This window comes from Epargyreus clarus, unplaced genomic scaffold (assembly GCF_041222505.1).
Source record: "Epargyreus clarus isolate Ecla_fem2 unplaced genomic scaffold, WU_Ecla_fem_2.2 ptg000006l, whole genome shotgun sequence".
Lineage (NCBI taxonomy): Eukaryota > Metazoa > Arthropoda > Insecta > Lepidoptera > Hesperiidae > Epargyreus > Epargyreus clarus.
This window is the reverse complement of record NW_027332214.1, coordinates 5,990,018-6,116,356: the sequence shown is the minus strand read 5'-3', so window position 1 is coordinate 6,116,356 and position 126,339 is coordinate 5,990,018. Positions and strand designations below refer to the sequence as shown.

General features: G+C 35.1%; 6 protein-coding genes across 11 annotated transcripts; 4 read left to right on the top strand and 2 right to left on the bottom strand.

Moving 5' to 3' along the window:
- The first annotated feature begins 15,606 nt into the window (after positions 1-15,606).
- Positions 15,607-48,130, top strand: LOC140742813 (synaptosomal-associated protein 25). Of its 5 annotated transcripts, none has more exons than XM_073073834.1 (8): positions 15,607-15,729; positions 30,992-31,085; positions 31,490-31,531; positions 35,493-35,541; positions 36,403-36,520; positions 37,106-37,234; positions 38,692-38,836; positions 45,289-48,130. In XM_073073834.1, exons 1-8 carry the CDS (start codon positions 15,716-15,718, stop codon positions 45,352-45,354), a joined length of 657 nt encoding a protein of 218 aa, XP_072929935.1. In that variant the 5' UTR covers positions 15,607-15,715; the 3' UTR covers positions 45,355-48,130. The 5 variants fall into 5 exon arrangements, with proteins under 5 accessions (XP_072929935.1, XP_072929936.1, XP_072929937.1 ...); XM_073073835.1 differs by lacking the exon at positions 35,493-35,541 and adding an exon at positions 33,759-33,807; XM_073073836.1 differs by lacking the exon at positions 45,289-48,130 and adding an exon at positions 40,552-41,347.
- A 600-nt stretch (positions 48,131-48,730) lies between these two features.
- On the bottom strand, positions 48,731-60,633 carry LOC140742812 (zinc transporter ZIP1). The gene is made up of 5 exons (XM_073073833.1): positions 60,209-60,633; positions 54,682-55,060; positions 54,115-54,322; positions 50,112-50,247; positions 48,731-48,918 (listed from the first exon to the last, which is right to left on the bottom strand). The coding sequence occupies exons 1-5, from the start codon at positions 60,495-60,497 to the stop codon at positions 48,911-48,913; spliced, it is 1,020 nt and encodes a 339-aa protein (XP_072929934.1). The 5' UTR covers positions 60,498-60,633; the 3' UTR covers positions 48,731-48,910.
- A 14,511-nt stretch (positions 60,634-75,144) lies between these two features.
- On the top strand, positions 75,145-78,828 carry LOC140742808 (beta-1,3-galactosyltransferase 5). 2 transcript variants are annotated; one of them, XM_073073826.1, is made up of 4 exons: positions 75,145-75,502; positions 75,553-75,584; positions 76,451-76,598; positions 77,141-78,828. In XM_073073826.1, the coding sequence occupies exons 3-4, from the start codon at positions 76,525-76,527 to the stop codon at positions 77,925-77,927; spliced, it is 861 nt and encodes a 286-aa protein (XP_072929927.1). In that variant the 5' UTR covers positions 75,145-75,502; positions 75,553-75,584; positions 76,451-76,524; the 3' UTR covers positions 77,928-78,828. The 2 variants fall into 2 exon arrangements, with proteins under 2 accessions (XP_072929927.1, XP_072929926.1); XM_073073825.1 differs by having other exon boundaries at positions 75,145-75,584.
- Positions 78,829-78,905: 77 nt separating this feature from the next.
- On the bottom strand, positions 78,906-81,315 carry LOC140742809 (uncharacterized). Its single transcript, XM_073073827.1, has 3 exons — positions 80,932-81,315; positions 79,996-80,174; positions 78,906-79,412 (listed from the first exon to the last, which is right to left on the bottom strand). The coding sequence occupies exons 1-3, from the start codon at positions 81,193-81,195 to the stop codon at positions 79,001-79,003; spliced, it is 855 nt and encodes a 284-aa protein (XP_072929928.1). The 5' UTR covers positions 81,196-81,315; the 3' UTR covers positions 78,906-79,000.
- Positions 81,316-81,843: 528 nt separating this feature from the next.
- LOC140742807 (63 kDa chaperonin, mitochondrial-like) lies at positions 81,844-83,796 on the top strand. The gene has a single exon (XM_073073824.1). It carries the CDS (start codon positions 81,968-81,970, stop codon positions 83,660-83,662), a length of 1,695 nt encoding a protein of 564 aa, XP_072929925.1. The 5' UTR covers positions 81,844-81,967; the 3' UTR covers positions 83,663-83,796.
- A 312-nt stretch (positions 83,797-84,108) lies between these two features.
- Enoph (enolase-phosphatase E1) lies at positions 84,109-117,698 on the top strand. The gene is made up of 21 exons (XM_073073823.1): positions 84,109-84,870; positions 86,017-86,157; positions 86,772-86,977; positions 87,257-87,897; positions 87,980-88,187; positions 88,597-89,165; positions 89,624-89,865; positions 90,775-91,312; positions 91,860-91,963; positions 92,547-92,755; positions 93,508-93,623; positions 93,977-94,098; positions 94,900-95,088; positions 95,671-95,841; positions 96,339-96,411; positions 107,870-108,030; positions 109,618-109,760; positions 110,368-110,627; positions 111,503-111,654; positions 113,612-115,537; positions 116,552-117,698. The coding sequence occupies exons 1-20, from the start codon at positions 84,325-84,327 to the stop codon at positions 115,526-115,528; spliced, it is 6,708 nt and encodes a 2,235-aa protein (XP_072929924.1). The 5' UTR covers positions 84,109-84,324; the 3' UTR covers positions 115,529-115,537; positions 116,552-117,698.
- Positions 117,699-126,339: the final 8,641 nt, after the last annotated feature.

Below are 126,339 nucleotides of genomic sequence, written 5' to 3'. Positions count from 1 at the left end.
ATTCGAGCAATGTGTGTTGCCAGTGATGACCTACGGCGCCGAAACGTGGTCTTTTACCGTAGGCCTCGTTCGAAAGCTCAGAGTCGCTCAGCGTGCTATGGAGAGAGCTATGCTTGGTATTTCGCTACGAGACATGATTCGTAATGATGAAATCCGTAGACGAACTAAGCTTACCGACATAGCTCTCAAAATTAGCAGGCTGAAGTGGCAATGGGCCGGCCACATCGCTCGGAGGACCGATAACCGATGGGGAAGAAAGGTCCTCGAGTGGCGACCACGCGGAGGCAAAAGGAGTTCAGGCCGCCCCCCGACCAGGTGGACCGACGACCTGAAGAAGACGGCGGGAAACCGCTGGATTCAAAGGGCACGGGACCGGTTGGAGTGGCGCCAATTAGGGGAGGCCTATGTCCAGCAGTGGACCTCAAAAGGCTGATGGATGGATGGATGGATGGACAAGCATATATTCCGTAGCAACGTAAGGGCACACTAACGCAGCTATGTAGGGCAGCGGGCGGGTACTGAGAGGGGTCCCGCGCTGTCTTCGTCTCGCTAATATCTACAATTTGCTATTCGCGACTCGTTTCTATATTCAGAGCGGTCTAGCAGTTTTACGTGGACTATACCATCGTGTAAACTGCGTGAATGTGTGCTTTGCTACATGAAAAAACTGAGCACCTATATATGTTTCACAAAAAGTAACAAAAAATAAATCAACTTTACAATAAATCTCTAACTATTTTTACTCAAATATGCAACCACTCTGATAAGAGCATACAATAATAATACAAAGGGTAATATTATAAAATATATTATAAGTAATAAAATAAATTAATATATCCGTGATAATTGAACGATACTCGCTATGATTAGATTATATTACAGTGGATTTTAAAATAATTTTATCGCTTACTTTAACGGTAGGAAAACGTGTGGAAAGCACGTGTTAAACTTCTTTGTGTCTTTTGGTGTGTAAAAATTAAAATCGTACATTTGGCCAGCGTAACTTGAAAATTATGAGGTTTATGTTTCTATAGTAAACTAGCTGACCCGGCAAACGTTGTGGTTTTTTTTTATAATATAAGAGTAGCAGATGAGCATGCAGTCCACTGATGGTAAGTGTCTACTGCCGCCCATGGACATCTGTAATCAACCCCAGACAGGATTAGATATTCCTACCTGGGGTCGGCCACAGATGCGCCGCTACCCTTGAGGACTAAGCTGGAACGCCTCGGAAAAGTCTGTCTCCCTTACCACACCCTTCAAACCGGAACACAGCAGCGCCTAACACTGCTGTTATTAGGTAGAATAGGTGTGGCGGTGGTGCCGCCGGAGTCGAATCACAAAGGGTTCTACCACCTTCGAAACCATATCAATAAAAAAAATGTTAAGGGTGAACAACCCATATCACTTAGGTGTATGAAAAATAGATAGTAGCCGATTCACAGACCTACTGAATATGCATAAAAAATTTGTTGAAAATCGGTAAAGCCGTTTCGGAGGAGCACGGTAACTAACATTGTGACACGAGAATTTTTTATATAAGATATAGAAGTAACAAGATAGCATGCAATATGGTAAGTAGCTACTGTAATCTATGGAGGTCTGGCCCCAGATAGGATAGATCCTTTGAAAACCCGAAAAGCAGTATAAATTATCTGCTTTAAAACCCAATTAAGAATTGATAAATGCTTAACACTGTTTTTATTTGACAAAAATAAGTGTAACGGTGGAAACCCCGGCGTTGAACGTACTTCTATTAGAAGAGATTTCGTGCAAGCAAACGGAGTTACTTTTGAATTCAAAATGCCCAATAATTGCATCACTAGCGTCAAAGACCAAATATAGAGTCTCATCGCTTTTTCGACTAAACATACAATTATTTTTAATACCAAAGAAATATATAGAAAAATAACATTTATTCGACATTGATGTTATCGTAGCAACGATATATATTTGAAGCATGTATTCGTTATCATTAAAGCCTGACAACATGATTTAAGGACCTAATTTAAACATTTAAACACAACAAAAAACAAACACTTTCTACGCTCACAGCCCCACACTAGGATGCCCTGTCGCGGGTGCCATGGACACAGACATAGACAAATACACAAACACCCAGACCCAGAAACAGAAATCTAAATTCATCATTTAGATATCTGTCTGACCATCAGACCGGTATGGTGACCGGTATGGTGGTGGTGGTAATATCATAAAGATACTTTCACTTTAACTTATGATGTCTTCAAATCTTCGTTAAAATAAAGAAATAAGCTGTTGATGATTTTCATAAATATATTTTCATCATCATCAACAACACACCAATGATGATGAACAAGACTAATGCCTTATTGCCTGTTGGTGAATAAAATGGTGAATAAGTGGTAAAAGGCCTTATCTATCTACATCTGAACATTTTTTGCCTATGGGACACCTTTGGCCATGCTCAGAAATGTATTATTTAAGATACTACCAAAAGTGTATGTCAATTTGACCAAAGCGTGCGCAATAAGCTCATAAACAAAAGACACCCGTTATAATATGACTATTATTATATAGTAGAAGTAATGGCAATGCCTGATCGCCATTTTATTTACATACGGAATCTTTAGATGGGTTTCTCCTCAATCGTGGAAGCATGATGAGGTTATGGCAGACACCTACTTGCTGAGACCCCATGATATTCTGGACTCCCTTTGTACTCAAATTGTACTCGTTCAATGCCTGAGCAGCATCGATCCAACTCTAGTGTAGTGATTCAAAAATATGCTAATATTTAAACACTAGGAGCGAACGCATACACTTTTTACGTCAAATTCTTAACGTACGTGCGCTGCGGTGGTTCCATTGTTCCAAAGGTGACGTCAGAGCGTAAATTAAAATTTAGCATATTTGTAACAATAAACCACAAGTACCATCGATACAGTTTAACCCGTGTAACATTATTTAATTTGGTTTAGTAACCGTAGATATATGAAGAACTAGTTTTTGCCCGCGGCTTCGCCCGCGTTTAAAAGAAAATAATATGACAATAACATACTTAAAACTGAAAATTCGTATTCGTTTCTATTCTATGTCCTTTATCGGGTTCTAGACTATCTTTGTACAAAATTTTATTAAAATCGGTTCAGTGGTTTAGGCGTGAAGAAGAGACAACCAGACAGACAGAGTTACTTGCGGATTTATAATATTAGTAAGGATAAATTAAAGTCGCATTAAAGGTCGAAGAACCCTTCGTGGTTTGACATCGGAGGCACCATTACCACATTTATTTCTGAAAAATAATAGTAGTGTTGTTGCTGGCAAGGTAAAGTAACTTGTGGCACTTCACCATCTAGTGTGCATCTTACGTAGCATGGGGTGAATATTCTCGCAAAATCACCAAAATTATTATTGGAAATGTCATTAATCTAAATATATATAACTCAAAGGTGACTGACTGACATAGTGATCTATCAACGCACAGCCCAAACCACTGGACGGATCGGGCCGTAATTTGGCATGCAGGTAGATGTTATGACGTAGGCACCAGTTAAGAAAGGATTTTGATCAATTCTACCCCCAAGGGGATAAAATAGGGAATGAAAATATTACTTCGTAACGCGAGCGAAGCCGCGGGCAAAAGCTCTTATTGGCATAAGTTATTACTCGTACATAAGGTTAAGATTTGTGGAAGCGTCCTTCCAGCTGTGTAGTTATTTTAAACTCCTCTAAAAACGTTTAACTTTTAATAAAGTTTAAAACAGCTACAGTTTATGTAACGAAGCCACTTGGTAAACCGGTTACTCTTGGCAGCGCCTATGCGCAGGCGCATGCGTCAATCGGAATGGATACAAAGGGAATCCCACCACATTGAAGTTTCACATTCGCAAATCTTTCCGTGGACGTGCTTCAACTGCTTAATCTTATTTAACAGTGTAGTTTACTTTAATAAATAGGTACATGTACTATACTTGTGTCTATTCTCGGATATTTGAGGAATGGTAAAAGACCTAAATTAGAATTTGTATCCGTTGCTTTTTAATGAATAATAATGAATACTTATAATTATATGAACTTAATTAATTATTATTATATGAACTATTATTATGTGAACAATGAATTACTATTATATGAATAATTATAATCATGAACTTAATTAATAAATATGAACTTTAAAGGTAAGTCTTAAACTTGCATATTGGCTCTACATTCTGAAAAAACTCAAACATCTTCGTGACTAAAAACATAACATTCAAAAATATAGCCCATGGCACTTCCAAAATTTAAACGAATTCAACAACGTTAAAATTCTACAAGTCGTTTGTACTTTAGGGCATGCCAAACAAGGAGACATACATACATAAACCCGAAAAACATTACCCACTGCAAGCGGGTAAATTCCCTTTTTTTATGTTCGTCTCTTTGCTTGTATTTCCGTCGAGCTAGTCCTATAAATGACTGAACTATTTTTGATGACACGTCACACTATAGAGGATTTCATACACAATAACATAAACATTTTTATGACAAAAATATCTAATTCTCAACGTAAAAATGAAGAAATCGTGCACGTAAGACACTGTTATGAAGAGACACGCAGGATTCACATACTTCTAATCGTAATAATGATAAATAATGATAATGAGTTAATGACATCAATTGTGAACAAAACAAATGACGAAATATCGTTGATGCCCGCTACATTAATTTAAAGATGTAAAAGATAGATTATTTTGTTAAGTGTTGTACTTATCTGTGAAAACATTCAGATATAAAAAACTTTATCGCCACAAAAATGCAAATAAATTATTATAATCATCAAACCCCTTAAGGAAAAGAATACTTAATAACATCCAAATGATTAATTTCATTATATGGACTTATATTGCTATAAATATAATATAAGAAAACAGATATTTTGTTCTTATACACATTTAAATAAAATAGTTTTGAAAAAGATTACATTTTCATTCCATATAAATAAATATTTTGGTCGACATTAAACACTGAGCGGAATAATAATAATAAATTATATTAATAACATTTGTTCTCAGCAAAATTAAATATTTTCCGGGTTCTGTAGTTCCGGGACCAGAATAGGGCTACGGTGTCCTCTGCCTGTAAGAGGCGACTAAAAGGGGGTTTCTGGGGTTGCGGGTGGCACGAGCTCGAACCGCCCGGCCAGCGACCCTGAAAAGGACGGTAGTATGTGTGGTGCGAAGTCATTTACGCGGTGTCGAGGACAGCCACCACGAACCACGGGTGGTTTTAGTGCGGTATGAATCCCACATGTCGCTCCCGTGTCGCTCCCTCAGCACCGGGTACCTTTTGAAGGTTTCCTCCTCGATAACAAAAAAAATACAGTTGCAGTTTTCACAGCGCTTTTTATTTCAACGGCGGCGTGACTGTCTGCTGTTTCTCCTATGACGTTGGGTAACTATATTGATCTCTTTCTATCCTACGGCAAACACGTGACCAAGGCGGCTATGTACTCCTCAAAACAGCGGTCTCGTGATGTTTGAAACATTAGCTATTCCGCTACACAGCGGGTGCGGAAAATAAAAGCTGTTTCACGCTAAAAGAAATGTTTTAAAAGACCTGTTTTAAATGCAATGCAAAAGTTGCAACGCATCTTTAGCCGCTGACTGCGCAGAAGAAAGAGACTATACCTTTACCAACTCTACGTATTTTTACTCCGTCTACTTACAAGATTACAAGTTCAACAGTTAATTGAGTATAAAAAATCTAATAACAAATACCTATTTTACGCTACTACTACAAAAATTCCTGTGTTTACACAAACACAATTATCGAACAATTACATAGGAGCTTATTTACTTTAATCAGAAATGCCAAATTAGATATGCCTAACGAACACGCCAGACCTATACGTGGAAACATTGAATACATAACGATGTATTTGCGTCACATAATCTTTACATACGATAGTGGTACTCTTATCCTTTAGATAACATCTTTACGATAGGATTATTCGTAATCTAAGCCTTACCATCAATTGTTATTAACGGATAACGGCTTGATAACGCCCGTAACGGATAGCGACGTAGCGGCCGTTACCTTCAAACTTACATAACGATATGTAAGTGATACGTTATCACCACTTAAACACGGCTATTGTGTGTGACAACTCGAGACATTGCTTATCGATTGATTGGAGTTTTATTCCGATATGCAAATACGCGAGCGTTTTGTTTTATGCACACTTAAATAAAGACGCAATATGTTAATATATTTAGAATAAATGTAGTGTTACTAATCAGTTATGAAACGTTGGTAATATAAGCCGGAAAAAAATTAAAAACGCCAAGCGAGAGAGGTTTCGTATTAAATAAACATTTTATATTTTTAAAATTACCTATATTTTTAGTATTTGTTATCAAATATTATGAAATATCTACTATTATAGTTAAAAAATCAGAACTCATGTTATTTTATAAATATACCACCGCCACACCTATTTCTACCTAATAACAGCAGTTTTAGGCGCTGCTGTGTTCCGTTTTGAAGGGTGTAAGGGAGACTTACTTTTCCGAGTCGTTCCAGCTTAGTCCTCAGGGGTAGCGGCGCATCTGTGGCCGTCCTCTGGTAGGTATATCTAATCCTGTCCCTGTAGTTCCGGGACTAGAATAGGGCTACGGTATCCCCTGCCTGTCGTAGGAGGCGACTAAAAGGGGGCTTCCGGGGTTGCGGACGGCAAGAGTGGGAGCTCGAACCGTCCACCAAGTGACCCCGGGAAGGACGGCGGCATGTGTGGTCGCATACCGTCGTAAACATACATGGTGTGGGTGGAGCGAAAACTGCTCCCCCAGGGTAGAGCCCGTTGGGCATCGCGCTTGGAGGGCTCCGGTTGTGTTCCGTTGGAGATCCCGGAGTTCTCCAACAAGCGGTGAGGACGGCCACCGGGGGGGTTTTAGTGCGGTAAAAATCCCACATAACCCGGCGTCGCTCCCACGTCGTCGGGTACCTTTTGAAGGTTTCCCCCTCGAGAGAAAAAAAAAAAAAAAAAAAAAATGGTATATCTAATCCTATCAGGGGTTGATTACAGATGTCCATGGGCGGCAGTAGCCACTTACCATCAGGTGGACTGCATGCTCACCTGCTACTCTTATATTATATAAAAAAAGAAATAACATACGCTTTATTTTTTAACAGTTTTTCTTTTGTTTTTACTATAAGAGATAACGAATAATTTATCGTTATGACCATAATAATATTTAGAATATTCCATTGTTATCGTTAAAGGTAGCTGATTAAAAACAAAAATGTGCATTGTAATTTTGTAATCTACAGTTTTTAGCTAATAAAATGCAATGTTGATTATTACTGTTAAGGAAATAATAAATTATATGCAATCCGTTTGATGAAAAAGGCCATATAAATAATGGTGACGATGATTGATGGATGATGGATGGGTTATAAGCAGAAGATAAAATTAATTATGATAAAACCTAGTGATAAAACAGACTACCTAATGGAAAGCTATCTTTGTCGCCATGGACATTTGAAACGCCAGATTTGAAAGCATCGCTTTTAAGAAGAGTTATTTCTGCTATATATTTCTTCTTCTTTAAGACCCGTTTGTGACAGTGTTCTGAATTTACCTCGAAATCTCAATCCAAATCTAGCACGTTGAAGACAAAACAGACGCTGATAAATAGAAGATGACGATAAATAAATTCTTGATGGCAGAAAATGGATAATGGATGGTTTACACTTAATTATAACAGAATTATGGAAGGCTGAATAACGACAATCGATAGAAATAGTCGTATTCCAAGAAGCCGTCACCTTCTATTTCTGTATCGTCCCACCAATTTGTAATAGAGCTGTCTGGACAATATCTGCATTCCAACAAAGCCTTCAAGGGCAACAACTTATTTGTAATCAACGTCAAATCTTTTGCTTTTTGTGCCCTGCCCTTTATCATGAGCTATCTGACCAACGTTACCATGATATCCTTCTCTCAGGCCACCTGATAGTACTTACCTCATGGACTCAGGACTAATTTGGGCACGCTTCATGTAATTGTATATCTCTCACATTCCAAACCAGAACGCACAAGCGCTTTATACTGTGGTACTTTTGAAGGTGCTAGAACCCTTTGTGGTTCGACTCAAGCGGCACCACCGCCACATCTATGTCTGCTTATTAACAGCAGTGTTAGGCGCTGCTGTGTTCCGTTTTGAAGGTTGTAAGGGAGACATACTTTTCCGAGGCGTTTCAGCTTAGTCGTCAAGGGTAGAGGCGCATCTGTGGCCGATACCAGGTAGGAATATCTAATCTGGGGTTGATTACAGATGTCCATGGGCGGCAGTAACCACTTACCAGCAGGTGGCCTGCATGCTTGTCTGCTACTCATATATTATTAAAAAAAACTTAATACCTTCAGAGTTGAGACAGATGAGAGTGAGAGATGAACAAAAGATTTTACCACCTTCAAAAATGAAGATACATTTGCTACATCCGTGACCAAAAAATACGTGCAATTTTCAATTTTCAATTTTCACGTGCAATTTTGCTGAGTTCTTATGAAACGTGACCCTAATCACCTTCAATTATCTCATTCACCGTTCGACTACACAATACTTTGTGACTTAGCTCATAAGCTGGGGCCGGGGCATACCCGGGTTTCTTTGTGTTTTAAATAAGATATTTGAGACATAAATTACCATGTAACTACTAGACGTCTAGAAAGACACGTCATTGATTGCTTTTATCCTTTCAAATCCTTATGAAAACATTATTTCAGTTTTAAAAGATATTTAGAACGGTTTTAAAGACAGAAAATAAGGCCAAAGTCAGGATTACTGTTTTCTTTATGATGTGAACTCTAGTCCAGAGTTAAAAAAAAATTAAATTGAAATTAAAATAAAAAAGTAAAGTAAAAATAGCTTAAGTATACGTAATTCATTTGCCACTACTTGAATACATATTGTTAATAATTATTAGGTACACACACAGAAAAACGGACGGCTTAAAGACCTATGTCTAATATATGCCCTAATCTAACGACACACCTCATATAACGCTTTTCTGTTAAATACGTCACATCTTCTTTTTGGAGTACGGCAAGCGACAGAACCACACATCTTTATATATATATATATATATATATATATATGTATGTATATATATATATATATATATATATATATATATATATATATATATATATATATATATATATATATTTTATGTGCGTGTGTATGTCACTGAACTCCTCCTAAACGACTGGACTGATTTTGATGAAATTTGTTGTGTGTGTTCAAGGGGACTTGAGAATGGTTTAGATTCACAATTTAGTCTGTGGGAAAAGGTTTTTTTAATTAATTTTTAATTCGTAAGTAGTTATAGAATCGGAAACTATGCATTTGATCAAGTGATGATTTTTAGCAAAGTTGTTGTCCAAGAGCCCACGAGGGTTTGGGAGTTGATAAGACCAATTTTCGACAGATGGCACCACTGTCATTCCAATGCAGGTACAAATTTTCCGTTTTATTTATGTCATATTATTTCTTTAAAATGCGGGCGAAGCCGCGGGCACCACTAGTATATTTGTAAATATGGTCTAAAAATATTACCTACCCTTCGCAGTAGGATAAATTTAAAGTAATCATGGTCTGATGAGATAAGGGGGGATGAGTTACTCATAGCTACGGTTATGCCCCGTATATTTTTTACATACATAATCATCTTTTATGTGTTTGATTTTTACTCAGTGACGCCTCAAACATCGTGAGGTGATTCAAACAGCAATTATATTGTCTTGGGTATTTTTAGGAATCCCCAAAAACCATCCATGCGCGTCTTGTAATGCATAACATAACAACAGTCGATAATCTGTATAAAAATGTCTTTATGTGTTTTTAATTATCTACACAGGGTGATTTTTTCAAATATGCCTGTTTAAAGTAATGAATGGCAGGAACTTAACTGCCAAATTATTATAAAAAATATGTATTTTCTTAAAATTGAGGCTTTTCCTTTAGTTTGTCATTTATCATTACTTATAAGCAACACTATATGAACTCGTCCGATTCCCGGCTAGGGAAAAGATATTTTAAAAAACAAATGATGCAGTTTTAGTTATTATCAAAATCGGCCTCGTAACTCCTTTCAGCATTTTTCGCTAATCCTTATAGTTTCGGATTTGGCCCTGAAGGCCTATTTGAAAAATTCATCCTGTATATGCCTCTAACTGTCTAAAATATACCAAACAGATTTTAATATAGTGAAAATAGCAATCTATATGTTATAACCGATACTATTGTAGTTCTCCTAGAGGTCAATTACAGATGCGATGCTTCTCCTAGGACTAAGTAAGAATGCCTTTTATACCTAAGCGTCTCTCCCTTACCACACCTTTTATAACATTAAATAGCAGACGAGCATGCAGTCCACCTGATGGGTAATGGCAGTAGCAACTTCCTGCCGCCCATTGACATCTGAAATCAATCCCAGACAAGATTAGAATTCTACCCGAGGTCGACCACAGATGCGCCGCTACCTCTGAGGACTAAGCTGGAATGCTTCGGAAAAATATGTCTCTTATCACACCCGTCAAACCACAACACAACAGCTTTTAACAATTGCTATTATCTATACTAATATTATAAAGCGGAAAACTTTGTTTGTTTGATTGTAATGAATAGGCTCAAAAAGTACTGGACCGATTTTAAAAAAAAATTCACCATTCGAAAGCTACATTATCCACGAGTAACATAGGCTATATTTTATATTAAATATATTTGATAAATAGATTTTGAGGCGGTACAAAGTTTGCCGGGTCAGCTAGTTAGACATAAATAGGTGTGGAGTTGGTGCCGGAGTCGAACCACTGAGAGTTCTACTACTTTTACCTTCTAATCTAAACGACAGTAAAGCTTAACTATGCTGCTATCACAAACAAAGGTGTGACGATAGTAGCACTCGAATCGAATGGCGTAGTTCTACCATCGCTTGCAACAATAGGATACCTAGGTCTTCTTATCTATAGTCATTTTAACCGTTCAAATCACAATTTAGCTGCTGCCATAGTGTCTGCAAACAATAACCACTTTTAGATTATTAAGTACCTTTCTACCTAAATAAGTCACGAAACATCATTTCAATGCAATTATAACTAATAATTAATCAATTGATTTAAGTAGTGCTTAAATATAGATTGGTCTACAATTCCAGGAAATAGGCAACGAAGGCACAAGCACCTTATCTAATCAACTGACATGAAGAGCTAATCCTAATTTTATCATATGCCTACTAGGGATGCCATTCTCTATAATATATATGGTGAAATTTAAAGTGTGTGCGAAATCCGAAACTACAAGGATTAAAAAAGATGAAAGTTATAAGCCGATTTTAGTGAAAATTAAAACTGCAGGGTTACTTAAACAATATATTTTGCTAGCCGGGAATCGTACGACTTCGTTATAAAAACAAACACACTTTGTATTATTATTTCATTGGATAGTATCAAATTGGATAAGGATCAAATTCTGGGGAATCATAATGAATGGCGGGAACTTACCTAAGATGCTAACCTTTTCATACTAAAGGCGACAAATTCACACTGTACCTATGGTATACCTACTATGTTTTAGTCAATGTATTATATATTATAGAAATAGAAATTAAGATTAGGTCGTTCAGATGTCGTGGGGTTCTCCGTAATGCCTTCGTGAGAGGCTGCCAGTATTCACAAAGACCAGCAAAAAAAAATTGGACAGAAAAAATGTCACCTTAACCTGTCAGTCATATTGGTAAAAAAGTTGTTCAAATAAATGTATGTATATCAATGACATTTTATACTAGACACGTTATACGCCCACTAACTTAAGAGAAAACTTGAGCGAAACTGCTTTGATAGCACACATGCACGTTTTTTAATTTACTTACCTTTAACTACATAGACAAATGTTCTATAAGGGACAGAGCTATTAGAACAATGTGATAAAAAAGACAACTAGTGTTTGACCTTGCGTTTCAAGTGTACGCAAACGTAAATTTTGACCATGGAATATAGTGACCAATGATTACTTACTTAAAACGGGACATCGATTTTTTTATGTCAAATACTTTTTACTTGAAAAAATATAGTTAAAAATAATAAAAAACACGCTTTTATGATAAAATTAACTAAAAAGTAGAAAATAATTTTCAATATAGGTATCATTTAAGGAACAGTAAATAGTATAATTGTGCAAAAAATGTGGGGCGCTTTATGAAAACTGATAAATGGAGCACCCCATGTTTTTTTTCACAATTATACTATTTACTGTTACTTAATTGACAATGGCAACGGTTCATTTCGGAGACAACGGCACGAAGCATCGAAAAAAGGGACTGTCCCGTAAAAACGGGACGTATGGTGGCTTTCCCATTGATCCGCATGCTTGTCAAAGACAAAGAAATAATGGAACAGAAGGTAAAAAATGTCCAAAACTGTCGATAATAGTTTTAGTACATCGTTTACTTAGAAATGTTATAGTACAGTTTAACTAAATAAATTATTATTATATAAAAATATAATTTGAAAGAATGTATCCATACAGATGTATCGACTGGTTTAAAATATACGATTTAAAAATTGTGTATATTTATTATCATAGATTAGTAAATATTACTCACTCCTAACAAGAAAATGTACCCAGTTTTGAGAATTGAAATAGTTGCGTAAAAAAGTTTTGCCACGTCTCCGTGCTAAAATGTCTCTAAAATATTTGAAATAATTATTTATTTATTATGTAAATTACGCAGTATTAGTTATTTATTCGTAAATTTTCTCTAAAAATGTCTTTATTTGTCAAGAATTCAAAAAAGAACTTACTATTAAGCCGTTTGTGGCTTATTTCAATTTCAAGGCGGCGAACTATCTTTACTAATCTATGTTTATTATTATCAGTTTTATTTTACACACGACCATTAATTGCAAAGTTGTGTAAATTTTATAAATGTACTAGCTGACCCAGCAAGCATTGTGTTGCATATAAATAAAAAAATGTTAAGGGTGAACAACCCTTATCACTTAAGAGATATGAAAAATAGATAGTAGCCAATTCTCAGACTTACTGAATATGCGTATAAATTTTGGTGAAAATCAGTAATGCCGTTTCGCAGGAGTAGGTACAGAGTAACTAACATTGTGACATGAGAATTTTATATATAAGATTTTAATTTTACCGTGGTTTTTTTGAGGATTAATTTCTGGCTATACAAAGATTGTTTATTAAATTATGTTTAGGTTAAGGAAGAAATACGACCTTAATGTTTGAAATATTTATTCAATTAAAGAAATTTTAAAATACCGTATACTATCCTATATAAATTTTATGGTAATATTTTTTATTATTTACCACAGGTATCGAAGGAAATTTAAAGATTAGGATACAGAATTTCCCATATATCGATTTTATTTTATTAAAATAAACCATAAAATGTTATATTTTGACTAAAAACACACTAATATAAAAATTAAGCAGTGGGATCTTAAACTATAACATACGACATATGAACATCGTCACATTCAATAAAATGTCACTTTAGTTCTGTTGATCTATGACCATGCATTTTGCGTCTTTATCACTTTCATTGACAAAAACATACTTTGTCTCTTTCTGGTTACTCACGTAATCATGGCGGATCGAACACGAAAAATAAACAAAATTTAATAATTTCTCTTCATTTATGTGTGATAGGTGATTCCATGAAGTTTGTTTCTTTTTCGAGCATAATTTTTGCATTTACGCATTGCACAAGAAGGCATTTTGAGGCTTTAAATTCAAAATAATGACGTTTAACGTGTTCAGTGACATTCGTGTGTATTACTACGCCGCGCGAGAGCGACTGGACTTGGCTTGAGTCGTTTTACACCACTTGCCGTATTTTGTATGTTTCAAGTTTTGCCCGCTTGTGGCGGATCTTTAGTTATAGATCAATGATGTATATTTATTCTTTTGTATTTTTATTAGATATTTTTGTAAGAAATATTATTTTTATTTTAAAATGTTGGCAACCCTATGCCTACTCAAACGCGTGCTGTTACAAATTACAATTGTAATAACCATAGTTATAACAATCAAACGGTCATACAATCAATATACAATATCTATAGAATAAATACTAACTAATCCCTGATAAACTAAATTATAGAACGAAACTCTTTCAATCGGGGATCATAGGTTCGAATCCCAGACACACATCGGAATTTTCAAAATTAATTGCGTATTTTTTTTGTCTTTGGCTTTAGGTAAATTTGATGTATATCGTGAGGAAACTTGTTCCAAAAAATATGTTATCAATGATGTGTGAGCTCTACCAATCCGCACTTGGCTAGCTTGGTAGATTGTGGCCATAAACTCCTTCACACTGTCAGAAGCCCAGCACAAGGGCTGTAATAGTTTGATTACGGTTTATAGAATTGTCTTTAGTGAGGTGCGGGCCCAAATGCTTCAGTTTAATTCACCGATTTTCAAAGTCATACCAGAATATATCAGTTTTAGACGCTGCTGTAAAATTAATAAAATCTTGTCGCTCTTATATTAAATAAACGAGCTTTTGCCCGCGGCTTCGCTCGCGTTACGAAGTAATTATTATCTAATAATATTTATACAAACTTTCATCCCCTATTTTATCCCCTTGGGGGTAAAAGTGATCAAAATCCCTTCTTAGCGGATGCCTACGTCATAACATCTACCTGCATGCGAAATTTCAGCCCGATCCGTCCAGTGGTTTGGGTTGTGCGTTGATAGATCACTATGTCAGTCAGTTACCTTTGAGTTATATATAATTAGATTACTCTGCAGTGCGTAGCCTGCCTAAGTCTATAGTCGCTAAGCAACTTCTAGGCGTTATTACACGATAATAGCACAAAATAGGCTGTCCATTCAAAAAATAATATTTATTTAAATAGATCCTGTTGCATGGCAATATTTTTATTGATAGCACTGACCCATAACCAAGCAAACTAGTTTAAAATGTGAGCGTGATTCAAAATTTAAATGTATATTGTTACGGAATTAATTCGTTTACAAATTACCGTCCTCGTCCTGGATTTTTAAACACGGATGAAGTTCTACTTATCATCTATCAAAATAATAATAAATAAACCATTCCTTTATTGTATTATTTGAACTTCTGATACAGTAAGAATTACGTCGCGACTCATACATAAAGATTCAACCTTCAGGATTTGACCCCTTTTATTTATATCCCAGTACATTTGGCATGGCTGACTTAAGTCTCGACTTTTTTAAAATTGTATTCCTTTCGAGGAATATATTATGCAATATTTTTAAACTTTTTAGATGCAATATTATAAATAATTACTTTCTGACACTGACCACTTTATAAGTACTGTTGTTGTTATTAATTTATCTAAACCGATGACTATGACTAATAATTAAGCTATTTGAAGCTGTCAAATCCATTGTCGTAATTAATCTAAAAACACCAAATATTTAGGAAAATAACTAATTTGGATGGCAACTATAACACACTTAGCAGCGACATCTATTGTGGCAATAGCTATACTAGTACGAAATTTACAAGACAAGTTGTTGATCAGTTTACTGCTACTCAACAATAGATGGCGCTAATACTACTAATATTTTATCTTTGCCTTCGTTTTGTCTGGTTCTTCTGTCAGTATTTTGTTTTGTTAGAGCGTATTTTTTAATGTCAATAGCTTTTTATGTCTATTTTCGAGTAAGAAACAATGTCTTACCAAAGGTGGGTGTAATTCAAATCGTTTCCGCGAAAAGTATGTGAACGCGCATGCCAACCACGACTAAATCCAATGCGCATAGTCAAAACATTGCGCATTCAGTGGCTAACCTCATAGAGTCGATCGACCGACCGATTCACCAAGAGTCTGACAGTGAAAGCCTTTCATTTCATCATTGTGCTGTATTTTGGTGCATTGTGTGTGTGCGAAGTGACACCGAGCGCAATTTGTTTTAATTTAAAGGCTAATTAGCAGATTTCAGGTGAGTTTGTAGTACTCGTTTATTTCTAAGTCCTCTGCCGCTAATAATTTCTAATTACCAGCAATCTGACCCCATAATCGATGAAAGTGCGCTGCAGAATTTCTCCGGATGTATATCTGTTTAATATTAATTGTTCTTAAATATCCTGTTTGTTGTAATGATGTCATGATCAGATTATTCCGGTCTGACGTCAGGCAAGATATTCCAATACTTACTCCCTATTCGCCGATTTTTAAATTGTCCATAAGTATGCATGTACTTAAATATTTTCAAGATAATATTACCAAATGTCTAATCTGTTTTATATTATGGTAAAATTAGTTCAGAAATATATTTAAGTGTATTTGACCAACGGCTTGTATATGGGCGTATCAATTAAAAATAAATCTACAATACATACCTTTCCACTCTATTTTTATTTCTACCAAGGTTATTCTTTTATATAATTTATTGGATAAAAACAATTTTGTAGACACAATAAGCTATATAAATTTGATTTAGAGAGATTTTCAGAAATTTCATGAGTATATTTCAAGGAATTAAATTGTATATGTAAAGAATCAACACCAAACCAATAATGTAAAAAAGGAAATTGTATACATCAAATTGCATAGAATAATTAAATTATGAATAAGACGTTATCTCTTTATGTACTATGGTTGGCATGGTACCATTACTTTCACACCAATTCTACCGTTTGGCCATGGAAAATAAAGGAGTTAAAATGTGAAATATAATTTATCTCATTTGTGTTCCTTGCAGTATTCAGAATGTTAAAATCCATTGTTACTGGTATACAAGTAATTTGACATTCTCATTCTTATGGGTTCTGCTACGGACAGAAATATTATAATTATCTATAGTCAAAGCCGTCTTACATGGATGGAAAATTTGCATGATATGAAATATGCCTAACTTTGACTGGAAACTTTTTTGATAGGAAGATAGATGAATGAGTGGAATTATTGTGAATGAATGAATCATAACTGCAGTGTTAGCCGGTCTATGTTAATGATAGCTCGGAAAGTATACCATGTTAAATTTGTCCAAAAAAACCTTTGAAGTTAAAATTGATCTCAATTATGCAATAGTTAAAAAATGGGACTAAATTCAACAGAATCACTCTGCCTACTATCTTATTTTAGAGCAGTTAAGACCACAAAAATAAAAACCAAAATAAGCCAATAATATCACATTAAATTCATTCAATATGCAATATTCATATTATTCATTTATTTTATTTATTATTAATTTCATTTATCATTCATTATTTATTGTTAAGTCTGTGATGTATGAAATGATAAATTTTATTTTTAGTCGTCTCAACTTGAGGGCAATGACACATGACTAAGTATAGATTAACCATATTTGGTGATTGGCATATTAATACCTTTGCCATATGTAGTTAGTACAGTTAACACCTCAGATTTTTTTCATAAGGAAGTAAAACAAATCAAATTACTAGCAAGTGATTAAGCTATTAAACTTTAGTAAAGAATACTGTCGTTATTCAACAATATGGTTTTAAGGAGAAAAAAATCTAACAACCAGGCAAATTTTTTAAACAAGTTAAAGATACAAGAATTCTATTAAAGGTTTGCCTGTGAAACCTCTCATTTATGCATTTGACCCTAGAAAAAAAAAAGACTAAGAAAAAAACATTGTTATTAAACTGCATTGTTTACATTTAATTTTATTGATTACAATCTAATGTAATTGTTATTGAGTATGGTAAGTATATTCCATATGATTTCAAATAGCAGTAAGTAGGTTTTGTAGGAGAATTAAGGAACAGTGCAACGCTGGGACAGCAAAGTTTTAAGGACTTTTAAGTAGTTAAGTACATATATGACAGATACGTAATTATAAAAATATATAAAGTATTTTATGGATATATATAACACTAGTTTTTGCCCGCGGCTTCGCCCGCGTTTAAAAGAAAATAATATAACATACTAACATACATAAAACTGAAAGTTCGTACCTTCACGTTTGCTAAAGATCATCACTTGATCAAATGCATAGTTTACGATTCAATCCTTACTAATATGGATTAAAATAATCGATGTTTTGGGTCCAAAAGATCGATTCCAAAGATGTTCCAAAAGATGTTTTGGGTCCAAAAGATCGATTCTCCGATTAATCAATCTTAGATCGCCATCCCTACTTCCCGTGGGATTTCCGGGATAAAACTATCCTATGTCCTTTCTCGGGTCTCAGACTATCTTACTAGAAAATTTCATTAAAATCGGTTCAGTGGTTTGGGCGTGAAGAAGAGACCACCAGACAGACAGACAGAGTTACTTTCGGATTTATAATATTAGTAAGGAATTTTAGTAAGGATATCAAACACTTGGATATTTGTAACATAATAAATACAAGTTAGAAAGGATGAAGAGTAGGGGGTTGCGAAAATTTTTATACGAGTTACAAACAGCTCAAAGTAAGGAATCGCGAAATATTTTTATACACAGCATGGTGATTACACCATGAAAAAGATAAAAAATAACCGTCTATAGCAGTAAGCGTAAAACAAAGACAACATAAGCAAATATGATAGCATGCATCGACGGCGCCGCTCAATCTTTCACAATTTCCCCATGCTATTTTTACTTCAAGTGCAAGTGGAGCTTCATTGATCTTCACAAAAGACGAGCCGAGATCGGACAAAAGGATCGTCTGTCCAATCAACTGTAGCATCTCTGTATGAATAACAAGTATTCGTACGAATAAAACGATGACCCAGGGTGCAGGGCGCGTTTGAAATTGCGCAATAACTCGAAATATTTTTGGAGCAATAAGAAGTTTAAGTAGACTATTACCACGGTACAAATATCCTTATACTTCTACTTATAGATCCTTATACTGTGCTATTACGTAACACGCGATATTTGCATAAAAGTTGCGTTAAATTATGTATCATTTGTTTAATTTTGCTATACACAGTAATTAAAAATTTCTGCCAAGTACGAGTCGAACTCGTACGCGGAGGGTTCCGTAACCCTACTAAAATATTTGTGGTATATTTTTTGTCTGAACGCAAATTAAAAAGAAAAATATAGTGATAAGATGATTCGTAACGATCTCATATAAAAGATAACATTATGATGCAATTTTTGCAAATAATTTAAACTTTACTTGCCAATATTACTTATCGTCACTAAAGCAGATATTAAAAACATCTAGCTTATTATTGAATGCAAAATATCTGCACCCATTGTGATAAAAGTTCGATTTTGTTGCGAGGAAAGAATGAGAGAGCCTGAGAAACTTCTCGCGAACTCAATATCGGCTGCATTACTATGTTTTCATGTGCATTTATTAAAAGTTTTCGCTCGCCGTGGTTTTCCCACCACTTGACCCAATCTAGATTTATATTTGCAGAGAGCTCTTGTAAGCGACCATTTCGAATACAGACGCTAAAATACCAATAGTAAGTGAAAATTGCTAAAACTTTTCGTGATTCGAGTTTAGGGCATCACAGCTATTTCTGTTATACCAGTAGTTTGGCGCTACTATGTGCTAATTTACAAAGTGTTCCAACTGCTTCAGGAATACGTACAGGCGGGTGGTCAGCTGAGGATAAAACTTCTGTCTATTTAGACTTATTGCTAAGATTTCACGGGCTAAATAGGCTGCAGTAGCCTCGTATGGTTTGGTAGCACTCGTTTACTATTTTCATAATGGCTGCAAAACCTGTTATGCCATGTTCACTGCTAGGAAAGGTTTCTTACAACTGGGGGAGGCTTAGACCGTACTCCACCACGCTGCTCCAACGTGTGTTGGTCTAACTCAACATCTTTATATATATATTTCTTATGTGCGTGTGTATGTCACTGAACTCCTCCTAAACGACTGGACTTATTTTGATGAAATTTGTTGTGTGTGTTCAAGGGGACTTGAGAATGGTTTAGATTCACAATTTAGTCCGTGGGAAAAGGTTTTTTTAATTAATTTTTAATTCGTAAGTAGTTGTTGATTTTGGAATGTTTCACATTGGATTCGACAGGCTTCGCTACCATCGCAGTTTCAAATATTCTATCTATTTTTCAAACCCGTAAGTGATAAGGGTTGTTCACCCTTAACATTTTTTTTTATTTATATGGCAACACAACGTTTGCCGGGTCAGCTAGTAACATTTAAATCCTTTGATATCATTGGTTCGTGTAATCGTCAAAGCTTAGCTATTAGGCCGTAAATTCATTGAATCAGATCGAGATAAGGGTATTTAAGGGAAACGAAGTGTAAAGGGACATATTCATTCATTTTTGTTACATACGAGAAGAAAATAGCCGATCTATTTAAGGCAATCGGGTTATATAAAATAAAAGCATCGATTTGGAACTTTTGGAAGCAAAAAGGGCTAAATATAACATGGCTAATAACGTTATGCAGCATAAATAATAAACAAATTTGAATTGAAATTTAAAGGTTTGATTGGAGGTTAAACAGGTGTACCTTACTGTAGTATACCTAATAGATCTACCATCAGGGCCGGATTTAAGGGAGGGCAACCGGGGCGGCTGCCCCGGGGCCTCCACGAAAGAGGGGCCCCCACAATAGAGACGTCGGATTTTTTTTTAATTCCGACTAGTAAACACTAGTAAAAAAATATATCTTTTCCTTTGATATTTTTTTTCGCTGTTTTACTTTTATCTGCAGTACTTTGTACAACCATGAATACTAGAAGAATCTATCTGCGTTTCACAATAAAATATTTATTGAAAAACTCAACTGAAAAAAATGTTCATTTTATTCGGAAAATAATTTGGGGCCAGGGGGCCTCCACACGTTTGTTGCACCAAGGCCTCTAGACCTCTAAATCCGGCCCTGTCTACCATCATAATATATTGTCATTGAAAAGTGTAGACACTACTATTTCTCATCAAAATACGTGTCTTATCTTAAACAACATGACGTTCAACGCAATGTCAATAGTTGCAATATCCAAACTATCCACGTAACAGCTATAAAATATGCATATTTACTACTAGCTGACCCGGCAAACTTTGTACCGCCTCAAAATCTATTTATCAAATATGTTTCATATAAAATATAGCCTATATTACTCGTAGGTAATGTAGCTTTCGTATGGTGAAAGAATTTTTAAAATCGGTCCAGTAGTTTTTGAGCCTATTCATTACAACCAAACAAACAAACAAAGTTTTCCTCTTTATAATATTAGAGTAGATAATAGTTTTCCCCTAGTGGTCGAAATATGACCATTATCATTATAGAACGAAATCGTTTTAATTAATAAAACGAAATATCGTTAATAGCTACCCAAGCAAATGCCATTTAACAAACAAAAGAGAATATTCTTGTTTTATTTTAGCCCATTGATAACATTAAAAAATATAGAAATATGATCTCTAAGGTTAAGTTCAGGCGTAAAATATATGACGAACCCTTTAAAGAATTGAACTCTGCAAAACATCAAAAGGGTAATCTATCACTAAAGGTCAACAGATATGAAATGTTCATTCATGTGGACTGAAGTTCAGGGAATTATCAATGACTAGCTTCTCCATGATAGTTTCCTCGCATGTAACTGACACTGTAAGTGACAGTGTTGAATGAAATTGTACTGCTTTTGGCGCGTTTTTATTAGTAATGATTTAGGCAAGGAATTAGTGTGCGCCCATTAACACGTATATTTTTGCATGTTGATCACATATGTGACACATAATTCAATTGTAGTCTTATTTCTTCTTCATCTATTGGTCATCTTTTCAGGTAAAATTTCTTTAATTGCATTAAATATATTTTATTAGGTAACCGAAGTACATGATTTTATTTTTAGACATCCTAGATGTTTTCGGCTTAGTGCGTTGCCTCTTACTAATTTTTAATTTAAGTTAATTCTTCTAGTTTTGGTTATATGTAAAAAAATGTGATTATTTCGAAAACCTTTTCAACTCATAAATTTGACTCTTACAACCAGGCAAATAATGTATGTCAAATTGTTTGCTGTTAGACCAATCGTATTTGTAGATTATGAAAATCACAGATGTGCTACAATTTAATTCATTTCTACAGATACATAGGCATAGTGCTGAACGTGGACATGGAGTTAAAATTGAGAGGGTGGGCGCCGCCCGCCCCCGGCCAGGCGGTGCGCGCGCCTATCGATTTTCCCAGCCACTGCGACCATCGTCATGCCCCTATCTCCGTAAATGCCAAGATTATGGCCACACGTTTTTCCGCGAGCGCTAAACATAACTTTACAGGTTCATGGCTTTTGTACGAGGCCACTCATTTATATAAGGTCGTGGGTAATTTTATCCCGGCTTAACAATTCATAAACATAGGATAATTCTAAGGCTGCCCGCATAATTAACGCGGTTTGAGGTCAGGATGGGATTAGTAATCCTATAAGATTTATGTAGCTACTCAACTTACGGTTAATATTTAAATTATAACATTTAACATGTTTTAATGATTCATGCACAAACTTCGTTAAGAAATGAAAAAGGTTATATAGTTATAATTATTAATAGAACACATATCAATTTATTATTTTTTTAATATGAAATGTTTTGCACACTCTTACGTCACATTTACGTCATCTTTTACGTCACCACTTCTTCGACTGGATTCCACCACCCTTGTTTTAACGTAACCCCTTATATATGCAAGCTAACTTACATATAATTTCTTTTCTATAAGGAGCTGATGGTTACAGATGTCCATAAGCGGCAGTGACCACATACCACCAGGTGGACTGTATACTCTTAGTGATTTCGCTGTCATTTCAATTTTATAAAAATACAATAATAATCTGGTTTAAACGGATGTATACGGAAATTGTCTAGATTCTGCGAGAGGTTGACATTTGCAGTTCTATTCTGCTATCTAAATGCCACGCAATAGGTAGTACTTCCTACACTGTCAGTGAGCGTGGGAGGCTTTTATAACTAGATGTACCTACTGCCTATAGCCATATACCTAGTTATACGCTACTGTGGCTCAGTGGTTTTCAATCTTTGTCAAGGCACGATTCTTAGTATGTAAAAATATTTCGCGACTCCCTATTTTTAATTTGTATTGTATTATGACATTTATGACAATATCAAATACATTCTTATTATGTATTTATTTTCATAATTATGTATGTGTTAAATTGTAATGTCCTTAACGTTTTCTTATCAAAAGGTCTTTTAAAATGTAATATTACTTTTTTACTCAGACTTCGCGACCCCCTTACAGACTTCGATTCTCAGGGGGTCGAGACTTACTTTGGAACACAAACGTAGCTCAAAGTCAAACCTCTGCTAAGTACAGAGCGGTCATTAAAATTCAAAAGGTCGGTCCGCGAATGCCGTATCGCATGTATAGGAGCGGTTACGTTTAGTATTCAATTTTTATTCGTGTTTACCGCGAATATTGAAGCCATCTACGAAGTATGGTCTTACTAACTTGGTAATTTATGTTTCAAATCGATTTTTACATACAAATTATTTATTTTCATAATTATGTGTGTGTTAAATTGTAATGCCCTTAACGTTTTCCTATTAAAATGTGTTTTAAAATGTAATATTACTTTTTTCTGAGACTTCGCGACCCCCTTACAGACTGCGATCCCCAGTGGGTCGAGACTTACTTTGGAACACAAACGTAGCTCAAAGTCAAACCTCTGCTAAGTACAGAGCGGTCATTAAAATTCAAAAGGTCGGTCCGCGAATGCCGTATCACATGCATAGGAGCGGTTACGTTTAGTATTCAATTTTTATTCGTGTTCACCGCGAATATTGAAGCAATCTACGAAGTATGGTCTTACTAACTTATTAATTTATGTTTCAAATCGATTTTTACATACAAATTATTTATTTTCATAGTTATGTATGTGTTAAATTGTAATGTCCTTAACGTTTTCCTATCAAAATGTGTTTTAAAATGTAATATTACTTTTTACTGAGACTTCGCGACCCCCTTACAGACTGCGATACCCAGGGGGTCGAGACTTACTTTGGAACACAACCGTAGCTCAAAACCAAACCTCTGCTAAGTACAGAGCGGTCATTAAAATTCAAAAGGTCAGTCCGCGAATGCCGTATCGCATGTATAGGAGCGGTTACGTTTAGTATTCAATTTTTATTCGTGTTCACCGCGAATACTGAAGCAATCTACGAAGTATGGTCTTACTAAGTTATTAATCTATGTCACAGATCGATTTTTACATACAATTTATTTATTTTCATAATTAGTAATGTCCCTTACTTAATGTTTTCTAATCAAAATTTCTTATAAAATGTAATATTACTCTTTTTCTGAGACTTCGCGACCCCCTTACAGACTGCGATCCCCAGGGGGCCGAGACTTACTTTGGAACACAACCGTAGCTCAAAGCCAAACCTCTGCTAAGTACAGAGCGGTCATTAAAATGCAAAAGGTCGGTCCGCGAATGCCATATCGCATGTATAAGAGCGGTTACGTTTAGTATTCAATTTTTATTCGTGTTCACCGCGAATATTGAAGCAATCTACGAAGTATGGTCTTACTAACTTGTTAATTTATGTTTCAAATCGATTTTTACATACAAATTATTTATTTTCATAATTATGTATGTGTTAAATTGTAATGTCCTTAACGTTTTCCTATCAAAATGTGTTTTAAAATGTAATATTACTTTTTTCTGAGACTTCGCGACCCCCTTACAGACTGCGATTCTCAGGGGGTCGAGACTTACTTTGGAACACAACCGTAGCTCAAAGCCAAACCTCTGCTAAGTACAGAGCGGTCATTAAAATTCAAAAGGTCGGTCGCGAATTCCGTATCCCATGTATAGGAGCGGTTACGTTTAGTATTCAATTTTTATTCGTGTTTACCGCGAATATTGAAGCAATCTACGAAGTATGGTCTTACTAACTTGTTAATTTATGTTTCAAATCGATTTTTACATACAAATTATTTATTTTCATAATTATGTATGTGTTAAATTGTAATGTCCTTAACGTTTTCCTATCAAAATGTGTTTTAAAATGTAATATTACTTTTTTCTGAGACTTCGCGACCCCCTTACAGACTGCGATTCTCAGGGGGTCGAGACTTACTTTGGAACACAAACGTAGCTCAAAGTCAAACCTCTGCTAAGTACAGAGCGGTCATTAAAATTCAAAAGTTCGGTCCGCGAATGCCGTATCGCATGCATAGGAGCGGTTACGTTTAGTATTCAATTTTTATTCGTGTTCACCGCGAATATTGAAGCAATCTACAAAGTCTTGGTCATAGATACTAAATTATGAATTTATACCACGGATCGATTTTGCTAACGTCATTCGATTGCATGCCGTTATGCTATGTTGGTGTAAGGTATAGTCCGCCAAAACTGCTAGTCCGCTCTGAATATAGAAATAAATCGCGGCGCCATAGCAAATTGTATGACTACACCTGCTCGCAACAACTTTTTTTTTATAATATTAGAGTAGCAGACGAGCATGCAGTCCACCTGATGGTAAGTGGCTATTGCCGCCCATGGACATCTATAATCAACCCCAGATAGGATTAGATATTCCTACCTAAGGTCGGCCACAGATGCGCCGCTACCCCTGAGGACTAGCTGGAACGCCTCGGAAAAGTCTGTCTTCCTTACCACACCCTTCAAACCGGAACACAGCAGCGCCTAACACTGCTGTTATTAGGTAGAAATAGGTGTGGCGGTGGTGCCGCCGGAGTCGAACCACAAAGGGTTCTACCACCTTCAAAAACTTCACTGTAGAACGGATAAGCAGTTTAGCGCGGACTATAAGTTGGAGTAACATCGCGACGGTGGGGTAACCTATATGGATGAAATCTCATACTAATTTGATCAATGTTCACCTCACTGCGGAGGGGAATGTTTTCAAGCATATTTATTATATTGGTGTATTGATGTGTGATGTCTATGTGTCATTCTTTAACAGGCCCTGCAGCTCAATTGACTTAACGATTTTAACATATGAGATTCCGTTGGATTCCTCTAAACTGCAGGGGTAATGAGCTATATACTAAGTAGTGGGGCTTTTTTATATCAATTTTTTAGTTAAAATTAACAACATGCAACATTGAAGCGTACAACTTGTTTCATACGTTTTTACCTCATCGCCAACGTTACCCCAACTTACCTTATTATGATGACTCTTATCGCCATCAAGCACCATCAAGCCTTTGTCGCACAGCTCAATACGTCTCCTTTCACAACAAGACGGGTTAAGGTCACCATAACGGCCATAGTTTGGACGGATAGCCATGATAGACAAGTTCATGACGTATTAAAATAGGATTGATGCCAAACAGAATAATAAATAATATTGATCATAATGTACTTAGCCAAGTGACTCTGAAGAGCTGGCTTTAAAAATTTACATCAAAATTAGCTTACTATTAACTTAACAGAAGAGTTGCCAAGATCATTTATGATTGCCAAGATTACAATTCAATATTTTTTTTACTCTGATTTGAATCCTATGATCCACATTATCTTAATCTGCCAAGGATTTTAAAATAGAAGTAAAAGGAAGACATTGTGAAAATAAATTATCCCCGCTTCACACCAACACCATCACGAATTGATTGACGTTTGATATACTACCAATTGGTACCAATTGTAAATGACACTATCAAATACAGTTGTATTATATAGTTATATAGTTGAATGTCTCTGTGATCTACTTTGTTACCGAATAATAATATTTCATTAATCATTTTTCCATTGCTAATTTACATTTTCAAAAGTTACAATTTCTATCTTAAGTCTATACCAATTTGTTTGTAATTATAACCTCTTTTGATAGCCCAATTATGAAGCAGATAGACGCTAATGGAATTATGGAAATTTGTAATTTACTTCATAATAACTTTTTGAACCTTACCGACATTGTTTTGTCTAAACACGTGGTTAGCTGGTTAAACTCTGGTTTTCTTAAGATTAACGAATTTATGGTTCTAATTTAATACACAATTACTTTAACCTATTTTTTTTTTCTTTTTTTTTTTCTCGAGGGGGAAACCTTCAAAAGGTACCCGACGACGTGGGAGCGACGCCGGGTTATGTGGGATTTTTACAGGCAGGGGATACCGTAGCCCTATTCTAGTCCCGGAACTACAGGGACAAATTACTTTAACCTACAATCTTGTCTATGTATTTTTGTCTGAAAATCTTCGGTCTACTTCTAACCTGTCTAATAACTTATCTTTTGACTGTCTTTTGGTTTGCCAAACGACTTAAGCCAGTAGATTTTTTTTGGTGTGACTGAAGGCACCACCGCCACACCTTTCCTCCGGCGTAACAACGCTTCTGTGAACAACCTCAGGGGGATTATAGATGTCTATTGCTGGATTTTACTATCAAGCGGACTATAGACCGGACTATAGACTGGTTTGCAAAAGAAAAAAATCTACAATAGCCTCGATTGCTGTCCGAATTGTGTCTTCTTTGTCTCAATATTTTGTTCCTCTTGCCAACGTAACACCTATAACATCATTTCTTACGTGTATCTTGGCTTCTACACATGACTTTCGACTAATTCCTCTAGGTTATTCCTTCACAATCATTCATTGTTAATATTTCGTTTTACCTTTGGATCGTAATTAAGCAAGTATCACAAACAACATGTTTAATTACGGCACTCTGCGGCATTTTAATCAGCGGAAGGGGTAACTTCCTCCGCCTGGGTGGAACGTTCAAGGCCGCAGTGCCGCCACCTTCCACCCGTTCATACATTCGCCAAGTTCATTGTTCACCTGCCTGCTAGTAAAAGTTAATTTTCATTATAACGTCAGCATTGGGTAATAATTTATTGAATTTATTGATGTTTGCTCAGTTTAGTAGCTTTTGCCTTCAGGAGTTTTGCAATGTTTATGCGTAATGCATTGCCTTGAAATTGAATTGTAATATAGTCTTTTACTCGTGTCTTTTTCCACCGCTTTTTTATAGTGAAACATAATCTGAAATTGTGATAGGAATTTGAACTTTAAAAAGAGTCACTTAAGATTTTTAATAGATGATATTTGAATTATTATGAACCCTTTTGTCGAACTTCTGTAAGCGGATACGAAGAGGTCGATGTGTCAAAGCTTTTGCACTTTATATCAGAACTCTACATAGCCATAACTGATGTTTTCATCAAAGATATGATAGAGTCCTGCATAAATTTCCCCAGTAGGGTTTATTTCCTTTACGTTTGTTCTTAGCCATGCGAAATTAAGATAGTATTATTCTAGATCTACTAGAAGTTACGCAATCTCTTTGCGTTGTTTCATATCGAAACACTAATTTGAAATCACATGCTAATAAAATGTTCACAGAAAACTAACTTTCAACAGCAATAAATATCTAAAGATAGCAAAGCTTTCGTGTATAAAAGTACAATTATTTAAAGTGTCCTTTTAGCGTGACGAAAATAAAACGGAAGGAAGTTACGTGCCAGTTTAGCCAACATCGGTGACACGTACAAAATGAATAACCTTCATGTTAGCACTAGAACACGTAAATCTAGTTTATCTTACATAATTGTAGTACCTCGAAATAGTCTTAGCAGGTCATAAAATAGGCTAGGTCTCTTGGGTAAACTTCGTAACTAGCTAGACAAAGTCGTAAAATCTCGTTGGTAATTCACCTGGCAAATTTTGTTAAGTACATTCAACTCATAATGAGTTTCAGAGGAAAGTTTTGCCATTAATGCCTCATGATGTAGGTCTATGCAGGTATCTTTTTAATTCTCTTAAAGCCCTTTCCTTCTTTTATGTTTCCTCCCATAAAGAAAGACGCTGTTACCATATATTAAGTGCTCATTTGGTTACGAAACTTAACACTAAAATTTTCAAAAATATTGAGTTGGTTTTCAAATTCTGCTAGTTTTTACGAATTATGTTGTATAGATGATTTTTTTTAATATTTGTCAGGCATTATTTCTAAATGGTTATAAAATTATGAATTAAATAAAGATAGATGGAATATTACGAATATAACTCTGAGGAATTTACTTCCTTTCTTAATCTCCATGAATAATATCAATAATAGTGACGATGAAGAAATATAATAACACGAGACGCGACGATTACAGTAGATGAGATCATAAAATGTTGAATGCTAGTAATATGTAATGATAATAAATATGATATGTGAATCATATCATGAGTATATAGGTCATCATTTAGACCCAAACTATTAGTAAATCCACAACGTATAGAACAAAATATGGAGCTAAAGATAAAATAAGTAAAAGATATGTTGGTACTACCAACAAAACTTAAATGAAAAGAGACAAGAGAGGCATGAGTAATAACAGGAAGAAGATATGATGCATTTAATGACTAAGTATTTGCAAATGTGTTAATTATTCAGATAATGCACATAATTTTATCCACATAACGCAATTTCGCTCTAAATTTGCATTACTTCAAAATTCAAAAAATATTACGCTCTCGACATCTACAATATTAATATTTGCAAAGACCATTTATTATTGATTTCCGATTACTGTTTCGTAACGTCCCTCGTTTAATTTAATAAATAAATATTCCCTACATTTAAAATACCACACTACGTTTTCTGGTGCCCTGAACTCTCAAATAAGGTTAAATATTTAATAACACTGAATTATGCTTGAAAAGGTAATTGTCGACTCATGAATCGAAATTTCGGAGCACTTATAAATAGTTGTGAGAACAATACAATGTTGAGGTACAAGAGAGTTCATGCAAGTAAATAGGCAGGTTATGATCAAAGATCCGATAGTCATCAGAAATGATCACGCGATCACGCAAGCCAAGCACTCCAATACCCTTAGTATGAGTTTTAACGTTTTGACAAAATAACTGTTTTTGTTTTTGTACGAAATACGTAATATTTCCCATACATTTCCAATCAGCGCCCCTAGCGGATTGTATTAGAACTGAATAATACGCAAACGAATACCAAAACAGTAATATTTGTAAAAACGTAAAAACTCATAATAAGAATACAGACCTTACGGTTACGCTTGTTTAATAAATCTAGGTAAAGTTTAAACTAACCGAGCCTGCTAAGCCTGTGGTAATTAATTTAACAGGTCGCTCGACTAATTGCGAATGGAGGTCTAAAGCAAGGTTGCCTGAAGGCCGACATGAGCATCGCTAGCTTGTTATATCACAAAGACCGTGAAATGTCCTACTAATAGAAAACAATTAGAATAGATGATTGTTTAGCTCTTCTGCTGAAGTTTCGGATTTATCTGCAAGGGATTCAACGGAGACTTCCAATAGTGTATATTCAAATTCTTGTATTGTTTTTAAATCACAGTACTAGAAACTCTGGGAATTCTAGAATGTAGGAAGCGCTGAAAGTTGATCATCATCTAAAATAATTTTACATGACTGAATCGCTGTAGCAAGTTTTGAAGGATTTTAAATCCCTTTGTATTCTTCTATTGTCATAAAAGTATTTGTTTGCTACGAACATGAACTTAGTATTATTTCACTACACTACGAAGCCGTTGAACAAATCTGGAAAATTGCAAGAAACGCTGAATAGTTAATGGTGCACTGCTACTATCAGATGCATTGTAACGTGCTTCACTTCTACGATTTCAATTTGCAGAGTATAAAGAATTAAAGTTCATTAATACAGTTTATAGGTACATAAGTCGATCATGTAACAACGTGTCTCCTCTAAAATACTTGCGTAATGCACTGATGGTTTATTTCGTTCTTTCTATGCTCTACGATTTCTTGTCGCTCTGATATTTTGAAAATCTTTCAGAAATTGGATTTTTAATAAGTAATTCTTCCTAGCCACCACAAAATCGAAGTCGTGTCGAAGTTATGCCTTTTGATTATTTTATTAAAATTTCAGCTCAAATAATAAAGTCTACGGAATTTAAGAATTCGGCATTTTTATTTTTAATAAACACAAGAAAATCTTCAATCCAACTTTATCGAAGGTTTTCGAGTTATGTTTTAATAACAAGTGCGTAAAGTTACTAATCTAGGCAAATTCATATTTACAGGGAAAAGTAGTATCTAATATGTTATTCAATTTGTTTCAGGATGCCGTCAGCAGCGCCTCCTGCCGAAAATGGCACCGTACCACGCAGCGAGCTGGAACAGCTCCAAATGCGCGCTGGTCAGGTTACTGACGAGGTTAGTATTGACAATTTATTGTTTTAATCTAACTGGATTCAAAATACAGCTTGGGATTAACACGATTCTAACTTTTCTATAGATAACACCAGTAAAGAGAATCAAATGTTTTGGTCCTAGAGTTGAACCTTGCGACACCCCTTAATGATTCCTTTGTTTTAGTGTAACTGCATAAAACTGGGGATTAAGTACACAGTAATATCCTTAAAATCAAATGATTTATGATGGAATAATTCAATAAATATCTCGAAACCATATTAACTTCTGTCAACTCTGTAAGATTTGAATGCCTTGTCTTACATCTGGATATGGCAACCATACTTTAATATCTGAAGTTATGAAAAGTACAAATAATCGAATTATGTGCGAAAATTTTCTAATTGGCCCAATTATCATAATTTCAGTCGCTGGAGTCCACACGGCGCATGATGCAACTATGCGAGGAGGTGCGTTCACGTTTATTACTCAGTCATTATTTATAGATATATCGTAAATAATAAATGGAACTGCCATCGTTTAAGTTTGCATATATTTATGTAAAAATACAAATACGTGTTAACAACAACAATATACGAGATCTGGATTATAATTAATGCAGCTTTAAATTATGACAGTTCCAACAATAGAATAATTAAATTAACTATAAGTAATGGGAGTTTAATATAACTAAGTGTATTTTCGAGAATACCTCCCAATGAATAATCTCTTAATAAATACTTGCCTTTTTCCATTGGTAATAGTATAACTTTTAATATTTCAAAATTAATGGAATTTATATTTGATATTTGAATTTGCAACAACAAAGAAATTTGCCCCCATCATATTTGTGTCTGTTTTGATAATTACTATAAAGTGTCCTATTAATTTTACAAGCGTACAAATACAGGAGAAAATTGATGTTTTTATACAGTTAGATTAATAGAATTTTACGGACTACTCGCATATGTAGATTCGTATTTGAGTTTTAGTAACTTTAAGTTCCCCCCTCATAGTTTTAAGTATTTATGTTTAGTTATTCCGTTGGTTATGTGATTATTTGTGATCATCTGTGAGAGAGGTGTTCTCGATGCGAGGGAGTGAGGGGTATAGCGGAAGTGTCCTGGATAGCCCCAAGCTCGGTTTGATCTCCATTGCCCGTCCCCAACCCCTTAGGGCGCAGCCTTCGCTATCCCTGGCTGTTGTGTATCGATGTCGCTAATAAATGTTATATATTCGATGTGTATGTATCTATTGTAGTTGTCCGGTTATGTGTTCCTTTATACTTTTTTATTTTTCATATCCTTTGCGGTATATCATATATATTGTTTATTTTTATGTTAACCATACATATATGGGTGTTGCATGATACGTGTCTTACTGTATCCAATTGTTAGTGGTCTCAATAGCCCTTTGTGTTGTTTGTAGTAATGTAAATTTTATGTGAGCAATCAAGTGCCCAGCCTATTTTTGGTGTTGACAGTTAATTTAGATTAATTGGATATTTACTTGAAATTTTAGTCTCCTAGATTAACACAACGGTGACTAAAACTGTTAACTGTCAGCTTCCAATTATTTTTGTCCAGTGCTCTGTTTTTGGTTCCATAGCATGAAGCCATCATAATAGAATATAACCAGGTCCCTAACTAGTTTTATATAACTTAACGATCCTTAGCCAGTTAAATGTCTCTGATATGTGCGCTTTCCTATTCAAATAGTCTGTTCTGTTGTGCTTGGGCCTGCTTTCAAAATTAAACCCTTGTACTTGGACGCCAACTTCTCCTAATTTACAATCTGCCTCCGAGGCATCACTGCCTACGCACTATTTAACAGTTTTACTTCCTCTCTGGTTCTAATTTGATTATGTTTTGATTTCATCTTTAAATCATTCTACTGTTATTTTTCTGTTATCAGAAATTAATCTCCAAATACTTCAATATCGAACATCCCAACACAACCTATGATGTCTAGATCGTTTCATAATCAGTTTAAGTTTGTTCTATCCTGTTTTAGTTGTCTCTGTATCGTAAGTCTCTGTGTAGTGGCTGCTCTCTGTTGTTGATTGTAATCTATTATGTTGTATGATTTTCATGCCTTCTCGAACATTCACAATACTGCCAAAATGTGGGCGTGTACACACCCCCATACCTGCCACTGAACTCCAACAAATATATCGAGCTACACCTAATGCAACTCTCACACCAAATACAGACCAATTGTATATTATTGTACATGTATTTACATGGATTTTTTTGATGTATTATGTTGTTTATTTATTTTAGTGTATTTTAATTTAATGTAAGTTTTATTTATTATTTTATATATCCACATTTATATATAATTTGTTTATCTACAACTAGCATTCTCTCCAAATACTTGTCTGTACAAATGTATCATAACGACTATAGTCATGAACTCAGTACAAATTCAGCAAAACTTCCAAACACAGTTCAGACTGAGAGGGAGACATCTTCTATCACTAACTCGGTGTCTATTGTTGTGTAACTTCTCGATGTGGGTAGATGGAAGATGTCTCTCAGCATGACACCGTATGTAACCAACCGTACTCTCGTCACACGCATGTACTCCACACTTGGTGCATCGTGTACGAGCCGGTCCGAACCACCGTCCACTCACTCCACTGTACCCCTCACAACTAACATGCTCTCTGACTTTTTGTTTCTGCGGCTGGTGTAGAGCAAGGAGGCCGGCATTCGTACTCTGGTCGCTCTAGATGACCAGGGAGGTGAGTGATCTGCAAGATTTGCAACACTACTTAAATTACTTACAATTTTATCTATTTTATTTTTTCGCTAACTTGTTGGAGCGTCGTAGGGTTTTCAGCCGTCGCGATGACGACGTAAAGGGGGTATCCACTGTGTGTTTAAAGTAACGCCTCTATTGATTCAATGCAAAGGTGCGGGCATCCACTGAGACCTCGACTGCCGACAATCTGTGACTCACACACCGAGATGTTCGCGGAAAACCCACATCTTTGTATGTTTCATTCGTAACGTAGATATAATACACCACTTTGCACAACTTACCAGCGAGTGCTATGTCGGAAAACGCCAGCCGGGTCTATTTTACGATACTGTATACATTCTGCATTTCAGATGTTCGTACTCGACTCTAAATTGACAACTTACCTAAATCACATGAAACCGATAATGATAAACGGGCGAAGTAAATTCGAAACGCTTCTCCTCAACGCACGACTCTTAACATCACACAAAATAATCATGAATCATATGAAACTGAGCACAGATAAAACTGAATCTGGTTTTACTTGCAAGCTTCACTGCATGCATGTCGTTGTTCGAGTAGTGTGTGTTAGCGCACGCGCACGCGCCCGCACGCGCCCGCGCCGCACGCGTCCGCACGCGCACGCGCACGCGCCGCACGCGACGCACGCCGCACGCCGCCGCACGCACCGCGCGAGCCGCGGCCGCGCCGCACCCCGCCACCCACACACCCCGATACTCTCTCCTAAGATATATTATTTTGATTTGTATTTTATGTATAGAGCGAGGACGCCGGGGGGCAAGCGCTTCATATGTTGAGTCACCAGGGCGGTAAGAGTTAAACTGAACACTGGGTAGTCGAAACGTGAGAACGTCTGTGTTTGAATGTGCAGTTAAAATTAATCTCTTTGTTTTTCTTTGACGTTTCTCTTAAATATCGACTTATCTCAATTCGATGTTGCGTGTGTATATCTATGTTTCGATGGGGATGACTTTCAAAGTATAGTGTAAATAGATACGCCCGATGGCCGTTCGTTGCTAATTGTCGCAAAAGACTGTACTCTATCTTTTGCTGAAGATTTAATTTGAATGAGCTGCGCAATCTGTTTAGTTCTTCCGTTGATGTTATCGATCGGAACGCTTTTTATAGGTATATTTATTTATCTTTCCGAATCTCTCTTCTCTTAATCTGCGGTACTGAAATGAATGCGCGTAACCGAGTGTGTCTGTTGACGTATAGATTAAATGGTATACGCCTTCATCTCCATGGCTAGCAGCGTACTGTTAATGTTAGTTCTGTAGGTCTGTAACTGTTAGCTCGATGCGATCTGTGTCAGTGCGAGGCCGCTCGCTCCTCCACACTACATTAGTTTGTTCATTTCCTTTCTTCAATTCAACTAATACTTTGCTAATGTCACGTTTCATTTAGGAATGGCTTAATGGATACGCTCATTCGCTAAGTTTTGTTATCACATCACCGCCGGAGGAGCGACCGCCCGCCCGGGCGCAGCTCACCGAGATCATTTCATGTATTTTATTTTGTGTTTAGTTGTCAGTTTTGTTTGAGTTGTGTTGAGTACCGAGTTGTTGTGCGCGAGGCGCGGGCACCGTGCGGTGCGCGCGCGCCGCCCCCGACTCCTCACGCATTCGTTTGGCGAGCTATAGTGACATCATTATTGTGTTGTAGAGTCACGAGGTGGGCATGAAAACCCTGGTCATGCTGGATGAACAGGGCGGTAAGCATCCAGTAGTACTATTTTACATCACACATAATTTAGTAAGGCTTGTGTTTGAAATGCCACTTCAGATTGTTTATGACAATTCATTGAATGGCGATGACTTGATTGAGTTAATTTCGATTGAAACGTGTTAACAGTTTAATTATAATGGATAATTTATTGAAGGTAAAATCACGTTTTCATGATCATTTACTAAATATTAAAGGATAAACACGAGAATGTCTCTTCGATCCGCCATTTGCATCGCTGTGAATGAGATCGTCGAGGTTTAACATTGTTTTTTTTATTGAGATAGTATGTTATTCGTTTTATTTTAGTTTTCTCACGCATCTAGCTGTGCACGATTACTTCAATCTTGCTGTTGACTGCATGACTATTAGTTTTTATTGAATTATTATTGTTATCTAAGTGTTAGCCATTATAATTATATAGTATTTAATCACAATCAAGCACATACATCATCTAAATCAAAGGTAAATAAATTAATTTAGTATCAGTTTTAACCGGATCAGGTGTAAGACATTTAATGATTGATTCAATAAAAAAATCAATGAAACGAGTCAAAATAGAGCTTAAATTAAATAGAGTTGCTGAAATGGAGACACCACAAAATATTTGCATGACAATAGATTAATTTGATAGTAATAAAACTAAGCTTAAAGATTTGTTGTCTTACACTTTGCCCTGGTAATTGTCGAGAGCGTTGAGAATTTACAATTGAGAAATAGTTTAAATAAAGTAATTTAAAAAATAAATTCGCGAATAGAGTTCAATTGAGAGAGATTTAGACGCTTCAACACACTTGCGATTTTGCGACTAAAGGGCGGTTTTAAAGCGATTGTTGGTGTGTGTGAACAGAGCAACTGGACAGGATCGAGGAGGGTATGGATCAGATTAACGCGGATATGCGCGAAGCTGAGAAGAATCTCTCGGGGATGGAAAAATGCTGCGGTATCTGCGTTCTGCCCTGCAACAAGTAAGTTAGAGCGATATCTATATATTCAGATATGTCCAGATATTCTCTCCTCCTCCTCCTTTCGAATTGTTATTCGTAATCATAAATTCGACCTTACCTTCTGCATATTATGGTTTTCCTTTCAACTGTTTAAAAGTTCATCCCATAGTTCCACATTAAACCACGCTTTTAAATCTAAATTTAAAAGCGAAAAAAATTGTGAAGTTTTATCGCGCTTTGAATATATTTTTTCCTAATAGTTAATGCCATATTAAAACAGATTAAGTTTCACGGGCGAATAAGTTTTAGGTGAAATTATAACGCAATTTTTGTATTGTAATTGAAAAGACAAATAATTCGTTTAATACAACTTCATACAAATTACATCGATTGATTTTTTTTTATTTATATTAAATAAAACTTAACAAAACAGTTTTCCCATCTAACAATGTTTTACAATCTGCGAGACCTAAAAAAAGTGTAAAGCATTTTCCAAACATAAATTTTTAAGATGCTCAAAACCAATTATCTTGTCAGAATCAATAGGCGCTAATATCTTCAATATATTTTCATCAAAGTTAGTACAAAAGCTGAATAAATTTCCAGGGGAGCCTCGTTCAAGGAGGACGATGGCACATGGAAGGGCAACGATGACGGCAAGGTGGTGAACAACCAACCCCAGCGAGTGATGGACGAGCGCAACGGCATCGGACCACAGGCTGGGTACATTGGCAGGTTAGTATCGATAATGATAAAAATATAGGAGCAGCAAACGAGCATGCAGTCCACCTGATGGTAAGTGACTACTGCCGCCCATGGACATCTGTAACCCCAGAGAAGATTAGATTCCTACATGAGTTGGGCCTCAGATGCGCCACCATGGAATAGGTGTGGCCGTGGTGCCGAGGGAGTAGAATCACCTTGAAAAAAATTTAGAACATGTCTTAAAAAATGATGATTCTAAGATGGTCAATAATAAGTTGCAACGAGATATGGACAAGTTTAAAGACAATTAATCTTTGGCGGACGAGAAGAAAGCCATAGGACCACAGTTTAAACACGTTACGTAATGAGTAGTGAAACGGAAAAGAATTGGTAAATAAAAAATCCAGATCATTTCTTTGAAAATAATGAGTCTAAGATTGTTAATAATAAATGGCAACAGGGCATCGACTAGTTAAACGATAAAGAAACTTAAGAGACTTAATGGTAGGAACGTTTGAAAAGTAAAATGGACAGTAAAACATAATAGGATAAATATATAAATTATATATATACTGCTTTGGGTATATTTAACGGAAGATGCAAAAGTAAATGAGTAACTTTCATAAATATGAATGACCCTAATGAGGATAATAACACTAATATGAAAATATTATGAAAATAACCGAGACATTCCAATTCATAAAACTGGCAATAATCCTGAGTATTTATCTTCTAACCGTGCGAGAAATGTTCAGGATCTTCCAACGTGTTCACGGAGGTATAAAACTGTTATTTGGGAGTTAAAATATATTCTCGCGGAATATTTGCATTCGGTAATCGCCTCGTTCTTCGCTCCGTTGGGTCATGAGCCGTGAAATAATGCGGAAACGTGTTACATTTGTGTGAATGAGTGAATATATGTGAATGTGTGAATTACTGAATTTACACGCTGTGAACGCAATTGTTAATCTTCTATTTCCTTGGAAGTCTTATAGGTTTGTTCTTCATAAATGCTTTGCAAAGCGTTATATGATGTGGAACATGTCGTTTTATGGTAAAGATAATTTTGTTCTAAATCTTGTGAAGATTTTTATCGTTGAATGTTTTGCGAATTATTTTCATTACATTTTCTTTTAGTTTTCCAAATTTTTATAGGCGTAAGTTTTTTGCTTAAAATGTGCCCGCTTGGAAGAACCTCCTTTAAGTTGCCACGGACATCTGTAATTGTATGATGCGTTGCCACTCCCAAGAACTAAAATGATCGCCTAATATGCAAGTCAGCCGTCACCCACATGCTTCAACCGAAATTGATAACTGCTTCACGCTAGAAATAGGTGTCGCGGTGATACTTCCCCTGATGAACCAAACTGACTCTAGTACTTTTTGAGTACCTTGAGTTCCTTGAGAACCTTGAGTAGCAGCAGACGTTAAATAGACTACATATTACCAGTTTATTCCTGCCATAACAAAACCTATCCCATTTCCAGGATAACAAATGACGCGCGCGAAGATGAGATGGAGGAGAACATGGGCCAGGTGAACACCATGATCGGCAACTTGCGCAACATGGCGCTCGACATGGGCTCCGAGCTCGAGAACCAGAATCGCCAGATCGACCGCATCAACCGCAAGGTACGATGGGGGGTGTAGTAGAGGGGAAATGGGTAATAGGGGTTATAGAAAAATTTTGCACTTAAAATGGGTCATACATTAGAAATTGATTATGATTAGGGGAATGCAATGGGGATTAAACATTACATTGAAACTAGGGTAATATGATTGGGGGAAAGTATTAGGTGTTTGGGATTATCTTAGATTGTAAAAAGGGTAATTTGATGTTGGATTGCAATGTTGCTACAGCAAATGCTGGTTGGTTTCAAATTAACATGATTTGCAACTGGTGGTGAGGTTAGATTAGGTTGCTAAAAATATGCTTTTGGCCTCGTGTGGTTTTCATGAAGATTAATATTTTAGTAATATGTGTTTTTTAAGCTCTTAATAAAACATATGTATTATATACGAATTCTTAAGGAAAGTAATCTAATGCAATTATACATGGCAACATTGCAACCATCCAGGAAATATTTGCAAATCTTATTGATAAGAGTTAATTGAAATTGAAGTGAGAGTAATTTAAAATACTAAAATTGAGATAAATATAATCGGCAAATGTTTTTTTAAAAGATTTAATTTGAGCAAAAACGGTTACGATTAAAAATGAAATTTGCATGCGTTTTTTGTGAGATAAATTTACATTCGGCCAAAAATTTTATAAACAATTTTATATTTATTATATTTTTGTATAAATTTTCATTCTATTGTGTTTGTATAATATATTTGAGGCACGGAAGAGTTTTTCTATATAAAATTCCGCTGTGCCTCTTATTCTAATATTTCACCATTCTAGACCCGCCTATCACCTTAGAATTGAATTGGGAACTTCCTCTATCGCAAACTCTGTCCTTGATTCGCTTATTGGCCTTCAAAATTTCAGTGATCCGCTTACCTGGCAACCCAAATTTCATTTCGGCCCCGTTTACATTTAATTAGCTTACAATTAACTGAAATGTAAGTGTAAACGAGTTTTGTAAGCGAGAAAAAGTAAATTAAGAATTTGTAAAACACGTAAATAGTGTTTTATTTTTGCTAATTTATTTGTACAACAGAATTGTAAACTAAATATTTGCGGTAAATAAGCAATTGATTAACTTAAACTCAGTTCAGAGAAATAAGAATTGTAAAATGAAAAAATACGAACACATATCAATGATACATCAATGTTATGTCAAATTATATTTTGTAAATCATTATTAAAACTCGTTTACAAATTGCAGTTTAGTTGACAGCAGCTTAATAAATGTAAACTGGGTCGTGATTATTCACTCAGCATGCTCTTTCATTCCTCGGTAGTGTATGCGGGTAGATGCGATTGGGTGTTGTGAAATTTTCCTACTATGTGTGCGTTACGCGGGATGCCAACATGCCAACTGACAGAACACGTCCTCCCACACTCATCTGTGACTAGATATCACACCCATTGAGCGACTAACATACCTTACTAGAACTCATCAGTAACATTACGTTGTCACTACATAACTTTTGAATTCAGAACGTGGATACTGTGTATTGAAAAATTGTCTATGGTTCAAATGTCAACTGTCTATTTTAAACAACCGGCTGTATTTTTCATTTTTACTTTTCTATTTTTGCGTATCTGTACCATTCATTGACATTACACAGGATGTGTTTTTTTCGTTAAAATCAGCCGGTTCACATAAAAATGGACAGTACACAGTTCGCCACAGTTGATCACAGATTGCAAAGACAATACGCTGTTCTTATCGTAGGGCGAATCGAATGAAACGAGGATAACGCTGGCCAACCAGCGTGCGCATGAGCTGCTCAAGTAAACAACGGCGCCACACACAACAACACACCACACACAGTCTCGTGGTATCGGACCGATTGCGATCTTTAATAGGGTTATGTTAAAATGCCATGGACCTCTGAATTTTCCACCATAGACAATTCAATTCTAGAGGATATAACTTGTTTCAATAAATATTTAAATCAAAGTTTCTGTTTATCTTTCTAGCTCACACATTATAAAGAATGAGTGAGAGATAAGTAGAAAAGCTGCTGTTTTAAAACTATTCATTGAAGTAAGTTGTATATTTTCAGCGTACAATTACGTATAAAGCGTGTGAAAAATCTATAAAAAGGGGTTACAAGGGGTAAGCCTATATACAGCTTCTGTTAAACTCCGTGCTTAAAAAGTTAACATTAGCTAGTACTAATTTATATGACAGCATATATATGAACCAAAGACAATGCAAATATTAAAGAAGGCACTAAGAATCGTTTTATGTGAAAATTCAGAGGTTTTAAATATTTGTGGTAGTTTAAATCTAACCCTATTAATATAATTTTGGTGTTATCTGTGCATCTGTCGAGTAACGTCATATAACAATTTGACACTTCTGAAACCAAACTGACATGGCGCGAAAACAGAAGTTTTAAAAAGTTATTTCATCCGATGCAAAGATGACGCCACTCAGTTAAATTTATAGTTTCAATTTCAAAGTATATTCGTAGTAAAGAATCTACATAAATATATAATGTTAAACTTTTAGGCTAAGGGGAGATGAGGTTGCATAGACAATCGTGTTATAAAAAAGTAAATGTTAAAGTTGGTGCTTTATGATGACACTATTTTTTTGTTTTTTTTTTTTCAACATGAGGTTGCTTGTAACTTATTTTGTATTTTTTTTTTATTTTGAAGGCGTCAGTTTCTTGACGAGTATGTTAATAAATAAATATATAGTTGATTTCACTAGTGTATGAAAATAATTTGCCAATGTAAAGACTTTATGATATTAAATTGAATTGCGATTATTATTTAAAAAAAACGAAGTGTGTATTTATTTAATCAGGCTTTGAAATGTAAAACCATATGTGGATTAGATTCTCCCATTTAACTTCAACTTCAATCGATTAGTCTATCATTGCAGCAATCGGTCTATATTTTTAAATGTTACTTATGAAATTTCAGTTATGGTCTGATTTAATTATACTTCTCATCTTATGATTTTGGTAAAATAGTTTAATTTAAGTCGATGGGTGGTGCCTGAAATTGTAGATACTTGCACTGTACGTGCCAAAAGTTATATCAAGCCTACCATTCTTTCAATAACTGTCATGTTGACATTAAGTGTCACCAATTTGACTATAGGTTGGTTTATCAACCTTCAGAGCTATTGAAGCGCTTGCGATCGCTTTTTCGAATTTGGCTACAAAGGTGGTAGTGACCATTTAACTTAAGGTGGACTTGATGTTTACTACTCCTGTAAAAAAATATGGCATGACAGTAGCCACCAGAGGGCGCCCTCATTTTATAATAATTTGCCCGAAATTATTTTTGGTACCATATAAAATATCAATAGAGCTAATAAAATGACCATGTTGAAAAGTTGACCACATTACTTGAATATCTATTTTCATCGATAACGTTACATATTATTAATAGATGTGTAGTCAGTTATAGTGAGGTGTATTATTTTGTGAACGTGCATTTACCTCTTGTTGACCCTAGTGTTATATTAAACAAATTAATATGCTTCACGCAAGATTACAAGTTTCCAAAAGATATTATGTATACAGGATGTATAAAACTGCTTAACGCTCGTCAACATATGCAACAGCTTGACAGGTTAACAAATGTCCTTTGAAAATAATTAGGAATTATTATTTGGTACAATTCTATTGAAAATCAAACATAAATTCTGCAGCTTACACATAGATACGTAAATTCAAAGTTGTAAAAAAATGATTATTTTGTAATTTTTTTTATACATCCTGTATATTACGGCGATATAGTTAAAAGTATTTTATTGTCGTCAATATGTAACACTTATATCTAATGCGTTAAATTACAATATTTGATCTTCAAACCGAAGTTGTAAAATAGATTATATTCCGAGTAGAATTTGAAATCTTTCTTGTGTACGTGAAACAAGACAAAAGCGATAGAGACGAGTCGACATGTGATAATAGTATGAAGTTAAGTATTTAGAATAGCCGTTCGAGACTTCGCAGTGGAGGAATCAGATCTTATTATTGAGTCTTTAAACTTTTCATAGGAGCATTTATGTAAAACATTAGTAGAAATTTAAACTTAAAATCACGTGACGTTGTCAAAAGTACATAATAAATAATACTCGAAGTTTTGGCGGCATTCCACTTAACGACCACGACGATGACCATGTCTCATGCGATCTAGACATGCGACCGTCGTGATTGTCATGTGGATTGCGTATTTATCATAGTATATGGACTGTTTAATAGTAGATCCTGCACATATCTCTGATTGGAACATATCTGCTTCTATGGAACAGTGACTATCACTTATGTTTGTAACTAGTATTATAGATATTTATAGCAATCTATATTATAACTACTATATTATACTAGACTTATTTTTTATTTGCAAAAATAAAATTTAATTTATAACGTGTTTATAGTTTTTGCTTCCTATCTTTCGTAGCTTAATTTTTCAGTGAATAATTTTATTTATTTTTTTATGAGATTGATATTAAGCAAGATAACGTTTAGATGGTAAGGTAGTCACAATATACTTTAAGTAAAAACCTAATATGTAGTAAGTTTTGATGGGGAGTAGAAACTTCAGGCTGTAAAGACAATGTGTTGAAAGTCAGAAAACAAATGACATTTACAAATGTCAATGTTGACATTACATGGCGGCTTTAGTTTAAAACGATACATTGGCTAGTGTTGCTAGGGCTCAAATTGAATATCGGCGCCTACAGTAAATCATATTAGTACCCTACTAGTATTTAAATGAATTAACATTATAATAATATTTATTCTGAAATCTTTAGCGATAACCGGCAAAAAGAGAAATGGAAAAAAACTTTTTTCTTTATTGATGAAGTTGCCACTTTTTTTTTAATTTATATCAAGACGATTATGGAAAAGTATTTCGGGAAAACGCATTTTTATCCTTTTCCTGTATATAAATATTAGTTAAGTACTTTTATTTTCTATGCATTTATATTTTGAGGCGTATGAGTTAGTGAATGATTACGTACAGTAATACCCTTGGTAGTTTATTTAAGAATATTTTTTCATGCTTTATGGTGACCTTCACCGTCAATCAACAAGGGCCCGTAGAATGTCCAAAAAAGCCACATGTATATAAGTCAACTTTTACATGTTATGGGGGATTGATTTAAAATTCGAATCGACTTTTCCATTGACATATGGGCCCTTGTCTATCAGAGACCCTATCACGTATTAAAGTGCAAAGACAGATTTATGTTTCAATTTGTTGTTATTTTTAATTTTCAATAATACAGTAAATGTTTTCTGTATAATATAATTAAATAAAAAGCAACATAAATAGTTGTTAATAGTTATAAGTGAAAACATTAGCCGAGGGTATTACTATCTGTTAGTAAATATATAGTTTCTATGTACCCAGCCACGAGACTTACACATTACACAATTCTATAACATCACAAACCTCCGGCGATAACTGTAAGTATGAAAATAACTATTTTATATACACACACTTGATAAAAGCTAATTGCACATATTTTTTTTAAGAAAATAATAGGAATGGCTTAGAATAATCGAGCTTAAGAACGATACAAGCTAATGAATATTCAACATAACTGGAAACATGCACATGTGAAGAAACATGTACATGTAAGGTTCACATATTTTTTTAGAAAATAATAGGAATGGCTTAGAATAATCGAGCTTAAGAACGATACAAGCTAATGAATATTCAACATAACTGGAAACATGCACATGTGAAGAAACATGTACATGTAAGGTTCACATGTGCATGTTGTGTGTTTGGTTTATTATGTGCTGTGTATGTGGAATATTCATAAGTTAATATAATAGCATATACTTAATACATTGTTTAAAGGGATATTTACTAAATCTGCAAAAATATTTAAAAATATTTTTGAAAATGAATTGTTATAAAAAATAATATAGACTCAATGAGCTAAATAATTATAATAAATAATTTATATGTGGGTCTAAATCCTTTATTTTGGTATATTAACAATTTTTAATACTCATTAAATAACTAAATAAGAATATTTAACTTAAGTGTTAATGGTAATTTCAGATTGTATTACTATAAAATAATAACTTATCTATTAATGTTTTAGTCAATCATGGACATGAACATAGAACAAAAACTTGGTCAAATCATATCTCATAAGATTATTTTTACAATATACAGTTTAGTAGAAATTTTTAGGCAAAAACACATGCCATGGGTTACAAGCTTGTGCAACAAACGCTTTTGTGTACATGGATATCATACTCATTGTCATTTATTGATAAGGGCTCATCCATAAATTACAACATACAATTTGAGTAAAAGGAGGACCGAAGCATGACGTCACATCCAATTAAAATATGCGACAAATGACGTATATAATGAAAATATCATAAAACGTGATAAATACTTAAAAAAGGAGATGTATTTTATGGATGATCCCTCAAGACTTTTACGGTGTATTTACTATTTCTTATTTCCCTAGGGCGAGAGCAACGAAACTCGTATTGCGGTGGCCAATCAGCGCGCGAACAAGCTTCTCAAATCTTAAGCGGTTATGTAGTGTTGCCATAATCCCTACTTCGGTGCATTTAAGTTATAATAAGTTACACGTTCACTCATTTTTTGTCGCGCTTCTGTTAAGGAAAGTATGAGGCTGTAAATAAAATGTGGCTTAGTTTTTAAAGTATTCAAGTACTTACCTACTGTTAAATCTATTTCCGCAACTGTACAATGTATTGAAAACACAATAAATAGTGTAAAAACCTACTTCAAAACGTTAATGTACATATCAAATAAACGTTACAGTTATTAGATGCCAATAATTACTGCTGAGGCCCCCTCATAACTTCGGGATGGGGCAAGATATTCCCTATTAGTAACAAATTCCCAAGAAAATAATAATAGATAATATTTTGCTATATAGAAAATAGTTATAAAAGATATTAAGTGATACTCCTAGCAATGATCTATGAAAAGGAAATCAAATGGAATTCATTAAAAAAATGACCCATTTCCAAAAAAATTAAAAGTTCATTTTATTAGTCTCATTAGTACGATTTGTCCTTCTTGTACTTTTAATTTTAACACGCTTTAATTATTTTTACTTTAAACTGAATTTGTACCTAATTTCAATTTAAATAAACACAAAATACAAGCCCTGGAGTAGTAGGAATTTTATTCAGGAACATCGTCGGTAACAGTCATTATATTAGGGGCCCAGTTGTAGACATTCCCAAGGGCCCCTAAATATGTTGTGTCATTATGGGCAGACTATTTATTAAGGAGTTGTAATATCTACAATCCAAAACATAGTATTTCTACTACTAAAACTCAAATTAGAAGTGACTTGATCGACAAGGCTATGGTAATATAAAAAAAAAAAAAAAGATTACCAAAGCTCGCATTCTGTAGAAAAGTTGCCATATATGTAAAGTACGTATAAAACAAAAACAAAATAATATACTGGTGGTTCTAAATGGAATAAACATTTAAAATGTAGTTTTGTGTAATGAGTGAGTATTTTTTAGACAATTTAGACTAAATGGTTCTTTATTTTTTAAACAATGTGCCAAATTCTAACATTTTTTCGATTCTAACTCTGAATGCTCGAAATGTTGAAGTTGGATTTACTGTTTTTTTTTTAATTTCATGTTGTTTTTTTTTAACAGTACTGTTTTAGTCGTTTTTTTTTATTTATGCACCGTGTAATAATATTAAATGTATAGCTCAATTTATGTAAGCCACTTGGCTTACTTTTTGATTAGTAATTGTTGCCTAAAATGTTGAATTTTACTCCTAAAATATTCTAAAGCCTTGTTCAAATCGAGGAATTCGAACAAGCTTTCTTAAAACGATAATAATATTTTTAATGACTTAATTGTATACTTCCACTAAATATTAGAAATTGGTTAAATGTTTCTCCAATTTAGGTCTTTTCGAGTATATGTAGGAATTTTAATATTTACACAAAATATAGTGAGATTGAAATGTTACTATATATAGTCCGCGTAAAACTGCTAGTCCGCTCTGAATATAGAAATGAGTTGCGTCGTCATAGTAAATTGTATGACTACACCTGCTCGCAACAACTTCAGAGCGGACTAGCAGTTTGGCGCGGACTATACTAATTTTAAAATTCTAAATTTAAAACGTTTTTAGTTGCGGCGTAGTAGTGACGCGAGAGAGTTGGGAGGGTTATGTTCCGTTTAGTCTAAGACGAAGGTGCCTCTTAGTTTTAATATTACTTTAAGTTTATTAATTTCTGTATAAATATATTAATTAGTTAGTTGTACTATATTTCATTGGTGCATTATTATTTAATAATTGCTGGTCCAATTGTTTTCGTGCCCATATAGAAGTGTTAGATAAAAACAATTAAAAATCCAGTGATTGTTAACGAGGTATCTTAGAAGCAATATTCTGATGTTAGCACTAAATATTACGCTGTTGAAGGGAAGATCCACTTACTGACAATATTTCCTGCACAAATCGAAAATATTTCTTTTTAATCTTAAAACGTTGACCAAGTTTAAGACAAAAACAAAACTACAGAATATATATTTGAAGAGTAGTATTTTTGTTACTTTAACGATAGAATTATTTGTATTTGAAATTTAGTCAGAAAGTGAAAGATCCCAGTGTTACGTGTATCAAGTTGATAATAGTATTGTGACATAATAATAATTATGCAATACTCTATTTAATAGTTGAGCATGTAAAACTTTATTACTTAAAGTATATTGTTAAGTATGAAGAGTAAATGTACCGGCCTTAGGTGTAATGACTAGGAATGTTAAAGGCAGAATGGCTTGAAAACATTATTATTATAAAATATGTACTCATACCAGCTTAGTCTTAAGAGTTTTCGAAATTTCTCTACGTCTTTCTCTCAATATTATATTAGTTAAGAGTTGCCGTGCGTTACTCGTACGATAATTAGAGATCTGTCCAAATTATAGCTTATCGTTCACAAATAGCGTGTAAAAACAAATCGGTACAAACGCTATGTACGCCAGAGCGATTAGCGTTGCTTTGAACAGATCTTTATCTAAGTGCATATTTTAATATTAATAAAAAATATTTTAACAGCGTCTTTATCTCATAGATTTGTGTTTAATATGCTATAATCTATATAATCAATAGATATGAATACTTACCGTCTGCGCATAACGTTTCGTTTGTACTCAGCCTAATAAAATTATCTAATATGTACTACATAGATAAATAACTATATCTATTTTCTTTAAGAATAGATTAAACGTACAGTTAGTAAACAAGTGTTAATTTCTAATAAATAAATTATTGATTTGTTAAATTACTTACAATTGTTGTATTATTTATGTCCTTAAACTCCTTTATTAACTAGACTAGCTTTTACACGCGGCTTTGTTCACGATCAGAAGATGAGATCAATTGCAATAATAACGTTGTCCTTAACCATTTATTTTTATCTATTCAGCGGGAACAGAAGTTTTTTCGGGATAAAAGATGTCCTATTTATTTTTCTAGAGCCTTGACAACGCGTGTACAAAATTATTTTATTATTTAAATAAGTTTAACACAAAGGTTCACAAAGATAGTAAGCAGTGATAGCCTAGTGGTTAAGAAACTCGGCCTCTTGATCGAGGGATCCAAGGTACAAATCCAAGGCACAAAATCAAGGTTAAAATCCCAGGTACCTCTGATTAGGTATCACTTATAGATAAATAGATACGAATTATCACTTGCTTAAACGGTGAAGGAAAACATCGTGAGGAAACCTGCATATCTGAAAGATTTGTGAAAAAAAAATCTCAAAGGTATGTGAAGTCTACCAGTACGCACTTGGCCAGCGCGGAGGACTATGGCCTAATCCTTCTCATTATGAGAGGAGACCGGTGCCCAACAGTGGGACAATAATGAGTTGTTGATGATGAACACAAAGATTCAAGAAATCCAAAACACGAATAAAATGTTTATTAATAAAGTAATCCATAATTAATTTAAATCTTAAATAACATTACATAATAAGTTACTTGCATTATATCATAAATCTAATTCACAACACTTCAATATCAATCTTACTGTTTCTTTATTGTCTCGTCCTCAATTTTTCGAAGATTTCGTCAAGCAACTGAAAGAAATACATAAATTAGTTCTGAACATATTTGGACAAACTTTAAGGTAATGATATTTTGGCGGACTATAGTCGTCACAATTTAATAGGCCCAATTTAATATTGTTGTTATAATGAAAAGGGGATAAATAATTAGTTATTGCTAATTCTAAGTTTCGATTATTTGAAACTTAATCGATTATAGTTCCTTCCGAATGCTTTGAAGCTGCAAGCTCTAACCGTCACGTGGTCGTAATTTCCCTACTAAAAAGTTAGTTTAAGACATTAATGACATTGGGATGGCATGTGTCAAAATGGGCCTATTAAATTGCGACTATAAGGTCGTCAGAGGCTCCCATCGTAAAAAGTTGATTTGATTTTACAAATGTACAAATTGCAAATGACTTATTTGCCATGTTTTTTTACTAATTTATATACATTTCATTTTTAGTTTGGAAGGAGTTAGCAACTATGTTTGGGGTCCCCTATGACCGGAGGCCTGGGACAAGCCGCTGAGGTTCTCCAGAACTAAGCTTATAACTCTGCCGCTGGCAGATTGCAAGCTATTCGTCAAAGAAAGGAGCTATCAAGGTACCCTTTGTAGTTCGACTCCGGTGGCACCACCGCCACCCCTATTTTTGCCTAATAACAGCAGTGTTCCAGTTTGTACTCGTACTTTTATAATGTAAGTCCTCTGGGATAGTAAAGTAACTTTGGCCGGCTTCAGGTACGACTCTAATCTTATCTGGGGTTAATTAAGGTGTCCATTGTCGGCAGTTGCATTGGCAAGTAAACCATCAGGTGGACTACATGCTCGTTTGGTTCTATATTATAACCTAGCTGACACGGCAAACTTGGTACCGCCTCAAAATCTATTTATTAAATATATTTCATATAAAATATAGCCTTTGTTACTCGTAGATAATGTAGCTTTGGAATAGTGAAAGAATTATTAAAATCGGTCCAGTAGCTTTTGAGCCTATTCATTACAATCAAACAAACAAACAAAGTTTTCCTCTTTATAATATTAGTATGGATAAGCTTTCAAATATTCCCATCTAAATTTGATGAGTATTTTTTTGAGAAATCGTGGACATACAAACTTACATACTTACATATATAGCGGTCGAATACAGAACCTCCTTTTATTAAATCTATTAGTTTCCAACTATTTCTAGCTATTTTATTAAAGAAATATCATGACTACTTACGCAAGGCTACAGCTACTTCAAGAGAGACCATGACAGCGAAGCCCAGGACCGAGCAGACCAGTTGCATCAGCCCTGTGCGGTCCTGTCTCCATACTTCGAAGAAAACCACATACACCAAAGTTCCGCAGGCTAGACCCTGAAAAAAATAAGTTTAGTTTTCATTAGTCTTCATTGGATGAGGACCCGCGTGGCGGAGCGGTCACCGGTCTGACGCGCAGAAGGTCCCGGGTTCGATCCTCGGCCAGACAGATTTATAAATGATGAATTTAGGTTTCTGGGTCTGGGTGTTTGAGTATTTGTCTCTGTGTGTGTCCATAGCACCCATGATACAAGGAATCTTAGTGTGGGGCTGTGAGTGTAGGAAGTTTTTTAATTTGGATGCACAAACCATGCTGGATAACTTGAGAAATTGAGACGTGCGTCATGACGTCACGTTTGTAAAATATGAAAGAAAAGCTATCATTACATATTTATTAGAATTTTAAAAGTTCAATTTTGTCATCTCTCCTGTCAGAACGAGAAGAAGAGAATTTAGGTCGTAGTCCACGGAGTCCACCGCGCTAGCCAAGCGAATTGGTAGGCACATGTGTTAAACACTGAGCTTTTACTAAATTTTGCTCCCATGAACTCATGAAATGTTTTCGCAGGTCAAAAGTTAATTTATTTACAGTATATGCTACAATATTTCAAAAAACAAAAACATTACAATAATTGAAATAATATAAAAAGATTAATGAATATTCTTATATAGTAATAAGAATATTTGAAGTTGAATATAAAAAGCTACATCAAAATTGCTGCCCCTGGGATGTCCTGAAAAAGTTTGTGTTTATAATATTGCAATCGAAATCTAGATCTATCTCTTTATCAAACACTAGCTGACCCGGCAAACTTTGTACCGCCTCAAAATCTATTTATCAAATATATTTCATATAAAATATAGCCTATGTTACTCGTGGATAATGTAGCTTTGGAATGGTGAAAGAATTTTTAAAATCGGTCCAGTAGTTTTTGAGCCTATTCATTACAATCAAACAAACAAACAAAGTTTTCCTCTTTATAATATTAGTAATCAAATGAGAAGCATTCAAACATACTCTCACGTTTATATTTTTTAAGTAGGCATTACAAGATAAGATGACACGATAGCACGGACAAGACAAGAACATATCTCAGTATGCGTTTTGGGAGACACGTATTTTTTATCACTTCAATCCTTCGAATTTCTCTCTCAAAAAGGAGTAGGTTATCAGTTCTTTCATTTTTATTTGTATCCATGTTATGCGATTACGCGGGAATCTAGCTCATTGAGATGTTATGAGCATGTCTAATGAACTTTTTTTTGTTTACGAGGGAGAAACCTTTAAAAGGTACCCAACGACGTTGGAGCGACGGCGTGTTATGTGGGATTTTTACCTTACTAAAACCCCCCCGGTGGCCGCCCTCAGCGCTTGCTGGAAAACTCCGGGATCTCCGATGGAACACAACCGGAGTCCTCCAAACGCGATTCCCCTATAGGGCTCTGCCCTGGGGAAAACAGTTTACGCTACTCCCGCATACCTGGTGTTTACGACGGTATGCGGCCACACACACCGCCGTCCTTCCCGGGGTTGCTTGTTGGACGATTCGAGCTCCCATTCTTGCCCCCCGCAACTCCAGAAGCCCCCTTTTAGTCGCCTTTTACGACAGGCATGTCTAATGAACCTACCACGGTTCATTGACCCCCAGTTTAAGGAGGTTAAGATATTTTAGCGATTTCAAACATATTACATTTTAAATCTTATAAATAACTCATATTCATGATTTCGATTTAAATTATATTTTTAATCGAGTCTAAATCTGCGATTGGCTTCAATCAAGCTAGCAGGAGGCTTGCTTACCATCAGATAGTCTGCATGCTCTCTAATACAATAAAAAAACTAGAATATTTCTAGGTATCCGTTACTACCTAAGTAGTAAGGTAACATTATCATACTCGTATTTTATACAGACGACGACCTGCGTGGCGGAACGGTCACCATACCGGTGTGACGCGTAAAGGGTTCCGGATTCGATCCCAGGCCAGACAGATATCTCAATGATGAATTTGGATATCTGTTCTGGATCCGTGTGTTGTGTATTCGTCTTTGTGTATTTATCCATGGCAAACACGATACAAGGAATACTAGTGTGGGGCTATGAGTGTAGAAAGCATCTTTAGAAGTAGGAAATGATTTATGTGTCCCTTGGACTATTTAGCTTTCGTTCAACAAATGTTCATGAAATCTCGTTGAATTTTGGACTACTATCAGATCTTAATTAGAATCAGATAACTTTGTCTTAACACTCATTGTACCTTATTTAGCAAATAAAGATTGTGATTATCTGCCAACGTAAATCAAAAGATCACCGACTTCAGAACTATCTATTTAATCTCAATAAGATGATAATGCGGAATGATGAGTTAAGACAAGACAGGGCACGCGAGGATACGTTACCGACGACACGTATTTTTTATCAGTTCAATAGATATTTACTTCATTATTTATCTTTTTAATGACAGTTTGTTGTAACGACATTTTTTAAGGCGAAGTTTATATCGACGAGATTTTTTTGCTACTCTTTTATTAGCTTGACTTGTATGTATGTATGTAACGGAATCTTTAAACTCGATAATTATGATAAAATGCATGGCAAATTTGTTAGATTATGCAACAATTATTACCTTTTTAGTTTGACTTTAACTAAAATTTTCCCAAGAGCTCTATGTATAATTCCATTTGTGATCTTGTATACCTATGTCGGAGCATACATTTCTAAAAGCCAATTCTAGAATTCCTGCTCGATCCACGTGTGACTAATGAAAGACATAAGCAAGGGGCAAATACAAAAGCCAACTATATTTATTCCGGCATATCATACACCATTGTACTGTCTTTGATCAGTAAAATAGAAAGATACTGCACCGCCTTGACATTGAATGAAGCAAAAAAATTATTATACCTTTTATTATTTTAATCCTTTACAAATAAATGGCATTTTTATAAATAAAGAATACCACGTAATTTACGTAAAAAATAAATATTTCAAACATTTTAGGGACATTTAAGAAAGGAGACGTGGCAAAACTTTATTTATGCAACAATTAGAATTCTCTAAACTGGTAACACTTTCTTGTTAAGGATCAATCTATGTATTTTACTCTTCAAAGTGCTTACAATGTAAACTTCAGAATACAACAGATGATGTTAAAATGAACCTTGCTTTATCAAAGCATAAACAATGAAGTGATAACAGGTATAACTATGTAACAATGAACAACGCACATGTTTTAATCAACAAATGCGAAGTAATTATCTATTTTGTTTACAAACATAATAATCTGCATAGATACAAGTATACTGATTTTAATGTTATGTAACAAATTCCTTGAAATGTGAAGAATGTCCCGTTTTATAAGTTTACTAACTGACCCGGCAAACGTTGTGTTGCCATATAAATAAAAAAATAAATAAGGGTGAACAACCCTTATCACTTAGGGGTATGAAAAATAGATAGTAGCCGAATCTCAGACCTACTTAATATGCATATAAAATTTGGTGAAAATCGGTAAAGTCGTTTAGGAGGAGTACTAACATTGTGACACGAGAATTTTATACATAAGATTTTAAATAGAAGTGGGAAATGTGCTTGCAGTTAGTCTAATATTATGTCACTGCGGTTTTTGCATATTGGTTACTTAATCTGAATATAAGTTCGAATAATGAAAGGTGGTACAACCCATCATGATCCAACTCCGAAACCACCAGCTTCACACGTAGCCTTATAACAAGTGTTCATCGCTACTGTGCTCTAATTTGAAGAGTGTGATCATAATTTTCTGAAGCGTTCTAACTTAAGGCAGGAATCTCGCCTTATCTAGGGTTGATTAAAAATGTCAGTGGGTGGCAGTGACGGGCCACTTACCCTCAGGTGGACTGCAAGCTCCTTTGCTACTTCTATCTTATAAAAAAGCAATAGTTACCTGTAAGACCACGGAGTAAAGGCCAGCCTCCGCCGCACCAGCTCCCCCTACCAGCAGGATCCCGACGCCAATGCCCAAAGCCGACACGAAGGAAAACGTGAAGATGTAGACCACCGAGAGCCACCTCTTCGTGTCAGCTGCTAACAGCTCCACGCCAATGCAGAACGCTATTATGTACTTGTGGGCGGATACAGCGCCGAACATGTACCTGTAACCAGAGATATGGTGCTATGAGCTTCTCAAGATTCAACCATGTATGTACGGAGTTTTATACTTTCAAACATTACAGAAAGTAGGTAGAAAATTTTTGGTAGGTACACTTTTCGCTCATGTCTTTATGTAAAAAGGTTTCCTCAAAATCTGTTTATTAATTTTCAAAATAAGGTGGGTACTTACGTACGATATACAATCTCAATATCTTAAACCTATTGATCGGATTACAGACAACAGTAAAGTCATTTTCTTACTCTTTCTTTGTCGTCTGATAGATGTCAGTAAACAGAAATAAAAAAGTTTAATTTTTCAACGCAAATATACTAGTTTTTCTATAAAAATATATAACCTTACCATACGTTACCAGCAGAAGACTCTAGTCCTACAGCGAGTCCTTCAAACAGCTCGTGAATAGACAAAGCCAGCACAATCAAGAGACCTCTTAGAGCAGCTACTATCGTATCATCAGAGTCCCTAACAGGTAGGTGACTATGGCCATGATGCTTCGCGGCCTCTATTTCTTTATTAACATTGTTCTTCTCAACAGAAGAACTGGCCTCAGAACTGTTCCTCCTGATGCTGAGGACTCGGGTGAAGCTTGTGTTAGCGTTCTTGTTCTCTCGACTGTTGATGTAGACGTGGACTAGTTCTTCAACCAAGTACATCATGAAGAAACCGCTGCACATGATAAGAGCGGCTAAGTAAATCGGCATCTCTGGTAATTGGCCAGCATCTGAAAGTAAAGTGATTGTTATTAGGTACTGGTCAAGAGCCGTAGCTATAGCCGTAGCAATAGGATTTTCTTTGTGGTTTTGAACCGGGAATTTTTTAGTGATTTCGGAAGTGGTTTGAATGCCCAAAATCTCATCAATCTATAATAATAACAGTCGGTTGCTGAAGATGGGATTTTGGAAGGGAGGTGAGTTTTTGGTTCAACCATGCTACGTTTTAAGCTGATCTAAATGGACTGTGTGTAAGCAAGTTGGGTTTTAAGACGAAAAGAAGATTAATATAGAAGTACCTATGTACCTAATCTTGCGATGTCACCTATCAGAAATGCCGTGGATAGGCTATATTAATAAGCTAAGCTTATAATAAACGTGTTTATGGGTATAGGTACGCTACCTAAGTATGTCACTAAGTAGATATACCTACTATAAAATTGCCGACATATTTTCTTTTAATTTTGAATAAAGAAACCAAAAAGCAATAAATAAGTGGTTAAAATATTATCTAAATAATAGCAATCAAATTTTAATCAGTTAAAACTGAAGTATGTAATGAATAAGCTGTAATCACAAACAATTATATCATTAAAGCTGACAACAGTTCAAATTTACATCTAATCAGATTAATCTATATTATTTAGGATATAAATAAAAATAAACTATGACTCAGTTTAGTCAAAGAGCGGTCTCAAGTACCTATCCAATGATACAGACTATCTATATACTTTCCGCCCCCTAGATTTAGATCTATATTAGTAGTAAAGTTGTCCTAGATCTAATAGTAAAATTACCAACAGTAGATCATCATCCGTTATATTTCTAATGGGATGATTATATGCGTAAATAACTTTTGCCAGAGACTTTATACACCCAAATCATAACATAACACAATATCAACTTTAAACCCATTTTTGCCCTCTTAGGGTGGATTTCTAAAAAACCTTGGAATGTTGAAAATGAATGAAAAGGAACCTATTGTGCAAATATGACGCTCCTTTAATAGTTCTGCTCTCAAGCTCTGCGCTGATGCAGAACAGGTGTTTTTGAAAGTATAGATAGTGACATATGTTTTAATTAACTTCGAGTATAGATACTATTAAGGTAAAGGTGAACAAGCAGGATCTAAGCAAGCTTGCCTTGTGTAAGCCGATTCGTATCTTGTCATCAAATAGGTATCGCGACCAACTTTCGTATTAGATGATTTAAATTTAATAAACACACACATATATAAAATAGTAGATAACACACTGGAATAAAAGTTAGCTTCTCCTTTCGAAGGGCCAGGATTTAAGTGGCTTTTTAGTTTTAGAATCTTCTGTTACTTTAAACTGTGAATGAAATCATTTGTAGAAAAACTAAAGTACCTACATAAGAGTGGGTGTAGGAGGTCTCGGCTCCCTTCTTACCTTAAACAGTAATATAAACTACAAGAACCTTTTTTCACGTCTTCACCACAACTATTTAAAGTTCTTGTAGGAGTGTATAGACATTTGGCCAGATTAAAATTCTCAGAAAATTTAAAGCACTTGTGGTCAACCAAAGTACGAGTCAAATACTTATTACAATTTATTACATCTACAGATAAAGATAACTTTTTTTGTTAACGAGGGGGATCTTTCAAAAGGTACCCGGTGCCGTGGGAGCGACACAGGGTTATGTAGGATTCTTACCCCACTAAAACCCCCCGGTGGCCGTCCTCGGCGTTGCTAAGAGGACTCCGGTATCTCGAACGGAACGCAACCGGAGTCCTATGAACGCGTTGCCCCTTGGTGTTCCGCCCAGGTGAGCTTCAGAGCTCGCAACACCGTCTGGTATTTACGACGGCATGCGACCACAGACACCGCCGTCCTTCCCGGAGTTGCTTGCTAGACGGTTCGAGCTCCCACTCCTGCCGCCCGCAACCCCGGAAGCCCTTAGTCGCCTCTTACGGCAGGCTAGGGATACAATAGCCCTATTTTAGTCCCGGGACTAAAATAGGGCCTACATAGGCGGGACTACAGGGACACAGATATAGATACTTTTTTTTTGTTAAGAAGGGGGAAACTTTATCCATAGACAGCAGTGACCGCTTAGGTAGAGGTGGAATGCATGCGCTCACATTATTTTTATAAAGATTGCCAAGTGCAAGTAGAACTCGCATCCGGAAGGATCCGTATCACGAAAATTTTATTTTTTTTATTTATTATTAGTACTTATTTGTTATTATAGCAGCCATTGAAGTGTACATTTTATGCATTGTTAAAATATGTCTACCTATTACGGTTTAATAGATAAAGCTGAAAATCGAATCGAATCTTCAAAAAATAACGGTTTCTTGTGTTGCGACTCCCTTTTATTTTCAAGTTATTTTTATTTTTAGTATTTGTTGTTATAGCGGCCACCATTATATTACTCTGTAAACTCTGTAAAAAGATAAAGTTAATATCTATTACAGTTCTAGAGATAGACAGATGGACAGACAACAGACTTAGTAATAGAGTACCGTTTTTACTCTCTGGTACGGAACCCTAAAAAAACACGTCCTTCGTATCAATATGAGAATTATGGATGATAATCCATAAACAGACCGATAAGCTGAGACTTATTGGGCAATTTGATAAACATAATTCTATTACAATAGTAACAATTGGCATACATTTATTGGGCAATTTGTCTCAATCTTTATTGCAATTCGGCAATATACAGATAATCCTATTGATTATGTAGTACATTTGCGTACAAAGCAATCTTTTCTTTAAATCTTATCAGTGTGCCGACTTTGTAGGTAAATTACCTGGATATATTGTAAATAGGTACTTAATTAAAGAATATTGATAGATATTGTTTTATAACTATATGCATTATGCTAGTGATATTATCTTGTACATAATATAAAAAAGCAAACAAAGGAGTAGCAAACAACGTATGCAGTATATCTGATGATGAACCGCCCCTGGGTATCTTAAATATAGGTACCTACGACCCTCAACAAAGCTATAAAGTAGTTATTTCTATCTTACCAAAACTTTTAAACTTCAAACATAAACATAATAAGGCAGAAGTGACGATCCTAAAACCATAGATGTACTTATATTTAAACTATATTTATTCTTTAATTTTAGCAAACCGATGCCTAAGTTATTATTTTTTATTTAGATATTAAATATGAAATATGCTAATCGCGTAAATAAAAATCTCTTATCAGAAAAAACACTATTATTATAACAATAAGAAATGAATTTGCACGAAAACGCAAATTTCATCATACTAAAAACGCGCTAATATTTATTAAAACTAAACTTCAAGGATATTGTTGATAAAATTATATTTACCACGTTCCGCGGTAATTTATCACAAATCGTAATACTTCGCTAAATCAGCGGTACGAGTTTTATCAATATGCAAATAACATACAGAAAGCTGATACAAATAATAACAGTGTCATTTCTACGAATTAGCTAATTAATGTTGCATAATTTAGCGTTTTATTGACGAATAACACCACTGTTTTGATAATGAATAAAAATAATTTGAAGGTGGTAGAACCCTTGGTTCGATTTCGGTGTCACCACCGCTACACCTATTTCTGCCTAATAACGACAGTTTTAAGCGCTGCTGTTTTCTAGCTTGAAGGGTGTGGGAAGGGAGACATACTTTTCCGAGTCGTTCCAGCTTAGTCCTTAGGGGTTGCAGCGCATCTCTGACCGACCTCAGGTAGGAAACTAGGAATCTAATCCTATCTGGGACTGGTTGCAGATGTCCACGGGCAGCAGTAGCCACTGACCATCAGGTGGACTTCATGCTCATCTGCTACTTCCATATTATAAAAAAATAAGGCCCTGTTTATATCCACAGATATTTAACGTATCATAGAAGAGAAAATCTGGGGGCACGGCAGTGACTCACCAATTACCATGCTTTTCTGCAGATCAGGTCATATTCGACCCCCTTTAACTTTGTTTAATTTTAATGAAAAAAAATAGTTTAATCAAATTCAAATATAACAAATAATTACTGATATGTATATTGTTCAAAAAGCGTGGACTTCTTTGTACGAAATTTTTATACTAATTATTGAGATACATTTTTTCCTATAATTATGTCATTGTAAATCGAGTGATGTGTCTCATTTTAGGAGCTTCTTCTCTATTTTTCACGTGTTTAAACTTGTTGACTAGATTACAATATTATTAAGAAGTATCTGACTTAAAGGAAACCAAAAAAATACTTATTTGTAACAAGTTTATTTTTAACTAAGGACGTTTTCGAACAAACTTTAGTTCGTTTTAGTAACACGGATCTTGTTATAATACAAGTATGGAAGTTACAAATTGATAAGTACATAATAAGTACATAATTCCTCAAATTCGAAGGTAACATCAGTCTGTGAAATAACAATGTCGATTGCAATATAAACAGATATCAATTGTTGCCTACTTGAGGAGAGAAACTTGACGTCCATATGCAATTGTGGTTTTACCAATTAATTGTAAAAAACATAACAGTCCAACGGAAAATCCTGTCCTACTCATATAGTCATATATTTAATTCAAATGTCAAATTTTCAAAATTTTCAATTTTATAAGTCAAGTTCATAACTCTTTAAGTAATTTCAGGGCAATGAAAATTTCCTTCTGTTTGATTTTTTTTCACTCATGCTTAGAGGGAGCGGGAAGTACAGACTTAATAATCTCGGAAATTCATCGACGAACAGTCCTACAGGAACCCAATTGTTATTTTACATGCTATAAGACAGAATAGTTGCAATACGAGTACTTATTTAAATTATTCTTATCTCAATCTTACGCTAATTAATCAGATAATCCACAAGCTTTGAAGATCTACAGGTTACCGGTGCATTTCTAACTTCGTCATAAGGACATAATCTACGTACATCTACCTAAATTCTTTATAAAGTTCATAAAGAACAAACTCAACGTTGTTTGTTTATCTACCTACATCACACAAAATGTACAAGACGCGTTGTATAACGACTGTAGGTTTAATATAGTTTAAATAGCTATTACCCACTACGAATAAGTACTATACTCCCTCAAGTAGCAATAATCCACCTACTCAATCTGTACTCATTTTTCTTATTTATTCCGTCCGGTTTTTAATAGGTAATCAGGATAAACATTACCACTATGATGATACAAACAAATCGGTCTCACCTTGCAATAGTTCAATGTTTTCATCCACCTCCGGCAACAAGTGCATGAAAGTAGTCGCGAAAAGTACACCTCCGCCGAAAGAAAGCAAGCCGACTACAAGTTGGTTCGAGGATCGCATGTCAGGATTCTGGGATTTCGAGAACCATTTGAATTTAAGGGACAAAAGGAGTGGCAAACATCCAACGACCATCGAAATGCTGAAGAGGCAGACCATCGTGATTATTTTAGCCCGGAGCGCGTCCCCTAGGTCTTCGTTTATTGGGTTCGGTGGATTCATCGTTAAACTCATTATTGTGTCAGTTTTAATTTAATTTCTGAGGTCGCGCGCGTTGAGAGTATAGGAGCAAGCGTTGCGGCCAGCGCGCTCTCTGCTCGACTGAGCTTCCTGGATGCTACTGTTGTGGGTGGACTCTTGATAACAACTTCATTATTAATGATAAAAATGACAGAGACTGTTTGCTCTGCGGCGCGTCGCATCGCGTCAATTAGCGTCGCCCCTGTTGCTGAATGTATGTTGGCATATGTATGTAATATGTATGACCGTCGGTACATTATAAAAACGCACTTGGATAAGCATCTAATTTGCGGTATACATCAAAATGTTTCTAAAATTACGGCTGTGTCAATGTACTTACTTAAAATGCACGATTCATTTAGTATTTATTTTTAAAATTAGCATAAATGAAAGACTAGTATATCTTTTCACAATCATTGTGTGTTTGAACATAATCCATGTAAAAATTGGTATAGATAGGTAGTAGTTATCCACGAATCCTACTACTGGGCTGTCTGGATATCGTGATTCACCTGGATTTTACGAGATTACTTTTAAGAGAAGATCAATAGACTAGTTGTTAGTTTCCTTCCATTCAAATAAATAAAAATGATTTTTCACTCGCCGGTTTTCCCCGTACTATAAGTGTAAAGCCTCTGGAGATTTTATGGATTTTGTTTCTTTAGGCGGTACCTTAATATTTTTTGAATTAAAAGTACCATAAGTGCTCATTATAACTGTGAGTGAAAGTACCGTAAATATCTATCCAGCGTTTCGGAGATTAGCCGACATTAGCAAGAAACAGAGAGTCAGCCATTTTTTTGTTATACCTACGATAATTATGTAATTTCATATGAATTTAGTAAAAAGCTGTTATTTTGAAAATTCAAACGGAAACTTTAATTTTATTTGTTTGTATTTCTATAAATAGATATGTATGTGTTCGGCTGTATGTATTTGGCTTTTTTAAAGAAATATTAACCGTATTTTACCGAAATTATTAGGTAGGTACTTGTTTAAGTACTGCGTGAACTTTCAAAAACGATGCATGCAAATGAATGCCAGAACGAAGAAGCTAGTCAATAGCTACTTATATGGAAAGTATGTAATGCTAATATCAATTTGTATAATAATTACATTATAAATGACCCTTCCATACTTACAAAGTAAGTACTAGTTGATATTTGTACATTATTTTAGTTCAACGGCCCTTAGGTGAAGGCAATTGAGTATTGAAATAAATATTAATTAGTTAACAACTAAATTCCACGCGCAGTTCCGTCCGCATTTATTTTTATGCAAGTCTATTAATAATTTTAACCGGGATCCTTAGGTGTCTTCCAGATTCTATGTTACTTTTGTTACCGTCGGATCCGATCAAAAACTATTTACCTCAGATAAGCTAGAAAACTACCTACCTTTAGTAGGTAATTCTGCCAAACAAATGAGTGATAATAATCATAATAATAAGTAGTTGATATTTTCGAAATTGCCTTTTGTCGTAGTAATACAATAAAATGGAAATTTAAATTTAAACCTTATATCTTGATTCTTTTTGGCTGTTACAACTTAAGAAAAATCTCAATCTTATTCTTCGGCTTTGTCACAGGACGTAGGTTTTTCAGGTAGAGTCAGAAGATTACACACTTGTAGCAGTATGCAGGGTTTACATCCTTGTTACTGGTCAGCGAGTTATTCGTCGGATTATTCGCAAGTATGAGGTAAATACGAATTAGTGAACGTCTCAAGTACAGAAAATTTTGCGTCAGTAACAGTAGAAAATTAAAAGTATGTAAAGGTAAATAGATGCAAATAAATACTAAAATATATTATGCAAATAAACGACGTTGGTGCATATTGAAAAACCAACATCGTTTAAGATATTGTTAAATTTAATGTTGTCGACATTATATAGAAGCAGGCCATTAAAATTATGGTTATGCAAATTCCTTTAGATACTATGTTTAGATACAGCCCTTTTATAAGTATTATGTGTAAGACAGAGGTTTCAGAAAGATCAATTGAAGTAAGAGGTTAGGAGAACCATGGGTATACAAATACCCAAAAATATGGAATGGCGTTAAATTAGAATGGCGTTAGTGAGAATGCGTAATACAAGAACTGCCCTTGGTGACTGTGGTAAAACCGTTTGTGGTTCGACTCCGGCGGCACGACATACTCTTGATTTGACATGGCCGGCAGTAGTCATTTTTTTTATACTTATACCTAACGATAAGGCAGACGGATTACCTAGTGGAAAGCAGTCACCGTCGCCTAGACATTTGCAACACCAGAGGAGTCACCAATGCAACGCCGGATTTGGAGGAGAACTCTTTTTGCACCCCTCTTGAACATGGGGCTCCCATGTCATAGCGCTCAGGGAATACCTCAGGAGGAAGTTCATGTGTCCGTGAAACTAGCACAGCATTTGCCAGCAGAGCACTAAAAAATGAGAGTTCTATTCGCATGCACATGAGTTCTATAGTTCCTGATAGTTTTCAGGAATAGTTCTGGCGATTTCACGGAGATAAAGCAGAATGAAATAATGCTCTGCTAACTTCACACAGCAGAGCATTTTCTACAAAATTGAAAAAAAAGCTATTGATTAGTGTAATTAGCTAATATCTGGAGTTCCTGATAGTTTTCAGTGATAGTTCTCGCGAAATAAACTTAAAAAATAATTTATAGATAAAATAAATAGACAAAAATTTAACCAAAAAAAAAAAAATATGCAAAAAGGTTATTTAAAAGTGGAAACTCGTCGATTTTGCAAAGCCTAGTAATAAAATGATACATTTGTACAATAACTGACCCAGGAACTCACACTAAAGTGCCAGCACAGCATACTAGAATAGTACAAATCGGAAAGATTTTCGACAAAACTTTTTTTAATATTATTTTCACGTAACCAGGGGGAAGGAACTCAGCGGTTTTACATAGGCTAGTAATATGGCTACAATTTAAAAATATAACCAATCCTAGAACTCACACTAAAGTGCCAGCAGAGCATACTAGAATAACAAAAATCGGATGGAGTTTCGACAAATATTTTTTTTAAATTATTTCCATGTAACCAGATAGCAGGAACTCATCGGTTTTATATAGACTACTAACAAAGCTACAATTTAAAAATATAACCAATCCCAGAACTCACACTAAAGTGCCAGCAGAGCATACTAGAATAACAAAAATCGGATGGATTTTCGACAAATATTTTTTTTAAATTATTTCCACGTAAACAGATGGCGGGAACTCATCGGTTTCATGTAGACTAGTAACATAGCTACAATTTAAAAATATAACTAATCCCAGAACTCACACTAAAGTGCCAGCAGAGCATACTAGAATAGCAAAAATCGGATGGATTTTCGACAAATATTTTTTTTTCAATCATGTCCACGTAACCAGATGGCGGGAACTCATCGGTTTTATGTAGACTAGTAACATAGCTACAATTTAAAAATACAACCAATCCCAGAACTCGCACTAAAGTGCCAGCAGAGCATGCTAGAATTACAAAAATCAGATGGATTTTCGACAAATATTTTTTTTCAATCATGTCCACGTAACCAGATGACGAGAACTCATCGGTTTTATATAGACTACTAACATAGCTACAATTTAAAAATATAACCAATCCCAGAACTCACACTAAAGTGCCAGCAGAGCATACTAGAATAACAAAAATCGGATGGATTTTCGACAAATATTTTTTTTTCAATCATGTCCACGTAACCAGATGGCGGGAACTCATCGGTTTTATGTAGACTAGTAACATAACTACAATTTAAAAATACAACCAATCCCAGAACTCACACTAAAGTGCCAGCAGAGCATACTAGAATAACAAAAATCGGATGGATTTTCGACAAATATTTTTTTTTCAATCATGTCCACGTAACCAGATGGCGGGAACTCATCGGTTTTATGTAGACTAGTAACATAACTACAATTTAAAAATACAACCAATCCCAGAACTCGCACTAAAGTGCCAGCAGAGCATGCTAGAATAACAAAAATCAGATGGATTTTCGACAAATATTTTTTTTCAATCATGTCCACGTAACCAGATGGCAGGAACTCATCGGTTTTATGTAGACTAGTAACATAGCTAAAATTTAAAAATATAACTAATCCCAGAACTCACACTAAAGTGCCAGCAGAGCATACTAGAATAACAAAAATCGGATTGAGTTTCGACAAATATTTTTTTTAATTATTTCTACGTAACCAGATAGCGGGAACTCATCGGTTTTATATAGACTAGTAACATAGCTACAATTTAAAAATATAACCAATCCCAAAACTCACACTAAAGTGCCAGCAGAGCATACTAGAATAACAAAAATCGGATGGATTTTCGACAAATATTTTTTTTTCAATCATGTCCACGTAACCAGATGGCGGGAACTCATCGGTTTTATGTAGACTAGTAACATAACTACAATTTAAAAATACAACCAATCCCAGAACTCACACTAAAGTGCCAGCAGAGCATACTAGAATAACAAAAATCGGATGGATTTTCGACAAATATTTTTTTTCAATCATGTCCACGTAACCAGATGTCGGGAACTCATCGGTTTTATATAGACTACTAACATAGCTACAATTTAAAAATATAACCAATCCCAGAACTCACACTAAAGTGCCAGCAGAGCATACTAGAATAACAAAAATCGGATGGAGTTTCGACAAATATTTTTTTTTAATTATTTCCACGTCACCAGATAGCGGGAACTCCTCGGGTTTATATAAACTACTAACATAGCTACAATTTAAAAATATAACCAATCCCAGAACTCACACTAAAGTGCCAGCAGAGCATACTAGAATAACAAAAATCGGATGGATTTTCGACAAATATTTTTTTTTCAATCATGTCCACGTAACCAGATGGCGGGAACTCATCGGTTTTATGTAGACTAGTAACATAGCTACAATTTAAAAATACAACCAATCCCAGAACTCGCACTAAAGTGCCAGCAGAGCATGCTAGAATTACAAAAATCAGATGGATTTTCGACAAATATTTTTTTCAATCATGTCCACGTAACCAGATGGCAGGAACTCATCGGTTTTATGTAGACTAGTAACATAGCTAAAATTTAAAAATATAACTAATCCCAGAACTCACACTAAAGAGCCAGCAGAGCATACTAGAATAACAAAAATCGGATTGAGTTTCGACAAATATTTTTTTTAATTATTTCTACGTAACCAGATAGCGGGAACTCATCGGTTTTATATAGACTAGTAACATAGCTACAATTTAAAAATATAACCAATCCCAAAACTCACACTAAAGTGCCAGCAGAGCATACTAGAATAACAAAAATCGGATGGATTTTCGACAAATATTTTTTTTTCAATCATGTCCACGTAACCAGATGGCGGGAACTCATCGGTTTTATGTAGACTAGTAACATAACTACAATTTAAAAATACAACCAATCCCAGAACTCGCACTAAAGTGCCAGCAGAGCATGCTAGAATAACAAAAATCAGATGGATTTTCGACAAATATTTTTTTTCAATCATGTCCACGTAACCAGATGGCAGGAACTCATCGGTTTTATGTAGACTAGTAACATAGCTAAAATTTAAAAATATAACTAATCCCAGAACTCACACTAAAGTGCCAGCAGAGCATACTAGAATAACAAAAATCGGATTGAGTTTCGACAAATATTTTTTTTAATTATTTCTACGTAACCAGATAGCGGGAACTCATCGGTTTTATATAGACTAGTAACATAGCTACAATTTAAAAATATAACCAATCCCAGAACTCACACTAAAGTGCCAGCAGAGCATACTAGAATAACAAAAATCGGATGGATTTTCGACAAATATTTTTTTTTCAATCATGTCCACGTAACCAGATGGCGGGAACTCATCGGTTTTATGTAGACTAGTAACATAACTACAATTTAAAAATACAACCAATCCCAGAACTCACACTAAAGTGCCAGCAGAGCATACTAGAATAACAAAAATCGGATGGATTTTCGACAAATATTTTTTTTCAATCATGTCCACGTAACCAGATGTCGGGAACTCATCAGTTTTATATAGACTACTAACATAGCTACAATTTAAAAATATAACCAATCCCAGAACTCACACTAAAGTGCCAGCAGAGCATACTAGAATAACAAAAATCGGATGGAGTTTCGACAAATATTTTTTTTTAATTATTTCCACGTCACCAGATAGCGGGAACTCATCGGTTTTATATAAACTACTAACATAGCTACAATTTAAAAATATAACCAATCCCAGAACTCACACTAAAGTGCCAGCAGAGCATACTAGAATAACAAAAATCGGATGGATTTTCGACAAATATTTTTTTTTCAATCATGTCCACGTAACCAGATGGCGGGAACTCATCAGTTTTATGTAGACTAGTAACATAACTACAACTTAAAAATACAACCAATCCCAGAACTCACACTAAAGTGCCAGCAGAGCATACTAGAATAACAAAAATCGGATTGAGTTTCGACAAATATTTTTTTTAATTATTTCCACGTAACCAGATAGCGGGAACTCATCGGTTTTATATAGACTAGTAACATAGCTACAATTTAAAAATATAACCAATCCCAGAACTCACACTAAAGTGCCAGCAGAGCATACTAGAATAACAAAAATCGAATGGATTTTCGACAAATATTTTTTTTTCAATCATGTCCACGTAACCAGATGGCGGGAACTCATCGGTTTTATGTAGACTAGTAACATAACTACAATTTAAAAATACAACCAATCCCAGAACTCACACTAAAGTGCCAGCAGAGCATACTAGAATAACAAAAATGGGATGGATTTTCGACAAATATTTTTTTTCAATCATGTCCACGTAACCAGATGACGAGAACTCATCGGTTTTATATAGACTACTAACATAGCTACAATTTAAAAATATAACCAATCCCAGAACTCACACTAAAGTGCCAGCAGAGCATACTAGAATAACAAAAATCGGATGGATTTTCGACAAATATTTTTTTTTCAATCATGTCCACGTAACCAGATGGCGGGAACTCATCGGTTTTATGTAGACTAGTAACATAACTACAATTTAAAAATACAACCAATCCCAGAACTCACACTAAAGTGCCAGCAGAGCATACTAGAATAACAAAAATCGGATGGATTTTCGACAAATATTTTTTTTCAATCATGTCCACGTAACCAGATGGCGGGAACTCATCGGTTTTATGTAGACTAGTAACATAGCTACAATTTTAAAAATATAACTAATCCCAGAACTCACACTAAAGTGCCAGCAGAGCATTATAGAATAGCAAAAATCGGATGGATTTTCGACAAATATATTTTTTTTCAATCATGTCCACGTAACCAGATGGCGGGAACTCATCGGTTTTATGTAGACTAGAAACATAGCTACAATTTAAAAATACAACCAATCCCAGAACTCGCACTAAAGTGCCAGCAGAGCATCCATCCGATTTTTGTTATTCTAGTATGCTCTGCTGGCACTTTAGTGAGAGTTCTGGGATTGGTTATATTTTTAAATTGTAGCTATATTACTAGTCTACATAAAACCGATGAGTTCTCACCATCTGGTTACGTGGACATGATTGAAAAAAAAAATATTTGGCGATAATCCATCCGATTTTTGTTATTCTAGTATGCTCTGCTGGCACTTTAGTGAGAGTTTTGGGATTGGCTATATTTTTAAATTATAGCTATGTTACTAGTTTATATAAAACCGATGAGTTCCTGTCATCTGGTTACGTGGAAATAATTTAAAAAAAAATATTTGTCGAAACTCAATCCGATTTTTGCTATTCTAGTATGCTCTGCTGGCACTTTAGTGTGAGTTCTGGGATTGGTTGTATTTTTAAATTGTAGCTATGTTACTAGTCTACATAAAACCGATGAGTTCTTGCCATCTGGTTACCAGGACATGATTGAAAAAAAAAATTGTCGAAAATCCATCCGATTTTTGCTATTCTAGTATGCTCTGCTGGCACTTTAGTGTGAGTTCTGGGATTGGGTTTTTTTTAAATATTAGCTATGATACTAGTCTACATAAAACCGATGAGTTCCCGCCATCTGGTTACGTGGACATGATTGAAAAAAAAAAATTGTCGAAAATCCATCCGATTTTTGCTATTCTAGTATGCTCTGCTGGGACTTTAGTGTGAGTTCTGGGATTGGTTATATTTTTAAATTGTATTTATGTTACTAGTCTACATAAAACCGATGAGTTCCCGCCATCTGGTTACGTGGACATGATTGAAAAAATATATTTGTCGAAAATCCATCTGATTTTTGTTATTCTAGCATGCTCTGCTGGCACTTTAGTGCGAGTTCTGGGATTGCTTATATTTTTAAATTGTAGTTATGTTACTATTCTACATAAAACCGATGAGTTCTCGCCATCTGTTTACCAGGACATGATTGAAAAAAAATATTTGTCGAAATTCCATCAGATTTTTGCTATTCTAGTATGCTCTGCTGGCACTTTAGTGTGAGTTCTGGGATTGGTTGTATTTTTAAATTGTAGCTATGTTACTAGTCTACATAAAACCGATGAGTTCTTGCCATCTAGTTAACAGGACATGATTGAAAAAAAAAATATTTGTCGAAATTCCATCCGATTTTTGCTATTCTAGTATGCTCTGCTGGCACTTTAGTGTGAGTTCTGGGATTGGTTATATTTTTAAATATTAGCTATGATACTAGTCTACACAAAACCGATGAGTTCCCGCCATCTGGTTACGTGGACATGATTGTAAAAATATATTTGTCGAAAATCCATCAAATTTTTGTTATTCTAGTATGCTCTGCTGGCACTTTAGTGTGAGTTCTGGGATTGGTTGTATTTTTAAATTGTAGCTATGTTACTAGTCTACATAAAACCGATGAGTTCCCGTTATCTGGTTACGTGAACATGTTTGAAAAAATATATTTGTCGAAAATCCATCCAATTTTTGTTATTCTAGTATGCTCTGCTGGCACTTTAGTGTGAGTTCTGGGATTGGTTGTATTTTTAAATTGTAGCTATGTTACTAGTCTACATAATACCGATGAGTTCTTGCCATCTGGTTACGTGGACATAATTGAAAAAAAAAATATTTGTCGAAAATCCATCCGATTTTTGCTATTCTAGTATGCTCTGCTGGCACTTTTGTGTGAGTTCTGGGATTAGTCATATTTTTAAATTGTAGCTATGTTACTAGTCTACATAAAACCGATGAGTTCCCGCCATCTGGTTACGTGGACATGATTGAAAAAAAAAAATTGTCGAAAATCCATCCGATTTTTGCTATTCTAGTATGCTCTGCTGGCACTTTAGTGTGAGTTCTGGGATTGGGTTTTTTTTAAATATTAGCTATGATACTAGTCTACATAAAACCGATGAGTTCCCGCCATCTGGTTACGTGGACATGATTGAAAAAAAAAATTGTCGAAAATCCTTCCGATTTTTGCTATTCTAGTATGCTCTGCTGGGACTTTAGTGTGAGTTCTGGGATTGGTTATATTTTTAAATTGTATTTATGTTACTAGTCTACATAAAACCGATGAGTTCCCGCCATCTGGTGACATGGACATGATTGAAAAAATATATTTGTCGAAAATCCATCTGATTTTTATTATTCTAGCATGCTCTGCTGGCACTTTAGTGCGAGTTCTGGGATTGCTTATATTTTTAAATTGTAGCTATGTTACTAGTCTACATAAAACCGATGAGTTCTTGCCATCTGGTTACCAGGACATGATTGAAAAAAAATATTTGTCGAAATTCCATCCGATTTTTGTTATTCTAGTATGCTCTGCTGGCACTTTAGTGTGAGTTCTGGGATTAGTTATATTTTTAAATTGTAGCTATGTTACTAGTCTACATAAAACCGATGAGTTCCCGTTATCTGGTTACGTGAACATGTTTGAAAAAATATATTTGTCGAAAATCCATCCAATTTTTGTTATTCTAGTATGCTCTGCTGGCACTTTAGTGTGAGTTCTGGGATTGGTTGTATTTTTAAATTGTAGCTATGTTACAAGTCTACATAAAACCGATGAGTTCTTGCCATCTGGTTACGTGGACATAATTGAAAAAAAAATATTTGTCGAAAATCCATCCGATTTTTGCTATTCTAGTATGCTCTGCTGGCACTTTTGTGTGAGTTCTGGGATTAGTCATATTTTTAAATTGTAGCTATGTTACTAGTCTACATAAAACCGATGAGTTCCCGCCATCTGGTTACGTGGACATGATTGAAAAAAAAAATTGTCGAAAATCCATCCGATTTTTGCTATTCTAGTATGCTCTGCTGGCACTTTAGTGTGAGTTCTGGGATTGGGTTTTTTTTAAATATTAGCTATGATACTAGTCTACATAAAACCGATGAGTTCCCGCCATCTGGTTACGTGGACATGATTGAAAAAAAAAATTGTCGAAAATCCATCCGATTTTTGCTATTCTAGTATGCTCTGCTGGGACTTTAGTGTGAGTTCTGGGATTGGTTATATTTTTAAATTGTATTTATGTTACTAGTCTACATAAAACCGATGAGTTCCCGCCATCTGGTTACGTGGACATGATTGAAAAAATATATTTGTCGAAAATCCATCTGATTTTTGTTATTCTAGCATGCTCTGCTGGCACTTTAGTGCGAGTTCTGGGATTGCTTATATTTTTAAATTGTAGTTATGTTACTATTCTACATAAAACCGATGAGTTCTCGCCATCTGTTTACCAGGACATGATTGAAAAAAAATATTTGTCGAAATTCCATCAGATTTTTGCTATTCTAGTATGCTCTGCTGGCACTTTAGTGTGAGTTCTGGGATTGGTTGTATTTTTAAATTGTAGCTATGTTACTAGTCTACATAAAACCGATGAGTTCTTGCCATCTAGTTAACAGGACATGATTGAAAAAAAAATATTTGTCGAAATTCCATCCGATTTTTGCTATTCTAGTATGCTCTGCTGGCACTTTAGTGTGAGTTCTGGGATTGGTTATATTTTTAAATATTAGCTATGATACTAGTCTACACAAAACCGATGAGTTCCCGCCATCTGGTTACGTGGACATGATTGTAAAAATATATTTGTCGAAAATCCATCAAATTTTTGTTATTCTAGTATGCTCTGCTGGCACTTTAGTGTGAGTTCTGGGATTGGTTGTATTTTTAAATTGTAGCTATGTTACTAGTCTACATAAAACCGATGAGTTCCCGCCATCTGGTTACGTGGACATGATTGAAAAAAAAATTGTCGAAAATCCATCCGATTTTTGCTATTCTAGTATGCTCTGCTGGCACTTTAGTGTGAGTTCTGGGATTGGTTATATTTTTAAATTGTAGTTATGTTACTAGTCTACATAAAACCGATGAGTTCCCGTTATCTGGTTACGTGGACATGATTGAAAAAATATATTTGTCGAAAATCCATCTGATTTTTATTATTCTAGCATGCTCTGCTGGCACTTTAGTGCGAGTTCTGGGATTGCTTATATTTTTAAATTGTAGCTATGTTACTAGTCTACATAAAACCGATGAGTTCTTGCCATCTGGTTACCAGGACATGATTGAAAAAAAATATTTGTCGAAATTCCATCCGATTTTTGTTATTCTAGTATGCTCTGCTGGCACTTTAGTGTGAGTTCTGGGATTAGTTATATTTTTAAATTGTAGCTATGTTACTAGTCTACATAAAACCGATGAGTTCCCGTTATCTGGTTACGTGAACATGTTTGAAAAAATATATTTGTCGAAAATCCATCCAATTTTTGTTATTCTAGTATGCTCTGCTGGCACTTTAGTGTGAGTTCTGGGATTGGTTGTATTTTTAAATTGTAGCTATGTTACTAGTCTACATAAAACCGATGAGTTCTTGCCATCTGGTTACGTGGACATAATTGAAAAAAAAATATTTGTCGAAAATCCATCCGATTTTTGCTATTCTAGTATGCTCTGCTGGCACTTTTGTGTGAGTTCTGGGATTAGTCATATTTTTAAATTGTAGCTATGTTACTAGTCTACATAAAACCGATGAGTTCCCGCCATCTGGTTACGTGGACATGATTGAAAAAAAAAATTGTCGAAAATCCATCCGATTTTTGCTATTCTAGTATGCTCTGCTGGCACTTTAGTGTGAGTTCTGGGATTGGGTTTTTTTTAAATATTAGTTATGATACTAGTCTACATAAAACCGATGAGTTCCCGCCATCTGGTTACGTGGACATGATTGAAAAAAAAAATTGTCGAAAATCCATCCGATTTTTGCTATTCTAGTATGCTCTGCTGGGACTTTAGTGTGAGTTCTGGGATTGGTTATATTTTTAAATTGTATTTATGTTACTAGTCTACATAAAACCGATGAGTTCCCGCCATCTGGTTACGTGGACATGATTGAAAAAAAATATTTGTCGAAAATCCATCCGATTTTTGTTATTCTAGTATGCTCTGCTGGCACTTTAGTGTGAGTTCTGGGATTGGTTGTATTTTTAAATTGTAGCTATGTTACTAGTCTACATAAAACCGATGAGTTCCCGCCATCTGGTTACGTGGACATGATTGAAAAAAAAATATTTGTCGAAAATCCATCCGATTTTTGTTATTCTAGTATGCTCTGCTGGCACTTTAGTGTGAGTTCTGGAATTGGTTATATTTTTAAATTGTAGCTATGTTAGTAGTCTATATAAAACCGATGAGTTCCCGCTATCTGGTTACGTGGAAATAATTTAAAAAAAATATTTGTCGAAACTCCATCCGATTTTTGTTATTCTAGTATGCTCTGCTGGCACTTTAGTGTGAGTTCTGGGATTGGTTGTATTTTTAAATTGTAGCTATGTTACTAGTCTACATAAAACCGATGAGTTCCCGCCATCTGGTTACGTGGACATGATTGAAAAAAAAATATTTGTCGAAAATCCATCCGATTTTTGCTATTCTAGTATGCTCTGCTGGCACTTTAGTGTGAGTTCTGGGATTAGTTATATTTTTAAATTGTAGCTATGTTACTAGTTCGTAGTTAGTGTTAGTAGTTAGTATAAAACCGATGAGTTCCCGCCATCTGGTTACGTGGACATGATTGAAAAAAAAAAAATTGTCGAAAATCCATCCGATTTTTGTTATTCTAGTATGCTCTGCTGGCACTTTAGTGTGAGTTCTGGGATTGGTTATATTTTTAAATTGTAGCTATGTTACTAGTCTACATAAAACCGATGAGTTCCCGCCATCTGGTTACGTGGACATGATTGAAAAAAAAATATTTGTCGAAAATCCATCCGATTTTTGCTATTCTAGTATGCTCTGCTGGCACTTTAGTGTGAGTTCTGGGATTAGTTATATTTTTAAATTGTAGCTATGTTAGTAGTCTACATAAAACCGATGAGTTCCCGCCATCTGGTTATGTGGACATGATTGAAAAAAATATATTTGTCGAAAATCCATCTGATTTTTGTTATTCTAGTATGCTCTGCTGGCACTTTAGTAAGTTCTGGGATTGGTTGTATTTTTAAATTGTAGCTATGTTACTAGTCTACATAAAACCGATGAGTTCCCGCCATCTGGATACGTGGACATGATTGAAAAAAAATATTTGTCGAAAATCCATCCGATTTTTGCTATTCTAGTATGCTCTGCTGGCACTTTAGTGCGAGTTCTGTGATTGATTATATTTTTAAATTGTAGCTTTGTTACTAGTCTACATAAAACCGATGAGTTCCCGCGATCTGGTTACGTGGACATGATTTAAAAAAAAATAATTGTCGAAAATCCATCCGATTTTTGTTATTCTAGTATGCTCTGCTGGCACTTTAGTGTGAGTTCTGGGATTGGTTATATTTTTAAATTGTAGCCATATTACTAGCCTATGTAAAACCGCTGAGTTCCTTCCCCCTGGTTACGTGAAAATAATATTAAAAAAAGTTTTGTCGAAAATCTTTCCGATTTGTACTATTCTAGTATGCTGTTCTGGCACTTTAGTGTGAGTTCCTGGGTCAGTTATTGTACAAATGTATCATTTTATTACTAGGCTTTGCAAAATCGACGAGTTTCCACTTTTAAATAACCTTTTTGCATATTTTTTTTTGGTTAAATTTTTGTCTATTTATTTTATCTATAAATTATTTTTTAAGTTTATTTCGCGAGAACTATCACTGAAAACTATTAGGAACTTCAGATATTAGCTAATTACACTAATCAATAGCTTTTTTTTCAATTTTGTAGAAAATGATCTGCTGTGTGAAGTTAGCAGAGCATTATTTCATTCTGCTTTATCTCCGTGAAATCGCCAGAACTATTCCTGAAAACTATCAGGAACTATAGAACTCATGTGCATGCGAATAGAACTCTCATTTTTTAGTGCTCTGCTGGCAAATGCTATGCTAAGTTCACCAACATGAAGTTCATTCCACATTTTGTACGTAGAATCATCAGGTGGACGGTATACTACTATAAATATATAGTATGTTATTAAAAAACCGGAACGAATAACTTTCGCTTGTTATGAACTCTTATTAACGAAAATTATTAATATTTTTCTACATCTACAATTTTGCGCTGAAAACATACTTTATAATATAAAAAATACGAAATCGGCAACACAGTCTTAGATTCATGTGTCCTGCAACACTGTTTATGATAATAATGTCAGTCTTACTCTTTTGTCATTGTCACATGTCAGAACTCAGATGTGTGGAAATTATTTTTATGTACACAAACATTTAATATAAATATTTATTATTCTAAGTGTATAACCACAATAAATAGGAAAATATAGGATATTATTTTAAACCTTGTATAAATAAAATGTTTTTAAAACGACGAAATCGTTGCAAACGATATAGGAAAGTTTGAAAATGGTACGCAAGTGAAAAAAGTTATTGGAAATGTAAAGTGTAAAATATAATTACATGAGCTACAAGCTTTTTATTAATGAATCTAAGATGAGTAAGAACATAATTTATACAGTAATAACAGCTATTTTATTTCTCGTTATCTGGATTTATCGTATATCTAACATTGAAACTAATAATGCAATTAATATTCTGAAACAAAACAACATTTTTATTATGAAACCGATCATCGAACCAGCCAATACACTATGCCAGAGTAAGTTAAAACAATATTAATTATTTATTTAGATATTTTAAGTTCTTCAACAATATTTTATAAGTAGAGATACCTTTTTTTTTTTTGTTTACGAGGGGGAAACCTTCAAAAGGTACCCAGTGTCGTGGGAGCGACGTAGGGTTATGTGGGATTCTTACCGCACTAAAACCCCCCTGGTGGCCGTCCTCGGCGCTGCGTAGAGGGCTCCGGGATCTCCAAAGGAACGCAACCGGAGCCCTCTTAGCGCGTTGCCCCGTCGGGCTCCGCCCAGGTGAGCTTGGCGCTCGCCACACCGGCTGGTGCGTACGACGGTATGCGACCACACATACCGCCGTCCTTCCCGGGGCCGCTGGCTGGGCGGTTCGAGCTCCCACTCTTGCCACCCGCAACCCCGGAAGCCCCCTTTTAGTCGCCTCTTACGACAGGCAGGGGATACCGTAGCCCTATTCTGGTCCCGAAACTACAGGGACAAAGTAGAGATACCTACAGATAAAATTACTTTACATTAAATAATTCTTGGTTGTAGTAATATTTTTATAGAGATGTTTATACATCTATCCATGTTTATACAAAACATGTGTGATTATAGAGTGAGTGCTCTGTCACTTCTGTCTGCCATAGTGGTCTGATAGGCAGAGGGTTTTGGGTTTGATCCCTGGCTAGACAGAGATCTAAATGAGAAATTTTAGATTTCTGATGTGTGTGTGTATTTCTCTTCGTGTGTTCATGGGATTTACAACACAGAAAAAGATCCTAATGTGGGCTATGAGTGTAGAAAGCATATTTATTATTTTTTTTATTTTTAGTAGGTTTTCCACATAATTATTAATCTTAATACCAATTTATATTTCTTAACTCTATTGCAGGTAATCCATTCATAGTTATTATTGTGACTTCATATGTAGGACATGTGGAATTGAGGAGTGCACATAGAAGGGCAATGCCTCAGGAGTATTTAAAATCATTCAATACTACAAGAATATTTTTACTAGCAAGAATACCTAAGACAGAAAAGTAAGTTAAACATCATCTATTGTAAATATTGAGTACAACTTTACATATATTGCTTTACAACTTTACATTTTATTAGAATTTTAATTTAGTCCTAAAAAGTAGCAATGAATTTGCCATTTTTTTTTATAATATAAGAGTAGCAGACGAGCATGCAGTCCACCTGATGGTAAGTGGCTACTGCCGCCCATGGACATCTGTAATCAACCCCAGATAGGATTAGATATTCCTACCTGAGGTCGGCCACAGATGCGCCGCTACCCCTGAGGATAAAGCTGGAACGCCTCAGAAAAGTCTGTCTCCCTTACCCCACCCTTCAAACCGGAACACAACAGCGCCTATCACTGCTGTTATTAGGTAGAAATAGGTGTGGCGATGGTGCCGCCAGAGTTGAACCACAAAGGGTTCTACCACCTTCCATTCTTGGCAGGGGTGCCATTGACATTTTATATCACTCTTTTTTGAAATTGCTAAAGTAACGATTTAATATCTAATTTTACAAAAAACAATAGTAGCACTGTTAACAACCAACCTTATATTTTCAGATATATAACGCAAGAAGCAATTGATAATGAGAGTCAAATTTTTGGTGACATCCTCCAAGGTCCATTTATGGAGAACTACAGGAACTTGACTTACAAACATCTTATGGGACTGCAGTGGGCATCTTCTGTCTGTGAGAAGGCTACATTTATCTTAAAAGTTGATGATGATATAGTATTTGACTTTAATAGAACATACAAATATTTGACAAGCATTCCAATTTCACAGAGAGAAATGTTTATATCAGGACATATTCTAAATAATACACTACCCAGGCGCCAGAAACAGAATAAATGGTATGTAACATGGGATGAGTACCCTAGAAGTAACTATCCTCCTTATTTCTCAGGATGGTACTACATAATCAGCCCTAAAATAGCAAAGGAGTTGTGCAAGGAGGCTATCTATCACCCATACTTTTGGATTGATGATATTTTTATAACTGGGGTGTTAACAGAGGCCCTTGGTATACAACTCAAAGAACTACCTATCAACTATATGCTAGAGTACTATGAACTGCTTGAATGCTGCCTAAAAGATATGATAACTAAGTCAATAAAATGCGATTATGTTGTTGGACCAAATGGAGGGAGAAATAATCTGATTGTAGAGTTTAATCAGGCTTTGACTAACTGTGATATGTGGAAAAATTGTACTGTGAGGACTTTGGATAACTCCTTAAAAAGAACTTGTGTAATGTATAGAGAAAGATCAATTTTTAGTGACGGACAGGGTGAAGTACGCTACATAAAATTGTATAATCTGCGCCAAACTACAAGTCCGCTCTGAAGTTAGTGTGTGCATGTGTCAGTCAGAGAGCCAATGCGGTTGAACACAACTACAAGCATATACTCTGTAGCAACGTAAGGTCACACTAATGCAGCTATGTATGTAATATATTGCTTTAATATTACAATGACTAAGTGCAAATACCATGTATTCGAGAATAATTTCACAAGAATCAATGTTACATTAAACTGAGGACATGTTTGGCACTTTTCAAGTGTTTTTTCTGTAAATAAGTCAATTTGATGAATTTTTGCACTTATGTCAGTGTAATTCTAAAGTTGCAACATTCATAAAGGAATTTTTAATGAACTATAATGACGGGTTAACTAATAATAGTCAATTTTAATTGTAAATACCTATATTTTATAAATCATTAATGTCAACATAGAAAGTGTTATTGTATAAGAACAACATGAAACAGAATTAATATGGCACATTACATATTAAAGGTAGTAATAACAATTGTATAACGTTTCTAACCAAAAATGTAATTAAACTAATAAGTTAAAATGCTTCATACTGATGTCAACATTGTATTGATAAATCAATTTAATATTTAGAAATTTACCAAACATTTGATTAATATGTTATTCTACTTCCAAATTATAGTAGTCTAATTCAAAGTATTATACTAAAATTATTACATATAAATGAAGCTAATCATATAAATAACCAATTTTCGAAAGTATGTATGTTTTGTAAACACCATTATTTTTTTTTTTTAAGTTAAGTTTTAATGGTCTTGTGATAACAATTAACAAAAAATCATCACAGACATGTCAGTCAATACAATTCTTACAAAATTAATTGAGCAAGTAATGTAACAGTATTTTATTAAATTTATAAAATGACATTTATTAACTTGTTGAAAATGCTATAATTATACTAATTCCAAAATGTCTCTAAATTTTTTTCTATGACCATATCCATTCAAAGTACTACAATGCACCAGATTGATCACAAAATTGATAAAATATATTTTTCAATGAACTTAGAGAATCTATTAATAAAACAATTGATTTATTACTCTAAAATTAATACTAAATAAAAATTATTTAAGCGATGGCTAATTATCATGATTCCAGCCATGCATTGGTTACCGAAATCCCATTAACAATGCAGTCTTTAAAACCCTTCATGACATAACTCGACTGAAACCAAGTTGCACTATCATTAGACTCGATCTCATCAAAATTATGTATCGCACTTTCCTGCAACTTTAATTTATCTAAATCTTCACTAATAACATCTCCGAACACTTGGAGATCATTGCAACATGACAAACTTTCTTTGTTTGGTGTACTGAAGTCTAGAACGACAATCTTAGCGCTCCTAGGTATTCTGCAACCGCTAATGTACACAAAACTATCACCACATACCACATCTTGGTTGCTGCTCACTTTCTTCTTCAAATATATATACATGTTCGTTGGAGAAATGGTGTCAAAGAACACTTTGCTCAAACTCTCTGATGTCACAAGAGTTCTGAAAAATAAAAGGGTTGATTGCAATTTTTATTTGAATATTATTGATATAATACTTTTTTTGGCATGTTTCAGGAATATGAGAGCAAATTTTTACAACAACACATCTACAAGTACATATACTTGAAAGACAATCCTTATTAAATGACACTGGGTAAAGTTTACAGGAGTGATTTAAAGTTGCAATATTTAAAAAAATCATGTTCAAAGATTCCATTACATACTAACATACCAACATACATACGTCTGAAGCTAATAAAAGTGTATTAAAAAAGCAAAATCTCACTCAATTGTTGGATTGAAATATTTTATATTTAAATAAATACTTTCAATCCAACAATATTTTTTTATTTTTTGTAAATATTTCAAGTCACCGTCAAATTCACTCTCCTGTAAATTACGTAATGTCCCTTAGTAAGATATACCTTTCAACTGTCAATATTATATCATACCAATGTTATTACATTTTTTTTTGTTTTGTAATATTATTATTACTTTTTAATAAACATGTCAGGTAATGTACAATCACATGTACAGGTTCTATTACTTCTTAAAATTATGCAAATATTTTATTTATGTCTTACTTGAAAACACTCCGCTGAATTTTCTGATCATTGGCAATATTGGTGGAATGACATTGTGGTTTATGGCACATGGAAGGTAGGAGGAACCTGTACATCTCTCTACACGTGATGGGCGTTGCTCCCAGAGCTACACATACTTCTGATGGTATGGATGCTCCATCTATCTCTTTTAGAAGGCTCTAGAAATAACAAAATATATGTACTGGTATAAATAGTTAAAGCGGAAAGCTTAAAAAACTAAGCTACAATTTAACTTTAAAATACTAATAGTTTTACTAGTAACTTGCAAGGTAGTAGAACTAGTAAAGTATCACGGGAGGCGTACCACTGCCATAGTTATTTAAAAAAAAGAGAAGTAATTCTTATGTTTAACTGGAAGGAGACATTGTCAGCTCACCACCATACAAAGTGACCACCATGCTCCTCAGAAATAAGGTTGTTGGAGTAGTGGGAGGAGGAGAAAATAAAGGTTGAAGGTGGTAGAACCCTTTGTGGTTTGACTCCGGCGGCACCACCGCCACACCTATTTCTATCTAATAACAATGGTGCTAAGCGCTGCTGTGTTCCGGTTTGAAGGGTGTGGTAAGGGAGACAGACTTTTCCGAGGCGTTCCAGCTTAGTCCTCAGGGGTAGCGGCGCATCTGTGGCCGACCTCAGGTAGGAATATCTAATCCTATCTGGGGTTGATTACAGATGTCCATGGGCGGCAGCAGCCACTTACCATCAGGTGGACTGCATACTCGTCTGCTACTCTTATAAAAAAAAATAACACATATACAATCGTCTACAGGTAGGCCCCCTGTTCCATATGGCACTTATATCACGTTCTGGGACAGCAGTGATCACCTATCAGGTGCTCAATGGTGGACTACATGCTCATTATCTACATTACTGTTCAAAAAAGTTCAAGTTAAGTTAATTATAAAAACTTTATACCTTCAAAATAAAGTCCAAATTTTCCAATGCATTCGATGCAACACGAAAATGTCTTTCAGACTGAAAACTGTCCTTCTTTTCCGGGCTTTCCTTCTTTTTATTTATAACCTGTTTAAGCCACTGGTATGTGTATGGTATTTGCAATCTTTGATAAGCAATAAACTTTATTAATTCTGCCACTATATGTCCACAGGAAATTGTAGTTAACTGATCACCAATATTTAGATCTATAGTCATAGGCTTTAAATTACCGCCAGAAGTCATGTTATTAATTAATTTAACTTAAACAAAAAGCTCGAACTTCGAAATATAATCCGAGCAATGGGCACTTCAAGTTCGTCACTCACTCGTCAACATGTAATTTGAATTTTTAGCCGTTGGACGTAGTTTTTTTTTTATAGTCTACGTTACGTTGACATTGACAAAGCTGACAAATTCACATTTATTTTTTAAAACTATGGTGCCTTGGATTCTGTTTCATTAGGAATGCAAGAACTTGTAAATTAAATCAATAGAGTACAAAGACTTCTCCACTAATTTTTAAAAATAATCTATACATGGAGCCCAAAGAGTATAGTAACCTATATAAGAACTTCAAAAAAGGTGCAAAAAGAGCTCTCATACGAAGCCGGCGATGCATTGGCGACTCCTCTGTTGTTGCAAATGTCTATAGGCGGCGTGAATTACTTTCCATCAGGTAGCACATCTGGCTAATCGTCAGGTTGTTTCCATGTATTCCTACCACCACCACCAAAGAATCATAATTTTGATTTATTTTACATTTATGACTCGTTTATAACCATTTCTTTTTATAGCGACCACTGTGCAATGATTTTGTAGTGTTAAGGCATTCACTTAATGTGAAAAATACAGCAACGCAATTGTACTAGTTTATTTTTTAATATTATTGTAAAACACCATAAACAACAATTATCCAAATTCAAATTATTTTCCAGAACAAAATACTTCTGTTTGAAATATGTTAACTATGTCAAATTAAGAATTTTTGCAAAGCGTTTGAGAATTCTATAAAAACATGTATCGTGTAAAAAATATCGTTCGCATTCGTTTAAGTGGTCGCCATTTCTCTATTAACTGTCGACAATACGCCAAGGAAGTTCGATTTGGCCCCGATGTCAGATCACTTATGCTACAAGGTGTAGATATATTAGCTGATGCAGTGGCTGTAACAATGGGCCCAAAGGGGCGTAATGTTATATTGGAACAGGGTTTTGGACCACCAAAGATAACTAAAGATGGAGTAACTGTTGCCAAAGGTATAGAACTAAGGGATAAATTTCAAAATATAGGTGCGAAACTAGTTCAAAATGTTGCTAACAAAACCAACGAGGAAGCTGGTGATGGCACTACTACTGCTACTATACTAGCAAGAGCGATTGCAAAGGAAGGATTTGAGAGCATTTCGAAAGGAGCTAATCCTATAGAAATCCGAAAAGGTGTAATGCTCGCAGTTGAAGCTGTTACAGAAAAACTAAAAGAAATGTCGAAAGAAGTGCGTACTTCTGAAGAAATTGAACAAGTGGCTACAATTTCAGCAAACGGTGATCAAAACATTGGAAAATTGATAGCTGCTGCAATGAACAGAGTTGGTAAAGACGGTGTTATTACTGTAAAAGACGGAAAAACGCTTAATGATGAGTTGGAAGTTATTGAAGGAATGAAATTTGATAGAGGCTTTATTTCTCCATATTTTATTAATTCATCTAAAGGACCAAAAGTTGAATATAACGATGCTTTAGTGTTATTCTCCGAAAAGAAAATTTTTACTTGTCAACAAATTGTACCCGCTTTAGAGCTGGCTAATTCACAAAAGAAGCCTTTGATTATAATTGCTGAAGATTTTGATGCAGAACCATTATCAGTACTTGTTGTGAATAAATTGAAAATTGGATTGCAAATAGCCGCAGTAAAAGCCCCTGGATTTGGAGAGTACCGCAAAAGTTCCTTAATGGACATGGCTATAGCTACAGGTGGAGTGGTGTTCGAAGATGATGCTAATTTAATTAGACTCGAGGATTGCTTACCTGAAAGTTTTGGAAAAGTTGGCGAAGTTTTAATTACAAAAGATTACACACTTTTGTTGAAAGGCAAAGGAGATAAAAATGATATAGAGCAACGAGTTGATCAAATAAGATCAGAACTCGAAGACACTACAAGTGAATATGAAAAAGTGAAACTTACGGAACGCATATCTAGATTAAAGTCTGGAGTAGCTGTTTTATATATTGGAGGAAGCAGTGAAGTTGAAGTTAATGAAAAAAAAGATCGTGTTTCTGACGCACTTAACGCCACGCGTGCGGCTGTAGCTGAGGGCATAGTACCAGGAGGCGGAGCGGCCTTATTACGATGTATACCTGTTTTGGAAAAAATACAACCGGCAAATTCTGATCAAGCCATTGGAATTGATATTATCAAAAAAGCATTAAGAACACCTTGCTTAACGATAGCTAGTAATGCTGGCTTTGATGGTTCTGTCGTAGTGTCAAAAGTTGAAGGCATGGAAACAGATTATGGATATGATGCTCTTAATAATGAATATGTGAATATGATTGAAAGAGGCATCATAGATCCAACGAAAGTTGTAAAACGAGCGCTAACTGATGCAAGTGGTGTTGCATCGTTATTAACCACTGCTGAGGCTGTCATATGTGAATTGCCTAGTAAAAAAGAACCTCCTCCTAATGATTTTGGTGTAACGGGTGTTTATTGAAAACGTTGTCCTGTTTTAAAGTAATTCTTGATATTTTACTTACTAAACTCATTTTTCTTTTCAAGTTTGCATCTATTTATTTGTAATATGATTAATGCGATGGAAATTAATAAAATTAACCTTGTATTCAAGTATACAGTGTTTTTAATATCTCCATAATTTAATGAAGCACACAAGTGAAAGCAAATTCAAATGCGTTCGACTTCATGATAACACAAGGCTAAAGCCACGTAATAAATAAGTTGTGAAGCTTTGATTAATTTGTTAGCCCAAATGATTGTTATGACAGGTGAAGAACATGTTGACAAAAAACCAAGAAGCTACGGCTATTAAAAATATTAAAAACGAGTCAAATTGTCACTTGTCAGTTTTGAAGTTGATTGCTGATTGATTGTTATGCTTATGGCGCGAAAATAAACCACAAGTGCCTTATATTTTTATTTCGTGAATTTTTGTATTATATTTTAGTGTAATGTTATAATGTTAATGACATATGTGTTATTTGTGTAATTAGGTGTTTAAAATCTGTTTGATAAAATTGACTACAATGTTTAAAGTTTCCTACAAGGTAGTATAGTGATTATTCAATGTGAGAATAATTTGTCTAGATTCCTTGTGAGAGAACTGGTCTATTGGCAAATTTTTAATTTGAACTCTGAATAATGACTGACGTGCTTTCACCTAAGCCAAATATGGAGATCGAGAATAGTTTTAATAATGTTCCTAGTAATAGTGATCATTTAACCTCAACTGACAAAAAATCGAGTGACTCTGAAGATGACAATGAAGTTTCATTTACGAGAATTAGGACGAAATTAAAACAGTTCACGGACAGCGACACCGATACTGATAAAGATGTTAATAAAAAGAGTAGTTCTCAAAAATCGAGTTCAGATGAGAGTAGCAATGCACAGATTTTCACTTACAAAAAGAAGTCCCGTATCAAAAGTGTTGCTAACAGTGAAAGTGACAGTGAACAAGGGGAAATTGACCACAAGGAGCCTCTAAGTACCTCAAATAATTATGATCTTACAAGAACCAAAATTAAGAACAAAAAGTTGCAAGATAAATTCAAAAAATTAAAAAATCCCACCAAAAGTTCTGTGACGGAAATTGTTGATGAAGCACCTTCTGATTCTGATGCTGACAAGCCCAGTAAAGAGTCAGAATGTTCTGATGCTGAAATATCTTGTTTAAACATAAAGCAGGTATGGTTATGTATATCTTTACAATATAAAAAAATGTTGAAGGAGATAGAACCCTTCATAATATGTTGTGTTCCTGTTTTCTGGTTTGAAAGGAGTGAGAAGGGATATATATTATGATTATTAGGCAGTGATAGCCTAGTGGTTAAGAAACTCAGCCTCTCGATCGAGGGGTCAGAGGTTCAAATCCCAGGCACGCACCTCTGATTTTTCAAAGTTATGTGTGTATTAGAAATTAATTATCACTTACTAAATGGTGAAGCAAAACATCATGAGGAAACCAGCATACCTGAGAGATTTATAAAAAAATCTCAAAAGTATGTGAAGTCTACCAATACGCACTTGGCCAGCGCGGTGGACTATGGCACAATCCTTCTCATTATGAGAGGAGACCCGTGTCCACCAGTGGGACAGTAATGGGTTGCTAATCATGATGATGATTATGGTTATGTCAGGCTTCCAAATTAGTCTTTAGTACACCCGAAATATTTAAAAACAACGAGTATTTCATAATTAAAAATAAATAATTGTATTGTCTAACAATCAAAGTAATTTTTATTCAGATTCTTAATTGCCTGAAGTTTATGTAATTTAGGATTATAATATAGTTACTTATATATTTTTTTTTAAAGCACATGGAGATTAAGCCATGTACCAAACAAAAATTTTGATAGGTAGTCACTGTCGCCTATATAGGGACATCTGTAATCACCCACAATAAGTCGCCCAAATACATTAGCATACCATCTTATGGATGACATATTTCCAAGCACAGGAAGACTTAAAAAAAGAGTAGTCCAGGACCTACTCAAATGAGATTTTAGAGGGCATGTCACAGGACCTGTGCCTCGCATAATACCACTCGCCCTAAATTTTGCTGAATGTCCATAGGGACAGATTGCAATAGCATCTGGTTTAAAAAAAAACCTTATATTAATTTATACAAAGTGTATATGATAGTTTGGTTTTAAGCCTTGAAACGTTTGCTATAGCATTTCATAGACAGCAACTGGCATTGTAAGAAGTATGTATAAGGCTGGTTGTAAAAATCCTTTGCAATACAAGTTTTAATAGCTAATATTCTTAACTACTAAAAGTATAATAGAATGTTGAATCGGTTTTATTAATATGGTAAATATTCATTTTCAGAAATATAGTAAAAAGCCCAGTGTTAACTTATCTTCAATATGTGATCCTGATGCATCAGACGAGGAAAGTAATATAAATAAATCTAAGCCACAAAAGTCCAAGCCAAGATCTACTAAGCTCACTTCACCAAAGGCAGTTAGAGTAAGTATAAAATTCATTAGCCATCTATAAAGGTAGAACCCTCTGTGGTTCGACTCTGGCGGTACCACTGCCACAACTACTTCTGCCTAATAACAGCTGTGTTAAGTTTGCTGTGTTTTGGTTTGGTTTGGTTCTGATTGAAGGGTATGGTAAGGAAGAAATAGTTTTCTGGGGCATTCCAGCTTAGTCCTCAGCAGTTCAGCAGATCTATGGCTGACCTCAGGTTGGAATCTAACCTTATCTGGGGTTAATTACAGATCTATTGGTGGCAGTGGCCACTTATCATCTGGTGGACAGCGTGCTCGTCTGCTACTCCTATATTATATAAAAAAATAATTATGATTCGACAAAAACCTAAAATCTTTATTTGCCAGTCTAGTGTTGGACATTTTTCTTAATTGATGCAAAAATCTGATTTTATTAAATTATGAAAGTATTTTATTTCTTTCTCATTGTATACAATTGATCATAGTAAAACATGAACATTCATTTAAGAAAAATTGTTAATTATCCAACCCAAATATAGAACTAATTACAAAATTAACAAAATTGTAAATTTAATTGTAACTTAATATTAAATTAATATAAATATTTCAATCCCTGCACTTTTTCAGATGTCTGCAAAACAAGCAATGGAGAATATGCATAAAATAAAAAGTGAATCTAATCGTATGTTAAGAGAAAAGGAGGTTTCCCTACCGTATCATAGACCAAGGGCACTAAATCTTAAAGATATCATGAGCAGACGGAGACCTGCGGTGACTTCTGATGGGAAATCCTTGCCTATTAAAATGAATAATGAACAGTTACAACAATATGCGTAAGTGGAAAATATTGACATTTATTCTAGTGTCTAAATTTAGGAACTATTTTTAAACTAATGTGTTTCGAGCTTTTGTATATGCCTCATACTTTAGCACAACCTGCCGCCCAAATGGCTTGATGGATTATAACATATGATGTCATTGGATTCATCTAAATTGTGGGAGTGACATAGACTACATTACTTTTCTTTGTGGTTAATTATTTTGAAGCTATTGGGTTTTTGGTTTTGATAGTAATTCTCTAGTTAATGTATTTCTAATGTTGTTCCATACAGGTTATTATTGGAACAGAGACAAAAAGAAATGATTGAACTCTGTAAGAGTGACACAGAGGAAGACGAGGAAAATTGTCCAGAAGAAAACTCTGCAAATGATGTACAGAAAATAGAAAATGCAGACATGAATGAAAAAGAAATAGATAGTGAAATAAATCCTAACAAGGAAGACGTTGATAGTCCTTTAGATATCAGCGATAAGTTATATGATGATCTTAGTACAGAAATTACGAATAAAATTAACGAAAACGTAGACGAAAAAGTAATTGAAGAGTCAACAGTTGTTAATGAATCGAAACCTGAAAATTCTTCAGAACCAACTCATGAAAATGATACAATTACAAAAGCAAGAGAAGAAGAAGCTATGGATGTAGATAGTGAACCATGTGAAGATACTTCAACGTCAATTCCTGTAAATAAAAATACTGAAGAAGATAGCGAAGTTGTTACTTTACATTATGAAACTGAAAAGACTGAATCTTTAGATATTCAGGACAAAAAACAAGAAGATATTGTTGATAAAATTGATGAGGCTATATCAGAGGAAGAGAAAAAAGATGATTCAATTGATGATTTTTCTGAAAACGATTTTACTATGGACGATCTTGATAAAATCATTGAAAAGGCTGAAATTATGAATGGTATTCTCAATTAACACAATGAATTATTCATAACATAATAATTAATAATAAAATCTTAACACTAAATGTATTTTCTTTTCAGATAAACTAAGTAAACTTCCCATAAAGATAGATGCAACATTGGAAATAAAACCGAAGCTAACAGGCGCTCCTGGAACATTTATAGATTTAGATGATGACTCTTCAAATTCCCAGAAGAAGCTCACAGGTGTGGAGTTATTAAAAGAGCGATATACATACTTCGCTAAATTGCAATCTAAGGAAGATATGGAAAAAGATAGGGAGAAAAAGTAAGCAGTTTTCAATATATTTTTTTATAATATAAGAATAGCAGACAGGCATGTAATCCACCTGATGGTAAGTGGTTACTGCCCACCCATGGACATCTGTAATCAATCCCAGATAAGATTAGATTCCTATCGGAGGTCGGCAACAGATGCACCGCTATCCCTGAGGACTAAGCTGGAATGCCTCGGAAGAGTGTCTTCCTTACCACACCCTTCAAATCAGAACACAGCGGTGCATAACACTACTGTTATTAGGCAGAAAGAGATGTGTCGGAAGTGCCGCCGGAGTGGAACCACAGAGAGTTCTACCGCCTTTTAAACTTATGACTACTGACTACTACGTTAATAAGCTATTGCTATGTGGCTTCCCTTCTCCTAACTATGTTTTAATATCAGCTTGTGTTATTCTCAGGTTCAAACCCGGTACCCAGCATTTAAAATTAAAGCAGGCGTTAGAGGAGCAAATAGCGGAACAACGATCTTTAGAATGGGAAAAACGACTTGAATTAGAAAATCAAATGAAAGCTGAAGTTAATACATTGGACGAAGGTGAAGGATTTGATGGCGAAGATATTGAAAAAATTGAAGCCAAGTTGGAAGAAAATGATAATATTGATGACGAAGAATCGAGCAGTGAAGAAGAATTGGAGGAAAATGATTGTGATTTAAAAGAAAAGCCGCGTAAACGAAACCCGATGGTAGATGATGAAGCGGAAGTGTCTGATGATGATGATGTTGATGATGCAAATACCGAAGCTTGTAACGAAGGTGATGCGGAGGATAATGATTGTGAAGGTGAAGATGATGAAGCTGAAAATGATTCTGATTCTGATGAGGATGATTCAGAATCTGATGAAGATGAAACAGAAAGTAAACCTAAAAAGGGAAGAATATTAAAAGCGTTTGAGGATTCAGATGATGAAGACTTAAAAGTTGATCCTGTAGCACAAGTGGATAACCAAGATATTCAGGAATCGCAAGGTAAAATATGCTGTATTTTATGATTAAAACTGTATTAAATATAAATGTTGGTAAGCAATAGCAACTGGAGAGGTTATACATAGGGTTATTGTAGTTAAATAATATGTAAAAGATATTGCTAGAATATTTCTGACATAATACACTGTTCAAACTGAAACTTAAGAGTAATGAAGGCTGATTTATAACAGCAGTACCCCAAGAGCTTAGGCTTTAATAAAGGAAATTATTGATTTTACTCTTATAATATACGAGAAAAATCAATAATTTCTATTAGTAAAGCCGCAGTGATACTAAGGTTATAGTCCGCGCGAAACTGCTAGTCCGCTCTGAATATAGAAATAGGTCGCGTCGCCATAGCATATTGTATGACTACATCTGCTCGCAATAACTTCAGAGCGGACTAGCAGTTTGGCACGGTCTATAACATAGTTCAAACATCTTACATGTTATTTTTCCAGATTATGAAATACAGTTGGGTCAACTTCAAAAATCGTATTCAGAAGATCTATTTTCCAGTCAAGCATACAGTGAGAAATCAAGTACAACAGAAAAACCTAAGGATATAGACACAAGCTTGGAAAATGATTTGGGTTGCCAAACATTTTCAATACTTCAGTCTGGTACTGAAAACGAATACTCACAAAAAGATGTTACTTTGGAAAAAATAGACGTTATATGCGAAACTCAGCCTTGTAGTGGTGTAAGTATATAATATTGTTACATATTAGTGCATATAATCCCTTAAGGATGTACTGCTATCCCCTGCCTGTCGTAAGAGGCGACTAAAAGGGGGCTTCTGGGGTTGCGGACGGCAAGAGTGGGAGCTCGAACCGTCCAGCAAGCGACCCCGGGAAGGACAGCGGTATGTGTGGTCGCATACCGTCGTGAACACCAGATGGTGTGGGAGGAGCGAAAACTGCTCCCCCAGGGTAGAGCCCGATCGGGGCATCGCGCTTGGAGGACTCTGGTTGCGTTCCGTCAGAGATCCCGGAGTTCTACAACAAGCGTTGAGGACGGTCACCGGGGGGTTTTAGTGCGGTAAAAAAACTCCGCATAACCCGGCGTCGCTTCCACGTCTCCGGGTACCTTTTGAAGAATGTACTGCCAGACATAAACTTAAAAAATTGTTTTGACTTAGTCACTGCATTTGGTTATGTGATCACAGTAGATGTTAAAAGTGGGTGATTTACTGGATTTGATCCATCCAGTTTATAATAGAATATTGTAAATATGTACTATTTAAGTTGAATATACTAGAAATAATATAACAATGGATATAATCGAAACGTCGTCAGCTATACTATGTGTATTTATCAGTTTCATATATTTAAACAAAATACATACTTAAGTATGTCACTAGCAAGTGCGAATCATCTTTCCTTCTATACGACTTAATGTCTGTTTCGCGCCTATTAAAATTTATTAAAGAACTATTCATATTGTCCTTTAGTTTAATTTTAACTAGAATTTATATTACGTATGACATATTTGGATACCCTTTGGGTTAGGATAGGAGCACAAAATGTATGTATTTCACGTATGTATACCACCTTATCCTGCAATAAATGAATTGAATTTGAATTTAATCTTGCCATCTTTTACTTTACAGGAAAATTTCGATGCTATAGCTGGAATGTGTACTGGCGGCTTTTTGGAAAATCTTGTAACACCCCAAGAATCATCAACCCAGCTTTCACAATCTCAAGATATAGGTGACGATGTAGCTGCCTTGTGTACTGGAAAGTTTTATGACAACCCATTTTTATCACAAACTGAAGAAAATGGCGTAAATGCTGAAAATTATATTGCTGATGAATCTATTGTATCAGAAAATCAGACTGATGATAATATGTCCGAAACTCCAAAAGATAATGCTAATACTACACAATCTAATGAAGGTGAAAATAAACTATTAAAATCGATTCTTGATGAATTGGGTGATCCAGAATTCGATTCGCCAAAACCGAATAAATACTTCTTTAGTGGTAATAAAGAAGATAGTGATAAACATAATATTGATAACACACAGTTAAAGAAGAAGTTCGTGATAGAGTCAGATGATGAAACGAATGAAGGTGCTGAAGTTATGAAAAAGAAAAAGAAGCGAAAGAAGCGTAAATTGGAAGACCGAGCGCTGCAAATTTCAGGTGATTAGCTTATTCATTCGGCACTTGAATTCATATTTATTTTCAGACCGAGGCAAACCGCATTACACGTAGAAATATGAAATTGTAGGTAAATGATAGTTAAACTTTTGTACAGTGCTATTTATTTCCGTGACGTTGCCATTATCTGCTTTTACGGTTGCGTCGGCGGACACACGTTTTGTCATTTTCCGTCCTATGGCTACCTAATCGCGCAAAACTACTGGTCGTGAATTTTGAAACAAGATAGCTATTGCGATAGCTATATCGCCGCTTCGTGACGAAGGCGAGAGAAAATCTAAACTTTGAGAGATATGATATACTTTAATATGGTGCAAAGAAAATCACTACTATTTAATTACAAGTAATTTTAAGCCATTATTTTACATACAATCTTACTTTTAATTCATCGTCATTAAAATTTGTATAACTGACAGTATTTTATCAAGTTTTACACTTTATGGAATTTATTAAGGCCGGTGGGGGTAGAGAATATTGTAATATATGTAACAATAAAATTTGCTTACAAAAAATATCTTTATTTTTCCAGATGATGAAGAAGAGGAATATTCAGAACAAGAGGGAGAGGAATATGAATCTGACATAGAAGAAGATAACGATAAACTAGTGGAATACGACTCTGAAGAGAATGAGGTAAGATAATAAGGCTTTGGTCATGTGGCATATCTAGGATTTTCGTTTACAAAGAACTTAAAAGTGGTAGAACCCTTTGTGGTTCCACTCCGGCGGCACCACCGCCACCTATATCTGCCTATTAACAGTAGTGTTAAGCGCTGCTGTGTACTGGTTTGAATGGTGTGGTAAGGGAGACTTTTCCGAGGCGTACCAACTTAGACTTCATGCTCGTCTACTACTTCTATTTTATTTATAAAAACCTTACCTGAACAAGGGGCAGGGTATATCAAAGAATTTGTCACCTTATCACTTAAGATTATTCATTGTTCTTTTATTTATTTATTGCACCTCTATAAAAATAAAAAGACACAATAGGGCAAACTTTTGCATATATTTATTAAGTACTTAACTAGAGTATTGCAAAGTACAAGTATTTAAACTATGACTCATTTCGGTTTTCGTACAGATAGGTGATGTCTATAGTTGATACCATATGGGAAACTTGTTTTTCATACACTGCTATTATTTTATTTACATTAAAACATAGCTGTAAAAGAATACATTTTTCAACAAAAATTTAAAGTTACTTTGAACATTTCAGGTAGAAATACAAATACAAACAAAAGTTCCCAAAAAGAAGCGTGTTGGAAAGGACTTCTTCGAACAAGAGGCGGAGCTAACTTCGGAGGACGAATGGATAGGTTCTGGGGATGAGGACGAGGCTGGCTTAGATCGCATGGAGCGAGAGGCTGGTGACGATGACACCTTCCATCAGGGGAAACTCCAGAGGGAATTGGGAGAAATACATATGTAAGTACTAGCTGTTACGTTCGACTTCGTATTCGGTCCTAATCCTTTCTTAGTAGGTGTCTATTGGTGCCATAGACACATAAAGACAGTACCAAACACACAAACCTGCAATCATAGATTAGTAAAGATTACTCACTCCTAACAAGAAAATGTATCCAGTTTTGAGAATTGAAATAGTTGCGTACAAAAGTTTTGCTATGTCTCCGTGCTAAAATGTCCCTCAAATATTTGAAATAATTATTTATTTATTATGTAAATTACGCAGTATTAGTTATTTATTCGTAATTTTTTTCTAAAAATGTTTTTATTTATCAAGAATTAAAAAAAAAGAACTTACTAATAAGCCGTTTGTGGCTTCATTCAATTTCAAAGCGGCGAAGTGTCTTTACTAATCTATGCCTGCAATTAATTCATATATTAGGTCAGGGCAATCTGCTTAGTTTACAAATAGATGAGATCAGAATCAATTTCTTGACGCCAAATGCTGCCTGCATTTACTTCATATGGCTACTGCATGGCCTTTGATGTCAAAAAAGTTGCCGAGCTTTTATTTAGATGTTTGCCTGACTGAGATATGACCTGGAATCCCATGGGAAGCCAGGGGGCTTGAACAGGGCTTCACCATTATATGGTGAACACATCTTACCTAAAAGAGGCTGAATCTTCCTTGAATGTCTCCTATAAAGAATGTATTTGTATAGAAGATTTCATATACTATTTCTATGAGTATTTTGTAATTTTTTTATTTTCAGGCGTGAAGTGTTAGATCAAGACAAGCGTGAGGTGCGGTTGCTTCAAGAATTACTATTCGAAGACGGCGACTTGGGCGATGGACACCGGCAACGCAAGTTTAGATGGAAAAATGCAGGTCCGTATTAGCAAGGTTTTAATTTTGTAAACAAGAAACTTACGTCCATTTATTTAGGCCACGTTTCATGGTGGTCACGGTGACCAAGTGGTAGTGTGGATTGGTAGACTTTAGACACATTCGTATTATTCGTCGTTCGTATTGTAGGTTTTCTCACGATATTATCCCTAATCATTAAAACTAGTTATAATTATTTTTAATACGTATGTAATTTCGAATAATTGAATCTCGGATCATTAGAACGATATGACGAATTTCAAGTCAAACCCTCTTACAGAAGATACCTGTACTATATAATAGGACAGTAATAGGTTAACGAATGTGTATTTAAATGTATTAAACACACATTTCAGATGGTGAGGAGGAAATGGGAACTAATGCCGACGAATATGTTGACACACAAGAAGACGAGTTCGAGTCAGAGGAACAGTGGAGAAAGCAGAGACATGAACGGGAGATGTTTTTGAGGAAAATGGTAAAAAAAATCGTTCTTATAATAAATTAGTTTCAGTCTACCTTCTTTACTTTTTACTTGAATATTTCGGTTAATAAAAAAGTTGATTTCGTTCAATTATTTTATTTTTTAAGTGTGTATTGTTAACATTAATGCAAATCTTTGTTGTTCATTATTACCATAGTTTTAGAAATTTCCTCTTTTAATGAAGCGCCAATTATCACTTCTTTTTTTTTTTACTTCATTTGAATTTTAAAGATTTATGCCCTTTATTTGTAATCAATCTATCTATATGTAGAAATTGTCAAATGTCGAACTTTGGTAGGCAATCATCATCATCATCATCAACCCATTACTGTCCCACTGCTGGGCACGGGTCTCCTCTCATAATGAGAAGGATCAGGCCATAGTCCACCGCGCTGGCCACGTGCGTATTGGTAGACTTCACATACCTTTGAGATTTTTTTTATAAATCTCTCAGGTATGCAAGTTTCCTAACAATGTTTTCCTTCACCGTTTCGCAAGTGATAATTAATTTCTAATACGCACATAACTTTGAAAAAATCAGAGGTGCGTGCCTCGGATTTGAACCTCGGACCCCTCGATCGAGAGGCTGAGTTTCTTAACCACTAGACTATCACTGCCTTGGTAGGCAAAGTTTGGATAAATTGAGTATTTAAGTACGTTAAAGATACATACATTTCTACAGACTATAAACCAGTTTGCTATTTCATATTGTGTAAAAAATATATTATAATAAAAGATCACATTTTAAAATAAATCTCTTTAAAATAATTACATTAAATGCATATTTATTTACAGCAAGAGAAAGACGACGAAGACGCTAATGTCAGTATAAACAGAAGTGCTTTTATTAAAGCGAATCTTTGCTCAAAAACATCAAGTGTTCCAGAGAAAAGTAGTGTTGTGGAAAAACCAAAAACAATTGAGACTGAAAAGAAAACGGCGAGTGACATCCCTAGTCCAAAGAAACCATTTACAATATTCCAGGTTTGTACACCTATTGTATATTAAAGTATAATAAAGAAATAAAAGCTTTTTATTACTATGAAAGTAGCAAACGAGCATGCAGTCCATCTGATGGTAAGTGACTACTGCCACCCATGGATATCTATAATCAACTCTGAATAGGATGACAGGCCGACCTGAAGTCGGCTACAGATTCATTGGTACTCCTGAGGACTAAGTTAGAATGCCTCAGATAAGTTGGTTTCCTTTACCACACTCTTCAAGTGGAACACAGTAGTGCTTAACAATGCTGTTATTAGGCAGAAATAGGTGTGGCAGTGGTTCCGTTGGAATCGAACCACGTAAATTTCAACCATATACCCATTTAAATTAAAAAAGTGGTCTTAGTATTCAGGGGTAGCAACGGATCTGTGGCCACTCTGGAAGGAATCTAATCTTCTCTGGAGTTCATTACAAATGTCCATGGGCTGCAGAATTAGGTTTAAATCCCACCATTAGGTATAAAGCATGCTTATTTGTTACTTCAGCATTATAAAAAAACATGTATGAATAAAAGTTACTAATGTTATGTAATAACCGTTTTTTTTCTAATTTTATTTCCAGTCGAATTACCATAATTCCCTTCTAACGCGAGGACGTGGTGCGTTGGCCCGTTTAGCAGCTCTGGCGACTCCGCTGGCTGGCGACGGTGATGACGGCCCCAAAGTAAAGGCTTCGTCCAACAGAGGCAACTTCGTCTTCGCTACTATCACCCCTGATGACAAAGAACCTAAGGTAAATTACTTTTAAACTCAGAGTAATAATTAGCATAGTGTGTCATTCTAAAAAAAAGATATCAATAATGTTCGTCAGTAAATGTGTAGCACAGTTGTTTGTATGGTACGATAAATATACATAGTTCAAAAAACTAAAAAAACACGCTTTTATGATAAAATCAACTAAAAAGTAGATAAATATAGTTCAAAAAACTAAAAAAACACGCTTTTATGATAAAATCAACTAAAAAGTACATAAATATAGTTCAAAAAACTAAAAAACACGCTTTTATGATAAAATCAACTAAAAGTAGAAAATAATTTTCAATCTAGGAATCAATTAAGGAACAGTAAATTGTATAATTGTGAAAAAAGTGTGGAGTGCTCCACTTATCAAATTTCGAAAAGCACCCCACACTTTTTCCAATTAATTAGGGCGAGCCCCACTCCCACTTGACTTGATATCCTGTGTAAAAAAATGAAAACCAGCATAGTTGAAATCGCTTTATTTTACAGGTAACGAAGCGGAAGGCTGAAGCGAATCCTGATACCCCAAGACTGCTGAAGAAAATGAAAAAACAAGAAATAAATACGTTTTCCAAAAGTATATTAGATCACTTGTAGTTTGTATACTGATATATTTAATTATGAACATGAGTGATGATACTTAAAAATATATATTTTATATGGTGACAAAAAACCGGACTCTGTGTAAGGGCCTCTTTCCTGTCACGCGTGTTTCGACCCGCGTTTGGAGTTATCCGCATGTGTGCCATTTGTGATCAACTGCTTCATAAATACACGCAGGCATGTACTACATACTTACATGACATAAAAGCATCTTTGACGATAGGATGAGAGTGTCACGCATACGGACCAGGTTGACACGCGTGTGCAAATCCGTATGACAGGAAAGGCGTCATTAGCTAGTAAGCTAAGTTAAGCGCGTAATGCAAATGTTTTTTATAGATACATATTTTTAAAGTGTTTTTGAGCCAACAACATTTATTAGTAAAATATTAGTTAATGATTCGTATATTAATAAAGAAATAAATGAAACACAGTTCTCCATTGTTAATATTTACTTCTTTATTTTTGTATGCATGTAATATTAAAATAAAATATTTACAAACATTTCCTGACTAACTTATTTTATTATAAGTACTCTTATGAGCTAAAACCTTCAGTTACCTGAGACATATAATTAATTAATCGTACAGACAATTCATTCCATTCCCTGCATTGCATGGAATGCATTCCATTTCCTGTGTTAAACATATATTACTTATTATACTATTACATTATGCAGGAATCTACGTAAGTAAATAATCCGGCGGGTAAGTAATGAAGTAGTGGACTATTAAGTTTTTATAGTAAGTATGCAGTGCAAGTTCTTGATTTGCCAAACCATGAGCTTGTTAGTCTCACCAAACCTCAAGGCTCTAGAGAAAAGCGAATGAAGTAAATAACCATAGAATAACAATAATACAAAATAACGGATGATAGTAATTCTTTATTTTTCTAACGCCTGTAACCCGTGTCTATTGACGAACAAAAGATATTTTTAAATAAATTCGTTTATGAAACAAGCTATACATAAAGGTAACTAGTTATTAATTTATTGTTAAACGGTTTAGAGTGCATGGTTAGAAATATAATTATTTTTTAATAAAATTATATACAACGAAATTAATCAATACCAGAAAAATAATCCTCAATTGTATACTAAATTTATTACTTAGCGTTTCAAAAAACATTACCCTCCACAGTAGGATAAAAAAGCAGTTTACCGAGACCACCCCTTGCTGTGGGGAGGATCAGTGAGACAAAAACCCTGCAATGAGACAAAAACAGGGTTGTAGTTTAATAATCTTAAAAATATTGGCTAAATTCGTTATGTTGGCCATCTTGCACAGTGCGTAAAGTGTGATCCACATTGTAACAAACTGCACCAAAATGATTATAATTTTCTTTGTACGTATTTGTATACGTACGTGCTAAAATAAAGTGTGGATTTAATCTTAGTAATAAACATAGAGAAATCTATAAATAGTTGATATTATATTCAAATAGAAAGTATTTTTAAGCCAAGTTACGAATCATTTTACCGTTAAATAAACTTAAATACGATCTAAAATACTTGAATCGACGTAATTTATAGTAAAATAATAATATTTTGTCATAAAATACTAAATACAACGAAAAACATTGAATATTAAACGTACGGAACCTGCGTTGTGTTTTGGCAATAATTTCCTTGAAATAGTTAAGTATGGCAATTCAGGGGGATGTTTACTATGTTGGAAGCATTGATACAAGGTGTATCCTTCCGCTCTCTCATCTCTGTTCCTCTTTTGTTCTCTACATTCGTCCTGCTTGCACTTTAATCCGCACCCGCGCGTCCTTCAGTTCGTCGAGTTCTCGTGTCTCGTTCAATCAATGCTTTTTTCTGTGGTGTGAGGTAGAAGTGTACAGTGATACATTCTAGTCAAATAAAAAACGGACGTTCATAAAAAGTACACCTGATTATAAGGTAGTACGATTAGCGATGGCACTCGACAGTAAAGATATCAACGAGATTGTGAAGAAATGCAAAATTTTGCTGCTAGACATCGAGGGAACAACAACATCGATCAGCTTTGTTAAGGTAGGTCTAAAGCGATTTACCGGCCGGTGTTTTGTTTCAACATGTGTTATTTAATTATCACCGGAAATAAAATACGTGCGCGAATTTGCATGTTTTTGTTTAGTCATAGAACTAGATTCCTGGTGGTTCGTATGGATAAGTTATGCAAAATGGTCGCGTTTTCGGATTCGCAACATGGAGGACGAAATCAAAATGGTACCCCTTTCTAAAGAATTTTTATTTCGTCTTATATTCATCATGTGGTGTTTTATAACGTGATTGCTTAGATATTTGGTACGATTGTTGAATGGTTTAAAATAATGAATAATTTTTATGTTTCTTGTTAATTATTTGAGAAATTAGAGGCTGAATGAAAATATGTGTGTATTTTTATTATTCATATGCAAAAAATTTCATGTTTTGTCGTGTATTTATCACATCGAAGTTGAAAGAGAGCTAACGCCTATCGTGCCGGCACAAACAGCTGTTCGCCGCAGCTGGCTGGTGAAAAAATGTGGAACAGTTAACTGTCCTCTTTCAATAGCCGTCAAGTTCACTCGCGTTGTCTCTGTCACACTCGCGGCAGACATGAAAAGATGACAAAGACGAAATGAGTGGCGATGTTCGTGCTTTGATGTCTGGATAATAATAATGAAGTAGTGGTTGTATCGTACACGCAAAATGAAGCTTATCAAGCATTTTTAATTGTATGTAAGGAATTTTTCTTTGAATCATCTGTAATTCTGTAGTAAATTTTTATGATTGCTTAATTGATGTTAATGTGCTTCATTCACATTTTGTCTTTATCATTTGGTACTAATTAATTGATTTAAAAAAAGAAAAAATGAATAGTTTCTATACACAACACTAATTTTATACATTTATGTCTCTTGATTAACAATTAATCACACATTGAATGAAAATATCCAATATTTTATTTGTTGAATACACAATGAATATATTCAAAATTTACCCCTAAATTTTGGTCAAGCCCTCGAGAACCAGTTTTGAAACTACAGAATGTAAGGGGGACAAACAGGTTTGACCCCTACAGAATTTGGGATTAAATCTGCAGATTTCTAATGGGTTCTTTTTCTGGTAATACTCTGCAATATAGTCTATTGAGGTTATTGCACTACATAATTGTAGTACCATATTTTATGGGCTGCAGCACTTTTGAGCATAGTATAGCACACTTTGACTCTTTACTGTGGGATAGGCCTGAAGCATACTGCACCACATTGCTCTAAACCCACTTGGATTACAGATTAGCATTCTACCCATATGATTTTTTCGAAGCATATGTTTGACGAGGACTTTGAAAGGGTTTAAAAACTACCATCCAAAGATAACACCGGTTTCAAAATGCGCTCTTCGAAGTAAGGCTAAAGTGGTTACTACTATTACTTATTAATTAGAAATGAAAATATTTAATTATTTTCATATTTATGATTACTGTATAATAATGATTACTTGGGAACTAATGGCTATAGCTCACACTATATAAAAAAAATTGTATCAATGTTTTTACTTAATACGGCTCAAAGTTGTTACTTTAAGAGTAATGCTTTACTCTTTGAGAGCAACTCTACCTTTCCACCAGGGATGTGTGAGGTAGTTAAGCTATGGATGTGTGTTAAAACCATACATACAATTGAATGATTCAAAAATGAAATTTCCTTCTACAAAATCAATCAATCTCATTCAATGGTGGTTGTAGAAAGTCCCCTTATTCAGGATTATTTTTTTCAATGGGTAAAGGGTGGATTAGTTAAAGTTAAATTACGCAACTCAAAAGTCTGAAATGCATAAAACTCAAAAACTATTCAAGAGATGTGAACCTCTCATGGTATTGTTCTCGAACCTTTCTTTCCTTTTTTTCATCTAAGTAATAAATAAGCATCCAGCCTACCTGACAGTAAGTGGACTTTGCATCCCATGGACATTTGTAAACAATCCTATATAGGATAGGTTCTATCATACAGATTTGTATTTCCACTCCTGAGGGCTAAGATGGTAAAGTCAGCTGATATCCATGTTTCCATCAAAAAACAATTAATGCTTCATCATAGAAATAGGTTGAGTGTGGTAGCTTTATGGTTGAACATAGAATTTGTTATAATGACACTTTATTGTAATGATAATTGAATATCGGCTTTCATAAAAAAAAATATTTAATATTTTTTTTATTTCAATTTTTTTTTTAAATTGTTTTACGTTGGAAATAACAGCAGTTATGTATATCAGCTTTGTAGTAAAGTGGCTTTTGCTCATGATTCTGCCCACATAGGCCTCTTTTACTATGATTGATTATCCTATCAGTTATCCAGACCATTAACAATCTTCATGCCTAATTTCATCTGAATCTGGTCAGCACTTTTGTGTGAAAGAGTAACATACATCCATGCATTCTTACAAAACTTTCACTTATATAATAATCGGTAAGAAAATATGTTTGTGGAGTTGTTGTTTTAAAATCTTTGCTTTGCAAAAGATCATAAAATATGCTCATGCTTCAAGTAGGAAACTTAATCATAAAAATTGCCCAATGATTTTTTTCTATAATATTTAGTATTTTCTAGATATCCATCCAAATTATAATGAAAGTCGAGCATCAAAGATCCCTCATAAATTTCGATGGCGTCACTGAAATTGGAAACTGTGAAGGGGTCCAGTGAACTCCAGTGGAATGAAATAGCATAATTGCACCAAATTTTCTATCTCTTATTAAGTGCGACTTTATTTTGTTGCATTATTTTTCTTTAATCTATTGTTATCTGTCACAGATTGTAATAAAACTATGCATGTGCATGCATACTATAAATTTGAAATAGATTTGGAATATGAAAAAAGATCGCTCGGAATGTCAAGTGGTCAAGTGGATTTTGATGTTAAAGTGCTGAGATTTTTAATGTTTTAAGAAACAAACACTTAAATTATTTTTAGCCTTAATGGGTATGTCGAAGTTGTCTATTTTTTATAATAAAGTAATTTATATTATCGTTTATATTCATAAAACGATTTAGTTCACATTCTCGATACTTTTATACTATGTGAGTTAAAGACAAGGTCAACAAAAATATTGTAAACAAGTAGCAACATATTATAAAACTCTGATAATTTAATTGTCCAAGCCACGGTAACTGCGTATGTTTACGAATTTTGCAAAATAAGACCTATTCGGATTGAGGTAATGTCAGCTCGCGACACTGCCGCATTCCGAGTACGCTGTCTGCGAAATGTTATCTGTAATATGTCCTAAACCTGTATTTCTAGGGGAAAAATACCTTCATTACGTGCGTGAACAAAACAAACATTAACTCAGTATAGTATAATGTGTGGAATTTTTTAAATTAAATACATATTTTGTACTTGAGGGCTGTCATTGCGTTGATAATTCCGAGGACTAAGTTGGAATGCCTCATATATGTATGAACTCGGCAGCCCTGAACACTGCTGTTATGAGGTAGAAATAAATACAGGTATAATCAGGATAAACAATGAATGTAAGAACCTTTATTTGTCTGAATGTTTTTGCAAAATCTTTTGGCCTTTTCCAAGATGAGCTCGTATGAAGTTTATAAACGTTAAGAAGATGGCATTTCGCAATCACGGACATTACATCTTATAGCGGGCGTAGACTTGGCCCATATGCGCAGTATTTGAGCCACAAGCCATGTAATATAGTACAATTAGAATATATTTTGTTATCTTAAACAAAAATCTTTAAATTCTAGGCGGCAAATGGTCTGTTAGACACGAATGGCATTTGCGGGACATTTGACAGGGAAAGGTGGAGGAACCGCTGCTCATGTGCGGTACCGCATCGCCCACGTCTACACCAAAGAGATTGAATACCATATAGGGCTATACAGTATACATTGTCAAGATTTTTATACAAAAGCTTTCATAGGAACACTGTCTGATCGACACATTATTACCAATTGGTAGTGATTAGTGAATCATGGATGACTTTCGTCATCATGTCCGGTATATTAAGTCGAATATATTTGGTCTACATTTATTTGTATGTCATATTAGCTATGTGAATAGCCGCTGGAGTTCATTACAGATGTTCATAAGCGACAGTAACCACTTATAACCAGGTGGAAGGCATATCCATTTGATATTTTATTAACATAACAAAATATAATAATAAAGAGAACTTGAAAAGAGGCTAAACAATACAAATATAACTTATGAAGATATCTTTAGTATGCTGTTAATTTTAAGAACATATTACGTGTAGGTATATTCAAATATTGGGCAGTAGGTACGCAACTCGACTTCCCCGTAGCGCCGCCCTCACCCACCCTCGTGCACTCCGCACCCTTCGAACGAGATCGGAGTAACGTTGCTCTTATAAGGGCTCCAGCAGACATAATACTTGTAACATTAACTTTCGACGATTTATCCGCTTTTTGGAAGGACTATTACAGCGATAAATTACGGCACATCGTACACGGTTGATCGTCGTTTATTTATAACCACTTTTGCACGTTATATGCAGCAATTTAACGCAAAAAAACGCGGTTGTCGTAACAGCAACCAAACTTACCAAGTCGCCAAAATGCAGCATTTATGCAATCGCCAAAACGTATATGTAGCGGTCTTACAATCTTCAAGAGTGTGCTACTTACCTATAACATTTGATTAGTCCTGTATTGATTTTACATTAAGATCTCGTATGTTTTCATTATGTATATCTATAATATTATACAGTATGCATCTTACATCTTGTTAGCATATTTTGTGGGAGAATACGGTTGGAAACCCTATATATCCTAAATAGGTCCTTTCTTCCTTTCTACATACAATTTGACTATTAACAACATCTGATATAATTTTTTTTGTTATCAATATTCTAGATTTATCTTGTACTATAATTGAATATTTAATTTACCGGCTGGAAAGAAACTATTGGCGTTGTACCGACAAAATTATTTCCTCATACCCTTTATCAGAATTGTTCACACGTTCCAGTTATGTTACTTCGCGTGCTCTTTTGTCGTGATGTATAGTCATATGTGCTGAAAGCTGTTTTGTATCGATAACCAATTCGTGTATTAAAGAAGCAGTGAGATGAGATTTGTAATTCTACCTCTTTATCGGAGGTCCGAAGGTTCGAGGTTCAAATACCTCATGATTCCTCATCTTGCAAGCCTTGGAATTCTTTAAAATATTGATTCCGTACAGAAATCTTATTTTTAACAGTCTGTTAAAAATAAGATTTCAATTGTAAAGTCTACTTATCCATACTTAGCCAGTATGGTGCACTATGGTCTAATATCCTCTCGATATGATGAGACCCGTGACTAAAAGTAGTTGAGGATGATACGTATCAGCAAAATGTACTTGCTTTATTTAAGATCACTAAATATTCTAAATATTTTTTAGATTAATGCGGAAGCTTCTATATTTTCCGGTAATAGTAAGCCTTCAATAGAAAGTCTGATGAAGTCTGAAAGTCTTTAAGGCTAACTGTTGACAAAATGACATCAATGTTAACATAAATGTCAAGCAACAATGCCAGATTTTATAGAAAGTATTAAGACACTGCTTAAGAATTTAAGCTAGGAAATCAATTACAGTTGACCCGAGCGGATATCATAATTATATTGAGAACAGATTATAATTAATTACAAAGATAGATTCATCAACACAATTTGCATATTTTAATTATGGATCAGATGATCGGCGTGCGACAAGGTCACTAACACCCATTGCTGGCCGAAATCGAAAGTGAACACTTCGGAAGATATCGACGACAAAAAATGATGAGGCTTCAACAAGTAGGCGGTAAAAATGAAACAAACCTTACTGTTAAGTACTGCTGCTTTCCTGGAAATTAAAAAAGAAACTATTGTTTGAATTTCTATTGTCTCTGAAGACCCTTGCAGGTAGGTATTTTTATAATGCAGGCTCAGGGTGGTACCTACATACCTCATTCTGTATTACTGCTCACTTCATTCATTGTTACTGTTAATAATATAAGGAGGTAATTGTTGGTCTATAGAATTTCGTTTTTAAATGTCAAATACAACAAAACATGAAAATTTTTTTGGAATCCTTTTCTGCTTGGTCCATTACTATATTTTAATTAACATTGACGATTTTACTAAGGGAAATTGTAATCTTATGAATACCTTTTTTTTTTCTTCTCGAGGGGGAAACCTTCAAAAGGTACCCGACGACGTGGGAGCGATGCCGGGTTATGTGGGATTTTTACCGCACTAAAAACCCCCCCGGTGGCCGTCCTCAACGCTTGTTGGAGAACTCCGGGATCTCCGACGGAACACAACCGGAGCCCTCCAAGCGCTATGCCCCCATCGGGCTCTACCCTGGGGGAGCAGTTTTCGCTCCTCCCACACCATGTAATGTTTACGACGGTATGCGACCACACATACCGTCGTCCTTCCCGGGGTCGCTTGCTGGACGGTTCGAGCTCCCACTTTTGCCGCCCGCAACCCCGGAAGCCCCCTTTTAGTCGCCTCCTACGACAGGCAGGGGATACCGTAGCCCTATTCTAGTCCCGGAACTACAGGGACAATCTTATGAATACCTGCAATAGTGTAAGGTATATTTTATGACTCAACTATCCTGACTGTGTTAAAGTTGGTAGAACTCTTCATGGTATGCTTCCACTGCTACTCCCACTGGCACCACCGTCATACTTGTTATTCGTCGTGTCAAGTTAGTGTCAAGTGTAGGATTGAAGGGCGTCGTAAGGAAGAGGCACCTATCTGAGGCGTTTCAACTTTGTTCAAATTTACATTTTTAATTGATGCAGCGTATCACTGGCTGGCTTCAATTAGGACTTGAATCTTATTGACTTTACTAGATTTGTAATTCAAAGCCACTCCATAAATTTGAATCGAAAGGTAGCAGTTATATTTTATATTGTCGATTATTTATTTAGTTTGTTCATTTTCATTCGAAAGATTTTTTAACTCTTCTCAGTTATCGAAAATTAACGATACTTTTAGTTGAAGGAATGAAAACCGGCAGAGCGGAGTTTATAAACATGATAGTTAGTTTCACTTGGGAAAGCTGGGAAAACTAACTTTCCTAAAGATAATTACTTACTTGCCTATTTCGACGACATTTCTGTATACATTAATCTTTGTAGGATGATAGAAATTGTATGTTATATAATTCATTTACGGGGTAATATTATTTGGAGAAATATTTCACAAAGACCTGGATTCTTTGATCCCGTTCAACATTTCAATTGAATCTCATTTTCACTATAATTGTCTTAAAAGGTAGGTTTGGGTAATAATAGCGTCGGGGTAATGCCCTATGAATCATATTGCAAGGTAAATGGGCCATATTTTTTTTAAATTAGCAACATATTTTTCAAAGCATGGAAATAACAGGGATTCACAAACTATTTTGGGCAGAGACCCCTGTTCCAAAATTAACTCATCCCTTAGACTTCCATAGCTACTACTTTGAAATCCTACCTTTAGTTATTTCTCCTATTGTTTACAAACAATTTACTAATTTTTAAATCAATATATTGGTGCATTGCAGCATTAAGTCTCCACGTTTGTTTATGAGAAATTAGGACTTTTGTTAATGTGTCGATATATACGTAGTATCTAATACAGTCGTTCGAAAAACATTACTCTCTGAAGTCGGGTAAAAATGATCAATTTAGCCTGCAATTTAGTTTTGACAAGCTCCGATATAACTAATTTATCTTGTCAATTTAACATTCTAATTAAAACTTAACACAATTTTTTGATATACCCAGAATTAAAATTCATTTCGGCAAACTCGCTTAGCCTTAAAACGTATATCCCCCACATTTTGCGTTAAGCGTTCTTTAATTGGAGCACGATTGAGACAATGTGGTAACGGCCGGGACGCATAGGCCGGGACAAGTTCGGGCTAGGTAGGCGCTAGCCGGTTTGGGTAGCGCCGTCGACGGTCGCCGGTCGCGGGCAGTTCGTTCACCCAGCCTTGCCGCGTCGTAGACGGCAGTTTCACCGACATTTCACGTTATGCTTAATCATTGAGCCGTTTTCACACAGACCCGGGTCACGATCGGATCTATGATCGTCTGATAACTCATCTGGCTAGACGGTTTGAACTGTTGTAAAATTTTCGCGATGATTATAGGTGAAACTATACGGTGTTAAGGTTTTTAGTCTTACGAACTAAATACTAGTTTCTAGTGTATGAAAACGTTCTTGTTTTAACTAAATATAACAGTCGTGGTTAACGAAAAATAAAGAAAAAACTAGACTCATGGTTAGAGACTCGAAAAATAGTACATTGGGAATTAAGACGGTACGACAGTCCCAAACGTATGTTTAATAGAGGCGCATAGATAGATAGATATATTGCACACTTAAATAGAACATAACAATGGTATACAATTATAAAGTTAATCGTATGCAATAGGCGGCACATCTGTTTTACTATCAAAAATCGAATCTATCTTTGTTGCTATGCGGAAGTAATGATCGCAATGCAGTATGCTCTAGCAATATGTTGAATCTTAACCAGACATGATACATGTCGGATGTAATATTCAAAGTCCCCAATCAATAAATTATATATTATGTTTTGTATTTATTTCAGAGAATATATCTTTTTAATCCAACATCGATACCGATTTTAGAAGTACCTACTTATCATTAAAATCCTTACTTCCTTACTAATATTATAAATCCGAAAGTAACTCTGTCTGTCTGTCTGGTTGTCTCTTCTTCACGCCCAAACCACTGAACCGATTTTAATGAATTTTTGTGCAAAGATAGTCTGAGACCCGAGAAAGGACATAGGATAGTTTTTATCCCGGAAATCCCACGGGAACCTAGGGATGGCGATCTAAGATCGATTAATCGCAGAATCGATCTTTTGAACCCAAAACATCGATTATTTTAATCGATATTAGTAAGGATTGAATCGTAAACTATGCATTTGATGAAGTGATGATCTTTAGCAAAGTTGAAGGCACGAATTTTCAGTTTTATGTTTGTTAGTAGGTACTTTATATTATTTTCTTTTAAACGCGGGTGAAGCTGCGGGCAAAAACTAGTCGGTAATAAACTAGTGGTCAAAATACGGCCATTCAATCTATGGGGTATTCAGTTTAAAATCCCAGACACATAAAAAAAACTCAAGTGTGTGTGAAGTCTACCAGCCGGCAATCTGTTAGGACAGTGGACTAGTGTTTAAACCCCTCACCCGGAGACATGTGCCCAGCAGTGGTATTGTACAGGGTTACTACGCACATTTATTACTACGATGTTACCATATTGAACGATTTGTGTCGTTCTCTTTCGAAAAAGAACAGAACAGAACTAGTAGCAAACAATACTGAACCCCACACCCTGCCAATCTAGTTACATAATTATTATAAGTGTTGTTGTTTCATTACTTTTTTTAAATTGATAATTTCTTCCACAGGACAAACTTTTCCCTTACGCCGAGGAGAATGTGAAGCAATTCCTGGACAGTAAGTGGGATACTGACGATGTGAAGAAGGCCGTGGGTGCTCTAAGGGAGCTGGCCAGCGAAGACTTGAAGAAAGACGCAGAGCGCGTTGAAGCGGTCATTCCTGGAGAGGTATGTTTTTTTATAATATTGAAGCTATCATCAAAGCTATTATCAAAGCATAGGTTTATATAAACACTTAAATAATCATACCACTTACCACTTAAATTACCAGTCACTATAGCCTTAATAAACAATTCATTTACGCTACGCATACCTACGAATCACTTGCACACGTAACAATTTGCTTTTTTACACTCTCCCTCTAACTAACAATATCATATTATGTTAATTGGCTTACCATTTTTTTATTATTTAATAATTGTAAGTTTCTCAGAAAACGATTTTTGTAAAAAAAATTGTGAAAATAAATGTCTTAACCGTAACTGTATCTGTGACCGACAGACGGAACTTGTTTCTTGGTCTATAACTATGTAGATGGTTACAGATGTTCATGGGCGGCAGTGACCACTAACCAATCAGATAGCTGGACTGCATGCTCGTTTGCTACTAACATCCTATATTATAAAAAAGGCTATAATTAATTTACCGGGGTCCGATAAAACATACTAACTTCCGCCTGTTATTAATAATCAATCTGTCAAAATGTCGAAAGATCGATATTTGTTTGGTAATGACATTGTCAATTTTCGATCCTTGATACCTAAAAATTGGATAGATTGCCAATTAATGAACATATGAATGCATATGTTAAAAATGATTTTTCTTTGATAGTTTTATACAAGTTTCTGGAGGACGGGTTCATTCTAAAGAAATATTGATTGGAATTGACCCATAACCTACATGTAATATTTAATATAAATATTTTATACGACATGATAGAGGAAGTCTTTTGGCATTTTGATAACCTCTGCAAGATTGATTGATATCGAACAACCCATAGATCAGTGACATCAATATATTGGAAACTATGTCAAGTTAGGCAATACATGGCTTACAATTATTGGGAACTTGTAATGGAATCTGTATTGATGGTAAATGTGCCTTTCGCTCAGAGATGTTCCAGCTATGGATGTGTGTTAAATCTCTTAATGGCATTCATCGAGTTCACTGTAAGAAATTACACTGAATGAAAATCGAGCAATATATTATATAAATATTGAAGAGAATACAAGAGTAATTTATTCACAAACAAAATAAAACATAATACATAAGCATTATTGGTGGGTTTAACACATACACCATTTTCTACCACACCTATTTCTACCTAATAACAGTAGTGTTAGGCGCTGCTGTGTTCCGATTTGAAGGGTGTGGTAAGGGAGACAGACTTTTCCGAGGCGTTCCAGCTTAGTCCTCAGGGGTAGCGGCGCATCTGTGGCCGAACTTAGGTAGGAATATCTAATCCTATCTGGGGTTGATTACAGATCTCCATGGGCGGCAGTAGCCACTTACCATCAGGTGGACTGCATGCTCGTCTGCTACTCTTATATTATAAAAAAAAAATACACAGCCTAGATACATCACACGTCCCTCTCTAGTGGAAAGTAACTCAAATTCTAGTATATTTAAAGCAATGCATGGAGGCGTGTACCAGTGGTATTCAAATGGTTGTAATGAGATTGTGTTTAAAAAATGGTTGCTTTAGTTACAGAACAAGGTACATTTAAATTGATCAGTGTTTTACTTTCTTTCCAGAAAGCCTCAAAGGAGGATCAAATCGAGGGTCTAGTCAAGAATGTTAAATGGCTGATGTCCAGCGATCGCAAGGTTGCCCCACTCAAAGACATGCAGGGCTTGATTTGGCAGCAGGGATATGATAATGGCGACATTAAGGGCCAGTAAGTTTCCACACTATTCACTAAGTATTAAAGTAATTTGGAATTAATAAAGTACATTATTGTATTAAGAGCTGTTATCAAAGTACATGGAAATTTAAGTGTTAGGACCCGCGCAGAATTTTCCCTAAAAACGTCTATTTTGCGCGGGTCTTCGGGTAATGTTTACTGAACAAATTTGTATGCCTTTTTTCCTACCTTTTTTTAATGTTTAAGGTGCGTGAAATGCTGACAGGTTCGCGGTTCGAACAAAAAAGTGATATAGTACATGTATATTTAAATTATGTTAAATTATTTATTTACATTATCATATTAAGCAATATAGCAGGTTATCAGAGGTCAAGGACTCAGTTATTTTATAGTTATATATTAAATATAAATATATTTTTACATGGTGTCATCATAATTCACAAGCCATTATTTTACCACTACTGGGCTCTGACTTCAGTTTAAAATGGGATTTATTTAGATCTGCTGTTCATTGCTTTGTTTGTCATCAGGCCTATGAGAATATTACCGAAAACTCTCAAGCATCGATGATGTAGATGTCTTGAGAAAGTTTCATTGTAAACATTTTTATACTCAAACTCTTGATATTTTTATATTGCAGCGTCTACGACGACGTAATGGCCGCTTTGGAACAATGGCGCTCTGGGAAAGACAAGAAGGTCTACATCTACTCTTCTGGCTCGGTTCGAGCTCAGAAACTCCTGTTCGGCCAATCCCTCGCCGGAGACCTCTTGCCACTGATCGACGGTCATTTTGACACGGAAGTTGGTGCGAAAGGTGACGCCACCAGCTACACCGCCATAGCCGAGAAGATCGAAGTGAAGCCTGGGGAAGTACTTTTCCTTACTGATAAAACAAATGGTGAGTAGTTTACACTTATTTTTTACGTTTTTTTGTGTTATCATTGGGCAGGCTAAAAATGTCACACTCTGCTCACATTTGCATTTGTATCATTAAATCATCATGTCATTGTAAGCAAATGATTATCAGTTATCACACTACATTGACCAATGTTTGTATGTGCCTCGAAAACGGAAGCCTTTTTTTGTTCTGGCAGTAACCTTGAAAAAGTAGGTTATGTGGGATTGTATTGTATCTCCTGCCCTTGTGTAGAGGACTTCGCAATCACGAGGAACGCAACTGGAGCCCTCTTAGCACACAGTGCTCCATACAGACTGCCCATGAACAGAATTTTACGCTCCTCCTGCACCTTTTACAACGGCCACTGGCTGAGCGATTTGAGCTCAACCTCTTGTAGCTTGCAACATCGAAAGCTCTTTTTTGTCGCCTTGTATGACAAGCAGGGGATACCATAGCTCTATTATGGTTCTGAGACCACATGCAGGGCCGGATTTAGAGGTCTAGAGGCCTTAGGGCAACAAAGGAGTGGAGGCCCCCTGGCCCCAAATTATTTTCCGAATAAAATGAACAATTTTTTCAGTTGAGTTTTTCAATAAATATTTTATTGTGAAACGCAGGTAGATTCTTCTAATATTCATGTTTGTACAAACTACTGTAGATAAAGGTAAAACAGCGAAAAAAGTATCAAAGGAAAAGATTTTCTTTTACTAGTGTTTACTAGTCAGAATTAAAAAAAAAAATCCGACGTCTATTGTGGGGGCCCCTCTTTTGTGGAGGCCCCGGGGCTGCCGCCCCGGTTGCCCTCCCTTAAATCCGGCCCTGACTACATGAGTTATTGCAGTAGCCTAACACATGCATATCCACAATGGTTACAGAAGCCGAAGCGGCGCGCAAAGCCGGCATGTACGCGGCGCTGGTCAGCCGGGAGGGCAACGACCCCCTGACCACAGCTGACAAGGAGGCCTACGCCGTCCTCCAAACCTTCGCCCAACTCACCGTCTCCAACAAGCGCAAGACGGAACCACAGGTGCCACCACGAATATCCCCACAGTAGCCAGCTTTGTGCATGCACAACTATATATGTATATTATGTATATGGCCACAGGTTAGTATCGTGTAGTTTATTTTGTTTTTTTTTTTTAGTATGTCCCGCTTGAAGGTGATGGTGTTGAATGTGCTTTCGTATTTGAATGTATGTATGTAGAGTTGTAGACTGATTTTCTTAGTGCTTTACACAAATTATTCTGATCACTTCGAAAATATATGTACAGTAGACCCATGGCAATCTGGCCCTTACCGTATCTTGATTCTGCTGCTCAATAGGTGAAATAATATATTTTTAATAGTAATGTCTTTATAATATATTTTTAATAGTAGTGAATAAGATAATGTATTATTTATTTACCGTTGTAAAATGCAACTCAGTGCTAATACGCTTGTACTGTTAAAGGTATTTACTACATTATGGATTTATTGGTTTAATCTTATTTTTTGTTTATTTGTCAGAGGTACTCGTTTTCAAAGCTCCGAATATTGAAAATTGTTCATTAATTGCAGGTCTACTGTATATATAAAATGAGGCTTAATGGTTCATTTACATCTACAGATGTAGAGCGTGTCAGACGCGTGTCGTATCAGACATTTTCTTATACAATGTGTATTTATATCTACTGTAACATAGGTTACACTTCTCTGTGCCTATTAAAATTTTGTATAGGAAAATAATATTTTTTCTGGCATAGCCATTAGCCATGTCTGACAGTTCTGACACGTTCATGGTCTCTTGATATAAATGAAGCAATTTAAAGCCAATGTATTATATAAGAAATGAAAATATTTTAATGATGATGGACTGGTGACGTGGCTGGTGTTTTGTGAATCGATTCAAAATTATTATAAAAAAGTCTATATATATTTTTTTAAATATTTCTTAATCGTAATGAGCATTGTTTTAAAAAAATGTATACACAAAATTTACTAAATAGAAGTAAATGATGATAAGATATTTGTACATAATGTAAGTTTGTGATGAATTGTAGAACTGTAAAGAAGAAATGAAATAAACTCTTGTTATCTGTTAAATCAGTATGTTTGATTTATCACATCCAATTGTAGGTAACTTCAGTTGCCTATTATGCATGTGAAGTTATATAAGTAATTTATAAATTACTGGTAAATAACAATACACCCTATATGTTTAATTTGTAATGTATAAAATATTATTGTAAACTGGTGTGGTGTCAATACCGAAATATAGATTTTTTAAACAAAATTATGTATGATTTACGTATGAAGTAACCATCTTCGACCTTAGGAGTGATAAATTGAAAAAAAATGAAATAATTTTCCTAATTTCCTTATTATTATTATTATATTATGACTTGAATATTATTATTATTGATTGTTAATTTCGACATAACTGCATTCGTCTTAATCTAAATATCGGTTACCTTTAATACTTTATTATTAATCCTAACATTTTATTTAAGTTTGACATGTGTAACACCTGTAAAGGTAGCATTTAATTGAACTGTATGTATTGTTATTGACCTATTGTACTAAATGCTTTACACAATAAAATAAATAAATGAGTACATCTGTAAATCACTGTTCTACATGGAGTCGGTTATAGATACCTATGAGTGGTAGGGGCCACTGACCATCGTGGACTGCATGCTCCTCAGAGGCTACATTAATGGTTCTGTTTGAATGGCAAAATCAGTGAAAAAAGTTTATGGCAACTGTTAACATAACCGCTCTTGTTTTAGTTAATTCACTTGTAGTTAAGCCATCCCTCAGGGTCCTCGTTATCTTTCCCCGTTGCGGGCTCTTGGTAGACTGACTATGTAACATGGCAAACAAGACCTCTCCTTTAGTTCATATGAGGCGTCCCTTTATAATATGCTGCGAAAATACGGATAATCTATCTGATATGTATTAAATTGTCACATGCACGAGAATAATATGTTGTTTTTAAATTTCAGGATGAACAACCGGCAAAAATCCCCAAGACTGATACAAAGGACGATGACGTCATGGCTACAGAGCCTGTTGTTGAGAAAGTAGCCACTGAGGTGGTTAAAGAACAGGAAAGTATGGATCTGGACGAGGCTCCCGTTGTCCAGGAACCGGCGATGGACGAAGACAAAAAAGCAAGTGCTACTGTCGAAACTGTTATTGAAGACATCACTGACTCTGCTGAAACAGTGGATGTACCGATGTTGGATGTCGAGCCTGTCATAACAGAAGAAAGTGAAAATACTGATACGAAGATTGAAAAAAATGGCACAGAAGAAGCAGTAATAGTGAAGCCGGATATAGTGGTAACAAAAGCTGATGAAGTTGTAACGAAACCTGAAGAAGTTAAAGCGAAACCCGATGAAGTCGTAACAAAGCCTGATGAAGTTGTAACAAAACCAGAAGTTACAACAAAAGCGGACGAAGCGGTAGCTAAACCTAATGAAGTCGTAACGAAGCCGGTTGAAGACGCTACGAAGCCTGATGAGATTGTCACTAAACCTGAAGAAGTCCTAAAGAAAGAAGAACCTAAAGAAGTAGCAAAAGCTACCAAAGTTTCGCCATCTACTGAAACGAAAGATGTTGTTGAAGAAGTTAAAGCCACTAAAGATGAATCAAAAACTAATGATACAGAAGAAAAAGTGGAAACTGCAAAGGAACCTGAAAAAGAAAAAATTGAGGCTCAGGTAGCAAAGGAAAAAGCGAAAGTAGCTGAAGAGACTCCACCTGTTGTTATCGCTGAGATCGAAGAAATTACGGGAGAAAATCTTGACGATGTAGCGGAAATGATCGAAGATATTGAACCTGTAGTGGAGGAACCGGAAAATGAGGATATGGAAGATTTACAAAATGTCGGTGAAGTGTTAGAGAAGGAATGTGATGAAATTCTATCCAAAGTTCAAGACGTTACAAACTTGGATAATATTCCCTTAAAACCCTTATTGAACCCAATCGCCGAAGAGCCCATGGAAACTGAATTAGATAACGAAAACATGGATTCTAATGACATCGTGGATAGAATTTTAGACAGAGAATTAGAACTTGAAATGAAACAATGCAATGACATCGATCTAAATACTGTATCTGAAATTACGGACGAAGCAAAGACAGAACAAACAGTAGACACCAAAATCAGCGAAGAAAAAATTGAATTAGAGACTAATACAAAATCAGAAGAGATGGTTACTGAAAATAATAAGGAGACCAGCGAACCAGAAAGTATGATAACGGAAACCAGTCAAGAGGACGCTAAAGTTGAAGAAAAAGTAGAAACTAACGAAAATAAAGATGATAATGATAAAGTAGAAAGCAAAAATGAAATTAAAGCTGATAAAAAGGAAAGCAATGACAAAGAAACGCTCAAAAATGAAGAAAGCCAAGAAAGTCCTGATAAGGAAGACAAAGCGAGCACTGATAAAGTAGAAAAGAAGGAAGAAATCGAAAACAACGTTGCAGAAAAGAAAGAAACTACAGAGAAAACCGACAAATCTGAAGAAGCCGACAAAATGGAAACCGACAAAGTAGAAACACAGGTTACAAACGAGGAGAGCAAAGACAAAGCGGATAACAGTAAGGAAGATGCTAAAACACAAGAGGACACAAAAGACACCGAAATGACCGAAGACAGTACGGATAAGGAATCTCAGGTGAACGGCAAAACTAACGGTGACGCCAAAACCGTGAACGTTAACGGTGATAGCAAAGACGAGCTGAGCTCGCGATTGTCGGTCGAGAACGGTAAAGACGCTGTGAACGGTTCTAACGATTCAGTGGACTCCGAGAAGGGGCAGGGCGATGTCGGTGAAGTGTCCGACATCAAAGTGAAATCGGTCGCGTCTGATGAGCCGCGCACCGATCCAATAGAACAGCCTACGGAAGCATAAGGTAATTTGGTCAGTATCTTTTTATATTGTTTTTACAAGATGCAAGTGGCAAATAGGTGAGCAATCTGGTATTGGAGATCATTGTTCTACCGGTTGACTATTAGGAATAGGTCTATAAATAGGTTTTGAAGCTGCTAGAACCCTTTGTGGTTCGACTCCGGCGGCATTACCGCCACACCTATTTCTGCCTAATAACAGCGTGTTAAGCGCTGCTGTGTTGTGGTTTGAAGGGTGTGGTAAGGGACACATACTTTTCCAAGGCGTTCTAACTTAGTCCTCAGGGGTAGCGGCGCATCTGTGGCCGACCTCAGGTAGGAATCTAATCCTATCTGGGGTTGATTACAGAAGTCATATGGGAGGATAAGAAGTAATATGGGAGCAGCAGACGAGCATGCAGTCCACCTGATGGTAAGTTGCTACTGCCGCCCATGCACATCTGTAATCAACCCCAGATAGAATTGGATATGGCTGAAGTCAGTCATATCCAATTCCTGAAGTCAGCCACAGATGATCTGCTACCCTTTAGGACTAAGGTGGTACGCCTCGGAAAAGTATGTCCCCCTTACCACACCCTTCAAACCGCAGAGGCAGAAATAGGTATGGCGGTGGTGCCGCCGGAGTCGAACCACAAAGGTTCTACCTTCCTAAGGTAGAGCAATAGATGCCGGCTGACTTACATGATGCAACAATTTCACTTCTAAGATGTGACAACGCATTACTGATTGACTTTATGTAGAACTCCTCTTATATATGGAGTTAGTTACAGATGTTACGGGTGGAAGTGGTTACTTCCTATAAGGTGGACTGTATGCTCGTTTGCTACTTCGTTTTAATAAATATTAATATCTTAGGATCTGTTAGGTAACGGGATGACATGTCAAGCAATAATAGAATTTAAAGAGCTGACGCAAAGAGAGATGTTTCTGTATGGCGTTGCCTTATATAGACTAAAAGGATCACAAGATATATTCGTAAAATATCCAGACAATACCGGTTTAAAACACATTTTTCTATGGTTTCCAGTGGGAGGCAAGACGGAAAAGCTGGTCGTCGTAGCGTTGTTGGCTCACATCAGACGAATGACAAGACTGAGGTTGCTTCCACGCTGACGTCACTTCCTAGTTTATACGTGTATTTAAATTTCACTGTACCGCGGTGACGACTCTGTACATTGCCTAACTGAAGCAATAATTTATATCGTCCACGAAGCTGACGGACTGACTGGGGTGTAACACATACGTACGGTGACGTTGCGCCGTGATTCGTGAGTTTACGACGCCGTGTCGTGAGACGATGTCGTTTCGTGGAAATCTACGACGTGCGCCATAATCTTGAAGACAGATACTGATTTAAAAACGCAGGAAATATTGGGTAAATAAATTTTATTTCATTATGAATGGTGAAAATTGTTGAAAAATAACGAAGGATTGGTCGAGCATCACTCGTATTACCGATTTTTATGACATTATGGCATGCCGTAGATTTACACGACACGATATCGTTTTGCGACACGACACGATGCGACGTCGTGTCGTATGTATGTGTTTTAGCCCTAACATGTATTATGTTTTGCGTTCAAAATTTCTTACGACATTCTACTCATTTAATCATCTGAAATTTCTATGTCGTAAGGAATTTTGAACTTGTAAGACTAATATATGACTGAAGATTCCTATGATGTATATATTTTTTAAAATACCGTTTGAAATATCTAAGCTTATTAGTTTCTACCGTCGAACGATTTTTCGAGAGATGTCCACAGTACAATTATCGTGGGTTTCTCTCGAAAAATCGCCCGAGGTGCGTACGTATTGAAAACATATTGTATTCTGTGGAGTATGTGAATCTAGCATAGATGTTTCAAGGATTCATTGTGTCTATAATGTGTGGATACGTTCAGAGGCTTCGGGGGCGCAAATTTTTATATCATTATACATTTCCATTGTGTATTTATAAAGATCGGAATGATTATTGAAATCTGTCGGTGGATTTCGCCATTGTACTTTCGGACATTCCTATGCGATTGCAGTGGTGTTGAGCAGTAATTTTATTTAAATTAGGGCCAAATTTCGGTGCTTTGTGGACTACTAGACTCGCCCTTAGCGCTTGCACGGCTACCTCTGTTTTCCATGTTTTTGATTTATTTTAAAATTTTCGAAATTTGACAGTGGATTTATTATAAAAGAAAAAAAAAATAACTAAAAAATCATCCACGTAAAAACATAATTAACGCACTAAATTAATATACAGGAGATTAAGTATGTACTTTACACATTTTTTAATTAAAAATCGATCTGAAAATTGGTAAATCATTGAACTTACATGTATGGGGGAGGCCTTAAGCGCAAAATTAAGAAATATTAAAATGAGTCAATTGTTCGTCAATTTGAATAGCTTCAGATAATTGCAAAACAATTCATACTAAAAAATAAATCTCATGGGATGATTGTGTATTATATGATTTGACAATGCGTGTTTTAGTAGCTTTCTACTTATTTTTCTGAAAGGAAAATTTAAGAAAAAAGTATTATTTAATAAAAAATGGAACGAGGTAGAGTGTGGGCGTAGGGTACCGGCAGTGTACATTATTTGTCACCGCTCGTCGTAATTTGGCTAAGGTAAGTTTTATTCGTAAGTATTAACTGTATTGTGATCTTAATTGTCGTATATTATCTTTCTGGATTTTATTACATTTTACACTGCCAAACAGCTGATTTCGTACGGTGCGTTGGTTTACAAATTGCCCAAATGTGATATTGAAATGACAAGAAGACTGTTGCCTATTGGTGATTGATCATGCGCTGTGTTTAGGGCGATTCAGACGGGTCCGGGTGTGTCGGCGCGGATTGAAATGTGCGCTAATGTCAAAACAAATAATTTATTTCCACGAATACAGGTGTAAAATTCTATAAAAATATTGGATTACTGCAGTTTTGTATAACCTTTGTATAGGGGTGTAAAATAAGCGTTATTATTTTGAGTCATAATTATTAGCTATCCTATTTTACACGCGTAAGCGCATGTGTTATCATATGATACAGGAAATTATGTTACGGATAAAAAGTTGTATATAAAAACTATACTTGTGCCAAAAAGTTATCGCTTTTCCACGACGTAAAAATTTAAACATTGAATTCTTCTATAAATGTTTTAATTTATTGTATCATATTGTAATGCACTTCTCTTCGCTTAGATACAACCTGTCAAGTGTGAATCGCCCTTTAGTTTAGTCATTAGATATGAGATTAAAAGGGGAGTCAGTGAGAGAGGGTTTTTCATATGTAAGTTATTCAGGATACGCTGACAAGTGCACAAAGTTATGTTTTTAATATAAGACTGGCATATTTTATACATTTATATACTAACAAAAACAAACTTTGGGCGGAGCACTGCCGTGCTGAATACACTATAATATTCTTTACTATTTCTATGGTGCATTTCTCACAATATTTGATGAATGAAGACTTAATTTTTTGTATAGCTTTATGATAGTATTCAATTTTAATTAATGAATTTTTAATTTTTATTATTTGTTCCAATGATTGAATTTATAATATTCAGTACACTGATGTACCTAATCTTAGTTTTAATTTTTTTCACAAGCCTGCACACGGTTCTATTTTGTATTATTTTTTTATTTATAAGTTCTAAATTTGTGTTCCTTTATTAGTTTTTAAGGTTTGGACGGACGAAACGAAATTTGTAAACCAACGTCATTGTATGAAATGAATCTCTTCATTATGTAGACTGATTTTTTTTACTATTAATCGTATCGTAGTAAAAAGACGTGGATAGGGTTTTGCTAGAATATTCGTCCATATTTTATGACGGCACCGTATGGCGACGGTCATAGTAATATCAAACACCAATGTAACGCTTATTACAGGAGAGGAAGACTATTTTGACATCACAGTGAACGTATTTTGATTTTCGAAAATAGTTCACGCAATCACTGTTTCAATCAAACAGTTTTGTATGCAATACATATTTTAAACATGTTATTAATAATTAGATTTTAAATTTTTCAACGCGCAGATAAATTTTGATATATATTTTTGTACTGCTGATGAATTTGACTCTTTGCTCGACTGAGCCACGACTGGGTTCAACCAATCAGTATTGTAGTGCCACATCCACCTGTCTACGTCTTTTTATTTTATAATGTATTCTCACTATCAATGTCTCTAATCTTTTAGGCGTAACAATTGTAACATTGTTTAAGATAGTGCCGAAGAGACAATTGGTATTCAAGAGACATTAACGTTTATGTGTCCTATAAGTTTAATAATAATTCCTATGTAAAAATAAAAATGAAAAAGAAATTGAAACTCGAGTGAAGATGTATTAGTTGTAACTATCACCACTAATGACGTTGAAATATAATGGATGTAGAATTTTTCATTGGCTTTTTATTTATCTCCACGCAATGTAAACCCATGGATTTATTTTCGTTTTATTATAGTTTCGTGTCATATATTTTATTAAAGTTTCATATCAGTTGTTATAAAGATAAATGATATATTTATGCTCAATTTCATATTAAGGTTTAAAATAGATTTTTCTGTTTTTACAATTGCATTGTTCAAAACTAGTGTATAACATATAACTAACTTACTGAAAGTTCACCATCACTAGAAAAATAAAAGACTGTTCATTCATTCTCCATAAGTATATAGATATACAAAATTATCGCCTGGCAGTACATTAGTATAATATAAAAATACTGATAACGTTAAATGAAGAGTAATCCCAAAGTCAAAGGTACAGAAGACCGGTAATCCTGAAGACACTGTTAATAAGTTGCCCTATACCCCTGTAGATTAGTAAGGATTACTCACTCCTAACAAGAAAATGTACCCAGTTTGACTGAATTGAAATTGAAATAGTTGCGTAAAAAAGTTTTGCCACATCTCCGTGCTAAAATATGCCTAAAATTAATTATATAGCAGGCTAGCTTTATGGAATAATGCCAAATATAAACAAATAAAATATTAATATTTTAATCACTTAGTAAATAAATAAATATAAAAATATTTGTCAGTATCCATTTCTGTCCTACATTTTTAAAAGTAGTAGTTGTGAAAGAAGATAAGAAAAACTTTATTTTTATGTATCCTTTGTTTTATTTTCTACTAAGAAAAAACTTTTTCAAAAATCCAGGCTTTTAATTAGTATATTTACAAATTCAATTCTCGTTTACCAGAAAAATACTTTTCACTCGTATTATATTTAAATATCGCTACTAGGCGCATATAACATAGAAAGGTAAGTTACCAATGTTCCGTTTCATATTAAAACTTATCGCCTAAACTCGAATTCGGCGCATGCAAGGCGAGTGGCGAGGTGATGTGGAGGTTATGAACACAAAAGATAGAAGTCGGAACATTGCGGTCGGGGAACGGAACGCGACGGGCGTGAACCGGCGCTTCGAGGGGCCTATTCTGATATCGTTACGTACCGAATGTTACGAGGGCACGCCGCTGCGTTGAATACGTAACCGACAAAATATATTAATAATAGCACATTACAAGGACTTGTATTTAATTATTAACTGTCTTGAATATCCAGAACAATTAGAATGATATCAATGAAAATATTGGTTGATAATCTAATCCAATGATTGCTATTGGGCCTAACGATATTCTAGAAGTCGTCATTGCTAAGTTGGTTCACTTATATTAGTGGCAACCCTTGCTAATAGTTTTTGATGTGAAACATCTATAGCCGCACGTAAAACCGATTTCTGGCGTGGCGACGCATGCCGCGCTATACATATATGCCGCCACGCTATACGATGGTATATATATACAGTCTATATGCAGTAGTGTGTACGGTGTGGCGACGCGTCGCCATGCGCAATAACTATTACCGAAGTCACTGATTAAACGAATTAAGTAGTCAAGATTTAAAATAAATTCGTAAATTTTTGTATTTAATGAAAATAAATGTTTATTTAATAAATAGTCATCGTTATCTGAAAAAAAATCGTAATATTTTATTTTATCATTATGACATATTTAGTTCCTATCACAATATGTTCTTTTCTGCATATTACTTTTACAAAATAATGTCGATGTTTCACATCTGCCAGGCGTCCCGTGACGGCTCACATTTTTTTTATATGTAGATCTCTCTTTTTTCATGATGTCAATGTTATTCTCTACCACCACCTTATCTATACCACCATCTTTTAAATACCATCATAGTTCAGGAAAGTTTTATTTCCGACCTCTTTAACGACGACCTCTTTAAAACATTATTTTCAATGTATGATTAAAATAATATTGTTTTAAGATGTGGTAGTGACCCCCCAAGGATTCTCTTGTTTCGTTTGTCATGGATACGTACAATAAAAAACACAATTTGATATTTGCCAGACCGGGAGTCGAACCCGAAACGTCCGCATATTAGTCGGTTATCGAGACCGCTGTGTGCCACGTGAAATTTCATTATTTGTTGCAATGTGCAAGAATGAGTACAGCAAAGCAAGTGCAGAAATGTGCAAGGCACCGTTCAGTTTAGCTCAAGTCTAGCTAGGCTATAATCTAGCCTCGCACATCTCTGCTGAAAAGACAGCCTAAGCATGCAACTCCTTGTTGCTAGGTCCTGCACGTGTCAACATTATCATAATAATAAACGTGTCAAGTAAATTATCACAACAGCGTCGCATACGACCTCAAGAATAAGTCCCGGACGCGGGCTGACGTCAGGGATTCTTGTGCTCGCGCTGCCCGGCCCGTGAATCACGCGGCGATGTGTCACCGACGCCGATTACCGACGCTCAACGCCCCAATGCTACGATCCACTCGCATTGAGATAAATTTCTCAGAAACCGTTTGTATTGCTTCTAATGAATGCAGGTAGGTAAGTAAATGTAAGAGCGTTCTGATCTCTTGATTGCGTATTTTACACTGTTAATAATAAGTAACTTGATGAAAGCCTTTGTTATTCCTGTTCCATTAGATATATAACTTTGACGGTAATTGTTAAAAGGTTTACATTTTCTTCATTTCACGATTACGAATGTAAGTGCTACATTTTTCCTTACCAAAATGTCTTCTGAGCTCGCTACGATCAACTCATACGCGGAGGAGGAGGTATTGAGGACACAGATAAAATTCTCATTCCAACTTTGCAACAATGTGTCGACAGCAAGACCGATTTGAGTTATTTTTATTCCGAAATGAATATTCAATACCGAAAACGATCAATTGTTAAGATAATGGATACGCTACATTTCAAATCGGGTTTTGAAACTTCTAACCTACTACTAAGTAATATCAGTTAAATCAACGTTACATGATCAGTCTCGGTCAAAATAGTTGCATGATTAAAAAATTGAATGAATATTCAATCAATAACAATTGAATATGTTATTGATCAAAATAATCGCCTTAAATCTTTTTTTTTCTATCCGCTTGTTATATTAATCATGAGATTGATAACAATATTATGTGGGTAGATGGTAGAACTATATTTGGTTCGATTCCACATCGTTGACACACCCACTTCTGCATTACAACAACAGTATAAAGTTATGATATGAGTGGTGGAGAGGGCTACTAATTTGTGACGTCATACTTTATCCTCAGGAGAAGCAAGGCATTTGTTATCCACTTGAACGACTCCTGTCTTGGTCCTCACAGATTTTTTTTAAATATAGCTCCTACTACTACTATTAATAAGCTCCTAAATATTTTCACATACATAGTCCACTCTTTACATTTTTAATTCAATTGTTTAACTGTTCTACAATTTACATCTTACATAGCGTAACGTAGATGGCGCTGCAATCGAATTACAAAAAGCCACAATATAACTTTTATAATTGTGATCAACAAAACTGTAAAAGTTCGATCCGCATCTAACCTAATAAATAAGTCTAAGTCTGGATGTCTAAACATTGAAATGTCAGAGTGAATTCAGTAATGGCCTTGCAAGGTTGACTTTCTTTACCTATACCAGACAAGGTATCTATAATAGCGCTTTGTAAGCGATCGTAATATTATAGTCGATCGGTAAATGAGTTACGACAAGTTATCCATCTATATTTTATGTTCGAAAATTCTGTACAAGTGTAATGAGTACTTATGCAATAGATTATTATATCAAAATATCTGATACTATCTGACCCGGCAAACTTTGTACCGCCTTAAAATATATTTATCGAATATTTTTCATATACAATATAGCCTATGTTTCTCGTGGATAATGTAGCTTTCGAATGGTGAAATAATTTTTAAAATCGGTCCAGTAGTTTTTGAGCCTATTCATTACAACCAAACAAACAAAGTTTTCCTATTTATAGTATTAGTGTAGATGATAAACTTTTTCACTAAATAATGTATCTTAAAATTATAATTCGGTTTAGGGGCTTGTTACTTTACTAGTGATAGCGACGTATTTATTTTACTTAGGGTAATTTTGAAAATTTCTATGCTATAAAAATATTTCATATTCCAAAATCATGAGGATTATTTTTCGTGATTCATTGAGTTTATTTAATTACTGTGGGTTTTATTAGACGCTCACATATCCTACACTTCCTTGTCACATAGGTACTCGTCTTTCCCCACCAAAAAATCTAAAATCACACATTCCAGACTATTCCAGCGTTCGGTGACGCCACGTACTGTTGTAACCCAACCTGAAACTCCTAATCTTGAGAATCCATCATTATTTATAGCAATAATAACGCATTAACTGTTAAATAAATCCTACCACACTATGATCGGTAAATAAAAAAGTAGCCGCAATATGTAGCAACCGGTAGCCGTGGTGCACGGCTGGTCGACTTGTATTTTTATGTAACTTGTAACTTGGTTGCGTTGCGCCACGACGGCTCTACGCTAAACGATTCGCCTTTAGTATCGAATGGATTTGAGGAAAACTCGTCAGCTAAATTCCCAGAGTTACACCGGTTTCTTAAAATACACTTAGTGATCGTACTTAGTAGCTCGTAGCACTGCTATTATAATACGATTATGTTGTAGTGCATTTGCTACGATCGATATGTTTACGTATAATTATTATGCATTCTAGTAATCTTCAGCGGCTGTATTGTTTTAATTATGGTTTATGAGTTTCGCGTGTTTAAATTGAATTACATCTCAGATGAGAAAAAAAGAAATATGAATTACATCTCAGATGTCTATTTACTAAATATAAAAAATACGCATAGGGGATAGAGCTGGTAGAATGTTTAACAAATGAAGTTTTGAAGCAAAATGGAGCGGTAACGATACATTTATTGTATTTTTTAGTGCAATATAAAGCAAAGATATATTTATTATGAAAGAAAAATAGAGTTAATTTATTTTAGTTTTTTTTTTTTTTTGGGGCAAATTAAACTGTTTTGACACTGTTCCCAAAGAATCATTACATATTTTTTATTTCTACATTTTACCTACAGCGAATGGCTCAGGGCAGGTAAGGTAGTTGTGGTTCTTAAAAAAAGTAATATTTGTAAATTAAAGGAAAAGATAAATCCTAAAAGTAATATGTAATGTAAAAGTAAAAAGTAATGTGTATGTAAGTAACGGTCACTGCCGAATATAATATTTTTCTTCTATAAAAGGCACGTTCGTAATATAGTGAAAATCCCAGAAACTTCAAAGTGGACGGCTTTGCGCTTATAAATCTTTCACGGCGGCCACGAGGACCTACGTAAATAGATACAGCCTGAATTTTATATTTTACGCCCCAACTAAATGTATTAATAATGATGTCAAGCGATTAACTATGAATTTGAGGTATTTTTTATTGAATATTGCTACATCTAGAGCTAAAGAATATTATTAGGTATGGTTTTTAACTCTACTTGCAAAGTTTCAAACGAGCAGGATTCTTTCCGGCTTAAATGATCACTGCTACTTAAGACAAGTCATAGCTCTCCTTTTGGTCCGAGGTTCAAATCCTAGACCCCTTATTTTTCAAAATTATTTGCCTATGAGAAAACGTACGTGCCTGAGAGTTCCAATAAAATGTTCTCAAAGGCCTCTGAGGTCCCATACTTGGCCAGCGTGGTGAACATTGACCTACCCTAAGCCTTTGTAATTCTGAGAAAAGAACCGTGCCCAGCAGTGGGACTGTAATGGGTGGATGACGACTGCCATTGCTAGATGTTGTAATCATCAAACAAAAATGAATTCGTCTGAAGGCGCTTACTAAGTTTGAACCCTGCTTTATCACTCCTCACTCACACTCAAACATGGCCTACTTTGCACATTCATCAACGAAGTTTTAGATCTATCCGATCCGATCTTCCCAAAAATTCATCTTTATTTCATAGTCGAGAAATTTCGTTCTAATTAAAAGTGTCAGTTCAATATTGTCCGATTTTTAGATACATGGTTAAGCAGTTGAGTTGTTCATTCTTCGTCGAGCATTTTCGAAACGGAAATCCGTACGAGTACGTGAACCGGTGTTGGAAATGATCGAAACTCGAAAGTTCGGTCGAAACTACGGATTCCGTGCGTTCTACCATCTTTTTCCCACATCTTATAAATCAAGTTCTACCACCTTTAAATTTTCTTACTCGTTACAGATCACCAGATCATCAGTTTTTTAAAATAACGTACAACGTTATAGCTACTTAATAGTTAAAGTTAAAAATTATTTTGGTTAATATTTTTATATGAAGACTTGAAAAAACAAAGAACATTATTTTTTATGAACTCTATATAGTTAATTTTAATGTGTAAAAATCACATTCTGTTGAAATCCATTATTTTTATGTTAAAATACCGATACAATCAATTCAACATTTTTATAAGATATGACATAAGTAGATAATAAATATGATACAGATA

Coding starts and splice junctions, on each gene's coding strand:
- LOC140742813 (XM_073073834.1), top strand. Junction 31,086..31,489: donor CTGGTCAGGTTACTGACGAG/GTTAGTATTGAC, acceptor TCATAATTTCAG/TCGCTGGAGTCCACACGGCG. Junction 31,532..35,492: donor TGATGCAACTATGCGAGGAG/GTGCGTTCACGT, acceptor ATTGTGTTGTAG/AGTCACGAGGTGGGCATGAA.
- Enoph (XM_073073823.1), top strand. CDS start 84,325: ATGACTGACGTGCTTTCACCTAAGCCAAATATGGAGATCGAGAATAGT. Junction 88,188..88,596: donor GAAAAAGATAGGGAGAAAAA/GTAAGCAGTTTT, acceptor TGTTATTCTCAG/GTTCAAACCCGGTACCCAGC. Junction 108,031..109,617: donor AAGCGGTCATTCCTGGAGAG/GTATGTTTTTTT, acceptor CTTTCTTTCCAG/AAAGCCTCAAAGGAGGATCA.
- LOC140742812 (XM_073073833.1), bottom strand. CDS start 60,497: ATGAGTTTAACGATGAATCCACCGAACCCAATAAACGAAGACCTAGGG. Junction 55,061..60,208: donor AAACATTGAACTATTGCAAG/GTGAGACCGATT, acceptor CTTTACTTTCAG/ATGCTGGCCAATTACCAGAG. Junction 50,248..54,114: donor TTTACTCCGTGGTCTTACAG/GTAACTATTGCT, acceptor TATTTTTTTCAG/GGTCTAGCCTGCGGAACTTT.
- LOC140742809 (XM_073073827.1), bottom strand. CDS start 81,195: ATGACTTCTGGCGGTAATTTAAAGCCTATGACTATAGATCTAAATATT. Junction 80,175..80,931: donor ATTTGGACTTTATTTTGAAG/GTATAAAGTTTT, acceptor TGTTATTTCTAG/AGCCTTCTAAAAGAGATAGA. Junction 79,413..79,995: donor ATTCAGCGGAGTGTTTTCAA/GTAAGACATAAA, acceptor TTTATTTTTCAG/AACTCTTGTGACATCAGAGA.
- LOC140742808 (XM_073073825.1), top strand. CDS start 75,386: ATGAGCTACAAGCTTTTTATTAATGAATCTAAGATGAGTAAGAACATA. Junction 75,585..76,450: donor AGCCAATACACTATGCCAGA/GTAAGTTAAAAC, acceptor ACTCTATTGCAG/GTAATCCATTCATAGTTATT. Junction 76,599..77,140: donor AGAATACCTAAGACAGAAAA/GTAAGTTAAACA, acceptor TTATATTTTCAG/ATATATAACGCAAGAAGCAA.
- LOC140742807 (XM_073073824.1), top strand. CDS start 81,968: ATGTATCGTGTAAAAAATATCGTTCGCATTCGTTTAAGTGGTCGCCAT.